Here is a 144179-nt window from a genome sequence, read left to right as displayed (position 1 = left end):
AAATTGGAATGGAGTGTGGAGAGAGGAGAATTGGAATGTCAGGCACTCTAATTACAATTCCCATGAAATCCTGTGGCAGCATTTCAGATCTGAAGTATTTTGGACTTGGGATGAAATATTTTCGCTTGTTGCCATTAAGTTTTTGGATGAGAAATTGGAAATTTCCACTGAAAACAGACACTTATTGCAAAAAATATGTCTTTAGCCAAAAACCGAATTTTCCAACAAAATACAGTTTTGACAGATTATTTTCTATCAGCCCTACTCAGCAGAGTAAATGACAGCCCCTGTCCCATAAATCTTATGTTATAATTTAAAAGACCTCCCATGGCTTTATATTTAACATATTTAAGTAGTTGTAAAGTTCATCCTCCCATTTCCAATGTGGCTGTGAACCAAATCAAATAATCTCCTCACTGGATTGTTTGTGCATAATTTTTTTCAGCTGCAGCAGCAGAGAAGAGTTACAGAGTAAATCTGCCAAAGTAAAGACACGATAGGAGACTTGTGAACTCACCAGAGACAGCTACAGGTCTTCTTTGTTGTATATATACTAGCAGCATCCCAGTTAATCTGATAAGAAAAGAGGAAAAAAATCAAATGCATTTTCATTGAGAATTGCCACAAAGGAGTCTAATGGAGAAAAAAGCAACCAAAGAAGCTTTGTAAGGTAATAAGAAAAAAAATTATGCACATTTTACAGATAAACTCTAAAACTGTTCATTGATTTGGATCGGAAGATTTTCTAACTGAAATGAGACTGGAAACAAAAGCAAAAATCACAGCCAAAAATGTTTTCTATGAAGAGATGAATTATAGAGAGATATCAGGTAAACCATCTTTTACTCCCATGTAATGATGTAACCAACTGCATTTTGTAAAGTACTAGAAGAACTGCAATTTATTTGATTTTCCAATCTCAACAATGGAATGACTGTAATGACAAAAAGTTTTCTAGTGTTTCATTCAGAGGAAATGTTTGTCTCTGTATCATAAGAATAACTTGATCCACGATGTAGAATAAAGAAGTCAATTGAATCTTAAAATGTGTGGCAAGATCGTTGAGAAACTGTCTAGCGATGAACAGCTGTATCATCAATAATTTATGTTATTCCAATGACAGATAAAAACATCTGTAAATGGTATTAGTGAGCTGATAATTACCAATGTGAGGACTGCAGGGCTGGACTAGAAAGTTTTTCATGAGATTGCAGTCTCTGAGAGTTTACTTTTACAAAATCTGTTACTGAGCAAACATTGTGATATTTCTTATGCATGTTAAAGTCATATATCATTTCAAAGTACTAAAGCAAGATACTATACTAAGATCCTTTTCTGCAAACACTCTTATTCACAGGTGGCTAGACCTACTGATTTCAGTAGCCCTGTTCATTGGAATAAAGTTATACACATGCTTAAATGCTTGTAGGAATAAACTTTATTAGACATAAGGTCTAATATTAATTCCATCAAAGTCATTTTTAAAACTCTCAATGACTTTAATGGGGTAAGGTTTTGGCCTACAATAGATACGATACTTTCTATATCTTTGGTGTAAAAAGGAGAAAGATCACAAAATGTTAAGCATACACACAGCATAATTGCCTATTGGGGGCATTCATACTACAGGGTTATTATATAGGATACAGACTATAACAAAGCTACATTTTAGTATCAGCTGGGCATACCTGATGTAAACCTGCAATATGTTTATAATGGCAAATGTTCATGTTCTTATCATACAATGGCGAATCCAATGGATTTTAGAAAAGTATGCCAGAAAGCTTTCATGTACTCTTTGGTCCAGAAATAGCTTTATATGAACCTGACAAGCTGAGAAAAAGAAAAGAAAAACAGGAATATGTGAGGGACAAATAAAGGGGATAAATAAAACAGGAGAAGGGATATGGACCTATAGAATTGAAAGAAGGAAGAAATGGGACTTGCGGATGGGGCAGTTTGTTTGATTAAAATCTGTATTCTGTTGAAGAATGAGTCCCTGACATATACATACTCTAAGCATCTAATTAAATTTGGAGACCTTGTAGCATGAGAAAACTCCCAACAACTTGAGTCTTGTGGTTTATGATGTCGCCAGGAACTCTTGTTGGCGTTACTGGCAGAATACAATTCCTTATTTTACCACTGTGAAACTCCCAAACTCTAATAACATATAGATAACATGTGTACATTTATGTATATATGTGTGTGCACACACTATCACACATAGTTGCCACCTTCAAACTCCATCACTTTAATTCTATTACTGTAGAACCTCAGAGTTACAAACACCAGAGTTACAAACTGCCCAGTCAATCACAAACCTCATTTGGAACTAGAAATACATAAGCAGGCAGCGGAGACCAAAAAAAAAAAAAAAGCAAATGTTGTACAGTACAGTACTGTGTTACATGTAAACTACTAAAAACTAAAAGGAAAGATTTTAAAAAAGGGATTTGACAAGGTAAGGAAACTATTTCTGTGCTTGTTTCATTTAAAATAAGAAGATTTAAAGCAACATTTTTCTTCTGTATAATAAAGTTTCAAAGCTGTATTAAGTCAATGTTCAGTTGTAAACTTTTGAAAGAATAATCATAATGTTTTGTTCTGAGATACAAACATTTCAGAGTTACGAACAACCTCTGTTCCTGAGGTGTTCCTTAACTGAGATTCTGCTGTATACCCTAGGAATTGCGTAGCAGTTTGCTGGCATAAAGAGTAGCGTGTAGATGAGAGTGTGCAGACTGTAAGGTGACATATATTGTTTTTTTTCTTCTTACACATGTATATCTGTAATAGTAAATACCGGTTAAATAAAAACAGAGTCTTAAATAACAATTATCCATAATAAAGGATTAATACAGTTCACTAAACTGGATGTTCTTTAACCTGTTTTTCAAATCTTTCACTGCTTTGAGGCACAGATTGTTTAGCAAACTCAAATGACTCCTCAGCACGATGCTATTATATTTCTCTTAATCCTGGCCAAGTATGTGTTGAGGGTAAGCTCCTAAGTGGATTAATATTACAAACAGAAACAAGTCTGCAAGTATACACTCAGTGGCCTACTGGCAAGCATGCTAAAACGAGGAGGCTCTTATGAAGTGTTGCATGTTAAAATCTTTATAGCATCAACCAGTTTGGGTTTCCTGATGCTGTAATGTCTCTCTTGGAAGTATGGGCAATATCTCCAGGAACAAAGATCTCTGAGGTGATGGGTAGAGCTGTGGAAATCAGGTGAGTGTCATGTGTTTGAGGCTTTCATTTTGCAAACCTATCATCATAGTGCTAATAGTGTTGAATGTAAAATCCATAGCAAAAATATTCAATATTACTAAATGTTTTTGAGCACCTTAAGATTCAAAATGATTTAGGAAATGATTCAGCCCATTCCTTTTTTGTTAGCATTGGGCCAAATTCTGCTATCTCTTATACTGGTGTAAGTCTAGAGTAACTCCTCTAAAGTAAATGAGAATTATTCTGAATTGACATGAATGCAACTGAGAGCAGAATCAGGCCCATTATTTTTAATTTTAGATGCTAATAAACTAATGTGAAACACAGGTCTGCAAATGTTGCTACTGTTCATATCACTTTTTTATTTCGTTTTTCTTTTTCCTCAGAACTGGCTGTATTGTAATACTTTTGAAAAGGTTCCTATCAATGATCCCACATCATGAATTCATCCAACCTCTGGAGTCCACAGAATGTGCAGTATTGCTTTGACTCTGTTAACAATTCATGTCCTAGAAATGTAAGGTCTACAATCAGTCTTTGGGTGATGTACATCTTCATGGTGGGAGCAATAGTGCTCACAATGGGTGGAAATATGCTTGTGATCATTTCCATCGTTCATTTCAAACAGCTTCACTCTCCAACCAACTTCCTGATCTGCTCCATGGCAACTACCGACTTTTTGCTTAGTTTCATGGTTATGCCCTACAGTATGATCAGGTCTATAGAGTCATGCTGGTATTTTGGAGACCTCTTTTGCAAAATCCATACTTGTTGTGATATAATGCTCTGCACCACCTCTATTTTCCATCTGTGTTTTATCTCTGTTGACCGTTACTATGCAGTTTGTGACCCACTGCATTATGTTACCAAAATAACTATCCCTGTGATAGTGCTATTTTTATTAATTAGCTGGTCTGTCCCATTCTTATTTGCCTTTGGCTTAGTTTTCTCAGAGTTGAATATTGAGGGCATTGAAGAATATGTGACTTCTATTGACTGCAGTGGTTTCTGTGAACTCATATTTAACAAGCTCTGGGGAGTGATGGTTTCTCTTATAGCCTTCTTTTTCCCAGGCACAGTGATGGTGAGTATCTATGTCCACATATTTACTGTGGCAAGAAAACATGCCAGACAAATTGCTAAAATCCCCAGTGCAATAAAATGTGTGTCTGCAATAAAAAACAAAATCTCCACAAAAAAAGAGAACAAAGCAACTAAAACTTTGAGTATAGTTATGGGGGTGTTTGTTTTTTGTTGGCTGCCTTTCTTTATTCTTACAATAGCTGATCCTTTTATTAACTTCTCAACACCTGAAGACTTGTACAGTGCCTTCCTCTGGCTGGGATACTTCAATTCTACTTGCAATCCAATCATTTATGGTTTATTTTATTCTTGGTTTCGCAAAGCATTTAAAATGATTGTGACTGGTACAATCTTCAGATCAGATTCCTCTACTCTTACTTTGTTTCCCACATATACTTAATTAACCAAGTAGGGCTTTTATGAATGGATTAGCATTAATAGATGCATATGGTCTTTCTGAAGATCTTTTAGAACAGTTCACATAGGGCCCTATATATTGACAATATTTACAAGAATCTGCACGTGCTTTTGAAGAAGCTCATTTGTAGTGTGTCTCTGTAGGTATTGTTTAAGGAGTAGCATGCTATCTTAGTGAGCTGTCTGTCTATATAGTTGAAAGTGAGAGAACAATCTGGGAAATTATACAGTACATTCTATCCAGCTATGTTCCTGTATACACAGTGATCTTTTTAACAACTACTCTACAATGTCATTTCTCTCCAAGTCCAGTATCTAAGCACTAATTTATCTAGTTGCCTCTTTTAAAAAATGTTCTCCCCAACATTTTGGGCCCACTAACTCCACCTTTCATCCAATTGAGAGTATCTTTCTCTAATTCTCAGCATGTATAAGGGTAACAGAACTAAGCCCAAAATGTTTTCTCTGGCTGAATAACTGATCTTTATCTACATGCAAGCTATACAAGCCAGTCTCATACATGCCAATCAATGAGTAATTAAGTCTCTAACGAGAAAGTGTTCTGAATGTTCATTGATTCAGTGTTCTGTTTGGGTTGTAGCTGCTGAGAAATCACCTCTGTCTCCATGTATTGTCAAATTAGCTGAGATCAGATGAGATGGTCCCAAAGACTATGTGGGAGCTCAGAGGATGCAAGGGGATGTTGTGAAAGGCCAAAAGTATTACTGGGTTCATAAAAGAAACTCGATATGTTCCTAGGTGTTGGGTCCATCAATGGCTATTAGCCAGGATGGGCAGGAATGCAACACTCTGCTCTGAGGGTCCCTAGCCTCTGTTTTCCACAAGAAGGTATTGGACAACAGGGGATGGACCACTTGATGATTATCTGTTCTGTTCATACCCTCTGAAGCACCTGAAATTGGCCACTCTTGGAAGACCAGATACAGGACTAGATGGATTCTTGGTCTGACACAGTATGGCTGCTTTTTTGAAAAAGGACAGATGGTGGTGCCTAAGTTTGTTCACTTTTATGGTCCAATCCGAACTCCACCTCTTTATGCTGGCTCCTGTCGGTGGGATAAAGAAGACAAAGAAGATCTCTTGTGGTGAAGAGCTAGTGCTACTTCATATTTGTCATACTAATTTTGTACTGCTTATGAAACTATGTACCTTCATCCAGACAGAACAATGATAAGATGAAGTTTAGACACTGGGAGTAAATAAAAAATTAATAAAATGTCTCATATATAATGACATACTGAATTTGCAATAGTGCGGAAATTGCAGATCCCACAATTTTAGGCTTCCCCTGCAATTTTGTCAGACACCAGGAGTCCCAGGCTGCTTACAGCTGGGGCTCTCCCTGTCAGCCCCCGGCGGCTGGTGACTGCATCTTCCACTTTCAGCTCCATGCATTGCGGGGCTCCCGGAAGAGCCTCTCTCCAGAACATCACTTTCTTTTCTCTGCTGCCTCCGAACATGCCCCCTGACCCTAGGGAGCCGAGAAGGAGTGAAATGAGCCTGGTTATACTGGCCTTTGTATACTTTACTCCTCAGGGAATTCTGCACACACAAAAAAAGAAAAATTCTGTGCATAATATTTTAAAATTCTGCAAAATTCTTCAAATTTTATTTGCCAATAAATAATGTGGAGACTTCAGCATGGCAGTGGGGAGCACATGCCACTGGCTACATGGAAGTGGGAGATCACCCTTCAGCCCCACCCCAACCCAGGACATGAACTCGATGGTGAGGCTGTACCTGATCCTGAAATAGTGCAAGGGCTGGGCCTTCCACAGAAACACCCCGAGGTCCTGTCCCTATTTGCTAGGCACACCATGTGTAGGCAGACAGGCAGGATCCAAGTGTGGAGGGGCTTAGTGTGGGGGGATCAAGGTGTGCAGTAAACTGGGTGTGGGCAGCTCAATGGGGGAGTCCAGGTGCAGGGGGATCTGGATGCACAAGGGCTGATGGTGGGGAGTCTGAGTGCAGAGCCAATGGGACAGGTTGGGCAGATGGGGGAGCAGCTCCCAGTACAGTGACCCCTCCTCTGGTGGCTGAGGAGCGATGGGGCAGGAAGCAGGGTAGGGGGGTCTGGAGACAGGTCAGTTTTCTGAAGGTGGATTTGACTCGGGCCTTGCTGCTCTGTGTAGGAGAAGTGCACTCCTCCCCCAACCCCAGCCCAGCTGGGACCAGCAGCTGAGCCCGACACAGGGTAGGAGCCACTGGCTGTGGCTGGGAAGGGCCAGGTGTCGGAGGTGTGGGGCTCAGCAGAGGGCTTGGTGGGGGGGATTTTGATCTGTGTGGGGGGAGACAGCAGTGGGGGACTGGATGCACCACAGTGATTTGCTGCACCACCAGCTGCTCCAGGTGCCCAAAACTATGTGTCCATGCTTAGGGGAGGGGTACATGACTGCTCTTGTGGCTTCCATTTGCTTCCCCATCAGAAAGTCATTTTTTCTGAGGGGAAGCAAAGAAATCTGTGGGAGGACACGAATTCTGCATGTGTGCAGTGGTGCAGAATTCCCCCAGGAGTAATACTTAGACATAAAGGGCTTGATTAGAGGTTGGAGCCACAGAGAATTGGCTGTAGCTACCCTTTTCTGAAGTTGCCTAGCTCCAGTGCAAGTCATTTCTGCACAGTTATATTAAGCCAGTGGAGAACTGGACATAACAGATCACTGTCCCGGCCCACATTGCACCCTCCCTCTTCTTATGCTGGCCGCTTTGGGGTGGGAGCAGTTGGTGCAGGAGGCAGCTGTGCTATTCCTGCCAACTTTATGCCGATGCAACATTTCCTTGTTTAGGCTGGCCACCTCCAGAGGTTTTAAGGCCACTTTGTGCTGCTTACACTTATGGAGGACAAAGCAGACTGGAGAATCTGATCTTTCAGTCTTTGTTATTCAGGAAGTCTACCATTTTGCCCTTCATGTACCATGCCATTCAGCATGTTAGTGGCTTCTTTTTCCCAGTTTAAATGTGACTTTTTAAAATAATTTCAGTGTTTAGTTTTGCTATGGAGTACGATTTCACAGGTGCTTAAAGAATGTTTTTAAAAAACTTGAACACTGAGCAGGCCATCAGACAGAGCTCAGGGAATAAACCTATAGAAGCTGTTTTTCTTTGAGGGTTCCCGTGTGAGATTCATGTTCAGTCAGCCGCAAAATGCAGCAAAACAGCAAAGGGAATGAGTGAGCTCTGGGGAGAGGCTATAACAGGTGTCTCATTAACAGTCTTTTTGCAGAGTTTTCATGATCTTAAACACCCATAATTAGTGTGAGTCTTCTTAAGAACTTTTTGACTAAAGCTGTTTCAGATAGAACTCTTTGTTAAATTTTGGCTCCCAAATAATGGATAGAATATGTACTTTCTTATTATACAGTAAGGCCTTGAGTCCCAAGAATTGCCTGTAAAAGAAAGAGAATGCTGCATGACAATCTCTCTCCCATATCTTTTGTATTTCCTCTGCTGGTCAGATTTCTGCAGTGTTCGTCTAACTGGTTGCATCAACAGCTAACAGGCAAAGCCAATGCACTGCTAAGTCTTCCACTCCCCGCTTGGAGATTGTTTTTTAAAATAACACTGTTTAAACATACATGACTAAATCATCAACAGAGAGTGTATTGAAAGTGCTGGCAAAAATGTCTGTGGATGCAATGCACTCACAACCTCTCCCCCCCCCACCCGCACACCATTTGCTCAATTAAGTGGATATTTGCATACATCAGGTGATGGCATATACATGGGCATGATATTGCAAAAACTGTATAATATTCGGTTATGTATTTTGCATGTGTGTGCGGATTTTTGTGGGCTCAGCAGCTGAGTCACTCTTTGAAAAACTGACACAAAATATGCTATATTGACTGCACTGGAAATCAGATGCCTTTCTTTGCTCAAGCAAATAAAAGATATATATATAAGAAATGTGCAGACCAAGTCTCGCCTTTTCCAGAACATAATGCACACTTCCTCTTTTGTGAAAACCTTCTGTCATAAATATAAAGGGAAGGCTAACAACCTTTACATATGCAGTAACAGAAAATACCTCCCAGCCAGAGTTACAGAATCACTTTACCTGTAAGGGGTTAAGAAGCTCAACTAACCTGGTTGGTACCTGACCAAAAGGGCCAATAAGTAAAAAAGAAACTTTCAAAACTGGAGGGTGAGCAAGAGGTTTTGTTTGTGCTCTCTTTGTTTGTTCTCTCGCTGAATAGAAGGAGCGAAACCAAGCAGGTAAATCATCTCTTGAAAAGATACCTGAAATAATACATCTAAAATTACAGAAATTGTAAGTAAAGGCAAGGAAATGCATTAGATTATCTTTTGTTTTAGCTTGTGAATTTTCCCTATGCTAAGAGGGAGTTTTATTCCTGTTTTTGTTTTGTTTTGTAACTTTGAAGCTAAGCCTAAAGGGGAATCCTCTGTGTTTTAAATCTTTTTATTTACCCTGTAAAGTTACCTTCCATCCTGATTTTGCAGGTGTGATTCTTTCACTTTTTTTAAAAAATTATTTTAAGAACCTGATTGATTTCCACTGTCCTAAAAACCCAGGTGTTTGGTCTGTGCTCACTTTGTAACCAATTGGTTAGTATATTATTCTCAAGCCTCCCCAGGAAAGGGGGTCAAGAGGCTTGGGGGAATATTTTGGGGAAATAGGGACTCCAAGTGGCCCTTTTTTCTGGATTTTTGTTGAAATCACTTGGTGGTGGCAGCAATACCATCCAAGGACAAGGATATGATTGTGCCTTGGGGAAGTTTTAACCTAAGCTGGTAGAAATAAGCTTAAGGGGGCCTTTCATGTGGGTCCCCACATCTGTACCCCAGAGTTCAGAGTGGGGAGGGAACCTTGACACCTTCTCTCACTGATTAGATGGTGTCTTGTCACATGGCCAGTAGGTGATGAGGAAGCAAAGAGAGAAAGAAAGAAAATGGGGGGGAGGGAGAAAAACCCAAATGTATAATGGTGAAGTGGACAATTGAAGTTGCTTTGGACAGTTAAGACCTATCTATAGTTTTGATATTTGCTACCTAAATACAATGGTGATGACCACTTTATAAATATCATATATAGATAATGTGAGGGATCGCGAGCTGCAAAACCAGGCCCATGGGCCCCCAGCCAGTACGCAGACTGTGGTCACCACCCACCAGCTTACCAGAGCAGTTGAGAAGAGGGCCAGCCAAGCTCTAGCTCACAAAATCCCCACCCACAATGCTTCTAAACTGGGGGACTCATCTAGCCCCTCTGATTGGCTGGGAAGCAATACTTAAACCAGAAAGAGGCACAGGAAACTTTCTAAGCCACTAGGTGATTCCCTGGCTGGCTCATATTATGCACACTGCCTAATTGCCTGACTCCTAAGCCCTGCCTTCCTGCCTGTTTCTGAAACCCCACATTCCCTCACAACTTCCAACCACTACCCTGGTAGATTGGGAAGGCTACGGTCCTGAAGAGTGCTTCTGGGAATAGGCGAGAATGTCCAGACTCCTCACCTGGTAAATTCTTTCCACAAAAAAAGTCATGGAAAACCCACATATTTTGGAAAACCCATGGAAAACCCACAAGAGGAGGGGAGTGATATAAGTGTTTGCAAGCCTCAAACCCCGGTGCTCAGACCATGGACACCATCCAGCAGCTCATCTGAACCAGTGGAGAAGAAGTCCAGCCAAGCTCTAGCTCACAAAGGCCTTATCCACAAAGCTCATAACTGGGGGAGTCATCCAGCCCCATTGATTGACTGGCTCGTACTACATAAACCATAAATAGGCCCAGGAAGCTGTCTGAGAAACTAGTTGAATCCTGGATGGCTGCTACTATGGACTCTGTATACTTGCCTGATTCCTAAGCCCTACCGTCCACTCTGGTTTTGGTTCTTGCCCTTCTTATCCCATTCCCCCATCTGTTCCTTGTTCTTGATTTCCTGCCTTGTTCACCATCCCTGCTTCTACATCTTACCCCGACACTGACTCTGGCTTCAATCCGTGGCTTGACTTCTCACTCTGACTTCAGTTCTAACCTTTGGTTTGACTCCTGACTCATCTCTGGATCTGACCTTTGAGTTGGCATCTGACTCTGATCAAGGTGCCAGGCACCTGAGTAACCATTAGACATAACTTCCCATGCCATTGTTTCTACGGATAGATATATACTTAGATAGACAGGATTATTATTCTGATGTAGATACATTCATACTTGGAATTGGAAAGAGACCTTGAATTCATTTTATATTAAAATGTAGAAGAATATGAAGATAGTGAAGATGATGAAACAACAAAGACAGATAGATAGTATATTAGTAATCTGATGAGCTATTCAATGCCCATAAAAACCTTTGATATTCTAAACATAATCTCTCTCTCTCTCTCTCTTTCTCTCTCTCTGTATATATGTCCAGTGTTTGGAATTGACATGGCAGCAACCTTTTTCTCTGGAAGTTTGTTATGCAAAATTCACCATTTTTTATTATGTTTTTTTATATAGGACAGAAATTTTCATTATGTTGCAAAAACACAAGTGGAAAACTTCAAATGTCATTGGAAAAATTGTCCAAGGCCTTGTCCTTATAGTCTTTATGAAGAAAGTTTTTGGGAAGTTTTTTTCCACTCAAGGTAGAGGACTTAGTATCACTTCCTGAGATCTGCCATGGAATGTGTACCAGTTTAGAAAGATAAGAACTGGCTCCAACTTCAGCATAATCCCCTCTTAAAGATCCATATAAAAGGTGTGCCTCCCACTTTTGCCATGGCAATCTCTCTGCGGAACCTCCACACTTCCTTTCCCATTTTTGTTTGCTCTGCTACACTGTTCATTTGGAAAACACTTGGCAGGAGTAGAGGGAATGGGAGGCAAGGGAACATCAAGGGAGTGGGAGATGGAAGTGTGATGTTGTCGAATTAAAATATAACCATGCAAATTATTATTGCTACCACTGTTATATAATTGCAACGAATCTTATACAAAGTGTGACACATGGCCAGAAAGGGTTAAGCATCCTGCAGGTTAATTGACCCAGGGTCAACCTATAGAGACATGTTAGAAATGGTAATTAGGTCATTCCATGGTAGATAGGCTAGAACTTTGAAGTGCAAACCTGTATTATTAGAGAATTAGAGGTGACACTAATTGTATGTGTTTACTTATATCTTAAATGCTAGTCATGTAAACAGATAGTTCCTGTCTGTCACTATAGCTCTTGATTCAGACATCAACAGGGAATATTAACATTTATATGAATCTTGGGTGAAATAATATCATTGTCTATATGTCAGTTTAAAGTTTGTGGTAGACTGCCTAATGGATAAATTGCCTTATGTAAATCCATGTAGTTAATTACCGGCAATGCTTAGGAAATGAATCTACTTCAAAAGTCCCCATTATTGCCTATTGTTCGACGAAGAACTCCGAACTGTCACAAGAAGGCCTGAAACTGTATAAAGATGTTTGGGTCCCAATCCTTTTTATCTCAGGTCCGCTTGATGCTTCATGCAGAGGAAGCTTAAGCCACAAGTCTGAGATCCCAGTTCTGACTGGACCACCCTGAGTATAAACATTGGACTATAACCTATGAACTAATTCTGAAAGAACTCTGAATCTATAAAGCTCACCATCTCTGCTATGAATCTGAATCTCAAGAATTGTACTCATGTCTGCATATATACTGATCTTTTAACCAATACTCTCTTTTCTTTTTTAATAAATTTTAGTTTATTTCATAAGAATTGTCCGTAAGCATGTATTTGGGCAAGATCTGGAATATTCATTTAACCTGGGAGGTAATACGTCCGATCCTTTGGGATTGGTAGAACTTTTTTATACGATGAATAAGATTTTCATTGATCCTCATCATATTTGACTTGGGTGTCTGGGTGGAGGCCTGAGACTGGGTTGCTTTAACGGAACTGTGTTGTTGGCTTCTGGGTAATCAGTGAGGTATTATAGAGGCTGTCTTGTAAATCTAAGGCTTGGTAAATCTAAGTATTGGAATATCCACCAGCTTTGGGGATTGTCTGCCCCACTATTTGCAGTTCACAGTAATTGAGTGACCACAGCTAGCTCCCCTGGGACCCCAGTCACAATGGGTTCTGGTGAGGTAAGACCATGGACAATTGAAGGTGTGTTAGTGAGGGGAAGTAGGGAGGAAATGTGGCAAAGGGCAAAGATCTTGTTTAGGGAGCACATAAAGAACCTAGAGCTGCAGGTCAAGGCAGCAGATATTGTGAGGAGATTCCAGGTGAGAAAGAGTATTTTCAGGGAGTCTTTAACAGATTTGTGGGTAGTCAGAGGGTCATGAATTTGAGATCAAAAAAGGAGGGAGGGATTTGTGGATATGAAGGGTTTAGTCTGGGAGCCAGGAGCCTGTTTTAAAATTCACCGCAAGTCTATTGGGAGGGAAGATTGTAATAATCACCTTTTCTGGGTGATGAGAAAATCTTAGTTGGTCAGGAACTTCTTGTGGGATTGAGGGTGGGACAGGCTCTCACAAAGAAATATGGAAGATCATGGGGCGTTGTGATTTCTTGCTTGGTTTTTGAGGTAAAAGGGATGGGCATTGGGAGCCTATTACCATGTGGTGGAGGAAAAGTCAAAGGAGGGCTGGAATCTGCAGGAATAAGTGGGGAAGGAGGGATGTTACAAGAAGACATGGTCGTGTGCTATTAGTACCCTTTCAAGTGAAAGCCATAGGCAAGGAGGTTCATAGGCATCCTCTGAAAGGGGTCCATAGATTCTATGGGCAAGTGAGCATGAGCATGTTTAAGATTCATTGTTCTTTAAAACAGGTGACATTCTGTTGTACAAATAATGCTTTGTGCATTCCCTCAGGCATGTTATTCATCTGAGGGACCCATCTCTCCATCTGGATTATATAAGGCGTTGATTAATCTCACATCTCCCAGGTATGCCAATAGATACATCGTTAGAAGAGGGATCCACTCACTGTAATATAGATCACATGAGACAAGAATAGGTGATTCTGATTTACTGTAAGTACCACTGATTTATAAGCATAGTTTTATAATTATATTTTATTTCGGTTAAGAGAGATCCAGCATCATTGTGTGTGTGTGTTTGTTCAGAAATTAACTTCCTTCACTAATTCTGGCTGCAACCTTAGTGATTATTAAACAATGAAATAAAATAAAGGAAAATATATATTTAAGTACATCTGTCTAAATGTAACTTTCAAGGCACATAATTAATATGTGTTTAAAATCATATTGGTTAATTATCTGATTCATTAAAAATACTCATTGAAAATTCTCATGTGTACATCTTTATTTATTATCGTTACTTTTCCTATCGAATAAGGAGTTACATAGCAATGACATGGGAGAAAAGTAGTGCTAGTGTTTTAGGAAGTCTATTAGTCATAGTTTTCTACATTGATCTCTGTAACTGGAAGTATACAAAAATGAACAATTTGCCCTTTTGTATTTTCCATCTGCAATATGGCATGGCTTTTTTTGTAAGAAAAGATCATTTGTCCATGAGAAGCAAACACAGTTTCTAGTAAGTCTCACAATAAAAATAATTATTTTCATTACTGATTGCAAACTTCTCAAAAAATTAATTGAAGGAAAACATCACTACCGGTGGAAATTCACAAGAACTAATTAATTATTATCTAGGGTCAGCTGTAAAGACCCGTTCACACACTCCAGCTTCCAGAGACTTGTATTCAATATACTTCCATGACAGAATGTTTACTCAATCTCCCTTTCAGTTTACTTTGCTATATTTCCTTCATTTATTCCAAGTGGTGGCATAAATAAATGTTTTTGACTGAGAAAGTAAATGGAATATATATATAAAAAATAAGCCTTAAAAAGTTAAGGGCAAATTCATCAAAAAACTGGCCTTTTTCATTTGAAAGATAGAAATTCTCCAATGTATTCATGAACGTGTGGTCTTCTTTCCCTCCTACCTTATTTCTTATTCTTTTTCACATAGAAGATAAAGCGTCTGGATCCCCATTAAAAGCAGAGTCATTTATTGGAAGTGTGGAAGAGCTGGAGAAGGTGGAGACAGCTGGTAAGGAAGAAATGAGCTCTGTCCAGAAGCCAGGTGCTAATGAAGTGGTGTCCACTCCATTGTGCTATGAAGTGAATGGTTCCTGCTCCAGAACGCTTCACTCCTTTGGCATCCAGCTGGCCATCTACATAGCCTGTGCCATGGGCATGCTGCTCACCATACTGGGGAACCTGATGGTGGTGATTGCAGTCTCCCACTTCAATACCCTACATACCCCCACCAACTTCTTACTACTCTCCCTGGCCCTTGCAGATCTCCTCCTGGGGATAATGGTGCTGCCCTTCAGCACTATCCGATCTGTGGAGAGCTGCTGGTATTTTGGAGATGACTTTTGTAGGCTGCATACCTTTCTGGACACTGTCTTTTGTTTGACCTCTATATTTCATCTGTGTTTTATTTCCATTGATCGTCACTATGCTATCTGTGATCCTTTGCTCTACCCCACTAAGTTTACCATAAGATTGGCTTGTGTTTATATAGTGATAGGGTGGGGGGTCCCCATGATTTATACTTTTGTCTTGCTCTATACCAATGCAATTGAAGAAGGGTTGGGCCATTTCTTACAAGACATGCCCTGTGTTGGTAGATGTCAGCTGCTGTTCAACAAGCTCTGGGGCTGGTTGAATTTCCCTCTCTTCTTCTTCCCCTGCCTCATAATGATTACTTTGTATGTGAAAATATTTATTGTGGCAAACAGACAAGCTAGACAGATAAGCAGCATGAACAAGAGTGCTGGATTTGGGCTACACTTAGGAGCATCAAAGAGGGAAAGAAAGGCAGCTAAAACTCTTGGTATAGCTGTAGGAATCTACCTCCTGTGCTGGCTGCCTTTTACTATAGACACCATGCTAGACTGTCTTCTAAATTTCATTACCCCACCAGTTCTCTTTGATGTCTTTATCTGGTTTGCTTACTTTAATTCAGCCTGCCATCCCTTGATTTATGTGTTTTCCTACCGTTGGTTCAGGAAGGCAATTAAACTAATTTTAACTCGCAACATCTTTGATTCTGGGACATCTACTGTTGACTTGTACCAGGAATGACCAGAGCTTTTAAATAACACTGTACCTGAACATAGCTCACAACATAAAAACTCTGGGAAATGATACTGACAGCTTATTTCTGCCCAATGGAAAGGTGAGGTTTTCAAAGCAACCAACAGAGTTGGGAGGCCCAATTCCTGCCAATTTTATTTAGGCAGCTTTGAAAATCTGAACCGAAATCCTGAAAATCAACAACAGAAAAATATTGAACTACAAATTATCAAAGCAGTTCTCATAATGATTTTTGGAACATTCAGTGAGCTGCCATTATTCAACTCAATGTCCATCTTTCTCAAAGCAGCTAGATTGGGCAGACTCGAACTTGGTTTCACATACTAGACACACTTGTCACTTACCTTCCAGAACAATCATATCTGCATATAAATTGTCAACGCCTTTTTTTTTTAAATTGTGTTAGTAAACTTTTAAAGCACTAATATTATCGGTTTGTGCCAAATAACATAACCACCCTACTGTAAGGATAGTAATCTGATTCTGAAATAGAATTGTTTTTGCATTCCTGCTTTCCCGATGTTCCTGAATGAGAAAAATGCTGTTTGATTAAAATCAAAGATAAATTGTTTCCTCTTCTCTCATCACCAAGTTAATCATCATTTTTCTGTGTGGCATGTGATATAAAATCAGCAATATATTAAAAAAAAACATGATAGCTTACAGCTTACCTTGTAATCACACATAATTGTCATGTTCTTAAGCAAAATTTTAGGCCCTGATTTAGCAAGGTACTTGAGCATATTCCCAATTTTAAGCACAATTAGTCCCAAAGAAGTCAATGAGACTGTTTACATGCTTAAAGTTACATGTATGATTAAATATCATGCCGAATGTGGCCTCAGTCTATACTCCCAGTTTTTTTCTGGCTATGATTATATGCTTTTACAGTGTAAATGTTAATAAAAGGGTCAGAAAATGTTGAGACATCTGGTCTGCTGCAAGTTCTACAATACAACTTTCTAACCAGACCTATGGGAATTATCTTGCCACATCTCTAGTCTCCTATGAATGTGCTTACCAGAAAATGTCCTTTTTTAAAAACTTCCAAATATAGTAAAATCTCTTTATAAAATAAATGAGCAACTAAATAATTACTTAAGTATTTTTTCGACTTGTTTTCTATTATTTATTTATTTGTATATAAACACATTGTTAGATATGAAAACTGGTCTGTAGCATAGTGCTTTTTTAAAAATCACTGCACGTCACTCAGATTGTACATATGTTTTTGCGTCGCAAACAAGATGAAGTACGAAGTGTGGTGTAGGATTGTATAGTTACAGTTAAAGAACAGATTGCTTATAGGTAACAGTAAAATAATCTGTGTGAGCCTGATCCAAAACCCACTGAAGTCAATTGGAAGCTTTTAATTGACTTAACAAATGAGGGCTTATATGTAAAAATACAACAAAAGGAGTTCACACTAGCAAGCATTACATATGAAATCAGTATGGTATAAAGTATGAACTGAGTGACTTAGTTGCTTGAATACTATAATCAGCATATTTAACAAAACAAAGCCAAATAACATAATGTTTTGCCCCCAACATAGTTACATATTAGTATACTTTTTCCTCGACAAGAATACACTATGTTTAATGAACTTTCCAATCCAGGTACACATGAGGTATGTTATTGGACAGTAGCAGTAAGTACGTTCCCAGCATCTGAATATTTCACTATGCATGACTTTTTCATTAATCTAAGAAGTCCACAATCTCTGTCCTCAATTCAGGAAAACAGCCGTATTCAAGACAGCCCTAAAGCACATGTTTATGGGCTGTCCTGAATAGAGATGCACTTAAGAATGTGTGTAAGTGTTTTTTCTCAATCAGTGCATCTATGATACTCACTACTTCTATCGACAGTGACATTCAACTTCACTTCATTCATTCAACATCTGTTGTTTCTTCAGTTTTATTTTGGAAACTGCTGTAGTATTAGAGCAAGCCACTCTAATTTCAGGAAAAAAAGAAAAACTAACAGTGCAGGAATTATTTCTTCCAACTATCAAGAATCACAGTTAACTGGGTTGAGAGGGGATTGAATAAACCTTACACTTTTATCCCAGCAACAGGGGAGAGAAAAAAAATCTCATGATGGGGTCATCTGGGAGGTGACATCAACTTCTCTGGATTCTCCATCGGAAGAAGTACTGATAGTATATCAAACCCAAGTACATTAGACAAGCTGTCATGCTAGATTGAGTCTTTCTGTTGCCTCGGGCAGAAATAAAAAATTCTAACCTCATCCTCCTGTCCACTCCATCCATCAGTAGAAAGTAAAAACATTACTCCCATCACACATGTGCAGATTGCCTATAGTGTGAGCACCAAACTTAACAACCAGGCAAAACTTTAAATAAGCAAACGAATGCATTGGACACAGTGTCCAAGTGATCAGAGAGGTATATAGTGGGCCACAATGAAGCATAGAACTGAATCAAATTTAAATACATCTGGGAAACATTATGAACAAAAAATCCATTTATATCATTAGTACAGTTTTGCCTACGCAAGTTTCAAGTGTAGACAAGCACAAAGTCTGAAGCAGGGTCACTGATCTTCCTAAGTAAAAAAGTCCCTGTGGTGAAGGATGGGGACAATAAGATGACAACAAGGTGTAAAAATCATTATTAAGTTGTATGTGCTGCAAAACAGTGATTTACTGTCATGTCAGACCTGAATATTGTACGACTTTTTTCAGTAACAAAATTTAGGGCCACAGTCTTTTGTACCAGTTTTCTGCCATGTAATTCCATGGTGTAAAACTGCTGTGAAGTGAGGGCCTGAGATATTCAATAGTAACAGCAAAAGAAAGGCTTGAAACTTCTTGGTCTTCTGTCATTTTTTATTTATTTTATTTTATTTTATTTTTACTTTTCAGATTCTTATGAGTCTTTACACATATATTTCTACATACTATGATAACAGACACGATGGGGCTCCACTCTAGTCAGGAGAGGGTTAACACAGCCCTACTTCACTGTACCTGCCCTCCAGGTGTTGGGCTGGGGGGGAGGGTTTGTTAGAGGAGAGCACAGCTCAGTTGGAGGGCTGAGCTCTGAGACCGGGGTTCTGGAACAATTTATATAGTGGTGGTGCTGAGTGCCACTGAATCAACCTGTAAATCTTGGATATGATGGAAACGGCTTGAGAGACTGCCTCTTGCCAGAGTCTCCCTGAAGGAAGGTAGGCCTGATGAGAGACTATTGTTTTTTACTGTGCTTTGCTTGTTGCTGTGGGGTAAGGCTGTGACAGCCAAACAAACCTCTTTTGTTACACCTGACTAGGGTCTTGGTAGCGGTTTGTCCTGTGCCCAGGAGTGACCCAGATCACACAGGCCAAGGATTTTTGTTTGTTTGTTTTTTACTTTTCCTTGGAATCAAGTTCCTTTTGCTGTTCCACCCCAATATTCTTCAAAGAACACATCTTCTTTTGGAAAGAAAAACACTATGCTTGTTATCAGCTAATGCTTGGGTGATTGCATTTGGTTAGGCACTCTGATCCAGAAACCTCTTGGTGCCAACTGGCAGGGTGCACAGAGGTAGATAGAATTACAGGGACACCCCCCCGCCCCCCCCGGGTTCATCAAAAGGAGTCAGGTAATGTCTCTACCGAAAGCACGTGTCACACTGGTCATCTTAATCATTGTTAAAGAATGTCCTGCAGATAATGTGTAAAGTTATGTATGTATCCTGAACAGGGCCGCCCAGAGGATTCAGGGGGCCTGGGGCAAAGTGGGGGAGCTGCAGTGCTTGTACAAACCGGCCGCGGTCTGGGTCTTCGGCAGCATTTCGGCAGTGGGGGATCCTTCAGTCGCTCGATGTCTTCAGCAGCAGTGAAGGGCCCCCTGCCGCCGAAATGCCACTGAAGACCCAGAGCGACTGAAGGGCCCCCCACCGCCAAAATGCCGCTGAAGACCCAGACCGCCACCAGGCCAGGGCTCGAGGGGCATTTCGGCGGCGAGGAGCCCTTCAGTCGCTCCGCGTCTTCGGAAGCACTGAAGGGCCCCCCGCCACCGAAATGCCATCCAAAGACCCGGACCTCCACTGGCCAGGGATTGCGAGGCCCCTGCTGGGCCCAGGGCCTAGGGCAAATTGCCCCACTTGCCCCTAGCTCTGGGCGGCCCCGATCCTGAAAACTATGTTCTTAAAGCAGGTAAGTTAAGGCAGGTCACCAGAAGGTGATAAGCAGATTCTAGGCAGGAAGGGGGTAGTAAACACTTATCTCTCTAGCAGACCATTGTGTTTGCATGCCTCCAGGCTAATTCAATTAGAATAAAAACAATGGACATACTTGGTGACAGGCTATGTTTGCTGTCTAGATCAGGCACAGGTCTGAGGATTTACAAAGGAAAAGGAATCCCAAAATAATCCTCTGGAGAGTGGACTTCCTGGGATAAGGGACCATGTTGTGTAACAGCATACTAAATCAAATGCTAATACAGAGTTTGCAGGGAGGTCAAAAGAAAATTAACAGGAAGAGGTAAACAGCGGTGGAGCGGGGAGGAACTGTTCTGGGGGTGGAAAAAAGACAGCCTGGGATCCTTCCCCAAGGAATTAAAATGGCATTGGGTTTGCTTCATGAAAAAGATCTCAGCTAGGCTTGTCAGAAAATGCTGGGAAGAACTTCTTTAGACTGGAGGGTAATTTGTTTGCTCAGTTTAGGCCATAAAAAGCCTATGATTTTGTTTTATATGTAACCCTTTTTTTTTCAACATTTCTGTTTGTTGTCATATGACTCTCTGTTCTTTGTTAAAGAAACTTATACTTGCTTTCTCTATGAACAAATCTAAGTGCAGTGTTTTAAGCAGAGGGGCATTCTTCTAAGTGGACTAGTAAGCTGTGCTGTGTACTATCGCTTGGGAAGTAGAGAATCTGCGATCTCAGTCAGCATTTAGTGAACCAGCGACTGGACACCCCAGAGAGATGCCCAAAGGACGGGGTTGGTGTGTGCTTATTGCTAACCTGCCTAGAGAGAGTGAGGCCTGCAAAGGCCTGGAAGGTAGTGCTTGTATTGCCAGAGGCTGCTGGAGTCAGGGAGTGGGCCCACAGCAGATACAGACAAGACTGCCTCATGCTAAAGACTGACAGAAGTGAGATGCCTCACAACTCTGGAGACCTCTGGGACAGGCGCATTTATTGCCATATTCCAAAGAGATAGGAAAGTAGCGGTATCCCCATATTTACTGAGAGGGAAATGAAATCTGCAGAAATGAAGTCTGTGTAGAGAGGAAGAAGTTGAATCCAATCTTCTTGATTCCCACTAGAGTGTTTTAACTACTGGACTATCTTTTTGTACAATCTCATTTTAGAATTGAGCAGACTTTGCATAATTTGAAATAATACCTAGCTTGTGCATTTGGTACCTAGATACCATGATGGCCAGCACATTAGAAAAATCCTAAATAGACATGATCCTATTGCCAATCTTCGGAGTTATCTAATGCCTATAAAAATGCCCCGGTGTTCTAAATAACCCAGAGTTTCAAAAGAAACTCTGAAAAAAGAAAAAAATCCAGTGTTTGTAAATTTCCTTGGAAACAACCAGGCTAGATATAGAACTACTGTGTAATAATTTATATTACTTTTGGCTGTTGGGATGTTTAGTGTATTAATATATTGGTTTAGTTTAATACAGGGTAAAACAAGCAGGAAGGAAAAAGAATGGCTCAGGTTAAGCCTCCCTTCAGTAAACACTTGGGGTAGGTCTACACTGAATTTTATATCCATGTCCAGGCACCTGCACCAGCAAACCAGTGCTTGCCAAGCATGCTTGCTAACATCTACCCTGCAGTGGGATGCACACCTCATGCCCATATAGCCACATCCACACTGGCACAGCACAGACATGTGTCTGACATTGGGATCTGTGGGAGTGCATCCTAGGGTTCTTAGCACCTTGCCAGCTGGAGCTGCTCCAGGTCTTGGTATGCAGTGTATATGGGAGAACTTATCTGTATGTTCCATGGCTCCGTACAGATGTGTTCTCAGCCCACCAACACATCCGGACAAGGTTCTTCCTTTCTGTGCATTCCCTGTTTTGTCCATCCCAGCCAGAGACAAGCCATAGATCCTGCACCAGTTGAGCTATTCCTGCTTTCAGCTTCACTGTTATTGCAGGACAAGACAGAATGTCTGCAAGATGTGGGTGGACATGTCAGTGACAGTTTCTGTTTTTTTGAAGGCAATGGCTCTTGGAGAGGATGGGGAAATACAGCCATAGCAGCCGCAGTGGCCTATTCTAGGGCCTAGAGAGTTTCTAAGAAAACCAGTGATACAGAAAAATACAAAATAAAATTATCCAACCAGTGCTAAATATATCTGGTGTTTATAGTGCAATAATTTGTAATTTTGTCAGAAATTCTATAACAATGTTAAAATTAACAAAAATAATGCTAACACATAGAAGAATCAATTAAGCACAATTTTTCTTTTTTATTGTCTTATTAAAAAAAGATATGCATTTACACTTTAAATCAGAACATTAAAAAAAAAAAGAAATGGACTTTACTAAAAATAACTCAACATGATTTTCATTAGGATTCAAAGTATACAACTATAAAAGCCTAGGAGATTTGAAAGGAAAAACAACAAAACAGACAGAGGAAGACGGTGACCTGGAATCAGGCCTTAGCAGTACAAGATACATTTTCATTCAGAAAACAAACTCATTGTTGAGCAATCAAGGCAGAGGATTTTACAGCTCACAATCACTTTCATTGCTTTTCGAAACCAAGGATAAAAAAGAGAGTAGATCAAAGGATTAATGGCAGAATTGGAATAAGCAAACCAAGACACAATGTCAAAAACAAGGGGTGGAGTTATGAAGTTGAGGCAAACATTAATTATGTCAACTGTCAGATAAGGTGACCAGAATACCAAGAAAGCAATCACAGGTATACCCAGAGTTTTAGCAGCTTTCCTCTCTCTTCTGCCAACTCTGTCACTGTAATTATTAGATGACTGGGAGTTGTTGCTCATCATCTCTATCATTTTAGCTTGTCGTTTAGCCACAGCAAAGATCCTGCTGTAAAGTGCTATAATTGCAAAGAAAGGTATGAAAGAAAGGAGAGAGGATACAACCACCCATGTTTTATTGAAGATAATCTGACATCTCCCTACACAGGAGAGGTCATTTACTAATTCTTGTATCCCTTCTTCATTAGCCCCAATGAAGACAACAGAAAAACTGAATACTACTGAAAATATCCAGGCAACAGCTATAAACATGCCTGAAACTGGCACTGTGAACTTGATAGGATAAATTAAAGGGTCAGTGACAGCAACATATCGATCAACAGAGATGAAACACAAATGAAATATTGATGAATAACAAAAAGATGAATCTAAACAATAGTGAAATCTACAGAATGTTTTCCCAAAATACCAGCACGTTTCAACAGATCTTACAGTGCTAAAGGGCAGCACAGTCAGACCCAAACCAAAGTCAGCACATGCCAAGGAGGCGATCAAAAAATGTGTAGGTGAGTGAAGCTGTTTAAAATAAGCAATGGAAACAATTACCATTAGATTTCCACCTACGGTAAAAATTGTCAGCAAACCAAGCACAATATACAAAGTTACTCGGAGACCGGAAGAATATGATGTTTTATAGCAAGATTCATTCATGTTCTCAAAGCAGTATTGCAAATCTTCCTTATCAAAAAAGGTTGAGTTCATTATTTCCCTCAAAATTGAATTCCTGAACTGATGGTTATGATCTAGTAAAGGAAACACGTGCACCTATTTCTTCTTCTGAAAAACTTCTCCTGAAAAAATAAATATGGGTGTTAATATAATAACTCCACAATATGATCTTGAATGCAGACATTAAGATTAATTCACAACTTTAAAAAATTACAACAATGGAAGATTTATGTAGCAGCCACTTTTCCCTGGTGATTTCAAATAAGAAATGAAATAACTGGAAAAATATTATTTGAATTTATTGTATCTGGAGTTAAGGATTCATTCTTACTTGTTTTGAATCTTCCAATGCCTCAGACATCTGAGAAATTCCCTTTCACAAATCAGTGTGAACTGAGATGTGAAGAGAATGTTGGAACAGGCTTCAATTTATAGTAACATGTCCTCCCCTGAGTTCTGATGTTCAGGTTAATGACAAAGTCTGTTCTCTCCTCTCCCAAAGGAAAAAAAAGGCTAAGGCATACTCACTGATTTTCCTAAATGAAGTCGTGTGATGAAGGGTGGGGAAACAGAGATGACATAAGCTGTAAAAATCATTAAGTTGTGCTGCAATATATGATATATTATCATGTCAGACCTGAAAACCATACAGCTATTTTCAGTAACAAAATTTAGGGCCACAGTCTCCTTTCTTTTATGTCAGCTTTATGCTATGTAATTCCATGGTGTGGACTGAGGATCAGGGCCTGAGATTTTCATAAGTAACATTAAAAGTGAGGTATGGAACTTCTTAGCCAGATCCTGTCTCTTTTGACTCTGCAGATGCTGATTTTTATGACTCTTTGCACATTTATTTCTACAAAATACATTAACAGACTGTGATGAGGTATGCAAATCCACCCTGGTGAGGAAAGGGTAACAGGCAGAGGTAGCTGTGGGCTCAGTCAGTCCTGCTCTGCTGCACCTGCAGTAAGTCTCAGGCATGGAAGGAGGGTTTGAAATTGGAGAATGTAGCTCAGTTGGGGCTGACCTCTGTGAGAAGGCTCTGGACAGAGGCCAGGAATTTCTTGAGAGACTTCTACCTTCCAGAGCCTCCCTGAAGATTACTGTTTACTGTCAGTGCTGTGCTTGTTACTGAGGGGTAAGGCTGTGACAGCCAAATAAATCCATTTTGTTTTGTTACACCTGACCAAGGTGTTGGTAATGGTTTGTCCTGAACCCAAGAGTGACCCAGGTCACACAGGCCAAGGATTTTTTTTTCTTTTTTACTTTCCCATGTAATCAAGTTGCTTTAACTGCTCCATGTCTATATATTTTTAAGGAATGCATTTTCATTTGGAAAGAAATGCGCTACACTCATTATCAGATGAAATCACCTGAGCATCATTTATTTCAGCATATTTATTACTACGGCCCATTGAAGTAGTGAAGTATTATGATCCCCCTGTTACTGACAAGGAACTGAAACACACAGATTAAGTGGTTACCTGGAAAGTCTGTGTGGCAGGTAAGGAACTGGAACTCAAATCTTCTTTGAGTCCCACTAGACCCCCTTTTTGTACAGGAAAAGGACTCATGGTTCAGAACTGGGTGAACCTGTGGGAAGGACAAAGTCTGCCAGGAGAGTGGGAGGGAAAACAGAGGCCAGAATTGACCTAGCAGGACTGGGAAAGCCTGAGGACAATGGCATGGAGGAAGATGTATGGCGTGTATGCAACAACTGGGGGAGTAATTCTGTCCCATCCAAACCATGTTTCTCAAATTCGTAGGACCTGGTATGAAGGAAGCTACAGCTGGAGAAGAGGAAGCTGTTCCTGAATGAGGAACTGCTTACTGACTGGGAGTGTGAGAATCAGAGTGAAAGCGACTGAAGACCCAGGGACCTGTTGATTCAGTCAATGGGAACAGAACACAGCGTATCAATTCCACAAGGAGTACAGATGGTTAATTGTTTCCGCAGTTTAAGGAGGATGATATATTGATGTCTATTTCACTACTTTGAGAAAGCTTGTGATTTAAAATGGGTTCCCTCTGTAGATCAGCTCCATTTTCTATTGTCCTTATTTGGGAGGTAAAGCCCTAGATGCTTACAATCCAATGCCTGGGACAGGCTGTGGGGACTACAGACGCTTTGCAGTCAGTACAAATCTGAGGAGTAAAGCTGCTTTAGAGAGACACAGAGAAAAGGGTTTATTTTATTTTTTTGCAGTGACAGAGGTCCAAAAGGATAACCTTGCCCGTATGGATGACTCTTATGGAGGCTGTAACTCACTTGGGTGGTGGGAGTGAGGGGAGCTAGAGTTCCCTGCAATGGAAACATTGGGGGAGCAGATCTATGTTTCCACCCTCCTGATATTTTCAGCCCACACATTATCTCACAGAAGTGAGAGTGGGACCCATCTATGTCGCCTCCATGGGGCGTGGAGGGCTGGGGGACAGAGCATAGGTGGTGCATAATGGAGGTTGGGGGAGGCTAAGCCTTCCCAAACCTCGTGCTGCTGTGGTGGGGCAGTGGTGCATTTTGGATCCCTGGAAAAATCTACCCCCACCACGGCCACAGAGCTTTTCCAGTCTCTGGGCTGGAGAGGTGGGGGGGACACAGGCCCTCGGGGCGGGGGAAAGAGAGTTGAACAGGGGCATGGCCACAGGGGAAGGGGCGGAATGGGGATGGGTCAATGAGTGGAATGGGATCAGGGCCATGGGAGAAGGGGTGGAACAGGGGTGGGGTTGCAGGGGAAGGGGCAGAATGGGGTGGGGCTATAGGTGGTAGGGGCTCTGGGCTCAGAGCTCTAGCCAGAGCCGAGAGGACCACAGCACTCCTGGCTGAGACCTTGATCCCAGCTGAGGCCGAGCTCTCAACCCTTCCCACCCCACACCCTAGCCAAGGCGATGGAGGGAGGGGCCAAAAGCAGGACCCAGAGGAGGACCTGAAGCAGCAGCACAAGAGATTAAATTTGGCTGCAGGGGAGCAGGTGGAGAAGATCCAGGAGAGGGGCAGGACTTGAAGCATGTTTACTAGCCAGTGTTAGGTGGGAGACAGGGCACCAGCGCCTATTGGGCAGCAAGGGAATATTGTTGCACCAGGCACCAGCCACTGAGGGGTAGGGAAGCACAGGGCACCAATGCCATAGAGGCCCATTTGTGGCTCACTAGTCTGTCAGCAACTTTTGTCAGGCCTGACATACTCATTACACCTCACACACTAGTGTCATGATAGTTATCTAAAAGGTGACATATAATATGTCATTGGAAAATTAATAACTCGCTGATCATTAATATTCTTGAGTCATGTACATACACAGTGTATATTTAGAGTTTTGCATGTAAGGTGGAATGATGACTAAAATGAGTTTAAGCCAGGCAAGTCAGGGGGACTGGTCCCTCCTAGGCAAAGGAATCTGCATTTGTTTTTCTAACCAGCCTGGTGAGCAGGCAAAGACATTTGTAAATGGATCTTCATTTAGGTAAGCAGAGCTAACAAATGTGGGAGCAGACAGCTTTGAGCAAGGAAGTGAAATATTATCTGGGCTCTACAGACAGCGGGCTGAACCTCCAGTGAGAAACAATTGAATCAACTGATTGTATACCATATTATGGTATTCTAAAAGTTTATCAAGTGCGATGTTTTATGAAAGCCTATGACACACAGGAGATTAATATAATCATAAAACACTCTAGAAGGAATTACAGATACTCATTGATATTAGGCTTTACAGACTCTGCCGAGCAAAGGAAGACACAGGTCTCTCCCAGACAGGAGGGAAGTCACAGCTATTTACCTGTCTCCTATGTAAATTAAGCATGGTGGGATCAAAACAGTGGAAGCCCCATTTATGTACAGGTGGATGGGGAGTCCACAGAAAGGGAAAAACAGCATGAAATCACTCTGCCTCTTGAAACAAGGTCATTGAACTTTGGAAAATATAAGCAAAGACAGAAGCCATCTGTGGCATCCATCACTAGACAGATACAAGAGAACAGAACTCTTGCAAGTTGAGAAATATGGGTCCTTCAAATAAGGTGGGGGTTGAAGTCTGTGCAAAGTGAATATAGGTGGAAAATCTGCTTAGGCAAAAATCTTACCCAGGAAAACAAAGGAAGACAGTACCTTGTACTTCTGTGGAAGGTTCTAAGTGAGAGAAAGTCAGCCTGGCTGGGAAGAAGGAAGATTTGAGCGAGAAAACATCTTGAACAAAGCCTGTACCTTGCTAGATTACGTTTTGGACTTTTGGATTTGTGTCTTCATTTTTATTTGCTTGTAACCGTCTCACTTTTATTTCCTTTACCTGGCATCCCTTAACCTATGTCCTATTGTTAATAGGTTTGTTTTGTTTTTATTATAAACCAACTCAGTGCTGTGTTTGCAGGGAAGGGTGTTTTTACCCCAGTTAACTTAATAAGCTGTGATGTGCTTTTCTCTCTGTACAGGAACAAACAAACTTTATTATTTTTCTGAGCTGTCCAGGAGAGGGTGGGACACTTCAGGGCATGGAGTTTTGGGGAAATTGGGGACTGGGAGTGTGTTGGGGACACCTTGCTGGGTGTCATGAGGGCTTTGTGGAAGCCAGAGTGGGGCTGTGAGGTTGTAGACCAGCTGCTGAAGTCGGAGCTGCTGAACCAGGGCTGTCTAGCACACAGACACCCAGGGGGGTGATTGCATGATTGTGAGCTGGCTGTGAGTGTCCCAGGCTGGGAGCTACGGCAGCAAAGCATTGCAAGGCACCCAGGGTTGTAGTGCAAGTGGTGACACAACCCTTTACCGGTCCACATTGCGTGCCCAGAATCTGTGACACTACTCCCTCCAAAGAGCCTCAGTAACTCCCGTCAATCCCCCTCCTATCCCTCTGCCCCACCCCCATTCACAGCATGCTTCCACCACCCCACTCCATGACTCAGCTGAGGGATTCTCTCTGCAAATGAGGCAAAGATTCCCAGGTGAGGAGGGACCATTGTGAACAGCTTGTTTAACCTCCAGTATAACACAGTCCATAGAACTTCCCCAAAATAATTCCTAGAGCAGATCTTGTAGAAAAATATCTAATCTTGACTTTTAAATTGCCAGTGATGGAGAATCCACCGTGATCAGGGGCGGCTCTAGCCATTTCGCCGCCCCAAGCATGGCGGCACGCCACGGGGGGCGCTCTGCCGGTCGCTGGTCCTGCGGCTCCAGTGGACCACCCGCAGGAGGTCCACCGGAGCCGCCTGACGCCCTCCTGACGACCGGCAGAGCGCCCCCCGCGGCGTGCCGCCCCAAGCACGCGCTTGGCGTGCTGGGGCCTGGAGCCGCCCCTGACCGTGATCCTTGGTAAATAGTCCCAATGTTTCATTATTCTCACTGTTAAAAATGTATACCTTGTTTCCAGTCTGAATTTGTAGAGTTTCAATGTCCAGCCTTTGGATCGTTGTAGACCTTTCTCTGCTAGATTGAAGAGCCTGTTTCAAATATTGTTCCCCATGTAGGTACCAATAACCTCTGATCAAGTCATCCCTTAACCTTCTGTTAGGTAAGCTAAATAGATTGAGTTCTTTAAGTTACCACTATAAGGCCGGGGCTCTCAACCTTTCCTGACTACTGTACCCCTTTCAGGAGTCTGATATGTCTTGTGTCCCCCAAGTTTCACCTCACTTAAAAACTACTTGCTTACAAAATCAGATATAAAAATATCACTGCACACTATTACTGAAAAATAGCTGACTTTCTCATTTTTACCATATAATTATAAATCAAATAAAATAAATCAACTGGAATATAAATATTGTACTTACATTTCAGTGTATAGTATATAGAACAGTATAAACAAGTCATTGTCTGTATGAAATTTTAGTTTGTACTGACTTCTCTAGCGTGTTTTACGTAGCCTGTTATAAAACTAAGCAAATATCTAGATGAATTGATATATCCCTTGGAAGACCTCTGCATACACCCAGAGGTACGTGTGTCCCTGATTGAGAACTGCTGCTAAATCTAAAACTTTGATTATTCTTGTGGCTCTTCTCTCAATGCTCTCCAATTCCACATCTTTACTGAACTGTGGACACCAGAAAAGTATTCCAGCAGCAGTTGCACTAGTGCCAAATACAGAAGTACAATAACCTCACTATTCCTACTCTAGACTCCCCTGTTGATGCAGCCAAGGAATTTCATTCGCCCTTTTGGCCACAGAGTCACACTGGGAGCTCATGTTTATCTGATTATCCACCATGACCCCAAATCTTTTTTGGACACTGTTTCCCAGGATAGAGTCCTCCATCACGTAAGGATGGCCTACATTCTTTGTTCTTAAATGTACATTTATATTTAGTCATATTAAAATGCATATTGTTTTCTTGAACCCAGCTTACCAAGTGATCCAGATATATCTGTATCAGTGACCTGTCTTCTTCATTATTTACCACTTCCCAAATTTTTGTGTCATCTGCAAACTTTATCAGTGATGATTTCATATTTTCTTCTAGGTCATTGATAAAAATGTTAAATAATGTGGGACTAAAAACTGTCCTTATTAGACAAACACCCACTTGATAATGATTGCCGGTTTACAATTATATTTTGAGACCTATCCATTAGCCAATTTTTAATCCATTTAATATGTTCCATGTTAATTTTATATATTTCTAATTTTTAATCAATTTTAATGTTGTGTGGCATCAAGTCAAATGCCTTGAAGAAGTCTAAGTATATTGGATCTATTACCTTTACCAACCAACTGTATAATCTCATCAAAAAATAAAGACATCAAGGTAGTTTGAGAGCCCACCAGAGCCTCCCTACTGCCCCCCACCCTGCCCCGGCTAGCTCTTCCAGCTCCGGGGCACGGGGAGGGTGTGTGGTGCTGACCCAACCCTCCTAGCACTGGGAGGGCTGGCAGTGCAGCCCCAGCCCTCTGCACCCCTGGCCCCCAGTGGTACATGGCCTCAGCCCCGGAGCACTGGAAGGGCAGGCAGCATGTGGCTGTAGCCGCCCCCAGCCCCGGAGCACTGGGAGGGCAGGCAGCACAGCCCCAGCCTGAGCCAGGGCAATAGCACAGTGGGACTGGAGCCGCACAGAGAGTGGGAAGCAGAAGAGGGGAGCCTGGTGGCAGAGCATGGGTGGGGTCACACTTAGCTGTTTGGCCAGGCACAGCCTCCCTCAGCCTATTGTACCCGCCACCCGTGGGTTTGAGCAAGAACTCTATTCCACTACCTCAGAAAAGCAGAGGTTGCAAATAGAAGGCTGTTGTCACTCACGGCAGTCATTTGGTTGGAGAGAGGATTGATTTAACATATATTATTATTATTAAAATCCTTTTGCTGCTATTTGAACTACAAATACAAAAAACTGCAGGGAAAGTTCAGAGTTCCTTGGGGAGGGATAATAAAATTTGAGGCTATCCCACTCATACCAACAGCACTGGAGCTACTTCAAATCAGACAGAGGAGAAGGTAACTTACATGGAGGTCACTGCAGCTTATTCTTTAAAAGGAAATTATAAGACAACATTTTAATCAGCCTCCACAATTTGCCCATTAGCATGACCTTCTTCCTTGTGGTTCTCTCCTTGATTGTGGAAACAGGTGGGGGCTTATACAGACCTTTCGTTTCTCAGCACGCCTTCGCCCAGATTAGGAGCAGTTATTTCTGCCATAATAATTACAGGCCCTCCCCTGTTCTATTCTCCTGGTTCTGTGGGAGAAAAAGCGGCCGGCACAGAGAGGACCTCTAGTCCACCCTGCTCACAGAGCTTTGGGTTCTAAAAACAGGATTATCAGAATGGGCTTCTTTATAAACACCAGCCTGCTTCCCTGAGATCACCTACTTCTTCTCAGTAATCACCTGTCATTCAGATATTTTAAAGGTGACCCTGGACTGGGACAGAGTTGGTCTATATGAGTTGTCTCAAAAGCTTTAAATGACTTGTATACCCCATTCAGTCGCTCAGAAAGTCATGGAGGGCATACAGCATCATAACACTTTTGATATTTTAGTAATTATTGCTGACTAAAGAAATGGCCTGACTACCATTAAATCAATAGGACTTTTGGCACTGACACTAGATGAAATCTAATTAGACCTTCATTGTTGTGCATGTACTGTATGTCTATCTACATTGGTTTTGGTTCAGTAGCTTTGAGGAAAGTGGTGTGGACCAAAATTATGGACATCTTGAAGTTGCCATTATGACTTGAATTTTCCCTGCAACAACTATAATGTCCTATCTGCATCTGATTTGCTAGTTTCATAAGATGCCTATTCCCTCCATCCCTCCACTGCCATCCCCATCTCTGCTAGGTAGGTTTTACATGGGCTCTGTATGTTTCTTATTGTTCACAGTGGCCTATTCTAGGGCCCAGAGAGTTTCCAAGTCAACCAGCGATACAGAAAAATACAAAATAAAATTATCGAATCAGTGCTAAATATATCTAGAGTTTATAGTGCAATGTGTTGTAATTTTGTCAGAAATACTATATAATAATGTTATATTTAACAAAAATAATGCTATATAACACACAGAAGGGTCAATTAAGCAAAATTGTTCTTTTTTTATTCAGCCTCATTAAAAAAAAAGATATTCACTGACACTTTAAATCAGAACATTTAAAAAAAAAAGAAATGGACTTTACTAAAAATAACTCAACATGATTTTCATTAGGATTCAAACTATACAGCTATAAATGCCTGGGAGATTGTCTGTTGTGTTGTTTTTCCTTTCAAATAGAGGAAGACGGTGACCTGGAATCAGAACTTAGCAGTACAAGATACATTTTCATTCAGAAAATAAACTCATTGTTGAGCAATCAAGGCGAAGGATTTTACAGCTCACAATCACTTTCATTGCTTTTCGAAACCAAGGATAAAAGAGAGAGTAAATCAAAGGATTAATGGCAGAGTTAGAATAAGCAAACCAAACCACAATGTGAATGACAAGGGGTGGAGTTGTGAAGTTGAGGAAAGCATTAATAATTGCAGTTATAAAAAAAGGTGACCAGAATACCAAGAAAGCAATCACAGGTACACCCAGGGTTTTAGCAGCTTTCCTCTCTCTTCTGCCAACTCTGTTATTGAAATCAGACGACTGAGTTGTGTTGCTCATAATCTCTATCATTCTAGCTTGTCGTTTAGCCACAGCAACGATCTTGCTGTAAAGTGCTATCACTGTGACGAAAGGTATGAAATAAAGGAGAGAGGATACAACCACCTGTGTTTTATTTAAGATAAGCTGACACATCCCTTCACATGAGAGACCATTTACTAATTCTTGTAGCCCTTCTTCGTTAGCCCCAGTGAAGACAACATAAACACTGTATACTAATGAAAATGTCCAGGCAACACCTATGAACATGCCTGAAACAGGCACTGTGAACTTAACTGGATAAATTAAAGGGTTGTTGACAGCAACATATCGATCAACAGAGATGAAACACAAGTGAAATATTGATGCTAGGCAGAAAGATACATTTAAACAACAGTGAAATCTACAGAATATTTCCCCAAAATACCAACATGTTTCAACAGATTTTACAGTACTAAAGGGCAGCACAGTCAGACCCAAACCAAGGTCAGCACATGCCAAAGAGGCGATCAAAAAATGTGTAGGTGAGTGAAGCTGCTTGAAATAAGCAATTGAAATAATTACCAGTAGGTTTCCAGCCACAGTGAGAATCGTCAGCAAACCAAGCACAATATACAAAGTTACTCGGAGTTCAGAAGACAATGGTGTTTTATAGCAAGATTCATTCATGTTTTCAAAGCAGTATTGCAAATCTTCCTTTTCAAAAAAAGTTGAGTTCATTATTTCCCTCAAAGTCTTATTTTTGAATTCCTGAACTGATGTTTATGATCTAGGAAAGGGAGAATATGCTCCTGTTTCCAACTTCTCCTGAAAAAAATAAATAGACATGTTAATAGAATAACTCCATGAACTTATTTTGAACACAGAAATTAAGATGAATTCAGAAAGTTAAAAAAATTATAAAATGTAAGATCTCAGTAGCAGCAGATTTTCCCAGTGATTTAAAATAAGAAAAAAGAAATTATTGTGGTTATTGTGTTTGGATTTAATAGTAGGAGTCATTCTTACTTGATTTTTGCCTGCTAATGCCTCATCTTCTGAGAAACTCCCTTTCATAAATTGATTTGAACTGAGGTATGAAGAGAACACTAGAAAAGGCTTGCAACTTATATTAGTGTTTTCTCCCCTGAGTTCTTGTGTCAGAGTTAATGACAAAGCCTGTTCACTCTTTTCCCAAAGCAAAAACAATAAATCTGAATCATACTCACTGATATTTCCAAATAATGAAGCCCCTGTGCAGAGGATGGGAACACTAAGTTGAAAATGAGGTGTAAAAAATGTTGTTAAATTGTTTGTGTGGAAAAATAATGATTTACTATCACACTTTCCAGTATCTCTGGAATATCTAGCAGAAGACAGGAAATTTCCTTTCCACCCATATTTAACTCGGGACTGATCTACACTAGAAAATTAGGTCAGTATAAGTCGTTGCTCAGACGTGTAAAAAATCCATACCCCAAGTGGCGTAGTTAATCCAACCTAAATCCCCATATAGACAGCACTAGGGTGACAGAAGAATTATTCCATTGGCCTATCTACCACCTCTCCTACGCTGATGCGAGCACCCCTTTCATCGATGTAGATAGGGTTTACACCTAAGAGCTATGATGCTGTAGTGTTTTAAGCATAGACAAGCCTTCAGTCTCATGCCAGTCTTCAGCCCTCATCCTGAAAACACTTACATACATATGAAGCTTTTCTTACATAAGTAGCCCCACTGAGTTTAACAGTCCTACTATCTACAAGCCCAGTAAACTCTCATGGCCTTTTTAGTAACAATATTTAGGACTATATCCTCCACTCCCTTACACCAGTTTTATGCCAGTCAGCAGTGTAATGCCATAGCATAAAATTGGTGTGACAATGTGAAGAATCAGGCCCTTAGATTCTTATATGTGTCATTACCATTACCATTGTGTCTCATATGTGTGATTGGAACTTCTCAACCAGACCCTGTTACTTCTGTCTCTCCAGATATGTGAGTGATTAGGTGGCATCTGATCTATCTGAATCTTTACACATTTATTTTCACTGTTACCAGAGCGAGGAGTTTCTTTAGCTTTTCTGTAATCAGGTTTCTCTTGATCCAGCCACACAATAAACATTAAAGAATACAGCTTGTTCTGGAAGGCACTATATTCAAAATATTGGCTTACACTCAAGAGCCTGGGTTTTTTTCAGGCACGTGTTACAAAGGTCAAATGAAGTTTTTTATTGTTAACATATCAACACAATATTGCAGCCCATTCTTCCAACACCATCAGCAACTCTTTGCCAATGAGCCTCCCAGTCGATGAGAAATCAGGATGCAAAATCTGAGTATATTCTAAGTGTAATTTACTTTATTATAGGTGGTGCAGGTAGTGACATCTGTATTAATGTTGCCTGATGCTTCCTATTATAAGACCCCTCTCCAGTTGCTTATAATTTTGCTAAAATAACAGTTTGGGCTGAAATTTTCCATGCTTCTGGCTTAAATTGATTGATTGGAAAATGTCAGCAAAAATGGTTCTGCTGTTTTTCAGAAGTAAATTAGGGGAAAATATGTTGTTTTGTCCATGTTAAAAAAATTGTTACTTGTTTCATTGAGAAATTCTAGCACCTTCATGTTTTGAGCAGGAACTTGAAATCTGGCAGAGGGTAGAGCAATGTCCTTTTACCATGAAAATCTCCATGAAAATCCACCAAAATTTGGCCAAGTTACAAGCCTTTGAAAATCTCAGTTCATGCATATGCAGTAGAGACTGGTTAGTTTGGCAGTTAACTTCTGAAGATTCCATCTGCACTGGGCTATTTGCTGACCAGACTTCATTTGTGACATTCCCAAAGAATGATCGAGCATGCTCAGGCTTAGTGCAGCAAGGGCTCAGAAGCACTTCCCCAAAAATTGTTCAGCTGTGGCACAAGACACAGGTACTGAGAGCAGGGAAACTTCCTTTCATGTATTCTCAATGGTCTCCATGCTGGTGCCTAGAGAACAAAGAGGAGAAGCAGGAAGGAAGGTACCTGACTAGAGAAGTAGATTCTATTCCTGTCTCTACCACAAAGTTCCTATGTGACACTGGGCAAATCACTTAAACCAAACTTTTCACACTAACTGTGTGGTCCTCTTTTTCTGGGTGCCCAACTTGAGAAACTCAAGTCTGATTTGCAGTAGTGCTGATAACTCACAGCAGTGGTTGTCTTCAATGAGAGCTCTGGTCTGAACAAAGAAGTGCTATAAAATGCTAAGTTCTCTGCAAACTCAGGCCACAGGCATGCCAGATAGAATACAGGCTGGAGTATTCAAAGATAGATAAGCAGGGTTTTGTGCACATTATCAGTACACGATTTGAGGACTTCAATAACTCAGACATAGGTTTGGGGTTTGTTACAGGAGTGGATGGTTGAGATTCTGTGGCCTGCATTGTGCAGGAGGTCAGACTAGATGACCATAATGGTCCCTTCTGACCTTAAGTCTATGAATCTATGAATTTATCTACCATATAGGCAGCATTTATGCCAAACACTATACTTTACGCCTTTCTCCCAATCTGAGCAAAATGTGTATAGGACAGCAAAAGGCCTAGGAACCGCTTATGTTCTCAAAATAGCGAATAAAGTGGACCTTAAATAGTATATGGGCCTTATATGCTAGTCTTCTGTACAGAGGGTTATTTCACCTGCTCAGAAGAAATTACTTTCATTTTTTTTGTTTCTCCCTGTCGTCAAAAATATATATATGAGATCACATTTCCTGATCCAAATGACCAGACTTCACAAACCAAAATTATGTATAAAATATGACTAAAATACACTAGTTCCTATGTGAGTGACAATGCTTCCTTAACTGCCTCAGATAAGTTTTTGGCATTCCAATTACTAGTCCCAGTTTTTATCTTTTTTTGTAACAATTCGCTCATGGTTTTTGTCAGAGTAGACAAACAATATGAATGTCAATACTGTTATACTGAGTAAAAGAGAAAGGAGTGTGAACTCTAGCAAGTCATTTGTAAAATTATAATTAGTCAGGCCAAAAAGAATTTGAAAAGCAACTAGCAAAAGACACAAAACTAACCACAATTTTTCTTAAGTACATCAGAAGCAGGAAGCCTTCCAAACAATCAGTGGGGCCACTGGATGATCGAGGTCCTAAAGGAGAACTCAAGGAAGACAAGGCCATTGTGGAGAAGCTACATGAATTTTTTGCATCAGTTTTCACTGTGGAGGATGTGAGGGAGATTCCCACACCTGAGCCATTCTTTTTAGGTGACAAATTTGAGGAATTCTCCCAGATTGAGGTGTCAGTAGAGGAGGTTTTGGAACAAATTGATAAATTAAACAGTAATATGTTGCCAGGACCAGACAGTATTCACCCAAGAATTCTGAAGGAACTCAAATAAGAAATTGCAAAGCTACTAACTGTAGCATGTAACCTACCATTTAAATCAGTGTCTGTACCAGATAACTGGAGGATAGCTAATGTGACGCCAATTTTTTTAAAAGGCACTAGAGGCAATCCTGGCAATTACAGGCCTGTAAGTCTAACTTCAGTACCAGGAAAATTGGTTGAAACTATAATAAACAACAGAATTATCAGACACATAGATGACCTCAATTTTCTGGGGAAGAGGCAACATGGCTTTTGTAAAGGGAAATCATGCCTCATCAATTTATTAGAATTCTTTGAGGGGGTCAGCAAACATGTGGACAAATTGATCCATTGAATATAGTGTACTTGGATGTTCAGAAAGCCTTTGACAAGGTCACACACAAAAGGCTCTTAAGCAAAATAAGCATTTATGGGATAAAAGGGTAGGTCCTCTCTTGTATCAGTAAATGGTTAAAAGACAAGAAACAAAGGGTAAGACTAAATGGTCAGTTTTCACAATGGACGGAGATAAGTAATGGGGTCCCCCAAAGATCTGTACTGGAACCAGTGGTGTTTACCATATTCATAAATTATCTGGAAAAAGAGATAAAAAGTGAGGTGGCAAAGTTTGCAGACAATACAAAATTACTCAAGATAGTTATGTCCAAAGCTGACTGTGAAGAGATACAAAGTAATCTCACAGAACTGGGTAATTGAGCAAGAAAATGGCAGATGACATTCAGTGTTGATAAATGCAAAGTAATACACATTGGGAAACAATCCCAACAGTACATATAAAATGATAGGTCTATACTAGCTGTTACTAGTCAAGAAAGAGATCTTGGAGTCATCCTGGACAGTTCTCTGAGACCATCTGCTCAATGTGCAGCAGCAGTCAAAAAAGCTAACAGAATGCTAGGAACCATTAGGAAAGGGATAGATAATAAGAGAAAATATCATAATGGCACTATAAAAATCCATGGTATACCCACACCTTGAATAATGTGTGCAGTTCTAGTCACCCCATCTCAAAAAGATATATTAGAATGGGAAAATGTACACCGAAGGGCAACAAAAATGATTAGGGTATGGAACAGCTTCCATATGAGGAATGATTGAAAAGAGTGGGACCATTCAGTTTAGAGAGGAGACAACTAAGGGGGGATATGATAGAAATCTTTAAAATCATGACTGGTATGGAAAAAGTGAATAGGAACGTGTTATGCATTCCTTCATATAATACAAGAAGCAGGGCTTACCTTATTAAATTAACAGGCAGCTGGTTTAAAACAAACAAAAGGAAGTACTTCTTCACACAACACATAGTCAATCTGTGGAACTTCTTCTCAGAGAATGTTGTAAAGGCCAAAAGTATAACTATGTTCAAAAAAGAACTAAATAAGTTCATGGAGGATAGGTCCATCAATAGCTATTAGCCAAGATGGTCAGGGATGCAACCCAATACTCTGGGTGTCCTTGAGCCTTTGACTGCCAGAAGCTGGGACTGGAGAACAGAGGATGGATCACTCAATAAGTGGCCTGTTCTGTTCATTCCCTCTGAAGCATCTGGCATCATCTACTGTCAGAAGACAGGATATTGGGCTAGATGGACCATTGGTCTGACCCAGTATGGCCATTCTTAAGTAGCTTACTAATGTAAAGGAAACTCATGCAATGGTGACATAAGTAGGTACAGATGCTAACTCAAGACCATTTTTTCTTTAACAATGTTTATTCTCAGCACATAAGACTTTGGCTTGGACTTGTAACATTTTGGAATGGCTTTCTGAAATACTGAGTTTTGTCTCAGTCATTTCAAACAAACCTATCCCTACCTGGAACACTGAAGCATAGGCCCCAAACTTATAAACACATATGCATATGAGTAATAACAATGAGGAGCATGGGCACAGGAACAGAAGAGGGCCTGGGCACAGATCTGATTGGGCTTCACCTACTGGTGGCTCAGCCAGCTGTGAGGTGACCCAACCACTGGACTGTCTCCAGGTATTTTAAGCCCCTCAGAGTCTGAACAGGGTCCAGTCACTGCCCCTGTCTTGGGGTTTCTAGGCACACTCTTGGGGTGAAGACTCTTGGGAAGTCATGGGAGCTGTCTGTGTAGCATCTCCTCCTGAGAACTGTGACCACATGACCCAGCTGCCTAGCACCTGGGCTTTGTACTGACTCCTCAGGTTCCTCTGTGGCTTAAAACACACCCTGTCTCAGAACTCCACTCAAAAGCGTGAGCCTTATGGGTTACCAGGGCCGCCCAGAGGAATCAGGGGGCCTGGGGCAAAGCGGGGGAGCTGCAGCGCTTGTACTCAACCTGGCGGCGGTCCGGGTCTTCGGCGGCGGAGGGCCTTTCAGTCACTCTGTGTCTTCGGCAGCACTGAAGGGCCCCCCGCCACCAAAATGCCGCTGAAGACCCGGAGCAACTGAAGGGCCCCCTGCCGCTGAAATGCCGCCGAAGACCTGGAGTGACTGACGGGCCCCCCGCCACCAAAATGCCGCCGAAGACCCGGACTGCCGCCGGGCCAGGGCTCGCGGGGCCCCTGTAGGGCCCAGGGCCTGGAGCAAATTGCCCCACTTGCCCCCACCTCTGGGCAGCCCTGTGGGTTACCTCCTCAAAGGGCCACGTGGTAGGTATAGCATATAACACAAAAACACCTTTTACAGAATTCTGATATATTATTGATCTTTATTTAAGCACAAAAAATACATATTACAGATCATATAGAAAACAACAAACATCCTGAACACAATGCCCCTCACTCTAGCTCACCCGTCCTTTGGAAGTCCTTAGGGGACCAGTATTCAGGTAGACAGAGTTCATCCCCACATACACACACTCACCTCACAGGCTCTTGCAGTAGTTTTCCTCATCCTGAGCTTGTGAAAATGGTCAACGAGTCCCAAACAGAGCAGATTCTGCCCTTTTATAACCTTCCAGTCCCTCAGACATGTGACTCCCTGGTCAGCTTTAACAGATGACCTTGGGATTATACCAAGTAACTTTGTTATCAGGTAACTTCTCCCCTGACAAACAATTCTCCAGGGTAGAAGCCAGTCTTTTGTCTAGGGTGTTTTCTTTTTGAATAGAAGACCATCACTATTATTAGGCCTTTGCCACTACACTTGTTACAAATTCAGTCCAACACATGTAGGTGAAAGGACAACAAAGAACACTAAAGGCTGCACCTTCCAAATGCATTTTGCAGTGTGGTAAGGATACATACAGAGATCTCATAATCTCACACACATTAAAGATACAGCAATGTCCTGCAAAATCCTTGAAAAACCTTACTGAATTAAGTTTAAGTATCTTTGGGATCCATTGTGTTAAATTAATAGTTTATATATAATTTTGGGCCAGGATCATATGTAACCTCTCTAGTTGGTCTGGATGATCAAGAGACTATATTTGACAATGTGCATGACAAAAATGGACTTTGGGGACAATATGTGTGAAGTGAACTTCCTGGGATATACAGGAGAGGTGTATGCAAATTCCCCACCTCTGGTTATGCAACAACCCAGCCTTTTGAAGCTATGTCCTGAGGAGTGAGCCATTGTCTGCTGATCACAAAGACCAAAGCTATATAAAAGAAAGACTGAACTATTCATGGTTGTTCTGGTTCTGAAACTGAGATAGTTATGAACTAGCAGACACAGGGGAAAACCCTAGTTGTGGGTTTTGAAGGACTGATCCCAAGGATGGAGTTGGAGTGTCCTCTAGGAAGCTTTTTATCATGCATTACCTCTGGTAAACTTTCATTGTTTTTAATATGTTTTCTCGGTAATACTTCCACCTTAAGACTAAAGTATCAGAGAGGTAGCCGTGTTAGTCTGGTTCTGTAAAAGCAGCAAAGAATCCTGTGGCACCTTATAGACTAACAGACGTTTTGCAGCATGAGCTTTCGTGGGTGAATGCCCACTTCGTCGGATGCAAGAGTGGAAATTTTCAGGGGTAGGTATAACCTCGTTATTTCTAGCTTGCTTCTTGCTTGCTTATATTTACTTGCCCCTGGAAATTTCCACTCTTGCATCTGACGAAGTGGGCATTCACCCACGAAAGCTCATGCTGCAAAACGTCTGTTAGTCTATAAGGTGCCTTAAGACTAAAGTGTTTGTTTATAAATACCTGTGTGGTAACTTGTAACAGCTGGCAATTACAGCTCTTCAGAGCCTTCGGAGAGACAGAAAAGCGCAGATGCTGGCCTATTTAGGCAGCCTGGCTTGCTGGGGATATCATAGTGTAAGCAGGGAAATATGCAGCCTGGAAAAACCCTGGTCAGGAGGAAGAGAGATGCCGGTCTCTTCTCAAGCTAGGTGGTGGCTGAGGCACTGGGAGCCTAGAGTGGGTGCCCTTGAGGAACCACAGAGGTGGGATATGGGTTGCAGTTGCCCTGGTGATAGTACAGACAATTCCCCAAATCATTACATGTTCTTAGGGAGATGGTTCTGGCTTTCTGAGCCTGTGCCAATCCTGCACCCTCAGCTGCTTTAACTTATGCCACCTGAATAAGGTCTCTAAGGGCTTGTCTACACATAAACTGTTACTGTGGTGCAACTGTAGCGCTTCAGAGAAGATGCTACCTATGCCGTCAGCATAAGTAATCCACCTACCCATCAACCTACTGCTGTCCACAGTGGGGGAGATCGCATTAACTGCGGCGACCAGGGGTGTGGATTTTTCATATCCTGGAGTGATAGAATTATACCAACGTAAGTTCGTAACATAGACTAGGCCTTAGGGCCTGAACACCACTAAAGGATCGACCTGCATTTCTGAGGAACCTATAAACCATGGAAAATATAGGTTTGGAATGGAAGTGCCATCTCAACCATACATCTACACCTACTCAAACTCATTGAGGAAGAAAGAACCTAAATCATATGGCCCGCAGCTCCCTTGCCCTCACCAGTCCAGCAGATGCACAGTCCCCCAGAAAGTGGCCTCCAGGGCAGATGACCCCTGCCATGTTAAGAGCTTGCTCCACCAACTTTTCACATGCAGAAACCCATAGGGCAGGGGAATTTCTGGGACAGGCTGGGGATAGGCCAGGGGAGGGAGGGGGTATAGTGGCAACCTGGCCAGTGTAGTTCGGGTAGTTCTGCACCCTGGCTAGTCCAAAGCCAGAAGGCCCATAGAAGCCATAGGAGCTAGAGTGCAATTTAGGGCTGCCCTAGTTTGCACTGGGAGCTGCACTGGAGCACAACAGACACATCGAGATGACACAAGCTGCTTCAATCCTTGCTCCAGTCTTAGCACTGGAATGAGTTTGGCCTAAAGTGTAGTAAAATGAGAGAGAGAGAGACAGAGAGAGAGAGAGAGAGAGAGAGAAATACCCCACTGCAAGATTAATAAAGGTGGGATTGATTTATTTTAACACACGTACCATTATCTATTACCTCAGTTTCCTCCATCAATATTCCTGAAAAAGCAATTCAGTAATAATACTGAGATAACACCTGGTTGCTGTGGGAGCCAGTTAAATTTGCTTTCAAAAAATAAAGGAAGGATCTTATAATGAGACTTAGTACAAACATATGCATCACAGTATATACTTACTTAAACGACTGTCTTGTGATGAATCAAAGTAGATTTCTTAATGATGTTTTTTCAGACTCTACACATCTGTCAGTGTTTACACCCTTTACCAGAGGGATTTCACTTTATGGGATGATTGCTAAATTTCCCTTGTGTTTGCTGTTTTTCTCCTCACCCCACCCCTCATTTTTGAGAGGACAGCATGCGTGTACTGTGTTATTAACTTTGCTAAGACAACTCAGAGGATAAAGCACTACTGAAACATGCGTCCCGTCATGCCTTCTATTCACATTTTAATCTAGGGCTGTATCTGAAGAAAAGCTTCTCAAAAGGTAAGGAATTAAGAATCCATCCAACTACAGTGAAGTCAATGGGAGTTTTGCAATTGACTTAAATAGAAAGATCAGGCATCGAGGAAATTTAAATAAATAAATATGAATAGGTAAAAAATAAATTCTATTTTATAGCAGAGGAGAATATTTCAACAATAAAATATTCTTTGCTACTTGTTTACCTAGTTCAAAATGCCATTGAAAGCGGTCGATACAGCAGATATTTTGCTATGTTCTATTATTTACTTCCTAGTTATATACACATTTCTGGTGTACTGGTGGACATAATACAACACTTTGGAATTATTAGAGGGTAGCCATGTTAATCTGTATCCACAAAAACAACAAGAAGTCTGGTGGCACCTTTAAGACTAAAGACTCTGGGTTGTTTTTTTGGAATTATTGTACTCCCACTCATGTCGACTCTAATTCTCTTTTTCAGAAAGACTTAAAAACTGAAGAGCTTGACCAACCAGTGCCACACCATCACCATTGGTATACAAACGCAAACACCAAAAAAATCAGAGTAGTTAACAATAAAAGCACCCCATGACTTCAGTGCTTCTTCAGAATGAAGGCGCACAATATTGCTTTGAGAATATTAATGGATCTTGCTATAAAACATCATGGTCTTCTGGAATCCGGATAACTTTGTATGTTGTGCTTGGTTTTCTGACAATTCTTACACTAGGTGGAAACCTAATGGTAATGATTACAATAGCTTATTTCAAACAGCTTCACTCTCCTACAAATATTTTGCTCGCCTCCTTGGCATGTGCTGATTTTTGTTTGGGTCTGACTGTGCTGCCCTTCAGCAGTATAAGATCTGTTGAAACATGCTGGTATTTTGGGGAAACATTCTGTAGATTCCACAGTTCTTTAGAAGTATCTTTCTGTTATTCATCAATATTTCACTTGTGTTTTATCTCTGTTGATCGCTACGTTGCTGTTACTGATCCTTTAATTTACCCTCTCAAGTTCACAGTGCCAGTTTCAGGCATGTTCATAGCAGTTGCGTGGACATTTTCATTAGTATTCAGTTTTTCTGTTGTCTTCACTGGGGCTAATGACAAAGGGATACAAGAATTAGTAAATGCCCTCTCATGTGTAGGGAGCTGTCAGATTCTCTTCAACAAAACTTGGGTGGCTGTAACCTCCCTCCTTTATCTAATACCGTTTTTTACAACAATAGCACTTTACAGCAAGATCTTTGCTGTGGCTAAACGACAAGCTAGAATGATAGAGATGATGAGCAACAACACCCAGTCGTCTGACACTTACAGTGACAGAGTTGGCAAAAGAGAGAGGAAAGCTGCTAAAACCATTGGTATTGCTGTGATTGCTTTTGTGGTATTCTGGTCACCTTATTCTATAACTGTAATAACTGATGCTTTTTTTAACTTCATAACACCACCCCTTGTCTTTGACATTGTGGTTTGGTTCACTTATTCCAACTCTGCCATTAATCCTTTGATTTACTCTGTCTTTTATCCTTGGTTTCGAAAAGCAATGAAAGTGATTGTGAGCTGTAAAATACTCCGGCTTGACTGTTCAACAATGAATTTATTTCCAAACTGAAAACCTCTCCGATCCTGCATAGAGCTACTGATCTCACATTTCACAGTCATTCCCCTTTTCATAAAATCAGGCTGTTTATTTCTTTTTCTGGATGAAATATTGTCATCTTGATTTTATACTTTGTACAACTGTTAATTTAATACTAGATTATGGTAGGAAACAGTAATAGATCAATGTCCATTAGATGTAATTGTGGAACTGAGAAGATAAAATGGCCCTCCAGAATTAAATAAAAGCAAAAAAAAGAAAGATCGAAAATTAGTTTTTCAGTGACATTCATCCCTATCTGTTAGGAAGTACTAACAATAAAGAAAAGCAGAAATAATTTTCCATTCTTTTAAAACCAATATGGTAACATTATTTACCAAATGAACAATATAAATATTCTTTGTCGCTTTTTACAGATCCAGACTAACATGGCTACTCCTCTCATAATATAAATATTAATATTTTATACTTATATATTACAGTCAGCTTATGGGTGTTCAAATTCTTTACTTATATTAATGAATTAAGTCCCCCAACACCCATACAGAATGGATATTATTATCCTCATTTTATGAATAAGAACATTGAATTTCAGAGTAAGATAGATGTTTAATTCCCTTAGGCTCCCTTGAAAAACCCAACCAAAGAAATTAAGGATCCAATTCTGCTACTTTTTAAATTGGTGGCAAAACTCCCATTGACTTTTAATGGGAGCATGAATAAGCCAGCACTGACTTGTCCATATTCACACAGGAAATGTCCGGATTTGTGCCTTAACCACAAGACCAACCTTTCTCTCGGGGAAGTATTGAGTAGAAATAAGACCCTTTCATGTGCACAAGGATTCCTCACACAAGGGAGGGTTCTAGTAATAATAGGCACTAAAAGAAAACAATAACCTAAGGTGAAATCCAGATACTAGTAAATTCAATGGTAAAACTCCCCTTGATGTCAATGGGACCAAGATTTTACCCCTGCTGTTTTGAGGGAAAACTGTCCTTTCCATTACAGGAGAAAATCCAATCACAGAACAGTCTCCTGTGTCACAGCAACATTCTAAGGGCTTGTCTATCCTTGAAAGTTATTTTGGTTTAAAGAAAGGTGGGAATTTAATGTGCAATAACTAGCTCTTCTGCAATGTCAATTTCAGTTAATTTCCTATGTAGACAAACTCTAACATATTTCATACTGGCAGCAAAGGATCTGGATTTCAAACACTTGCTACAGAAGCCCTGGACAGGCCAATTGTGAATGAGAAATATTTGTTAGTTTGCAATATTGCCATATAATAACAGTAACTGCTTATTATCTGGTTTGCTAAATTGTAACAGAAGTAGGAGCATGCCATTGACTTTGCTATAGTGGGAAGCTAACTGTTTATCACATGACGTAAGTGGGATTTTGTTAATACAAATTCCAAAAATAACTTTTTTTTTAATTCAACAAACAAGAGGATGCGCAAGGTGGGGAGAGTGAAGGATACTTGAGACAGAATTAAGAATGTAGTGTGGGATTTTCGAAAGCACCCAGCACTGGCATAATTCTGCTCCTATTGAAGATTAAGTCCCATTCTAAATAGTATGCAAAACATTATGGAGAGTAAATTTGTTTAAGTGGTTTTGCAATACATGTAATTAGCTTGTAAACTGTTTGGGCCAGGGACCATCTTCCACCATATGTTTATATAGACCCTAGCACACTGGGGGCTGAGATTTCATTAGGCACTGTCTTAATTCAAATAAATAAAGAAATGCATCCAATAATAAAAACTTCCTTGGAAAAATCTTCTATACAGTTTTTCATTTCATGCATTTATCATTAGTTTTATTGTTCTAAACTGAAGATAAAAGAAGCGTAAATCAAATGTTTGATATTAGAGGATAAAATACACAACGCAGTCTTTACCATTTCAGCTCTGCAAAGAACATGTTCAATAAGAATGTGGTTTGATGGCTGTGAACCATATTTACTACCATATGATTGGCAGGGGACAGTAGAATGGGGGGACATGGAAGGGGATGGGCCATACACCCATGTATGATACTGTAGTGCTCATAGGCCAATGGCAGCCCTCCTTGGAGAAGAAGGCTGCAACTGATCAATCCTGAGACCTCTAACAAGCACTCAACAGAGTTTTATACTGCAGAATGTTCAATGAAACTTTATACAACCAGCCTGCACAGCAGAGTCTGATCAGTTCAAAAGCACATTACTCTCTTTCCAGTTCACTTTCAGAACCCCATATACTGCACAGAATACTCATTCTCTTTACAAGCGCCGGGAAAGACACACCTATTCATGCAGCCTTTTCCACAATAAGGAGGAATACAGATTGGCCTGGGGTCTGAATTTCAGAGATGCTGAGTACACACACCTTCCATTGACTACAAAAAGAATTTTGGGGACTAGTAGCTCTAAAAATCAGCCCCGCCCTTTGTGTTTCCTCTCATTCCCCTTAGTTTTCCTCTGCCTGATATGGGAACATGAAACATGTTTTTGGCTTAAGAGGAGCAGAGAAGATGGTACATAATCAGACAGTTATTTAACCCTAAACTGAGCACTCTAATGCTACATGGATGGAAGCTCTAGAAATAAATAGATTAGACAGTCTGACAGATAATATTGCTCAGAAGCATTTCTTTTTTCCCTCTCTTGGGGCAATTTTGTGATCTGTTTTGTGATAAAATCATGAGTGATGTTGAGAAAGTGGATAAGGAAAAGTTATTTACTTATTTACTTATTCCCATAATACAAGAACTAGGGGTCACCAAATGAAATTAATAGGCAGCAGGTTTAAAACAAATAAAAGGAAGTTCTTCTTCACGCAGCGCACAGTCAACTTGTGGAACTCCTTACCTGAGGAGGTTGTGAAGGCTAGGACTATAACAATGTTTAAAAGGGGACTGGATAAATTCATGGTGGCTAAGTCCATAAATGGCTATTAGCCAGGATGGGTAAGAATGGTGTCCCTAGCCTCTGTTCGTCAGAGGATGGAGATGGATGGCAGGAGAGAGATCACTTGATCATTGCCTGTTAGGTTCACTCCCTCAGGGGCACCTGGCATTGGCCACTGTCGGTAGACAGATACTGGGCTAGATGGACCTTTGGTCTGACCCGGTACGCCCTTTCTTATGTTCTTATGTTCTTATGTACCTCTCCTCCCATCCTGTAACATCCTTGTGGCAACAACCACAATTGCTTACAAGGAATAATAATATTAGGTAAATATTTAATATATTTTATCTGTCTTGTAATGTAAAATAGCTGCTGAAAATAAGGACGAGAAGCCAGCACAATGTGCCCACTGGGAAGATCTCCATGGACCACTGATAGCCGGCAAAGCAGTTTGGGATCCCCTGCTTTCACAGGAATCATACAATACCATCAGAAGGCATGAGATGTATACAGAGTTGTCCATATGCTGTGAATCAAAGTAAACTGTCCCCCAAGTTCCAGACAAAGTGTCTTATCTGAAAAGGACATTTTTGATCATAACTACAAATCTAAAACAAAATACTGGTAGGTATATTGCTTTGAGAGAAGGGGTTGATTCTGACCTCAGCTGAGTCTCTGTAAATCAGGAGTGACTGTACTGAAATCAGCAGAGTTATATTGGTGTAATACCAAGGTGAGATCAAAATCAAGTCCAAGATCTTCGGCTATCAGAGGAAAGCAGGATAACATCACTGTTGTGCCATCTAGTGGGTGGTCCTGAATATTTCAGCTGTAAGAAAAACAAAGAAATACAAATATCAGCATTAAAATAATTGCTACACAAAGTGAAATATTAAACCCACAATCAGCATGCATACACAATTTATGTAGCGTATGATAGCACCGATACATGGAAGTGTCATGTTCATTACTTGTTATGTAAAAAAATATCAAAAAAGCACCTATCCCTGTTCAACTGAATTCCAAATAGCTGGAATAAAGACCTCACCTAAACCCTGCCAATCAACTTTGTTACACCTCTGAGATGACTCCTCTCTGGCATGCTTTAATAACTATGACTAAAAGCTATCAAATTGTTTAAATTAATTGAAGAAAGGGCACAGAGTCTGAAAAAGTCAATGAGATGGAAAAGTGTTGTGGGATGAGTATTGATATCAGAACTTCAGCTAATATTTTTTTGTTTGTTTGGGTTTTTCTTCTTCTAAGTTTTTTAAACTTCTTCTTAGTATGATTGTATTGTAGTAGCACCTAAGGGCTCCAACTGGGATCAAGGTTCCACAGTGCCAGGCACAAACGCATAACAGAAAACAATCTCTGCCCTGAAGAGGCCACAAGTTAAGTAACATCTATGTCACTATGTCATATTTACATATGCATAACATATATTTGGAAGGGTTTTTCTCTCTCTCTTTTTTTTAATACAGCAGATATTAGATTCTAACTTCAGACTGTGAATAAACACTATAATAATAAGGTTCTTGATATCCCCACTAGGAAACAATAATAAAATTGTAGAACTGCCTAGAAGCCTAGGATGACTGGGAAGAGAAGACAGTGGGTGGAAACAACTGTCATTAAATTTTGAAGAGACAGGACTACCAGGCTCCAGCACTGGTCCTGCAGGGTTCCAGGGCTCATGCTCTGCAGTCAAAGCTCTACAGTTAGGAAGAGGAGTGTAAAGCTGGAACAGTGAATACTCTGCCTGCTTTCTTGTGCTTTTTGAGGAAACAGAGTCAAGTTGTACAGAAAGATCCCAAAACTGGAGACTAAGTTAATATGCTCATCCTTTGGGAATGACAATGTGTGTAGAAGCTGAGTTTTCTTAGGCTGTGGCCCCTCCTGTTGTGGAGGGTCTCTGGAGGGCATGTGGACAGGTTCCTCTAACTGCTTCCAGCTGAGATCTATAATACTGGCAGTTGTCATTGGGAGGGAAAAGGAGTTGAATCTTCTCTCCCTGGTCTCCTGGGTTTTCAACCTGCTTGTGAGGGTCTCTAAGATAGCTGGGGGCTGGCTCTTCCCTTCCTTTCCCCTGGGGCATTAGCGCCATTAGGAGCTCTTTAATTACCTGAAATTCAAAAACAAATCCTACAAAAAGGGGAAACATGAATGAATTGCTAAGGGGAAAGAACAGTACAAGCATGTAGGGACAAATTCAGAAAGACTGTAACACAAAGTGAGTTACATCTAGCAAGGGACATAGAAGACAGGGTCTTTAAATACATTAGGAGAAAGAGAAAGATGAAGGAAAGTGTTGGTCTTCTACTTAGGGGGGAAGGAGGGTAATAACTAATGACATCCAGAAAACTGATGTATTTAATGCCTATTTTGCTTCAGACTAAAAAGGTTAATAGGGACCAGATAATCAACTCAATTAATACTAGCAAAAAGATGGCAGGAACACAAGCCAAAGTAGCAAACAAACAGGTTAAAGAATATTTAGATAAGTTAGATGTATTCAAGTTCATCTTAGGTACTTAAGGAAGTAGCTGAAGCAATCTCAGAACCATTCGCAATTACCTTTGAGAACTTCTGGAAGATGAGTGAGGTCTCAGAACACTGGAGAAGGGCAAACATAGTACCTTTCTTTAAAGTGGGAACAAAGAGGACCCAGGGAATTATAGAAAAGTCAGTCAAACTCTGATACCTGGAAAGATACTGGTACAAATTATTAACAATCAATTTGTAAGCTCGTAGAGGATAATAAGGTGATAAGGAATAGCCAAAATGGATTTGTCAAGAACAAAGCATGCCAAAACAACCTAATTTCCTTCTTATAAGAACAGCAGTACCAGGTCAGACCAAAGATCTATCTAGCCCAGTATCTGTCTACCGACAGTGGCCAATGCCAGGTGCCCCAGAGGGAGTGAACCTAACAGGCAATGATCAAGTGATCTCTCTCCTGCCATCCATCTCCATCCTCTGACAAACAGAGGCTAGGGACACCATTCCTTACCCATCCTGGCTAATAGCCATTAATGGATTTAACCTCCATGAATTTATCCAGTTCTCTTTTAAACGCTGTTATAGTCCTAGCCTTCACAACCTCCTCAGGTAGAGTTCCACAAGTTGACTGTGTGCTGCATGAAGAACTTCCTTTTATTTGTTTTAAACCTGCTGCCTATTAATTTCATTTGGTGACCCCTAGTTCTTGTATTATGGGAATAAGTAAATAACTTTTCCTTATCCACTTTCTCCACTTCACTCATGATTTTATATACCTCTATCATATCCCCCTTAGTCTCCTCTTTTCCAAGCTGAAGAGTCCTAGCCTCTTTAATCCTTCCTCATATGGGACCCTCTCTAAACCCCTAATCATTTTAGTTGCCCTTTTTTGAACCTTTTCTAGTGCCAGTATATCTTTTTTGAGGAGACCACACCTGTACACAGTATTCGAGATGTGAGCGTACCATGGATTTATACAAGGGCAATAATATATTCTCAGTCTTATTCTCTATCCCCTTTTTCATTATTCCTAACATCCTGTTTGCTTTTTTGACTGCCTGTGCACACTGCGTGAACATCTTCAGAGAACTGTCCACGATGACTCCAAGATCTTTTTCCTGACTCGTTGTAGCTAAATTAGCCCCCATCATATTGTATGTATAGTTGGGGTTATTTTTTCTAATGTGCATTACTTTACATTTATCCACATTAAATTTCATTTGCCATTTTGTTGCACAATCACTTAGATTTGTGAGATCTTTTTGAAGTTCTTCACAATCTGCTTTGGTCTTAATTATCTTGAGCAGTTTAGTATCATCTGCAAACTTTGCCACCTCACTGTTTACCCCTTTCTCCAGATCATTTATGAATAAATTGAATAGGATTGGTCCTAGGACTGACCTTTGGGGAACACCACTAGTTACCCGTCTCCATTCTGAGAATTGACCATTTATTCCTACCCTTTGTTCCCTGTCTTTTAACCAGTTCTCAATCCATGAAAGGACCTTCCCTTTTATCCCATGACAGCTTAATTTACGTAACAGCCTTTGGTGAGAGACCTTGTCAAAGGCTTTCTGGAAATCTAAGTATACTATGTCCACTGGATCCCCCTTGTCCACATGTTTGTTGACCCCTTCAAAGAACTCTAATAGATTAGTAAGACACGATTTCCCTTTACAGAAACCATGTTGACTATTGCTCAACAGTTTATGTTTTTCTATGTGTCTGACAATTTTATTCTTAACTATTGTTTCAACTAATTGGCCTACTAGATAAGGGGGAAACAGTGGCCATGATATGTCTTGATTTTAGTAAGACTTTAGACCAGGGATGGGCAAACTTTTTGGCCTGAGGGCCACATCGGGATTGTGCAACTGTATTGAGGGCTGGGTAGGGAAGGTTGTGCCTCCCCAAACAGCCTGGTCCCCGCCCCCTATCCGCCCCCTCCCACTTCCCACCTCCTGACTGCCCCCCTCAGAGCCCCCAACCATCCAACCCCCCCCCCGTTCCTTGTCCCCCTAACCGCCTCCTCCCAGGACACCCCCATCCAACCCCGCTGCTCTCTGTCTCCTGACTGCCCCAACCCCTATCCACACCTCTGCCCCCTGACAGCCCGCCCGGGACTCCCACCCCCTATCCAACCGCCCTCTGCTCCTCATCCCCGACCACCCCCTCCCGAGACCCCCTGCCCCGAACTGCACCCCAGGATCTCACCCCCCCTACTCCTTGTCCCCGGACTGCCCTTCCGACCCCTATCTACATCCTCACCCCCTGACAGGCCCTCAACAGGCCCCCCAGGACTCTCACTTCCAACACTCCCTGTTCCCCATCCCCTGACCATCACCCCCCCAGAATCTCTGCCCCATCAAACCTCCACCTCCTCCCTGACAGCCCCCCAGGACACCCTGCTCCCTTACCCAACCCCCCCGCTTCCCACCCACTTACCAGCAGCAGGAGCACACAGCCACGACACAGAGCCAGCTGCGCTCCCCAGGCTGCCCAGCAGGAGCGGCAGACCAGAGCACGGCCTGGCTGCGGAGGAGGAGGGACAGTGTGGCAGGGGCCGGGGACTAGGCTCCTCAGCCGGGAGCTCAGGGGCCAGGCAGGATGGTCCCATGGGCTGGATGTGGCCCGCGGGCCGTAGTTTGCCCACATCTGCTTTAGACACAATCCCACATGATGGTCTCTTAAACAAATTAAGGAAATGTGATCTACATGAAATTATTATACCGTGAACAACTGGTTGAAAGACCCTACTCAAAGAGTAGTTATCAATGCTTTGTTGTCAAACTGGGAAGGTATATCTAGTGTGGTCTAGTACTATTCACCATTTTCATTAATGACTTCAAAAAGGAGGTGGAGGGTATTCTTCTAAAATTTGCTGATGACACCAAGCTAGGAGGAATTGCAAGCACTTTGGAGGACAGTATTAAAATTCAAAATGACTGATAAATTGGAGAATTGGTCTGAATTCAACAAGATGAAATTCAATAAAGTCAAGTGCAAAGTATTTCACTTAGGAAGAAAAAAAATCAAATGCACAACTAACAAATGCAGAATAACTAGCTACGTGTGTGTATGTGAGTGAAAACAGCATGTCCCCTGCCCGGTGGGGTGGCGTGGTGTACAAACAGTGCTTCCCGCTCCTGGCTGGGGGAAGGAGGGTAAAAAACAGCACTTCCTCCCACTGGCGGCGGGGCGAGGAGTGAAAGAAACGCTTCACTGAAGACACCACCTATGCACACAGGAGGGGTTCTCCTGTTGATGTAGGTAATACACTTCCACGAGAAGTGGTAGCTAGGTTGATGGGTGAATTCTCCCATTGACCTAATGCTGTCCACACTGGGGGTGAGATCGTGGCAGGGCTCAGAGGTGTAGATTTTTCAGACCTCTGAACGATGTAGTTATACCAACATAAATTCATAATATAGACCAGGTCTAAGGGCCTAAACACCACTAAAGGATCGACCTGCATTTCTGAGGAACCTATAAGCCATGGAAAATATAGGTTTGGAATGGACGCACCATCTCAACCATACATCTACACCTACACAAACTCATTGATGAAGACAGGACCAAATCATATATGGCCCACAGCTCCTTTCCCTCAGCAGCACAGCAGCTGCACAGTTCATTCGCAAGTGGCCTCCAGGGCAGATCAGAGCTTGCTCCACCATCTTTACACTTTCAGAAACCCATGGGGCAGGGGAACTTCTGGGGCAGGCTGGGGATAGGCCAGAGGAGGGAGGGGGGGACTTTGGCAGCCTGGCTGGGTGTAGTTAGGGAAGTTCTGCACCCTGGCTATTCCAAAACCAGAAGGCCTATAGAAGCCATGGCAATGAGAGTGCAATTTAGCCCCCCGTAATTTGCACTGGGGTCTACACTGGATGACAGCAGACACATCGAGATGACACAAGTTGCCTCAATTGTTCCTCCACTCTTAGCACTAGAATGAGTTTGGCCCAGAGCGTGGAAAACTGGCCAAAATATGAGAGAGACAAAGAAATAAAAATACCCCACCGAGAGATTAATAAAGGTGGGACAGATTTTCTTTAACATATGTACCATTATCTATAACCTCAGTTTCCTTACTCAGTATTTCTAACAAAACAAATTATAGTAATAATACTAAGATAACACCTGGTTGCTGTGGGAGCCAGTTAAATTTGCCTTCAAAAAATCAAGGAACGATCTTTTAATGAGACTTAGGTCAAACATATGCATCACAATAAATACTTATTTAAAGGACTGTCTTATGATGAATCAAAGTAGATTGCTTAATAATGGTTTGGTTTTTCTTCCAGACTCTACATATCTTTCAGTGTTTACACCTTTTACCAGAGGGATTTCACTGTATGGGATGATTGCTAAATTTCCCTTGTGTTTGCTGTTTTTCCCCTCACCCCACCTCTCATTTTTGAGAGGACAGCCTGCCAGTATTTTCTCATTAACATTCCTAAAACAACTCAGAGGATAAAGCACTACTGAAAACATGCGTCTCTTCCTGCCTTCTATTCACATTTTAATCCAGGGTTATAGCTGAAGAAAAGCTTCTCAAAAGGTAAGGCATTAGGAGTCCATACAACTACAGTGAAGTCAATGGGAGTTTTGCAATTGACTTAAATAGAAATATCAGGCATCGAGGAAATGTAAAAAAAAATGAATAGGTAAAAATACAGTTAAACCCTAAATAAACTTTTCAATTATAAAGTATTTTTGGTACTTGTTTACCTATTTCAAAATGCCATTGAAAGCTGTAGTTACAACAGATATTTTCCTGTGTTCTATTATTTAGCTCATATTTCCATACACATTTCAGGTATACTGGTGGACATAATACAACACTTTGGAATTATTGAACTCTCACTCATGTCGACTTTAATTCTCTTTTTCAGAAAGACTTAAAAACTGAAGAGCTTGACCTACCAGTGCCACACCATCACCATTGGTATACAAATGCAAACACTAAAAAGCTCAGAGTAGTTAACAACAAAAGCACAACATGACTTCAGAACTTCTTCAGAATGAAGAAGCACAATATTGCTTTGAGAATATTAATGGATCTTGCCATAAAACTTCGTGGTCTTCTGGAATCCGGATAACTTTGTATGTTGTGCTTGGTTTTCTGACAATTCTTACACTAGGTGGAAACCTAATGGTAATGATTACAATTGCTTATTTCAAACAGCTTCACTCTCCTACAAATATTTTGCTCGCCTCCTTGGCATGTGCTGATTTTTGTTTGGGTCTGACTGTGCTGCCCTTCAGCAGTATAAGATCTGTTGAAATGTGCTGGTATTTTGGGGAAATATTCTGTAGATTCCACAGTTCTTTAGAACTATCTTTTTGCTATTCATCAATATTTCACTTGTGTTTTATCTCTGTTGATCGCTACATTGCTGTTACTGATCCTTTAATTTACCCTCTCAAGTTCACAGTGCCAGTTTCAGGCATGTTCATAGCTGTTGCCTGGACATTTTCAATAGTATACAGTTTTTCTGTTGTCTTCACTGGGGCTAATGACAAAGGGATACACGAATTAGTAAATGCCCTCTCATGTGTAGGGAGCTGTCAGATTCTTTTCAACAAAACATGGGTGGTTTTATCCACTCTCCTTTATCTAATACCCTTTTTTACAACTATAGCACTTTACAGCAAAATCTTTGCTGTGGCTAAACAACAAGCTAGATTGATAGAGATGATGAGCAACAACACCCAGTCGTCTGACACTTACAGTGACAGAGTTAGCAGAAGAGAGAGGAAAGCTGCTAAAACCATTGGTATTGCTGTGATTGCTTTTGTGGTATTCTGGTCACCTTATTCTATAATTGTAATAACTGATGCTTTTTTTAACTTCATAACACCACCCCTTGTCTTTGACATTGTGGTTTGGTTCACTTATTCCAACTCTGCCATTAATCCTTTGATTTACTCTGTCTTTTATCCTTGGTTTCGAAAAGCAATGAAAGTGATTGTGAGCTGTAAAATACTCCGGCTTGACTGTTCAACAATGAATTTATTTCCAAACTGAAAACCTATCCAATCCTGCATAGAGTTATTCACCTCACATTTCACAGTCATTCCCCTTTTCATAAAATCTGGCTGTTCATTTCTTTTTCTGAATAAAATATTATCATCTTGATTTTATACTTTGTACATACTTTTATCACTGTGAAAAACTGCTTGACCACATGATATCAAGACAATAGATGTACAGATACTATTAATTTAGTACAGGATTATGCTTTTAAACTATAATGGAGCAATGTCCATTGTGTGACTGAGAAGATAAAATGGTCGTCCAGAATTAAACAAAGCCAAAAAAAGAAAGATCAAAAATAGTTTTTTAGTGAAATTCATCTCTATGTGTTAGGAAGTACTAACAATACTGGAAACAGAAATGTTTTTCCATCCCTTTAAAACCTATATGGTATAACCAAATGAACAATATAAATATTCATATTTTATACTTATATATTACTGTCAGCCTATGTGTGTTCAAATTCTTTACTTATACTATTGAATTACATCCTCTTACACCCATATGGAATGGATATCATTATCCTCATTCAATGGATAACAAAACTGAATTTCAAAGGAAGATGGACATTTAACTCTCTTAGGTTCCTTTGAAAAACCCACCCAAAGAGATTAAGGATCCAATCCTGCTACTTTTTAAATTGGTGTCAAAACTCCCATTGACTTTTAGTGGGAGAAAAATAAGCCAACACTGACTTGCCCATATTCACAAAGGAAGTGTCAAGTTCTGTGCCTTAACCAGAAGACCAACCTTTCTCTCAGGGAAGTATTGAGTAGAAATAAGACTCTTTCATGTGCACAAAGATTCCTCACACAAGGGAGAGTTCTAGTAATAACAGACACTAAAAGAAAACAAAAACCTAAGGTGCAATCCAGATACAGTGAATTCAATGGTAAAATTCCCATTGACTTCCACGGGGCCAAGATTTTACTCCTGTTGTTTTGAGAGAAACCTGTCCTTTCCATTACAGGAGAAAATCCAATCACAGAACAGTCTCCTGTGTCACAGCAACAATCTAAGGGCCTGTCTATCAATGAAAGCTATTTTGGTTTAAAGAAAGGTGTGAATTTAAAGTGCAATAGCTAGCTATTCTGCAATATCAATTTCAGTTAATTTCCCATTAGACAAGCCCTAAGATATTTCCTATTGGCAGCTAGGGATCTGGATTTCAAACACTGGACAAGCCAGTTGTGAATGAGAAATATTTGTTAGTTTGCAATATTGCCGTATAATAACAGTAAGTGCTTATTATCTGGTTTGCTAAATCGTAAGTGAAGTAGGAGCATGCCAGTGACTTTACTGTAGTAGGCTAGTTAACTGTGTATCACATGAACTAACTAGGATTTTGTTAATAAAAACTTCTAGAAGTTAAATTTACAACTTCCAAAAATATATATATTTTTTAAATTCAACAAACAAGAGGATGGGCAAGGTTGGGAAGATGAAGGATACCAATCCCACAGGCTTAAGAAGGTACTGTGGGATTTTCGAAAGTGCGCGGCCGAACTCTGCTCCTGTTGAAGATTAAGGCCCACTCTAAATAATATGCAAAACACTATGGAATGTAAAGGTATTTAGGTGTTTTTGCAATACATGTAATCAGCTTGTAAACTGTTTGGGCCAGGGACCATCTTCCACCATATGTTTGTACAGACCCTAGCACACTGGAGGGCTGAGATTTCATTAGGCACTACTTTAATACAAATAAATTAATAAATGCAGATGTAAGCAGAGTCAGGATGAGCTCTACCCTGACATCCAGTGGTAAATTATGAGGAGTGGGCAAAGGAATTTTAAGAATGTGCATTTGCATTGGTAAACCCACTCCACTTAGCATAACACACAGCAGCCTGGGATGGTTATTTTTATAGTTGTGGGATCCCCAATTTCTTTGTTATTGGGACAGGAAGGAAAAAAAGTGCTGTTACCCTAATTATGTGAATGAGGAACTATGAGACTGCTTTATGACAGAAATGACTCAACCTACATTAAATAGTACTTGCTAGACAAGGGACATGGGTTCCAAAACCCAGTGAAAGGGAGAGAGGTTGGGGACTGGTGTGTGTACCTGATGGTATGGGCCCCTTTTGAGGGCCTGGAATACCAATTGCACATCCTCCTCTCTCCACTGTTAAAGAGCAGAGCTAATTTTGAATCCTTTAGGAGTCCATCTAGAGGCTGCTGACCTGAATTCACGTTGGGCCAATGTGGCACTGGGGCTCCCCTACTACAAGCTGAAACCACTAAGAGCTGAAATCACTAAAAAAGCTAAGCTTACTGAGCTGAGATCACTGAGTGGGGGAGTCTGAAGATCGATCGCTAAGCGGCTGGCAGAGCGGAGCAGTCTGCAGCATGTTGGAGCAGCCCATAGAACAGTGAGCAGTGTGGAGCGGTTTGTTGGAACGGCTGACGTGGTTCACGGGTCTGCTGGAGGAACAGCATAGCTGGTGGAGTGGAGCCAGTCGTGGTGAAGGCTGCAGCAGAACTCCACGGAGAAGCAGGGCAGTCGGCCCTGGCCCACGTAAGGTGCCCCTTAACACCCTGTGTGCACCCCCCCCCATTTCCACCCAGGCTGGGGGGGGGGGTAAAACTCTGCAGATAAACTTTTGAACTCTGGGGTGGCACTGACCAGAGACAGAGACTTTTGGGTTGTTGGACTTTGGGGTGATTGGACTTAAGACCCTAAGGGGGAAAGGACAGTGCCAAATGTACTTGGAGGTGGGTTTTTTGCTTATGGTTTGTGTATAGTCCTGTTTGTGGTGTCTCTCCAACGTGATGCCACATTGGTTCCCTCCTTTATTAAAAGGATTTTGCTACACTCGGACTCTGTGCTTGCGAGTGGGGAAGTATTGCCTCCTAGAGGCGCCCGGCGGGGTGGTAGGTAATTGTCCCAGGTCACTGGGTGGGGGCTCGAGCCGGTTTTGCATTGTGTTATTAAAACGGAACCCCTGGATACTGAACCCGGCCCTTGTTGCTGCCAACTTAGAGGGGCAGAAGGGTTACACATATAAGAATAAATTATTGTTATTCTTTCTGATGAGCCACACTAATTAAAACTGCCTTGGAAACATCTGCTATACAGTTTATCATTTCATGCATTTATCATTAGTTTTATTGTTCTAAACTGAAGATAAAAGAAGCGTAAATCAAATGTTTGATATTATAGGATAAAATTCACCCCAGTACACAAGGCCCTCTGTACCACTTAAGCTCTATAAAGAAGGGTGTTCAATAAGAATGTGGGCAAACAGCTGTGAACCATCTGTACTACAGAAAGGGCTGCCACCCTTCCTGGCTGGCAAGAAACTGTAGAATGGGGGAGGTGGAAGAGGATGGGCCACACACCCTTGTATGATACTGCAGGACTCACGGGCCAGTGGCAGCCCTCCTTGGAGAAGAGGGCTGTGACTGATCAATCCTGAGACCTCTAACCAGGGGCGGCTCCAGGCGCGTGCTTGGGGCGGCAAGCCGCGGGGGGGCACTCTGCCGGTCGCCGCGAGGTCGGCAGGCAGGTTGCCTTCGGTGGCCTGAGGAGGGTCCGCTGGTCCCGCGGCTTCGGAGGACTTCCCATAGGCAAGCCGCTGAAGGCAAAATGCCTAGAGCTGCCCCTGCCTCTAACAAGCACTCAGAGTTTTATACTGCAGAATGTTCAATGAAACTTTACATGACCAGCCCGCGCAGCAGGGTCTGATCAGTTCAAAAGCACATTACTCTCTTTCCAGTTCACTTTCAGAACACTGTACACTGTATGGAATACTCAGTCTCGTTTCGGGTGCAGGGAAAGACACATCTATTCATGCAGCCTTTCCCACAATAAGGAGGAATACAGACTGGCCTGGGGTCTGAATTTCAGAGATGCTGAGTACCCACACCTTCCATTCACTTCAAAAATAATTTGGGGGACCAGGACCTCTGAAAATCAGCCATCCCCTTGTTTTTACTCTCATTCCCTTAGTTTACCTCTGCCTGATATGGGAACATGAAACATGTTTTTGCCTTAAGAGAAGCAGAGAAGATGGTACATAATCAGACAGTTATTTAACCCTGAACTCAGTACTCAAATGCTACTGGGATGGAAGCTCTAGCAATAAATAGATAGGACAGTCTGACAGATAATATTGGATAATATTGCTCAGAAGCATTTCTTTCCCTCCTCACTTCGGGCAATTCGGTCTGTTTTGTGATCGATCTCTCCTCCCATCCTGTTACATCCTTGAGTCAAAAACAACAATTGCTTACAAAGAAGAATAAATATTAGGTAACTATTTAATGTATTTGTATCTGGCTTGTAATGTCAAATAGCTGATGGAGATAAGGTGGCCAAGCCAGCATCATGTGCCCACCGGGAAGATCTCCATGGGCCCACAGTTTGGGAATCTCTGTTTTAATACATAGGCATATTTGTTTTTGATTACAAATATTTACACTGTAAAAAACAAAAGAAACAGTATTTTTCAATTCACTTCATACAAGTACCCTAGTGCAATCTCTTTATCATGAAAGTTGAATTTACAAATGTAGAATTATGTACAAAAATATAATTGCATTAAAAAATAAAACAATGTAAAACTTTAGAGCCTACAAGTCTGCTCAGTGCTGTCAGCCAATTGCTCAGAAAAACAAGTTTGGTTACAATTTGCAGGAGCTAATGTTGCCCACTTCTTGTTTACAATGTCACCTGAAAGTGAGAACAGGTGTTCGCATGGCACTGTTGTAGCTGGTGTTGCAAGATATTTACATGCCAGATGTGCTAAAGATTCTTATGTCCCTTCATGTGTCCTTGCTGATGATGGGTTCTGCTTGGTAACGATCTAAAGCAGAGCGGACCTATACATGTTCATTTTAATCATCTGAGTCAGATGCCATCAGTAGAAGGTTGATTTTCTTTTTTGGTGGTTCGGGTTCTGTAGTTTCCACATCTGAGTGTTGCACTTTTAAGACTTCTGAAAGCATGCTCCACACCTCATCCCCCTCAGATTTTGGACTGCACTTCAGATTCTTAAACCTTGGGCTGAGTGCTGTGGTTATTTTTAGAAATCTCACATTGGTACCTACCTTCTTTGCGTTTTGTCAAATCTGCTGTGAAAATGTTCTTATCTGAGACTGCTATAACATAAATATATGGCAGAATGAAGGTAAAATAGAAGGGGGACATACAATTCTCCCTCCCTTCAATAAAGACAAGTGCAAAGTATTTCACTTAGGAAGGAAAAATCAAATGCACAACTACAAAATGCAGAATAACTGGCTAGATGGTAGTTCAGTTGTCAAGGCTGAATCCCCACTCTCTCATTCTGAGTGCAGAAAGTGGGGGCCCACAAGGATTTTAAAAATTAATACTTGCCACTCCAGGCTTGTATTAAACTCCCAAGGTTACAGCTTTTCTCTGATTTTGGTTTGGTAAACCCTGCCACCACCCAAATGCAAAAAAAACAAACCAAACCAAAACAAAAAACCCTTGGACCCAGGAAGGAGCACTTGGGAATTCCTCCCTGTGGGGTACCCTCAAGCCCTTTCACCACTCTACCCCTGCCCAGGGGAAAGAGCTGAGAAGGAAAACAAAGGAAATTAGCTGTGGCCACCAGCTAATCAAACAGCATATGCACAAACCTCTTAGGACACAAAAATCCAAATCCTTCTTTAAAAAGGTAAATTTTATTAAAACAAAAAGAAAGAAAATACATCTGGAATTTAGGTTTTTGCTAGTTTTTAAAAGAGCAATTTCTAAAATTAAGCACCCAAAAGAGCTTTCTTGGGGGTTCAGCTTAAAGGTTACAAGCAAACATAAGAATTTGGGGTTAGCACAGAGGAGATCCAGAAGCCAAAATAAGATATAACCCTAATAGCATCTAACTAAACATCCCCTCTCCAAATAATTTCTTCTAGGTATAGAAGATGAATTTTTATATCTGGTTCAATCCTTACCCAGCATTCCCGCTGCCCTTTGTTCCCCTCTTTCTGGGAGAGACACACACACACAAACAAAGGGAAGCTTTTTTCCCCATTTTAAAAAGTTTTACCTTCCCATTGGCTCCTTTGGTCAGGTGCCCACTCCTTTTCTTTTACCAGTGGGCTTGTTAACCCTTTAGAGGTAAAGCAAGCAGAGAACAGATAAGGTGGATTTTACAGCTAACTGGCTGGCTGGGTGTCCATCAAATGGAGCAACTCCCCCGCCCCTTCACGTATCACAACAGTAACAGTACAACCTCAGAGTTACGGACCCCTTGCGAATGGAGGCTGTCCGTAACTCTGAAATGTTCATGACTCTGAACAAAGCGCAGTTTGGGCTCCAGATCCAGCAGCTGACACTCCAGGCCAGGATTCAGCAGCAGCTAAGCTCCCTACTGAGCCCTGGAATGAGTTTGCAACTTTGTCCCCCTCCAGGGGCAGAGGGCTGTGTGGGGGTGGTGGTAAGCCAGTGCATCACCCTCCTGGCTGGAGGTAGAGGGGTAAAAACAGCACATCCTCCTGCTGGCAGAGGAAGGGGGCGAGGGGTGAAAGTAAGACTTCAGAGAAGATGCTACCTATGCAGATGGGAGGGGTTCTCCTGTTGGTGTAGGTAATCCACCTCCCGAGAGGCAGTAGCTAGGTTGATGGGAGAATTCTCCCATCGACCTAGTGCTGTCCACACTGGAGGTGAGATCACTTTAACTGCGAGAGGACTCAGAGGTGTGGATTTTCATACCCCTGAGCGATGGAATTATACCAACATAAATTCATAATATAGACCGTCCTAAGGACCTGAACACCACTAAAGGATCGACCTGCATTTCTGAGGAACCTATAAGCCATAGAAAACAGCTTTGGAATGGAAATTGAATGGAAGCCATGTCAACCATACGTCTACATCTGCTCTTACTCATTGAGGAAGACAGGACCTAAATCATGTATTGCCCACAGCTCTTTGCCCGCACCAGCACAGCAGCTGCACAGTCCCTCAGCATATGGCCTCCAGGGCAGATGAACCCTGCCAGCTTCAGAGCTTGCTCCAACAACTTTACACTTGCAGAAATCCATGGGGCAAAGGAACTTTGCACTGGGTGCTGCACTGGACCACAGCAGACACATCGGGATGACACAAGCTGCCTCAATCCTGGCTCCATTCTCAACACTGGAATGAGTTTGGCCCAGAGGGTGGAAAAATGGTCAAAATATATATGAGAGAGAGAGAGAGAGAGAAAAATACCCCGCTGCAAGATTAATAAAGGTGGGACAGATTTTCTTTAACACATGTACCATTATCTATGACCTCAGTTTCCTCAGTCAGTATTCCCGACAAAGCAATTTACAGTAATAATAATGAGAACACCTGTTTGCTGTGGGAGCCAGTTAAATTTGCCTAAAAAAAAATAAAATAAAGGAAGGATCTTATAATAAGACTTAGTTCAAACATATGGATGACAGTATATACCTGGTTAAACGACTGTTTTGTGATGAATCAAACTAGATTGCTTAATGATGGGTTTTTTTCAGACTCTACAGTGTTTCCACCCTTTACCTGAGGGATTTCACTTTATGGGATGATTGCTAAATTTCCCTTGTGTTTGCTCTTTTTCCCCTCATCCCACACCTCATTTTTGAGAGGACAGCCTGCCAGTACTTTCTCATTAACTTTGCTAAGACAGCCTTGAGGATAAAGCACTACTGAAAACATGCATCTCTTCCTGCCATCTATTCACATTTTAATCTAGGGTTATATCTGAAGAAAAGCTTCTCAAAAGGTAAGGCATTAGGAGTCCATCCAACTACAGTGAAGTCAATGGGAGTTTTGCAATTGACTTAAATAGAAAGATCAGGCATCGAGGAAATTTAAATAAATATGAATAGGTAAAAATACAGTTAAACCCTAAATACATTTTTCAATTATAAAGTAGTTTTGCTAATTGTTTACTTATTTCAAAATACCATTGAAAGCATTTTGAAATAGGTAAACAGATATTTTGCTGTGTTCTATTTTTTACTTCCTATTTTCGTACACATTTCTGGTATATTGATGGATATAAAACAACTCTTTGGAATTATTGTACTCTCACTCATGTTGACTTTAATTCTCTTTTTCAGAAAGATGTAAAAACTGAAGAGCTTGACTAATCGGTTCCACACCATCACCGTTGGTATACAAATGCAAACACTAAAAAGCTCAGAGTAGTTAACAACAAAAGCACAACATGACTTCAGCGCTTCTTCAGAATGAAGAAGCACAATATTGCTTTGAGAATATTAATGGATCTTGCTATAAAACATCATGGTCTTCTGGAATCCGGATAACTTTGTATGTTGTGCTTGGTTTTCTGACAATTCTTACACTAGGTGGAAACCTAATGGTAATGATTACAATTGCTTATTTCAAACAGCTTCACTCTCCTACAAATATTTTGCTCGCCTCCTTGGCATGTGCTGATTTTTGTTTGGGTCTGACTGTGCTGCCCTTCAGCAGTATAAGATCTGTTGAAACATGCTGGTATTTTGGGGAAACATTCTGTAGATTCCACAGTTCTTTAGAACTATCTTGTTGTTATTCATCAATATTTCACTTGTGCTTTATCTCTGTTGATCGCTACGTTGCTGTTACTGATCCTTTAATTTACCCTCTCAAGTTCACAGTGCCAGTTTCAGGCATGTTCATAGCTGTTGCCTGGATATTTTCATTAGTATACAGTTTTTCTGTTGTCTTCACTGGGGCTAATGACAAAGGGATACAAGAATCAGTAAATGCCCTCTCATGTGTAGGGAGCTGTCAACTTGTCTTCAACAAAACATGGGTGGTTGTATCTTCTCTCTTTTATTTCATATCTTTTTTTACAATGATAGCACTTTACAGCAAAATCTTTGCTGTGGCTAAACAGCAAGCTAGAATGATAGAGATGATAAGCAACAACACCCAGTCGTCTGATAATTACAGTGACAGAGTTGGCAAAAGAGAGAGGAAAGCTGCTAAAACCATTGGTATTGCTGTGATTGCTTTTGTGGTATTCTGGTCACCTTATTCTATAACTGTAATAGCTGATGCTTTTTTTAACTTCATAACACCACCCCTTGTCTTTGACATTGTGGTTTGGTTCACTTATTCCAACTCTGCCATTAATCCTTTGATTTACTCTGTCTTTTATCCTTGGTTTCGAAAAGCAATGAAAGTGATTGTGAGCTGTAAAATACTCCGGCTTGACTGTTCAACAATGAATTTATTTCCAAACTGAAAACCTCTCCAATCCTGCATAGAGTTATTCACCTCACATTTCACAGTCATTCCCCTTTTCATAAAATCTGGCTGTTTATTTCTTTTTCTGAATAAAATATTGTCATCTTGATTTTATACTTTGTACAGCTTTTTATCATTGTGAAAAACTGGTTTATCACATGATATCAAGACTAGAGATTTACAGATACTATTAATTTAGTACAGGATTATGCTTTTAAACTTTAATGGAGCAATGTCCATTGGTTATAATTTTGTGACTGAGAAGATAAAATGGTCCTCCAGAATTAAACAAAGCCAAAAAAAGAAAGATCAAAAATAGTTTTTTAGTGAAATTCATCTCTATGTGTTAGGAAGTACTAACAATACTGGAAACAGAAATGTTTTTCCATCCCTTTAAAACCTATATGGTATAACCAAATGAACAATATAAATATTCATATTTTATACTTATATATTACTGTCAGCCTATGTGTGTTCAAATTCTTTACTTATACTATTGAATTACATCCTCTTACTCCTATATGGAATGGATATCATTATCCTCATTCAATGGATAACAAAACTGAATTTCAAAGGAAGATGGACATTTAACTCTCTTAGGTTCCTTTGAAAAACCCACCCAAAGAGATTAAGGATCCAATCCTGCTACTTTTTAAATTGGTGTCAAAACTCCCATTGACTTTTAATGGGAGAAAAATAAGCCAGCACTGACTTGCCCATATTCACAAAGGAAGTGTCAAGTTCTGTGCCTTAAACAGAAGACCAACCTTTCTCTCAGGGAAGTATTGAGTAGAAATAAGACTCTTTCATGTGCACAAAGATTCCTCACACAAGGGAGAGTTCTAGTAATAACAGACACTAAAAGAAAACAAAAACCTAAGGTGCAATCCAGATACAGTGAATTCAATGGTAAAACTCCTATTTAATGGGACCAAGATTTTACCCCTGCTGTTTTGAGAGAAAACTGTCCTTTTCATTACAGGAGAAAATCCAATCACAGAACAGTCTCCTGTGTCACAGCAACATTCTAAGGGTTGTCTATTCTTTAAAGTTATTTTGGTTTAAAATAAGGTGTGAATTTAAAGTGCAATAGCTAGCTGTTCTGTAAATCTCCCTGGTAGACAAGCCCTAAGATATTTACTACTGGTGGCAAGGGATCTGGATTTCAAACAGTTGCTACAGAAGCCCTGGACAAGACAGTTGTCAATGAGAAATATTTGTGAGTTTGCAATATTCCTCTATAACAACAATAACTGCTTATTATCTGGTTGGCTAAATTTTAAGTGAAGTAGGAGCATGCCATTGACTGTACTGTACCAGGCAAGTTAACTGTGTATCACATTAACCAATCAGGATTTTGTTAATAAAAACTTCTAAAAGTTTAATTTACAAATTCCAGAAATAACTTTAAAAAAAAAAAAATCAATTTCTGTCGCAGATCTTCCCTGCCTGCTTCAGTCTGTATAGGGTGAAACTCTCCCTCTTCCTGAGGCCTGAGGTTAACAACAAGAAATTAATAATAAATTTCAGTACAAACCTTCTCTCCCCGCTTGACAGTTCTCAGGGCTCTCCCTGTAGGAATTCTCTGTCCCAAGCCATACAGCCCTCTGCCTAAAAAGCCACTCCTACTTCCTTTACACTCAGAGTAGAGATAACAAGCCACGCACAACCGTGACATGGTGTCAGCAGAGATAAATTAGCATCATGCCAACAGAAAAACTGTGCTGCCTGCTTATATCCAAATCATTAATGAAAGCATGAGACATTATTTTATAAATGTCCAACTGACTCAAGGCTTTAACCAACTTCATCAGTGGCTTACAGCCTGTGCGAGAAAACATACTTGGCTACACATAGGAATAGGATGACGACTGACTTTTAGTATTCAGTTGAATAAATAATGTTTTATCTTAATATTAATCAAATATCATATAAAATAGTGCCTCTGTTGGAAATAGAGTAGCTGTCTACTCCTCCTTCTCATGACACAGCCTTTGCATTGGGATAGGCAGGTAGCCCACTTCATCCTACCCCCTTTGGAAGCAGCCAGCTGTAGCCTCTTCACTGGTTCCTACTACTGTACTTCACAGAACACCAGCTTTCTGCAACTCCACAAGATCCAGTGTTTGAAAATTATGTACATTCTGGGACATAAATACCGGGGAAGCCCAGAGCTCAGGGAAATATCGAAGCATGACAGGATACACTGGCTAGTCTTTTATTCCAAAATGTCTGTGCTAGCTGAACAACAGATTTGAATGAACAGAAGTATGGCAAGCAAAACCCAGTCACCATCACAAAAAACACAACAGGTAATAGCAAAGGGAGAAAGTTAAAACTCTGTTAGTAGCCAGGGGGAGCACTTCTGGGGTTTTGATCACCGTTTTTTAACATAATAGATCAGGGGTGGGCAAACTTTTTGGCCCGAGGGCCACGTCGGGATTGCACAACTGTATGGAGGGCTGGGTATGGAGGGCTGTGCCTCCCCAGACAGCCTGGCCCCCGCCCCCTATCCATCCCCTCCCACTTCCCGTCCCCTGACTGCCCCCCTCAGAGCCCCCAACCATCCAACCCCTCCCACTCCTTGTCCCCTAACCGCCACCTCCTGGGACCACCACCCCCTTTCCAACCCCCCTGCTCCCTGTCCCCTGACTGCTCCAACCCCTGTCCACACCCCCACCCCCCCGACAGTCCCCCCCGGGACTCCCAGCCCCTATCCAACTGCCCTCTGCTCCTCATCCTCTGACCACCCCCTCCCAGGGCCCCCCACCCGTATCTGCCCCCCGGGATCCCACCCCTCCTGCTCCCTGTCCCCTGACTGCCCTCCCGACCCCAATCCACATCTCTGGCCCCTGACAGGCCCCCGACAGGCCCCCCGGGACTCTCACTTCCAACCCTCCCTGTTCCCCATCCCCTGACCACCCCCCCAGAACCTCCGCCCCATCCAACCTTCACCTCCTCCCTGACTGCCCCCCAAGACACCCTGCTCCCTTACCCAACCCCCTCGCTCCCCGCCCCCTTACCAGCAGCAGGAGCACACAGCCACGACACCTGTCCAGAGCCAGCTGCGCTCCCCACGCTGCCCAGCAGGACCGGCGGCCCAGAGCACGGCCCGGCTGCAGGGGAGGGAGCACAGCGGGGGAGGGGCCGGGGACTAGGCTCCCCGGCCGGGAGCTCAGGAGCTGGGCAGGACGGTCCCGCGGGCTGGATGTGGCCTGCGGGCCGTAGTTTGCCCATGTCTGTAATAGTGTTTTCTTGATAAGATAATCCTGCTCATGCTTGTGGGCTGGTAATTTTGTTAATTATAAATTATCTGTCAACCCTGTGATTTATCCCAGCTTTTGTCTTTGCTTAAGATGCAGTACAAATAAGTCATAAAATTTAAATAACTGGTGATTGTTGAAAACTGAATTTATTTCAGACTGAAAATCTGCATAGATGCTGTGTTTGCACAACATCTAAATCCTTGTCTGCCAGTTACCCCTGGGGCACGTTTCTACTCTTCATCTTTTCTAAAACTGTGTGTTTTTTGTTTTGTTTTGTTTTTTTTAGGTGAAATAAAGTAAAATTTGAAATAGAAAGTCGTAGTGATTTTGTAGCATGATTAAGAGACAGAGTGTTTGCATTGTGTTAGGCAATATACAGTCAAACGATAAGCGACAGTCCCTGCCCCCCAAAGAAGTGGTTTTAATAGATAAGATATAACAGATGGATGAGACAAACTAGAGGATGGGCAAGGTTGGGAGACTGAAGGATACTTGAGCACAGACTTAAGAAAATAGTGTGGGATTTTTGAATGCAGCCAGCACTGGCTTAACTTTGCTCCTGTTGAAGATTAAGTTCCACTCTAAATAATATGCAAAACACTATGGAATGTAAATTTGTTTAAGTGGTTTTGCAATACATGTAATTAGCTTCTAAACAGTTTGGGCCAGGGACCAGCTTCCACCATATGTTTGTACAGACTCTACAACACTGAGGGCTGAGATTTTATTAGGCACTACTTTAGTACAAATAAATAAATAAATGCATATAATTATAAATTATTGCTATTCATTCTGATCAGGCATACTAATAAAAACTGCCTTGGAAACATCTGCTATACAGTTTATCATTTCATGCATTTATCATTAATTTTATTGTTCAAAACTGAAGATAAAAGAAGAGTAATCAAATGTTTGATATGTGAGGATAAAATTCACCCTGGTACACAAGGCCCTCTGTACCACTTAAGCTTTAAAAAGGTGTTCAATAAGAATGTGGGCCGACAGCGGTGAACCATATGTACTACAGAAATGGCTGCCTGCCTTCCTGGCTGGCAGGAGACTGTAGAATGGGGGTGGGGGGGAGGTGGAAGAGGATGGGCCACACACCCTTTGTAGGATACTTCAGTATTCATGAGCCAATGGCAGCCCTCCTTAGAGAAGAGGGCTTTGACTGATCAATCCTGAGACCTCTAACAAGCACTCAACAGAATTTTATACTGCAGAATGTTCAGTGAAACTTTTCATGACCAGCCCCTGCAGCAGGGTCTGTAACTGTACTGAAATCAGTAGAGTTATATTGGTGTAAAACCAATGTGAAATCAAAATCAAGCCCAAGATCTTCAGCTAGCAGAGAGCAGGATAATGTCTCTGTTGTGCCATCTAGTGGGTAATACTGGGTAATCTGAATATTTCAACTGTAAGGAAAAACAAGCAATACAAATAGCAGCATAAAAATAATTGCTAATCAAAATGAAATATTAAACCCACAATCAGCATGCATACAGAATTTATGTAGCGTATGATAGCACCGATACATGGGAGTGCCATTTTTATTGTTTTTTATGTATGAAAATATCAAAAAGCACCTATCCCTGCTCAACTGAATTCCAAATAGCTGGCATAAAGACCTCACCTAAACCCTGCTAATCTACTTTGTTCCACCTCTGGGATGACTCCTCTCTGGCATGCTTTAATAAATACAGTAACTCCTCACTGCAAGTCATCCCGGTTAACGTTGTTTTGTTGTTACATTGCTGATCAATTAGGGAACATACTCATTTAAAGTTGTGCAATGCTCCACTATTACATTGTTTGGTTGCCTGCTTTCGCCACAACTGGCAGTGTCCCTACGCTCCCCTCTCCCCACAGCGCCTCCTGCCCGCCAGCTGACCCTGCGGATCAGTGCCTTCCCCCTCCTCCCCCCACCTCCTGCCTGCGGCAATCAGCTGGCTCTTAGCATTTAGGAGGCAGGAGGGAGTGGGGAAGAGTGACAACTCAGCACGCAGGCTCCCCCTCCCTCCTGAACATTGCAAACCAGCTGATTGCCCCGGGCAGGAGGTGGGGGGTGTGCTAGGGTGACCAGATGACCCGATTTTATAGGGACAATCCTGATTTTTTGAGCTTTTTCTTACATAGGCTCCTATTACCTCCCACTCCGTCCCGATTTTTCACACTTGCTGTCTGGTCACCCTAGGGGGGAGCAAGGGGGGCCTGCACACCAAGTCCTACCTCCTCCCTCTTCCTCCTGCCCCCTAAATGCCGCAAGCCAGCTGATTGCCTTAGGCAGGAGGCGGGGGGGAGGAAGGGGGAACCTGCACCCCAAGTCCTCGCTCCTCCCCCTGCCTCCTAAACACCGCAAGCCAGCTGATTGCCCCGGGCAGGAGGGATGGGGGAGGAGCGAAGACTCAGTGCGCCTCCCCCCTCCCTCCCCTGCCTCCTGCCCGCCGCAATCAGCTGGCTTGCAGGGTTCAGAAGGGAGGGGAGGGAGGGAAGGAGGAGGAGCGAGGGCGCAGTGTGCAAAGTAAAGGGGGAGTAGGTTGGGGGGAGAAGAGGTGGGTCAAGGGTGGGAGATGGGGGATGGGGTGGAGTGTATGGGCTGAGGGTTGAGCCCCCTGCCCCCGGCAAAGTCAGTGCCTGTGCTTGCAAGAACAGCAAGAGGAGCAGCCAAACAATCCACCCTCTTCCACTCTCTGACTCCACCACCTCAACCAAGCTTCATACTCAGTGATGATTGTAGTATTAAATTGTATCTTTAAAATTGTATTAAACCTATACCTCTATTAAATTGCTTGTTTAATACAGGTATAAGTTTGAAACAATTTTAAAGTGCTTGTTTAAAATTGTTTTAAATGTATATAATGCCTTTTGTCTGGCAAAAAAGAAATTCCCTGGAACCTAACCCAACCCCATTTACATTAATTCTCATGGGGAAACTGGATTCGCTCAACATAGTTTCACTTAAAGTCGCATTTTTCAGGAACATAACTACAATGTTAAGTGAGGCATTACTGTATGACTAAACACTATCACATTATTTAAAATTAATTGAAGAGAGGGCACCGTGTCTGAAACAGTCAATGAGATGGAAGAGTGTTGCGGAATGAGTATTGATATCAGAACTTCAGCTAATGCTTTTTTCATATGTTTGGGTTTTTCTTCTTCTAAATTTTTGAACTTCCTCTTAGTGTTATACATAGAATCATAGAACTGGAAGGGACCTTGAGAGGTCATCTACTCCAGTCCCCTTAACGCAAGGCAGGACTAAGTATTATCTAGACCATCCCTGACAGGTGTTTGTTTAACCTGCTCTTAAAAATCCCCAATGATGGAAATTCCACAACCTCCCCAGGCAATTTATTCCAGTGTTTAACCATTCTGACAGTTAGGAAGTTTTTCCTAATGTCCAACCTAAACAGCCCTTGCTGCAATTCAAGCCCATTGCTTCTTGTCCTATCCTCAGAGGTTAAGAAGAACAATTCTTCTCCCTCCTCCTTGTAACAAATTTTTATGTATTTGCAATTGTGTTGTGTATTGTATTATGTATACAGTGTTCTATTGTGATAGAACCTAAGGGCTCCAAGCAGGGATCATGGCTTCACAGTGCTACTCACAAACACATCGCGAAAACCAGTCTCTGCCCTGAAGAACTCAGAGGTTAAGTAACATCTATGTTACTCTGTCATATTTACATAAGCATAACATATATTTGGAAGGGTTTTTCTCTTTTTTTTTTATACAATGGACATTAGACTCTGATTTCAGACTGTGAACGAACACTTTAACTATTCTAAAAATTAAAAAGGCAGTGATGAGAATGTTAAGGTTCTTGATATCCCGACTAGGAAACAGTAATAAAATTGTAGAACTGCCTAGAAGCCTAAGATGACTTGGAAGAGAAGACAGTGGGTGGAAACAACTGTCATTAAATATTGAAAAGACAGGACTACCAGGCTCCAGCACTCAGGGTTCCCAGGTTCATGCTCTGCAATCACAGTTTCACAGTAAGGAAGAGGAGTGCAAGACTGGAATGGTGAATGCTCTACCTGCTTTCTTGTGCTTTTTGAGAGAACAGATACTATTAATTTAATACTAGATTATAATACGAAACAATAATAGAGCAATGTCCATTGGTTGCAATTTTGTGACTGAGAAGATAAAATGGTCCTCCAGAATTAAAGAAAGGCAAAGAAAGAAAGATCAAAAATTAGTTATTCAGTGAAATTCATTTCTATTTGTTAGGAAGCACTAACAATACTGAAAAAAGAAATGTTTTTCTATCCCTTTAAAACCTATATGATATCATTATTTATCAAATCAGTAATATAAATATTAATATTTTATACTTATATATTACTGTCAGCCAATGCCAAAAAGATTAAGGAAAGTGTTGGTCTTCTACTTAGCGGGGAAGGAGAGATAATAACTGATGACATCCAGAAAACTGATGTATTTAATGCCTATTTTGCATCAGACCTCACTAAACAGGTTAATAGTGACCAGATACTCAACTCACTTAATATTAACAAGAGGGAAGGAACACAAGCCAAAGTAGGGAACAAAGAGGTTAAAGAATATTTAGATAAGTTAGATGTACTCAAGTTCATCTTAGATATTTAAGGAAGTAGCTGAAGCAATCTCAGAACCACTCGCAATTATCTTTGAGAAATCCTGGAAGATGAGTGAGGTCCCAGAAAACTGGAGAAGGGCAAACATAGTACCTATCTTTAAAGTGGGGAACAAAGACGACCCAGGGAATTATAGACCAGTCAGTCTAACTCTGATACCTGGAAAGATATTGGTACAAATTAGGGCTGTAGCCTAATCACAGCTAACGCATGCAATTAATCATGATTAACTTTTAATCGCAATTAATTTTTTTGAGTTAGTCACATTGTTAAACAATAGAATACCAATTGACATTTATTAAATATTTTGGATGTTATTCTACATTTTCAAATATATTGACTTCTATTTCAGCACAGAATACAAAGCGTACAGTGCTCACTTTATATTATTTTTATTGCAAATGTTTGCACTGTAAAAATGATAAACAAAAGAAAATATTTTTCAAATCACCTCACACAAGTACTGTAGTGCAATCTCTTTATCGTGAAAGTGTAACTTACAAATGTAGATTTTTTTTTATTAAACTGCACTAAAACTGTACTAAAAAACAAAACAATGTAAAACTTTAGAGCCTACAAGTCCACTCAGTCCTACTTCTTATTCAGCCAATTGCTAAGACAAACAAGTTTGTTTACATTTATGGAAGATACTTCTGCCTGCTTCTTACTTACATCACCTGAAAGTGAGACCAGGTGTTTGCATGGCACTTTTGTAGATGGCGTTGCAAGGTATTTACGTGCCAGATATGCTAAACATGCATTTGTCCCTTCAAGCTTCAGCCACCATTCCAGAGGACATGCTTCCATGCTGATGACATTCATTAACAAAATAATGCATTAATTAGATTTGTGACTGAACTCCTTGAGGGAGAATTGTGTGTCCCCTCTCCTGTTTTACCCGCATTCTGCCATATATTCATGTTATAGCAGTTTCAGATGATGACCCGGCACATGTTTGTTTTAAGAACATTTTCACAGCAGATTTGACAAAACACAAAGTAGGTACCAATGTGATATTTCTAAAAATAGCTACAGCACTCAACCCAAGGTTTAAGAATCTGAAGTGCAGTCCAAAATCTGAGGGGGATGAGGTGTGGAGCATGCTTTCATAAGTCTTAAAAGAGCAACACTCAGATGTGGAAACTACAGAACCCGAACCACCAAAAAAGAAAATCAACCTTCTACTGATGGCATCTGACTCAGATGATTAAAATGAACATGCATAGGTCTGCTCTGCTTTGGATCGTTACCAAGCAGAACCCATCATCAGCAAGTACACATGTCCTATGGAATGGTGGTTCAAGATGAAGGGACATATAAATCTTTAGCGCATCTGGCATGTAAATATCTTGCAACACCAGCTACAACAGTACAGTGAGAACACCTATTCTCACTTTCAGGTGACATTGTGAACAAGAAGCAGGCAGCATTAGCTTCTGCAAATTCTCACCAATCTTGTTTGTCTGAGCGATTGGCTGACATAGCACTGAGCAGACTTGTAGGCTCTAAAGTTTTACATTGTATTATTTTTTAATTCAGTTACTTTTTGAGGGATGGCTCAGTGGTTTGAGCATTGGCCTACTAAACCCAGGGTTTGTGAGTTCAATCCTTGAGGAGACCACTTAGGGATCTGGGGCAAAAATTGGTCCTGCTAGTGAAGGCAGGGGACTGGGCTCGATGACCTTTTGAGGTCCCTTCCAGTTCTAGGAGATTGGTATATCTCCAATTATTACCTTTAATTCTACATTTGTAAGTTCAACTTTCATGATAAAGAGATTGCACTAGGGTACTTGTTTGAGGGTGAATTGAAAAATACTATTTCTTTTGTTTTTTACAGTGCAAATATTTGAAATATAAAATAAATATAAAGTGAGCATTGTACACTTTGTATTCTGTATTGTAATTGAAATCAGTATATTTGAAAATGTAGAAAACTGACAGATATTTTTAAAAATGGTATTCTATTATTGTTTAACAGTGTGATTAATTGTGTGATTATCAAGAATAACTTTTTTAATTGCTTAACAGCCCTAGTACAAATTAGGAAACAATTAATTTGTAAGCTCCTAGAGGATAATAAGATAAGGAATAGGCAAAATGGATTTGTCAAGAACAAAGCATGGCAGACCAACCTAATTTCCTTCTCTGGCCTACTGGAGAAGGGGGAAGCAGTGGGCATGATAGATCCTGATTTTAGTAAGACTTTTGACACAGTCCCACATGATGATCTCGAAAACAAACTAGGAAAATGTAGTCTACATGAAATTACTATACGGTGAGCTGAAAGGCCCTACTCAAAGAGTAGTTATCAATGGTTTGCTGTCAAACCTGGAGGGCATATCCAGTGGGGTTCTGCAGGGGTTATGCCTTGGTTCAGTACTATTCACCATTTTCATTAATGATTTGGAAAAGGGAGTGGAGGGTATTCTTATAAAATTTCCTGATGACACCAAGCTAGGAGGAATTGCAAGCACTTTGGAGGACAGTATTAAAATTCAAAATGACTGACAAATTGGAGAATTGGTCTGAATTCTACAAGATGAAATTCAATAAAGACAAGTGCAAAGTATTTCACGTAGGAAGGAAAAATCAAATGCACAACTACAAAATGCAGAGTTACGGACACCTTGGAAATGGAGGCTGTCCGTAACTCCGAAATGTTTGTAACTCTGAACAAAGTAGTTTGGGCTCCAGATCCAGCAGCTGACACTCCAGGCCAGGATTCAGCGGCAGCTAAGCTCCCTACTGAGCCCTGGAAGTAGTTTGCAACCTTATACCCCTCCTCGGGCAGAGGGTGTGTGTGTGTGTGTGTGTGTGTGTGTGTGTGTATGAGAGAGAGAGAGAGACACACACACACACACACAACAGCAGGTCCCCCTCCCAGCGGAGTTGGGTAAAAACAGTGTGTCCCCCTCCTGGCTAGCAGAAGAAGGCTAAAAACAGCACGTCGTCCTGCTGGCAGGGCTGGGGGGAGGGGCAAAATTAAGGCTTCAAAGAAGACGCTACCTCCACAGATGGGAGCAGTTCTCCCATTGACATAGGTAATCCACCTCCACAAGAGGCGGTAGCTAGGCTGATGAGAGAATTCTCCATTGACCTAGTGCTGTCCACACTGGGGGTGAGATCGCTTTAACTGCGGTAGAGCTCAGGGGTGTGGATTTTTATACCCCATAGCAATGGAATTCTACGGACATAAGTTTGTAACATACACCAGGCCTTAGGGCCTGAACACCACTAAATGATCAACCTACATTTCTGATTAATTTATAAGCCCTGGAAAATATAGGTTTGGAATGGAAGCACCATCTCAACCATACTTCTCCACTTACTGAAACTGTTGGGTCCTGTCTTCCTCCATATCATATATGGCTCACAACTCCTTTGCCTGCACCAGCACAGCAGATGTACAGTCCTCCAGCAAGTGGCCTATAAGGCAGATCAGAGCTTGTTCCACCAACTCTACACTTGCAGAAATCCATGGGGCAGGGGAACTTCTGCTGCAGGCTGGGGATAGGCCAGAGGAGGGAGGGGGGATTTTGGCAGCCTGGCTGGGTGTAGTTAGGGAAGTTCTGCACCCTGGCTATTCCAAAGCCAGAAGGCCTATAGAAGCCATGGAAACAAGAGTGCAATTTAGCCCCCCCTAATTTGCACTAGGGTCTACACTGGATGACAGCAGACACATCGAGATGACACAAGTTGCCTCAATTGTTCCTCCATTCTTAGCACTAGAATGAGTTTGGCCCAGAGCGTGGAAAAGTGGCCAAAATATGAGAGAGACAAAGAAATAAAAATACCCCACCGAGAGATTAATAAAGGTGGGATAGATTTTCTTTAACATATGTACCATTATCTATGACCTTAGATTCCTCAGTCAGTATTCCTGACAAAGCAATTTACAGTAATACTGAGATAACACCTGTTTGCTGTGGGAGCCAGTTAAATTTGCCTTTAAAAAATAAAGGAAGTTTCTGATAATGAGACTTAGTTCAAACATATGCATGACAGTATATATTTAATTAAAGGACTGTCTTGTGATAAATCAAAGTAGATTGCTTAATGATGGTTTTTATTCAGACTAAGTATCTGTCAGTGATTACACCCTTTACTAGGGGGATTTCAATGTATGGGATGATCACTAAATTTCCCTTGTGTTTGCTGTTTTTCCCCTCACCCTATCCCTCATTTTTCAGAGGACAGCATGCAAGTACTTTCTCATTAACTTTGCTAAAACAACTCCGAGGATATAGCACTACTGAAAACAGGTGTCTCTTCTTGCCTTCTATTCACATTTTAATCTAGGGCTATATCTGAAGAAAAGCTTCTCAAAAGGTAAGGCATTAGGAGTCCATCCAATTAAAGTGAAGTCAATGGGAGTTTTGCAGTTGACTTAATAGAAATATCAGCCATCAAGGAAATTTAAATGTAAGTAGGTAAAAATAAACTCTATATTATAGCACAGGAGAAACTTTTCAATTATTAAGTATATTCCTTACTTTTTAATTTCAAAATGCCATTGAAAGCTGTAGTTACAAGAGATATTTTGCTCTGTTTTATTTACTGTCTATTTACATATACACTTTTAGTATATTGATGGACATAATACAACATTTTGGAATAATTGTCCTTCCCTCATATCAACTTTAATTCTTTTCCAGAAAGACTTAAAAACTGAAGAGCTTGACCTACCAGTGCCACACCATCACCATTGGTATACAAATGCAAAAACTAAAAAGTACAGAGTAGTTAACAACAAAAGCACAACATGACTTCAGCGCTTCTTCAGAATGAAGAAGCACAATATTGCTTTGAGAATATTAATGGATCTTGCTATAAAACATCGTGGTCTTCTGGAATCCGGATAACTTTGTATGTTGTGCTTGGTTTTCTGACAATTCTTACACTAGTTGGAAACCTAATGGTAATGATTACAATAGCTTATTTCAAACAGCTTCACTCTCCTACAAATATTTTGCTCGCCTCCTTGGCATGTGCTGATTTTTGTTTGGGTCTGACTGTGCTGCCCTTCAGCAGTATAAGATCTGTTGAAACATGCTGGTATTTTGGGGAAACATTCTGTAGATTTCACAGTTGTTTAGATGCATCCTTTTGTTATTCATCAATATTTCACTTGTGTTTTATCTCTGTTGATCGCTACGTTGCTGTTACTGAACCTTTAATTTACCCTCTCAAATTCACAGTGCCAGTTTCAGGCATGTTCATAGCTGTTGCCTGGATATTTTCATTAGTATACAGTTTTTCTGTTGTCTTCACTGGGGCTAATGACAAAGGGATACAAGAATTAGTAAATGCCCTCTCATGTGTAGGGAGCTGTCAACTTGTCTTCAACAAAACATGGGTGGTTGTATCTTCTCTCCTTTATTTCATACCTTTTTTTACAATGATAGCACTTTACAGCAAAATCTTTGCTGTGGCTAAACAGCAAGCTAGAATGATAGAGATGATAAGCAACAACACCCAGTCATCTGGTAATTACAGTGACAGAGTTAGGAAAAGAGAGAGGAAAGCTGCTAAAACCCTGGGTATAGCTGCGATTGCTTTTTTGGTGTGTTGGTCACCCTTTTTTATAAATGTAATAATTGATGCTTTTCTTGACTTCATAACTCCATCCCTTCTCTTTGACATTATGGTTTGGTTCACTTATTCCAATTCTGCCATTAATCCTTTGGTTTACTCTCTCTTTTATCCTTGGTTTCGAAAAGCAGTGAAAGTGATTGTGAGCTGTAAAATGATCCGGCTTGACTGTTCAACAATGAATTTATTTACAGAATGAAAACTTATCCGATCCTGCATAGAACTACTCACCTCACATTTCACAGTCATTGTTCTGTTCATAAAATCTAGCTGGTTATTTCTTTTTCTGAATGAAATATTGTCATATTGATTGTATGCTTTGTATTACTTTTTATCATTGTGAAAAACTGGTTTATCAAATGATATCAAGGCAATTAATTTACAGATACTGTTAATTTAATACTAGATTATGCTATGAAATAATAGACCAATGTCCATTGGTTGTAATTGTGTGAGTAAGAAGATAAAATGGTCCTCCAGAATTAAACAAAGCCAAAAAAAGAAAGATCAAAAATATTTTTTTCCAGTGAAATTCTTTTCTATGTGTTAGGAAGTACTAACAATACTCGAAACAGAAATGTTTTTCCATCCCTTTAAACCCTAGATAGTATCATTTACCAAATCAGTAATATCCAAGTATAAAATATTAATATTTATATTAGCCTATGGGTATTCAAAATATTTACTTATACTAGTGAATTAAGTTCCCCAACATCCATATGGAATGGATATTATCTCATTTAATGGAGAAGAAAATTGAATCTCAAAGGGAGGACATTTAACTCTGTTAGGCTCCTTTGAAAAACCCAACCAAAGAGATTAAGGATCCAATCCTGCTACATTTTAAATTGGTGTCAAAACTCTCATTGACTTTTAATGGGAGCAAGAATAAGCCAGCACTGACTTGCCCATATTTACACAGGAAACATCCAGCTGTGCCTTAACCAGAAGACCAACCTTTCTCTCAGGGAAGTATTGAGTAGAAATAAGACTCTTTCATGTGCACAAGGATTCCTCACACAAGGGAGGGTTCTAGTAATAACAGACACTAAAATAAAACAATAACCTAAGGTGAAATCCAGATACCAGTGAATTCAATGGTAAACCTCCCATTTAATGGATCCACGATTTTACTCCTGCTGTTTTGAGAGAAAACTGTCCTTTCCATTACAGGAGAAAATCTAATCACAGAACAGTCTCCTGTGTCACAGCAACATTCTAAGGGCTTGTCTATTCTTTAAAGTTATTTTGGTTTAAAATAAGGTGTGAATTTAAAGTGCAATAGCTAGCTGTTCTGCAATATCAATTCCAGTAAATCTCTCTTGTAGACAAGCCCTAAGATATTTACTACTGGCGGCAAGGGATCTGGATTTCAAACAGTTGCTACAGAAGCCCTGGACAAGACAGTTGTCAATGAGAAATATTTGTGAGTTTGCAATATTCCTCTATAGCAACAATAACTGCTTGTTATCTGGTTTGTTAAATTTTAAGTGAAGTAGGAGCATGCCATTGACTGTACTGTACCAGGCAAGTTAACTGTGTATCACATGAACTAACTAGGATTTTGTTAATAACTTCTAAACATTTAATTTACAAATTCCAAAAATAACATTTTTTACATTCAATTTCCGTGGCAGATCTTCCCTGCCTGCTTCATTCTGTATAGGGTGAAACTCTTCCTCTTCCTGAGGCCTGAGGTTAACAACAAGAAATTAATAATAAAATTCAGTACAAACCTTCTCCCCCTGGCTTGACAGTTCTCAGGGCACTTCCTATAGGAATTCTCTGTCCCAAGCCATACAGCCCTCTGCCTAAAGAGCCATTCCTACTTCCTTTACACTCAGAGTAGAGATAACAAGCCACGCACAACCGTGACATGGTGTCAGCAGAGATAAATTAGCATCAGGACAAGGGAAAAACTGTGCTGCCTGCTTATATCCAAATCATTAATGAAAGCATGAGACATTATTTTATAAATGTCCAACTGACTCAAGGCTTTAAGCAACTTCATCAGTGGCTTACAGCCTCTGCGAGAAAACGTACTTGGCTGCACATAGGAATAGGATGACAACTGACTTTTAGTATTCAGTTGACTAAATAATATCTATTCCCCCTCTCATGGCACAGCCTTTTGTCTAGGATAGGCAGGTATACTACTTCATCCTGCCCCCTTTGGAAGCAGCCACCTGTAGCCTCTTCACTGGTTTCTACCCCTGTAGCTCACAGAAGTGCAGAACACCACTTTTCTGCAACTCCACAGGTAAATCTTGCAAGATCCAGTATTTGAAAACTATGGTACATTCTGAGGCATAAATACTGGGGAAGCCCAGAGCTCAGGGAAATATCCATGCAGCCACAATGTCACTGGCTATTCCTTTATTTCAAAATGTTTGTGCTAGCTGAACAATAGACTTGAATTAGTCTAACAAGCGAAACCCAGTCACGATCACAAAAAACATACAGGTAATAGTGAAAGGAGAGAAAAGTAAAGCTCTGTTAGTATCCAGGGGAGATTTTCTGTAGTTTTGACCACCATTTTTTAACATAATAGATGTATTTTCTTGATCTGACAGTCCTGCTGATGCGTGTGGGCTGGTAATTTTGTTAATTATAAATTCTCTGTGAGCCTTGTGATTTATGCCAGCTTTTATCTTTGTTTAAGATGCAGTGCAAATAACTCCTAAAATGTAAATGACTGATGATTGTTGAAAACTGAATTTATTCCAGACTGAAAATCTACCTAGATGCTGTGTTTGTACAACATCTAAATCCTTGTCTGCCAGTTACCCTTGGGGCACGTTTCTACTCTTCATCTCTTCTAAAACTGTGTGTGTTTTTTCCTTTTTTCCAGGTGAAATAAAGTAAAAGTGAAATATAAAGTAGTAGTGATTTTGTAGCATGATTAAGAAAAAATAGAAGTCTTAGGCAGAGTGAGGCTGCATTGTGGTACGCATTATAGAGTCAAAACAGTAAGTGACGGTTCCTGCCCTCCCAAAGAACTTGTGCTTTAATAGATACGATATAACAGATGGATGAGACAAACTAGAGGATGGGCAAGGTAGGGAGATTGAAGGATACTTGAGCATAGACTTAAGAAGGTACTGTGGGATTTTCGAACTCACCCAGCATTGGCCTAACTCTGCACCTGTTGAAGATTAAGTCCCACTCTAAATAATATACAAAACACTATGGAGTGTAAATTTGTTTAGGTGTTTTTGCAATACATGTAATTAGCTTCTAAACAGTTTGGGCCAGGGACCAGCTTCCACCATATGTTTGTACAGACCCTAGCACACTGGGGCTGAGATTTCATTAGGCATTACTTTAATACAAATAAATAAATAAATGCATAATAATAAATTACTGTTATTCATTCTGATGAGCTACACGAATAAAAACTGCCTTGGAAACATCAGTTTATCATTTCATACATGTATTAGTTTTATTGTTCAAAACTTAAGATAAAAGAAGCGTAATTAGAGGATAAAGTTCACGCTGGTAGACAAGGCCCTGTGTATCACTTAGGCTCTATAAAGAAAGTGTTCACTAAGAATGTGGGCAAACAGCTGTGAACCATATGTACTACAGAAAGGGTTGCCAGCCTTCCTGGCTAGCAGGAGACTTTAGAATTGGTGGGAGGGGGAGGTGGAAGAGGATGGGCCACACACCCTTGTATGATATTTCAGTATTCATGGCGAATGGCAGCCCTCCTTGGAGAAGAGGGCTGTGACTGATCAATCCTGAGACCTCTAACAAGCACTCAGAGTTTTATATTGCAGAATGTTCAGTGGAACTTTACATGCCCAGCCAGTGCAGCAGGGTCTGATCAGTTCAACAGCACATTACTCTGTTTCCAGTTCACTTTCAGAACACTGTACACTGTATGGAATAATCCTCCTCATTTCAGGCACTGGGAAAGACACACCTCTTCCTGAAGCCTTTCCCACAATAAGGAGGAATACAGACTGGCCTGGGGTCTGAATTTCAGAGATGCTGAGTACCCACACCTTCCATTGACTTCAAAAAGAATTTTGGGGGCCAGTACTTCTGAAAATCAGCCACCCCCTTGTTTTTCCTCTTATTCCCCTTAGTTTTCCTCTGCCTAATATGGGCACATGAAACATGATTTTGCCTCAAGAGGAGCAGCGAAGATGGCACATAATCAGACAGTTATTTAAACCTGAACGCAGCACCCAAATGCTACAGGGCTGGAAGCTCTAGCAATGAATAGATGAGACAGTCTGACAGATAATATTGCTTAGAAGCATTTATCTTTCGCTTCTCTTGGGGCGATTGGGTTTGTATTGTGATTTTCCTCTCCTCAGGGCCGATGGAGAGGAGGAGTGGGGAAGCCGGTACAAATTACCTGGGCCCAACGGTCTGGAAAGGGGCCCGGGGCCTGGCTTTGGCGACTCTGTTTAGCTTTGCTGGGGGGCCCGAAAAAAATTTTCACTGGGGCCCAAACCCGGTCTCGGCAGCCCTGCCTTTCCTCCCATCCTGTGACATCATTCTGGCAACAACAACAATTGGTTACAAGGAAGAATACTATCAGTTAAATATTTCATGTATTTTTATCGGTCTTGTAACGTAAAATAGCTGCTGCAGATGAGAAGCCAGCACCATGTGCTCACTCGGAAGATCTCCATGGGCCACCGACAGCCTGGAAACCACAGTTTGGGAACCTCTGCTTTATAGCACAAGCATTACACACTACCATAAGAAGACATTAAAAGTAGACAGAGCTGTCCATATGCTGTGAATCAAAGTAAATTGTCCCTCAAGTTCCAAAGTCTCTTCTCTGAAAAGGACATTTTTGATCAAAAATACAAATCCAAAACAAAATACTGATAGGTATATTGCATTGAGAGAAGGGATTCTGATCTCAGCTGAGTCTGTGAATCAGGAGTGAGTGTACTGATTTCAGTACAGTTATATTGGTGTAAAACCAATGTGAGATCAAAATGAAGCCCAAGATATTCAGCTAGCAGAGGAGAGCAGTATAACGTCACTGTTGTGCCATCTAGTGGATAATACTGGGTTATCCTGAATATTTCAACTGTAAGAAAAAACAAACAATACAAATAGCAGCATTAAAATCATGGCTAATCAAAATGAAATATTAAACTCATAATCAGCTTGCATACAGAATTTATGTAGTGTATGATAGCATTTTTATTTTTAATGTATAAAAATATGAAAAAGCACCTATCCCTGCTCACTTGAATTCCAAATAGCTGGCATAAAGACCTCACCTAAGCCCTGCCAATCTACTTTGTTCCACCTCTGGGATGACTCCTCTCTGGCATGCTTTAATAAATATGACTAAACACTATCACATTGTTTAAATTAATTGAAGAGTAGGCACAGGGTCTGAAACAGTCAACCAGATGGAAGAGTGTTGTGGAATGAGTATTGATATCAGAACTTCAGCTAATGTTCTTGCCTTTGTTTGGGTTTTTCTTCTAAGTTTTTGAACTTCCTCTTAGTGTTATTGTATTGTGGTAGCACCTAAGGGCTCCAGGCAGGGATCAAGACTCCACAGTGCTAGGCACAAACACAACAACAACAACAAAAAAGTTTCTGCCTTGCAGTGCTCACAGGTTAAGTAACAGCTGTCACTCTGCTGTATTTACATAAGAATAACATATTTGGAAGGGTTTTTCTCATCTTTTGATAAAAGAGACAGACTCTAATTTCAGACTCTGAATGAACACTTTATTCTGAAAATGAAAAAGGCAGTGATGAGAATATTAAGATTCTTGATATCCCCATTAGGAAACAATAATAAAATTGTAGAACTGCCTAGAAGCCTAGGTTGACTGGGAAGCTAAGACAGTGGGTGGAAACAACTCTCATTAAATATTGGAGACAGGAGAGGGTGGAGGTCTGAACTGCTTTGCTAACTACCAGGCTCCAGGACCCGTCCTGCAGGGTTTCCAGGCTCATGCTTTGCAGTCACAACTCCACAGTAAGAGAAGTACAGGGCTGGAATGGTGAATAGTCTGCCTGCTTTCTTAGGGATCAGAGTCCAGCTGTATAGAAAGATTCCAAAACTGGAGACTAAGATAATCTGCTCACCCTTTGGGAAAGAGAACATGTGTGTGTAGAAGCTGAGTTCTCTTAAGGTGTGGCCCCTCTTGTTGTGGAGGCTCTCTGGGAGGGCATGTGGACAGGCTCCTCTATCCGCTTGCAGTTGAGATCTATATCGGCAATTGTTGGGATAGGAAAGGAGTTGGATCTTCTCTCGGGTTTTGGATTTGCTTGTGAGGGTCTCTAAGATAGCTGGGGGTTGGCACTTCTCTTCCTTTCCTCCTCGGCATTAGCGCCATTAGGAGCTCTTTAATGACCTGAAATTCAAAAAGAAATCCTACAAAAAGGGGAAACATGAATGAATTGCTAAGGAGGAAAGAACAGTATAAGCATGTAGGGACAAAAACAGAAAGACTATGGCACAAAGTGAGTTACACCTAGCAAGGGACATATAAGACAATAAGAAGAGGGTCTTTAAATACATTAGGAGAAAGAGAAAGGAAAATGTTGGTCTTCTACTTAGCGGGGAAGGAAGTGAAGAGGGCATTGAGAGGTCGAAGAATGGGATCATCTTCTCTTTGGTACTAATTGTCCCATTTTGGGAGGTCCCTGTGGGGAGAGCAGTAAAGGTGCCTCTTTCCTGATTCTGGCACCCTTCTCTTCCTGGGAACTGGCTCCATCTATGGCTGAGCATCTGCTCCTTTCTTCCTGCACTCTGACTTCCCACCTGGGAAGGGCCTTTGGAAGGATAGAAACATAACACAGGAATGATCTTACTGGAGTAGATCAATAGTCTATCCCAGATGTGGGGAAACGATGGTCCGCAGGCCACACCCACAGAACCGTCCTGCCCAGCCCCTGAGCTCCCAGCTGAGGAACCTAGTCCTTGGCCCCTCCCCCGCAATGCCCCCTCCTCCGCAGCCGGGCCGCAGTCTGGCCTGCCGCTCCCGCTGGGGAGCGTGGGGCGTGCAGCTGGCTCTGGCCGGGTGTCGTGGCTGCGAGCTCTGCTGCTGGTAAGGGGGTGGGGAGCGAGGGGGTTGGGTAAGGGAGCGGATGGTCTTGGGGGACATTGAGGGAGGAGTGGGAGGTTGGATGGGGCAGAGGTTCTGGGGGGGGTGTGGACAGGGGATGGGGAACAGGGAGGGTTGGGAGTGAGACTCCAGGGGGGCCTGTCAGGGGGCCTGTCAGGGGGCCTGTCGGGGACAAGGAGGGATTCCAGGGGGCAGTTAGGGGTGGGGGGTCCTGGGAGGGGGTGATTAGGGAATGAGGAGCAGAGGGCGGTTGGATAGGGGGTGGGAATCTTGGCAGGGGTGTGGATAGAGGTCGGGGCATTCAGGGGACAGAGAGCAGTGGGGTTGGATAGGGGCGGTGGCCCTGGGAGTGGGGAGGTGAGGGGACAAGGAGCAGGGGGGTTGGATGGGTTGAGAGTTCTGAGGGGGGCAGTCAGTGGGCAGGAGGTGGGAGGGGGCAGATAGGGGGCAGGGGCCAGGCTGTTTGGGGAGGCACAGCCTTCCCTACCGGCCCTCCATACAGTTGTGCAATCCCGATGTGGCCCTCAGGCCAAAATGTTTGCCCACCCCTGGTGTATCCAGTCCAGTGTCCTATCTCTGACAGTGGTCAGTATCAGATGCTTAGCGGAAGGTGAAGAAATGCCACAATGGTCAACTTTGGAATAATCAGCCCATAGGGTGAGCTTCTTCCTGTCAGGAATCAGGGCCTGCAGCAGAGCCTGGAACCACTGAGTTGACCTATAGCTGAAGACCCTGATTAACCAGTCCCTCTGTCCAAAAGAAATCATCAGGCCTGCTCTTAATATCAGCAGCACCAGGCTAGCAGCTGCTCAACAATTATGCCCGCAGCTGCAGTTGTTCCTGTGCCTGCCTTCTTCCCAACATTGCACCAGCCCTGCTTCTGCCTTATTCCTGCCAAGATCAAGCCTGCTCCACCCCTGTTCCCGTTTGGTTCCTGACTCCGGCTCTGACTCCTGGTTCCTGATTCTGGCTCTGACCTTCAGCTCTGACTCCTGATACCAGCTCAGACCCTTGGTGCTGTTCCTGGCTTCTGACTCTGACTACTAGGCTTGACTCCCTCTGCGCCAATCACTAGGCCTGATCACCCGTAACCCAGTTTGTGACAGCTTGAACACCAGCCCCTTGAAAGAGAGAAGGGATAAGTGGGCATCCTGCAGGACCTGCAGACTCAGGTTGCTGTCCTGCAGCCACAGAATGTGGCACTACAGACACAGGCTATGCTGCCCACAACTCCAACTCAGGCCCCTCAAGAACCAAAAATTCCCCAACTGGACAAGTATGCCAGCAGCTGCAGTAAATTCTTTGGGTTGCTGAATTAGTGCTGGCTCCTATTTCTGCTGCACCCATAGTCATTCCCCATGAACCAGTCCCACATGGGACTTATCATCCCTCTGACTGGGGGAGGCCTTGGCCCGGGTCTGTCCACTCTTGGAGAAATCTAGCCCTCTCCTGGACCAGTTTGAGAATTTTGTTCAAGCCACGGCATTGCTTTTTGATGACCTGAGTCACATGCATACAGCAGTGGCTGCACTCCAGATGTTGCGGGATGGGTGCCAGCCAGATGCTAATTATGCCATGGCATTTCAAAGCCTGAGAACAGACACGGAATGGAATGAGGCCATGCAGCACTATCACTACTGGCTTGACCTAGATGATGAGTTCAAAGCAAGCTGGCATGGGTGGAGCCACCAGCCAATCTGGAGACCCTAATTAAACTGTTCATTAAAACTGACAACTGCCTGATAGAAAGCCACCAAGAAAGAAGGTCAACTTCCCGACCCCTGCTAGTCTTGCGATCTCTGGTCCGCCAACCATCTGCACCCTCCCCGCAGCCTGAACCTATGCAGCTCAACCAAGCCTGGCCTCACCTCTCCAAGGTGGAGAAAAACAAGTGTTGGGCCTATGGCTTTATGGTGAAGAACTGGAACATGATCTGCATCCTGGTTGGGAAACTCCAAGCCCCAGCCACAAAAGAGGGATCTGGGCTGGGTTGGCGTTTGCCTCCTCACTTTAATACCCTACACCAACATTTTTTTGCTGGTACTTTGGTGATGGCTGGTTGGGCCAAACACACTTCCTACGCCCACTGCAGCTACAGCACCCCATGATGTTGTAGGTTAACCTGGAAGCACTAGTGGACTCTGGTGCCTCAAGCAATTTTATGGCCTTGAAAGTTGCTCAAGCACATAATGTCCCCACCCAGTACAAAGTTCCCCCCAACTTGATATAATCAATTGACAGACATCTTTTTGGGCCCAGTCACACAAACTGCCCCCCTAGAAGTCACTACACTTCCAGGTCCCGTGTAATTGAGAAATCCTTCCGTTTTGATTGATCTATATGCACCATTCCCCAGTTGTCCTCAGTATTCCCTGGCTCATTACCTGTGACCCATGTATCCTCTGGCAGACTGTCGTGTCTGGAATGTTGCATTTTAGTTCATCATACTGCCAGAAGACTTGCCTCTCAAATCCATAGACCAGAAATCCTCTACAGCTCTGCCTGTCTCCCAGGATCCTTGGCAACTGCTGCGGCCTCCCTAACAGCTTCAGTAGTACCCATCAAATACTGAGATTTTGCTGACATGTTAGACAAAAAGAAAGCTGACATCATGCCACCTCACTATAGTTATGGCTGTCCCTTCGACCTCCAGCTTGGAGCAGAGGTCCTTTTCGGGTGTATCTATTCTCTCTCAGAACCTGAGCTACAGACTCTCTAGAGTTATCTCCAGGAAAGCCTGAAAAAGGGGTTAATCCATTCCTTCAAGAGGCTCCTACTTTCTTTGTGGGTAAGAAGGATGGCTCCCTGTGGCTTTGTGTGGAACAACAGGCATTAAAAAGCATTACTACCCAGAACTGGTACCCATTACTCCTTGTCAATGAGCTCTTTAAAGGACTCCACTCTGCAAAGGTCTTCACTAAGTTGGACCTTTGTGGAGCTTATTCCTGGTTTGGATTTGAGAAGGAAACAAATAGAAGACCGCCTCTCGGGCATAGTACAGACACTGACTAATTCGATATGCCATTTGGCCTGTGTAATATACAAGTGACTTTCCAACAGCTCATTTGTGATATCTTTAGGGACATGCTACACCAATTTGTATTTTTTACCCCAAGGATATCTTCATTTTTTTCCAATGATCCAGTTCTTCACGACCAACATGTACGCTGTGTCTTAAAAAGACTCTGCCAAAAATCACCTGTATGCAAAGCTTGAGACGTATGAATTTGACTAGGAGACAGTTGAATTCCTTGGGTATATTGTCTCCCCCAAGGGACTAACCATAGACCCATGCAAGGTGACGGCCATATCTGACTGAGCCACTTGGAAGGACAAATGAGAGAGACAGCAATTCCTGCATTTTGCCAACTCTTACTCGCAGTTTATCAAAGGGTTTTCTAGCCCTGATGACAGAGCTTCTGCAAGAAGGATCCCGGTTCATCTGGTCCTTGGAAACTCAGTCTGCCTTCAATTAGCTTAAAAAAAAGTGTTTACTTACCACAGTACCCATCCTTATCCCTCCAGACCCCACTAAACCATTTACAGTGGAAGCCAACACATCAGACTTTGCCATAGTCAGTGTTATCCCAACAAGCTGGCCCTTGTAGCCAACTTCCTCCCTGTGTCTTTTACTCCTGAAAGCGAACCCCATCAGAAAGAAATTATGATATCTGGAACAAGAAGCTGTTGGCTATCAAGGTGGCCTCTGAGGAATGGTGTCATCTCCTGCAGGGAGCCCAGTTCCCAGTCCAGGTCCTTACAGGTCACAAGAACATTGAGTACCTCAGAAAAGACAGACACCTCAGTCAACACCAGATCTACTGGTCCCTCTTCTTTGCCCGATTTGACTTCTTGGTAACTTTGGGGCCAGAAACGGAAAGGTGGACACTATGTCACACAAAGATAAGTATTTCAAACCTGGCAGAAAACTCCCTTCCAGAGTTCTTAAGGCGTCCAAGGTGTCTACTGACCTTTTGTCAACAGGTCAGTAGACAGTAGCCTGATATCCTCCATTCATTCTCTGCTGCCTAACAATCTGTTTACAACCCAGGCCCTGGATGATGTAGATGCCCAGCCTGACTGCAGGATGATGTCCTCTATTACAGGGATCACATGTCCCAAAGGGATAATTTAAAGACCTGAAGTCTAGGCTATGTCATGACATGCTGCTTGCTGGTCACTTAAAACCAGGATCCAAGTCTTGGATTGGCCTGAGGAATTTCTGGTGGCCGGGTCTATGTGCTTACATCAAGGAGAATATAAAGTCCTGCAGACTCTGTTCTTGAATCAAGCGCCTGTGCTCAAAGTCACTCAGCTCCTTCCAGCCTTTGCCCATTCCACCCCAGCGCTGGTCTACCATATTTATAGACTTAATTGTGGAGCTGTCTTGCTCTCGTGGGCTTACAGTGATCCTAGCCATGTTTGATCTCCTAACAAAGATGGTTCATTTTGTTCCATGCTACACCCAGAACAGCTACCTTCCCAGAAAGGGCATGTCTCTTCCTAGAGAGCATCTGTCACCACAGATTACTAACCATCATCACATCAGACCTGGAACCCTAATTCATCTCCCATTTTTGGTGACAGTTTCTCAAACTTCTTGGCATAGAATCCCTCAGCTCATTTGTCTATTACCCTGAAACCAATGAGTAGAATGAGTCAACTAGATTTTGGAACAGTATCTTTGCTGTTTTTCTAATTAGCAGCAGGATTACTGCTTTACCCTGCTTCACTATATGGAATTTGCCTATATTAATACAACCCATGCCTCCACCCAACAAAGCCCATTCTTTGCTTTCATCCTTGTTTTCATCCAGACATACCATGAGTTTCCTGATACCTGCCACTGCAGACTTGACTACCCATCTGTGCAAAGTTCACTAAGAACTCAAAGAACATTTGAGATCTGCTAAAGAAACTTACAATCAATATGCTGACCAGAGCCACCAGACTGCACCCAACCTTGCCATAGGGGACAGAGTTTGGTTATCCATAGAGAATCTTAAAATCAACCTGCCCATCAGCCTACCTCGACCATCAGTACCTGGGCCCATTCAAGATCTTGGAACAGGTCAACCCAATAACATTCAAGCTGCAGCTACCTGAACCCCTAAAGAGCCATCCCATAATTCATATCTCCCTTCTAAAGCCTTACATTGAGAACCTCTTCCTGAACTGCTCCAACACACTGCCTGTCAGGAATCAGAGCCTGCAGCAGAGCTGGTCTCCAGGCAGCCTCATCAGTACCATTGGCCTGCAGCAGGCTGCCTGATTAACCATGCCACCTGATTGGCTGCAGAGGCCAGTAGGCTAGCTCTTAAACCAGCAGCAGCAGTTGCTGGCTTCTCAACGTGCATACCCTCCCACCCTGGCCCCACTGTGCCTACTCCTGTGTTACCTTGTTCCTGCTGCTGCTTTCTACCCAGCCTTGCCTGAGCCTCTGTCCTGCCCCGTCTTGAACCCCTCCTGGCCCGATACCCTGCACTCTCCAGTTCCTGCCCTTCAATTTGAGCTCCTGACTACGGACTCTGGCTCGACCCTCGGCTCTGATATCCAGTTTCTGCCTTCCAGTTTGACCCTTGGCTTTGGCTCCTGACTACTGATAATGTCTCTGACCTTGACCAGGAGGCCTGTCACCCGCTCCGACCATGAGGCCTGCTGCCTGCTCTGACCCGAAACTAGACCATCCTCATCCCAGTCAGTGGCTACTGCCACTGCCCATGATGGTTCAAGGGCTAGAAGAACATTTGGTCCAATGAAGTCTTAACTCCCAGCAAGTTAGGGGGAAACTCCTGGTGAACTGGGAGGACTATAGTTCAGGCAGCTGGGAGCTGGTGGAGAACATCCAGGTCTTGGACCTGCTATGGACTTCATCTAACATATCCAGAGAAGCCAGACTCCTAGATCCCTAGGAGGTGCCCTCAAAGTGGGGATGGTACTGTCAGGAATCAGGGCCTGCAGATGAGCCTGGAACCTGCTAGTTGACCTACAGCTGGACACCCTGATTGACCAGATCCCCTGATTGGCTGCATCACCAGTAGGGCTGTCAAGCTATTAAAAAATTGCAATTAATTGTGGGATTAAAAAATTATGATTAATTGTGCGATTAATCACATGGTTAAACAATAATAGAATACCATTTATTTAAATAGTTTTGGATGTTTTCTACATTTTCAAACACGTTGATTTCAATTACAACACAGAATACTAAGTGTAGAGTGCTCACTTTGTTCTATTTTTGAATGCAGTTTTTCTTTTGTATAAAATTCTACATTTTGTAAGTTCACCTTTAATGATAATGAGATTGCACTATAGTACTACTATGAAGGAATTGAAAAATACTACCATTTTTACAGTGCAAATATTTGTAATCAAAATTAATAATATAAAGTGAGCAGTGTACACTTTGTATTCTGTGTTGTAATATGCAAACTAGATACAATCAATTTAGGCTTGAATAGAGACTGGGAAGGGCTGAGCCATTGAAGTATTCTCACACTTATCTTGATTATCACTTCAAAAGTTTTTTCTCTTACTTAATTGGCCTCTCAGCATTGGTAAGACAACTCCCACCTTTTCATGCTCTCTGTATGTGTGTGTATATATATCTTCCATTCTATGCATCTGAAGAAGTGGGCTGTAGCCCACGAAAGCTTATGCTCAAATAAATTTGTTAGTCTCTAAGGTGCCACAAGTACTCCTGCTCTTTTTGTGTTGTAATTGAAATCAATGTATTTGAAAATGTAGAAAAAACATCCAAAATTACTTAATAAATTTCAATTGGTATTGTATTGTTTAACAATGCGATTAAAACGGTGATTAATTGTGATTAATTTTTTTAATTGCAGTAATTTTTTGAGTTAATCACATGAATTAACTGCAATTAATTGACAGTCCTATGCACCAGGACTGCTTTAAAGCCCAACAGCAATACCAACCTAGTGCCTACTCAGAGTTACACCTGCGCTGTGATTGCTCCTGTGCTTGCCTTGATTCAGTCCTGCTCAGACCTTGTTCCCAGCCTCATTCCTCCCTTGTTTCAGTCCACTCCACTGCATAATTCCTGTCTCAGGCTCTGAACCCGAGATCTGACTCCTGGTTCCCAACTCTGTCTCTGACCTTCGGCTCTGACTCCAGCACTGACCCTCCGTGCTCTTCCTGGCCTCTGACTCCACGTTTGATCACTAGCCTGAGAACCAGTGCTCCGACTACTCAGCCTGGCTGCCCCACCCTGGTCCATAACACTTCCTAACACCTGTCAGTTAGTGGTTGTCTTATGCCTTAAAGCACAAGAGTTTATAAACTTCCATTTAAAAAAAATTAATTTAAAATGAGGATATTCACATTATCCATAGAAATCTCATTCTTTTGTGAATCCTACTAATGATATCCTTATGGCAGTAAGTTCCACCGGTTAGTTATATTTGTGTAAAAAAAATATTTTTCAGTTTTAAATTATCTGCCTTTCAATTCTTCTGAAAGTTCCTTTGTTCTTATGAGAAAAAGGATAAATGGAAAGCTAGACAGTTGGCTGTAGCAATCATTCGCCATTTGGTCCGTTCCTGCGTAACAGCAAAGTCTTGATGGCCTGAGAGTCGGAACAGACTCGATGAACCGATATAATAGAGAGTCTGCCTATGGGCTGCCTCCACCCCTCAGTTGGCGGAATTTTATCCCAGATGTTACAAGCCACCCAGAGAATGGCGTTCGCTGGAACATCTTGTGGCACCCTTGTGACATGTCCGAAAAGCATAAGGCGCCGCCTGTGGACAATGGCCCCAGTAGTCTGTAGACCCAAGTGACCATAAACATCTGCATTACAGATGAAGTCATTCCTCTTTATGCCCAATATATGACATTGACGTTTTGTGTGGAAAGCCCCCAGCTTTGTCCAGTCTGAGTGGCATAGTGTCCATTTTTCATAGCCGTACAACAGTATGGGAAGTACAACAGTATGGGAAGTATGGGAAGTACAACAGTATGGGAAGGAAACAACTCAAATAAATCCTGAACTTGGTTGTCATACTAAGATGATGTTGATTCCATATCTGTTGTAAACAGCCCATGGCAGATGCTGTGATGCCAATCCAATGGAGAAACTCCATGTGAGAATTGGAGGAGCAGGCAAATACAGAACCCAGGTACCAAAAGCTGGAAACTGATTAGACGGATTCGTTGTTCAAAGTGAGCAGGGACCAGGCAACCTCCATGTCGTCTGGCAGACTAGTTAGAGCCAAGAAACTGTTGCTGACATCAGTACAAAACCTGTTGGTTAAACCTGGCACACTTCATCATTGCAGAGGGCCAGGGCCAGTGCAAGGATACTTGGCACCCTAGGCGAGACTTCCACCTTGTGCCCTCCCCACCCCAACCCCTCCCCCCAAAGCATCGATTATAAACTTTCAAAAATGAATACTGCATAATATGGCATTGTTCATTAGAATTAATACACGTTCAACTTGAAAACTTATTAATTTCATTATTTAGTCTACATATTTAATGAAAATAAATGAATAACCTGACAGGGTGTGGGGCTGGCTGGCTTCGGGCAGGGTGGTGTGGCAGGGGTTGGCTGGAGATAAGGGGGTGCAGGGCTGGCTGGAAGCAGGAGACGGAGTGTGGCAGGGGTTGGCTGGAGACAGAGGGTGCAGGGCTGGCTGCAGACAGGAGGTGTGGGGCTGGAGGCAGGGCAAGGGGTGCGGGGCTGGAGGCAGGGCAAGGGGTTCAGCAGGGGCTGGCTGGAGGCAGGGGGTGCGGGGCTGGATGCGGGCAGTGCAGGGGGGTGCGGGGCTGGATGCGGGCAGGGCAGGGGGTGCAGCAGGGGCTGGCTGGAGACAGGGTGCAGGGCTGGCTGCGGGCAGGGCAGGGGGGTGCGGCAGGGGTTGGCTGGAGACAAGGAGTGCGGGGCTGGATGCGGGCAGCGCAGGGGGGTGCGGGGCTGGCTGTGGGCAGGGGGTGCAGCAGGGGCTGGCTGGAGACAGGGTGCAGGGCTGGATGTGAGCAGCGCAGGGGGGTGCGGGGCTGGCTGTGGGCAGGGCAGGGGGTGCAGCAGGGGCTGGCTGGAGACAGGGTGCAGGGCTGGATGTGAGCAGCGCAGGGGGGTGCGGGGCTGGCTGTGGGCAGGGCAGGGGGTGCAGCAGGGGCTGGCTGGAGACAGGGTGCAGGGCTGGCTGTGGGCAGCGCAGGGGGGTGCGGGGCTGGTTGTGGGCAGGGCAGAGGGTGCAGCAGGGGTTGGCTGTGGGCAGGGCAGGGGTGTGTGACAGGGGTTGGCTGAAGACAGAGGGTGTGGGGTTGGCTGCGGGCAGGGCAGGGGTGTGGCAGGGGTTGGCTGGAGACGGGGTGTGTGGCTGGCTGTGGGTAGGGCACAGGGTGTGGGGTTGGCTGGAAACGGGGTGTGAGGCTGGCTGCAGGCAGGGCAGGGTGTGTGGGGTTGGCTGGAGACAGGTGCGGGGCTGGCTGCGGGCAGGGGGTGCGTCAGGGGCTGGCTGGAGACAGGGTGTGGGGCTGGAGGCAGGGCAGGGGGTGCAGCAGGGGTTGGCTGGAGGCAGGGTGGCAGGTACCAGGGCCGTCCCTAGATATTCTGGGGCCTTATGCAGTCCCCCCGCCGGGGGGGGGCATGGTGCCCCCAGCCTCTGTGGGGGGAGGGTGCTCGGGGGGGTGCCCCAGGCTTCCGTGGAGGGGGGGGGGAAGCAGGGGGGTGGGGCTGGCTTTGAGGGCAGGGGGGAACCACCCCCCAGCACTCACCGGCGGCGCGGCTGGGGATGGGTCTCTGCACTTCCCCCCGCCAGTGAGTGCAGGCCCGGCCCAGCTGCAGAGCTCAGGGGAGTGGGGGCGGGGCTGAGCAGGGGCGGAGGCCCTGGAAAAGAGCCAGAGCAGCAGGGAGCAGCGCGGCGCCCCCGGCGGTCAGAGGAGGAATAACATCACTTCCTGTCCGGCTGGCCGGAGCTGATCAAAGCCGCAGCGCCGGGTGAGCATCCCAGACATTTTGGGCACCGCTTTTTGGCGCCCTCAAATTTTGGCACCCTAGGCAGCCGCCTAGTTTGCCTAATGATTGCACCGGCGCTGCAGAGGGCTTACCTGCTCGCTGAAGCATTAACACCATATGGGCGACTAGATGGTGATCTGTGTTTGCCACGCATTCCACACCACGATATACTCAACACACAATAGGCATCTCTTTGCCTCCTGTAATGATGCGGTCCAACTCCTTCTGAGTGATGCCATCACGAGAGATCCATGACATCTGGTGTAGGCATCGCTGCTTGAACCATGACCCAAGATAGGAAAGATTCTGGGGGGCCCAGAATGTAAGCAAGTGGTGAGAGTTATCACTGGGTGTGCCTGAACCATCTGTTCAAATCCAGTTCACAGAAAGCCAGTAACTGCATTTAGGTCACTCAGGATCAAGAGATTATCACATAGAGGGACTGTAATTGGAACATCTAGTATGTAATCATAGAAATGATCTTTAACTGAGTCAGATTCCTCTGTTGGCACATAGACTAGTATGAAAGTGACATAACCGTGCAGATGTTTAAGACACGCAATAAGTAAATGAGGAGACACGGGTGTCCAAGTTGTCAGTGTGGACTTGGCCTTGTCTCGCAGTCGTAGTGCTACCCCATATAAATGATTGTGGCTGCCAGAATACAGAAGTAATCTTTCACCTCGTGACATCTGTAATCTATCAGCCTTGCTTCTGTTAGTCCGGCGACTGATATACCAAGCTGATCCATTTCGCGTTAGACAGCGACCTGATGACCATGCCTGTGAAGAGTTCCAACGTTCCAAGCTGCAATTTTGGTGGACTGTCAGAGATCCCAGATACAATTGAAGGCATTGTAGGGGGGAAGGAGAGCCCAGCAGTTTGAGCATTGGCCTGCTAAACCCAAGGTTGTGAGTTTAATCCTTGAGGGGGGTCACTTAGGGATATGGGGCAAAATCAGTACTTGGTCCTGCTAGTGAAGGCAGGAGGCTGGACTCAATGGTCTTTCAGGCTCCCTTCCAGTTCTATGAGATAGGTATATCTCCATTTTTTATTTTTTTTATTGTCACAATGTATTACAGACATGCCTGCCAACATCAGAGGACACACATTCCAGGGTGAGAGAGGGCTTTGGCACAAACCCCTCATGCTTGCACTGAAGGGAGATGGCACCGACAAGGCATCTACAGCTGAAAATAAGGCAGGGCTTTAACCCTGGTGCTGGGTTATTCATGGTCAAACAAGGGCAAACGATTATCCCAGGAAATACCTTGTCCTACTGGGATGAGACAGAGGCACAGTAATGTGACCCTTTTCCTGGTCTACCAGTACTGGCTTCATGCTGTGCAACCTGAGACATTGAGTCTTTCTCAGCAACTTCCTTCACCTCAGGTAGCTAGGTGCCCTGAATCTTCACCACCTGTGTTAGCCATCATTTTCAGAGTTCATGTTGGATCTGTCCACCTTTGTATAATACCCAAGATAATATTTTGGACAAGCCTTCATCACTGATGGCATAGCTCCAATGAGCAACCCCCTACTTCAGATGTTACACCTCCTCCACCACCATGAGGTACAGATCAGACTTAGCGGGGGGGTGTCTTCTCTAAACTACAGTCTCAATCTTGTCCATCTTTTGGTACTTGTGACACAATTAAGGTGGGCCCCATCCAGCGTGGGGCAAGTGCACCCGCCTTCCTCGGGGAATAGGGTCAGGTGCATGAGCTTATTTCCCCCAACTCAAGTCCACACATCTGGGCTTAGCTGTGGGGTAGAGTGGCCCAATGGCCAGAGTCTACACAAACCCCCTGCTCATTCAGGGTAGTACAGCCTAGTGACCAGAGTCCATGAAACATGCCCCCTAATACCAGGGCAGTGTGGCCCAACGGCCAGAGTTCATGGGGGCCACTGGCAGCCCAGGTAGGGAGGCTCAGGCACACCCAACTTGACCATGCCCTGACCCAGGGTCTTAGTACTGGTCAAACAATCAACTACCTGCTCAGCAGGTAGTCCCACCGAAACACACTGAGCTTACCTCAGCAGGACATACCACTCCAGCACTGCCCCTGGGTCACTTCCTACCGTAGTCTCAGGCATTGTAGTCCAGGAGGCTTTGGGATCTCTTAGTTCCCCAGCACCGGCCACTCCCTGAGGCTCCATGTGCTGCTGGGGCCCAAGGCTGTGGTCCACATCTCCACTCCCTTCTGGCACAGGCTGGACACCAGTCTCAGCAAGCACTCCCAACACATAACCTTCCCCTACCAGCATCTCCTCCTGACTGAGCTGGGCTGCTTTCTTTTATACTGGTACAGCTGGAGCATGCCCAGTAGGGAGAAAGGGGCATGGCTTCCTCAGCCCACAATGTGGCTTTAACCCTTTCCGATTCGGTGCGGGGCAAGTGCGCCCCGTCACAGACCTCTAATAATGTATCTCTTGTCTCCAATCCCCTTGTATTTTTGCTATATATATATAGATGAGGTGGCAGAACTGAACACAGAATTCCAGGCAAGGGCATCAAATTGATTTATGTAAAGGCATTATCACTTTTTCAGTATTATTTTTAATCCTATTCCTTATGTATTCTAACATTATATTTGCTTTTTGATTGAGCAAAGGTTTCCATTATATTGTCTACTTGTATACTCTGGTCTTTTTCCTGAGTGAATACAATTAACTTAGAACCCGGTAATGTGCATGATTAGTTCCAATTACTACTTCCAGTATGCATTATCATGCATTTGTCACCACTGAATTGTGGTCTGTCACAGGCATGAAATTAAGACCCTGAAAATAATCTCATGAACCTCTGCAGCCTCAAACACTTATCAAACAATTTTCTCTAACTGGGTGTATTTGGTCAGTGTCTGAAAGCCATCTGGAACAGTATCTATGTGCTTCTAGTAGATTGTAAACTATTTGGGGCAAAGAAAGTCTTTTATTTTATATATGTACAGTACCCAGCACAATAGGGCCCAAATTCTGATGCTGCATGCTGGGATGAAGACACTGTTCCCTTCACCCTACCTATGAAAACCCTTCTAAACACTGGAGTAAATTGCTTAGGGAGATTGTGGAATCTCTGTCATGGGAGGTTTTTAAGAACAGGTTAGACAAACACCTGTCAGGAAATACTTAGCCTTGCCTTGAGTGCAGGGGACTGGACTAGAAGACCTCTCAAGGTCCCTTCCAGTCCTATGATTCTATATGTCTCGTACCAAAACTGTTCTTTGCTATCTTCTCTCCAAAGGGAAGTGGACCAATATTTCAATTTGAAAATCTGTCCATGTTAGCTGTATCTTTGTAGTCAAATCCCAAGATCTTTTGTTAATAATCTGAAAGTCAAAGTATGTTCACTGAAACCTTCACTAAGGTTTGCAAAACTTTTATGAGAACTGAGGATAAGTTTTTCATAAACCTTGATGGAGTTTCAAAAAGAATCATTTCCTTCCCTGTACTGTATTAGGGAAGTTCTCTAAAAAGTGTGTAGGTTGGGTGTGGGAGGTGTTAAACACTGTGGTACAAGCCAAGTTCAGCTCTGAGAATTTCTATTTATTCATTCAAATTCTAAACTCGGTGTGAAACTCAGAAGGTGCAAGCACAGGATTAAATAAAACAACAAAAGGGCTCCTTGAAACTTTTAACACTTTAGCACAGATTTAAAGAACACACAAGATGAAATCTTTTAGTTTTCCACAGTTCTGCCAATGCATCTTTACCAGCTCTAACATTTCTGGCATTATATTTTTAAAATAACCAAGGAAAGATTAAGTATCAGAGGGGTAGCCGTGTTAGTCTGGATCTGTAAAAGCAGCAAAGAGTCCTGTGGCACCTTATAGACTAACAGACGTTTTGGAGCATGAGCTTTCGTGGGTGAATACCCACTTCGTCAGATGCATCCGACGAAGTGGGTATTCACCCACGAAAGCTCATGCTCCAAAACGTATGTTAGTCTATAAGGTGCCACAGGACTCTTTGCTGCTTTTAAGGAAAGATTACAAATTTGTTTTCATGTATTTTCATGGAAAATATTGCTGTTTATTTTCAAGACTTAAGTGTTAACTGACTTGGAGTTTTGCACCACTGATTTTTTTTCCCCAAATCCTCATATTCTATTCATTATTTATTCAAAATGTAATGACTGAAGAAATCAAGATTTGTAACAGATTCAGAGGTAAAACCTTAGGGGTCAAGGTTAGGCACAGACAATGTGGGTGGGCAACAGGCAGAAAGCTAATGTTGTTTATGGTTAAGGCTATGAGTCTGTCACAGAAGTAATGGATTCCATGACTTTCCGTGACCTCCGTGACTTCTGCAGCTGGTGCTGGGCCAGCAGCAGCAGTTTGGGTGTGTGTGTGGTGGGCTAGGGAGTTAGGGGAAGGGCGCTTATCTCAAGGTGGGGGGATCCCCGGTTCCCACGGCCCTGCCACTCCTAGGCGGAGAAGAGGCCAGAGGGGGGCTCTGCACCACACACTGCTAGTGCCTGCAGGCCCCTCCCCTGCAGCTCCCATTGGCTGTGGTTCCCAGCAGCTGGCACTCGTGACAAGAGCAGCGCATGGAGCCTCCTGACCCCTCCGCCGCCTAGGAGCTGCAAGCACGTAGAGCCGGGTAGGGAGCCCCTGCCAGCCCTTCCCTCCCAGCAACAGCGAGGGTCCCAGGCCACGCTGCCTGCCCCCCACCCTCCCACCAGCAGGGTGCCCTGGGCCACTTCTCCCAGCACCCGTAGTGCCCCCGCCCAAGTTTTAGTCACATGTATTTTTAGTAAAAGTCATGGACAGGTCATGGGCCATGAATTTTTGTTTACTGCCCGCGACCTGTCCGTGACTTTTACTACAAATACCCGTGACTAAAACGTAGCCTTATTTATGGTGCCATCAGCCACCCTAGCGGGTGTGCAGTAACAAGTGGGGCTGGTGTTGAGACCTGGGCTTCAAACCCAAGTGGAAGAGATAGCCCAGAAAGAGTGTGGTGCATGTGGCAGCTACTTATACTGTGGCATTGTGCCTCACTGTGCCATCCTGCTGGGGGAGTCTTGTTCCACATCACCTTGTACCCCAGGCTCCTTTGCACTGGGACAAATTAGCTCAAGGGGGATGATAATCAGCCCAACTCCACAGTCAGGAACTTTGCTGCAGAAGATGAGCCCCAGGCCATACTGCAGGGCTGTGCTCTACTCTTAGCTGTAGCATCCCTGCTGAGAGAGAGCTGGCTGGGTAGTTAAAGGGGTAAGAGATCCCAAGCCATGAGGCTCTAATCCTCTCAGGATCCCTTATGATGATGCCTGCCTGTGGGCAGGGGCAGCGAGTTGTATGGGCCCGTGGTGCCTGTGCTCCAGCAAATTCAGGGCCCATGGGCCCCGGCTCCACCAATGTTCGGTGCCAGGTCACTCTCCGAGCCACACCTGCCGCCCCTGCGTGCCCCCTCCCCCGAGCATCCTTACCTACCCTGGGCAGCAGGGGGGGGGGGGGCTTGAGTGAGTGTTGTGCCGGGGGGGGTAGGGAGGGGGCCTCTCCTCCTGAGCTCACTACTGCCAGCAGGTAGAGGGCTGGGGGGAGTCCTCCTCTCCGGCCCCCCCACCCCAGCCCTGGGGCAGCCTGCCTGCTGCACCCCAAACTCCTCAGCCCCACACCCCCTCCTGCACCCCAACTCTCTGTCCCAGCCCAGAGCTTCCACCCAGCACCCAAACCACCTCCCGCACCCCAACCCTGAGCTTGCACCCAGCACCAAAACTCCCTCCCAGGGCCCGCACCCCTCCCACAGTCAAACTCCCTCCCAGAGCCTTAGGCGGGTGTGGGGTGAGGGCAGGACTCGGACCCGTTCTGGGCACCGCCACCACCAAAAGTTATACAAACCTGCCGCCCCTACCTGTGGGGAGGTACCTGCTTCCCCACTATGGAGCCGCCCCAGCAGCTCCAGGCAGCGGCACCCACGTCTCAGCCCGGTAGGGGGCGGAAAGCTGCTGCTGTCGTTGTCACTCGTCGCTATAGGGCCAAGGCGAGGGGGCGGGGCCGGCGTGCTCAGCCCCGCCTCTTTCCCCGGGGACTTGTGCCGCAGCAGCCGGGGGAGCGGCCGGTCAGCTGAGCGGCGGCGGCAAAGGCAGTGTGGGGTCCGGAGCCCAGCTGTGCTGGGAGGCAGAGCCGCAGGGGCCGGGTAAGAGGCGCTCCGAGGAGCCTGGGGCGCAGCGGGATTCGCCTTTCCCTGTGGGTGTCTCGGGTGGGCGCCGCCCTGTTCCCGAATAGCAGCAGCAGCTGCTCCGCGGCAAGGGGGGGCAGCCGGGGCCGCCCTGCCGGCGAGGCGGGGGCGGCGGGGGGGTGCCCCGAGCCCCAGGACTGCCCGCGGGAGAGGGAGGGGCCGTGCTGACGCTGAGGCGGCGGCGCTGCCCGCGGGAAGGGGATAGTTCCGCATTCCCGGGGCCCTCAGCGGAGTTGCTGCAGTTCCGTGCGCTCTGCATCTCCCCGCAGCCGGCTGGAGAGAGGGCAGCCCCAGGGAGCGTGGAGGGGGACAACACGCCAGCCCGCCTCCTCTTGGACCGCTTTCCCCGAGCCAGGAGTGGCCCATGGCGGGAACGTGCCGTGCAGGCCCAGTGTGTTCGGCGAGAGACGCGTTCGGGTGCGGGCAGTGCTTGTAAAGTGCAGACGTGCCTCATACTTCCAGAGAGAGAGGCTTCACACGTGCCAAGCCAAAGACCCCTGGCCCCTTCTGTCTTCCTTAGCAGCCCTGCAGGGTTGCGATGGTAAAGAATCGCGGCGTTCCTTTCTTCTGTCTGCGCAAGGAGCGTCATTAGAATCATGAAATCAGTGCTACCCCAAAGCTGCTATTTCTCTGCTTGAGCGTGGAACTTCTGCCTAAATCTTGCCCAGCTCTCCCACTGTCTGACTTCCTGCTATAGGTTTAAAGAACATCATGCATCCGACGAAGTGGGTATTCACCCACAAAAGCTCATGCTTCTATACGTCTGTTAGTCTATAAGGTGCCACAGAACTCTTTGCTGCTTTTACACACATCCTTGTATGTATCCCGTTTTAGGGGTTGTCTACACAAACAGTTTTCAGCAAGCTGGTGCAGAAAACTGTCTTGCAGTAGCCTACTGTGCACCAACTGTCTATGCGGAAACTACTACCAAACACTAAAGGGTTCCTTGTGTACTTTAGTCTGCTTCCATTTCAAACTGGGATAGAGCAAAGCACACAACTGAGTTTTTAGTATGCAGCGGCACGGTCCATGGTGTGGGTTTACACCCCAGTGTGCTTCAAATAAGTGTGGATAAGTCCTTTTCCCATACTTCCCCTTCACCCTCTGAAAAGCAGGAGTTGTAGTGTTCTTGGGAAGTTGCTGGACTTTCTGTGTGCAGAAAGTTAGCATGTGAAAGCCTAAGGAAGTGAATCTTTCATGTTGTGTTCATTATCTCATTCAAGATTTGTGCTGTGATGCGTATGTTTTTGTGTAAATAAGCTAACGTGCTCAAAATCTGCTTGGCCTGCTGTCACATAGCTACATGTAACATATCAAAAATTATCCTATGTTCCTACAGAGAGATGTGGGTCTCAAATACATTAATAGATTCCAATGCTAGAAACAGACAATTATGATCATCTAAAGATAAACACAGGCCATAGAATTTCCCCTAAATAATTCCTAGAACATATCTTTTTTTTTTTTTTTAAATCCAAAAACATCCAATCTTGACTTTAAAATTGTCAGTGATGGAAAATCCACCCTGGCCCTTGGTAAACTGTTCCAGTGGTAATTGCTCTCACTGTTAAAAAATTTATGCCTTTTTCCCGTTTGAATTTGTCTAGCTTCAACTTCCATTGGATCATGTTGTTGTTTTTCTTTGCTTGACTGAACATTCCATCATTAAATACTTGTTTCCTCATGTAGGTACTTCCAGACTGTAACCAGGTCACCCCTTAACCCACTCTTTATTAAGCTAAATAGATTAAAATCTGTGAATGCAGTCTTAAAGTGTGCTGAGGGTATACACTTTCCTTAATACTATCTTTTCAAAGTAATGGTTTTGCTCTTCTGTTACTTAGGGTTGTTTGCCCCGAAGTTTATAAAGTTTCCTCTTGAAGAAGCTAGTGTTATATTTTATTTAAATGGCTTATTTAGGACAATTTTCTGGTGACTTGTACTTTATTTATATTGTAGTAATTTCCAGAGGTCCCATCAGGGCCCAGTTGTTCTAGGTGCTGTACAATTAGCACAATTTTTGGTGAATTTTAATACAGATGATATCCAGTGGCCCTTGTTAGTGCCTAATTCCTTACATGCATCAATCCTGTTATTTCAGTCCTGGGCTGTATCTGAATAAAGCATATTAACGGAGATGGAAATATTAAGGTTATGATTTAGTCACAGGTATTTTTACTAAAGTCATGGACAGGTCACGGACAATAAACAAAAATTCATGGCCTGTAACCTGTCCATGACTTACATTATAAATACACCTGATTAAATCTTGGGGAGGAAAGGGGGTCAGCTGCACTGGCTTCTGCTCGCTTGGTCCTGGGGACTGCCTGAGCAGTGGCCGGTGCGGCTGGCCCCAGGGATGCTCCAGCAGCGGCCGGTATGGCTGTCTTTGGGGCTGCCCCAGCGACTAGCTGCAAAGCTGCTCCAGCAGCGGCTGGTGTGGCTGTCCCCAGAGCCACCTGAGCAACTGGCCCTGGGAGACCCTAGAGTCAGCCATGGTGGTGGCTGCAGAAGGCATGGAGGTTGCAGAAGCCACAGATTCGTGACTCTTGGCTACACTGGCGCTTTACAGCGCTGCAAGTTTCTCGCTCAGGGGTGTGAAAAAAAACATACCCCTGAGCGCCGCAAGATACAGCGCTGTAAAGCGCCAGTGTAAACAGTGCCGCAGCGCTGGGAGCACGGCTCCCAGTGCTGCAAGCTAATCCCCACGGGGAGGTGGAGTACGTGCAGCACTGGGAGAGCTCTCTCCCAGCGCTGGCACTGTGACCACACTCACACTTCAAAGTGCTGCTGCGGCCAAGCCCTATGACTTCTCTGACCTTCATGACAAATATGGAGCCCTAATTATAATTTAATGGGTATGTGTGTTAGTTTATTTTACTTAATTTTCTGTGCAAATTAGGTGCATCCTGCAGGCTCCTGGCATGATGCCAATGTGATCTTTGTTGAAAAATTTGTATACCTCTTTCCTACAGTATGAGAACAAAATATTGGCAGTATCTAGGAACAAAAGTTAAATTGATGTATCTGGTTTTATTTGCATTTCAGAGTGGACAATAAGTAAAATCAAAGTTGTTTTTTGTTTTGTTTTTGTTTTTTTTTTAAATGGGAAAACCTCAGAGCAAATGTTCACTAAATGGATATATTCATACATTGTAAGATTGCCAGGATAAGTGTACAAACAGTGCAAAATAGTCAACACACTGACCAATTGAGGTGCAGTATATTTTTGGACAAGGATTACTGATATATGATTCACAACTGCATTAGTTGTTGAAGGAGAACAAAGTGTCTGAGCCTGGTATTAAATAAACAAATGCTGCTAGTAAAAATAATCAAATCATAAATACCCTAAACTAAAACTGAAAGTAAGTTGTTCTGAAACAATTTAGTGAGGCTTCCCCTAAATGCACAAAATGGAAACCATATCCTTCCATAAAACATTGTTTTGCCTCATGTTTTTCATATTTAGCTATTTCCAATTAACATTACTTCCATGACTTACATTGAGGACAGGTGGGTTTTTACATGTTAGCAGAACTAACTTTAATCTGAGGAGGAGCTCTTAGAAACAGAGCTGTTTATACTTTGGTATTTCCCAGAGGCCCTAATTGTGATCAGGGCCCAACTATGCTAGATGTACAAATATGTACAGATGTTAACTGCCCCAAAATGAGTACAGATAAGAAATCTGATATTGCAAGATAAACTGAAGTTTCTTATTACGTCATATTTTCCTCCACCCTTTCTTTGTCTTCACTGTCAACTATACCAGCTTTACTGGCTCTTTGTTTTCTTCTTCCATTTTTGCACCTTCTTCCATGCGTGCGCTCGCTCGCGCGCTCTCTCTCGCTCTCTCTCTCTCTCTCTCTGAACTCCTGATTCTATTTAGCCAGGCCTCCAGTCAATTTCTTTTTGTTCAAATCTATCCTAAAGACTCAGTTGTTGTGTGAGACTTCCAAAAGCTAACACAGTTAAATGTCTCCTCCATTCAGTATGACTTCAAAAGAAGGGAAAAGTGGGAAGGAAGGGTGGGGGGAGAAAATAATGGTAAGGGCAGTATTTATTTTTTGTTATGAATCACCAGTGCTTAATAAATATTACATAACCAGTGTGACTGATTCCAATTCCATCCTGATTTAATTCTGGAGAAGACGCCTACTAAATCAATTAACCTATTGCACAATCTGATAACAAGCAAGTTTAGCTTTTTAAATCTTCATACATTCACCTGGGTGTTGAAGTTAGGAGGTTCATTTTTTTTTCTTCTATGTGTGTCTAGTATATCTTATGAACTTTGAATAGAATTACCTGGATGGCTTGATCCTTAGGACCTTTTAAAATACACAATAGGATATATGTTTTAAATTTGAATTGAAAGGAAGTAAAAACATTGCAAACTCTCCTACCATTTTAACTTGATAACTGGATCAATTTGTTTCACTAAAATAGCAGCAGGCTGACTTATTTTATTCACTTTGCTCTCATGCTGCAATAATAATAATGGGGAAAAGTGAGGTTTTCAGTGTCTTTAAAACTTACTTTCTTCTCAAATGTCTCAGAACACATAACTAGTGCCCAGTACCTTTAAGGTATGGAAACACGTGTGAGGATGGTACCAGAACACTCCGGTACTAGCACATTCCCCACAGATAACAGGAACATGCTGATCCATCCTAAAGACAGGGGCAGGAGGGTAATATCATAGAGTTGTTTCGTTAGAGGCGGCACCTTAAGAGTAGAGGGGTTGCGCCCCTATGTGTCAGGAGTGATGTGTGTGTTCCTGAGTGGATGTCTTTTTCTGGCCTAGAGGGGCAGTGGTAAATCCTGCCACTGACTGAGCCGGTCCATTGTCAGGGAACACATATGTACTAGCAGAACTGTAGACATCTGATCCGGGGAGCTAGAGACCACTTCATTTGGCAATAAATCTGGCCAGGTCATTGGGGGTTCTCTCGGAGTCTGCTGTGTCAGCAATCTGCAGAGCCGGGGCTGCACGCAGAGGGAACACACATGCGCGCATCTGACTGTTATCAACATTGAACAGCAGAGCACCACACCGGTGTCTTCTGATAACACTTCTGTATTCAAAAGCTGATCATAAAAAGGGATTTGGTTTTTAATTTTTAAAGGGAAAAATAACAGTTTTGTTTACATATCAACTCTGGGTTGAGTACTCCCTCACTGGAAAAAATACTGAACTCTAATAAGGTTAAATGTTTACTCATAACTGCTTATTGCTAAATATTAGCAGTCAATTGTGAGGATATGTCTGACTCACTCCTAGACCTAGGGAATGTTTGTAGTACAGTGTAACATACTGCTCTCATCCCTTCACTTACTTTTTATTTGAGAAGAACAGGAGTACTTGTGGCACCTTAGAGACTAACAAATTTATTTCAGCATAAGCTTTCGTGGTATTTAAGCTCATCCGAACAAGAATTTGTGTTCTTTTAAAAAAAATAAAATAATTACCTATTCCAAACTGACCACTAAAGGCAGTAACAGGTGCTGGGCTGGCATGGATGTCACTGTCGGTTAGATTCAAGAACATCTCAGTTGCCTTTTATTTTAATATATCAAAATATTATACAGACAGTGGTGAAACCTGTATGAATGAGGAGGATTGAGTAATGCTTTGTTGAATTACCATGAGTATAGCAAGACAATAGTCTTTCTACAGCTAAGGTTGCAACAGAGGGTTGTCAACTCTGACTGAAGCTATTCCGAGAGATATTCCCCTCCCCACCTCCAACACGACCTAATGTCATTTTCTTAAAATTGCTTTCAGTAGTCACCAGGAGATCGATGCTGATTCCGGGAGACTCTGGGCCAACCCTGGAGGGCTGGCAACCCTATTGCAACAGGTTCCATTTTGATCCAAATTTTCGTCTAAATTTTTTGTGCACCTGTTTAAAAAATATTAATGGTTACTGATAGTGAGGACTATTTTAGAAAATTTGAAGAAAGTGAAGCAAAATACTTTTCCAGTTAAAACTTAAAAATGATACTTCTTTGAAAAATGGTCAAGTGTGTGTGTCTTTCTCTTGTCTTTACATTTTGAAAATAGTCAAATTACAACCCCAAAATTGCTTGGGGTGGAGCTGATTCTACCACCTTTACACTGAATAGTACCTTACTCAGCAAGGAGTCCCACTGATTTCTCTAAAGGTACTTACTGAGTAAAACTCTGATCCTGCAAGGCTCAGATATGCTTAACTTTAAGCATGTGAGTATTTCCATTGAATTCAGTGACTGCTTGTATGTTTAAAATTGTATGTGGATAAATTTTTTGCAAGCTCAGGGCCTAAATGTCACTTAAACTGTAAAGGCCTTGGTAAATAGTTCTGATTATGTCGTACATAGGCTAGTTTTCAAGAAGAAAGACGAGGCATGAGACTAAATAATTGAAACTGATTTCTTTTGGGGGGGAAATATTTTTGTTGTCAAAGCTGAAATCTAAAACTTGCTCTGTGCTTCTCACATCAGTGCTTGTCATAGTGAGCTTTTAAATGTGAATATTTTCTATTAAATGTGGAGTTCTGTGCCATGTAAGGGAAGGAAGTCCAGGCACAAGGCAGTTTTTAGCATGTAAGTCCTAACAAGAACCAATGGCTGGAAGCTGAAGCCAGACAAATTCAAGTTAGAAATGAAGTGCACATTTTTAAAAGGGAGGGTGATTAACCATTGCAACAAACTACCAAGGGAAGTAGTAGTCTCCATCTCTTGATGTCTTCAAATCAAGACTGGATGCCATCCAGAAAGGTATACTTTAGTAAAACAAGTTATTGAACTCAATACAGGGGTAACTGTATGAAAATATGTATCCCAAAGATAAGGCTGGAAAGCAGAGGAGACAGTTCTTCAGTCAGGGGTTAGCACCTGAGAGAGATCTGTCTCAAGGAAACTAAGGACTATTGCAAACATTGCTACATTCTGGTTTGAATGGAAAGTGCCCTTCTCCAACCTTGCCTTCTCAAAGAACAATATACAGCATATTCACTTAAAGTTATGCAGGCAACGCGGTCAAAACATACTTGCTTTATCTTGATCTTGCTGAAGTTGTAGTTAAGAGGTGTGTGTGTGAGAGATTTTTGCAGGGGGAGGGAGTATTGTGGATGATGGTACATAGGAAGTGAAAGGGTGTCTGCTGTAGAGATGAGGTATCTGAGTATTGGTATCGTGATATTAGAGTGGTAAGGTAAAAGACTTCAACTTGGTGTACATTTCTTGGCTTCTTGTTAGTGTGGGGTGGGCAAACTTCTTGGCTTGAGGGCTGCATCGGGTTTCCAAAATTGAATGGAGGGCCTGTTGGGGAGGCTGTGGATCCCCAAACAGCCACATGTGGCCTGGCCCCCGACCTCCTCCACCCCCCCCCGGTCTCTGTCCCCTGATGGCCCCCCTGGGACTCCTGCCCCATCCACTACCCCCTGCTCCCTCACTGCCCCCTGGCACCCCATCCAACCCTGCCTCTTTTCCTGACTGCCCCCTGGGACCCCTGCCACATCCAACCACCCCTTCTCCCTTACTGCCCCCTGGATCCCCTGCCTGCCCCTCGCCGTCCCGTCCAACCCTATCACCTTTCCTGACTGCTCTCCCAGGACCCCTGCCACCATTCAACCACCCCTGTTCCCTGCCCTCAGACTGCCCTGCCCCCATCCACACCCCCACCCCCTGCCCACCACTCCGAACTCCCCGGCTCTCTTACCGTGCTGCCTGGGGCACTGAGTCAGGCAGCGGCTCTACAGCTGCGCTGCCCGGTCGCCCAGAGTATTGCGCCGGCGGCGCAGTGAGCTGAGGCTGTGGGGGAGAAGGAACAGCAGGAGAGGGGCTGGGGGCGAGTCTCCTGGGCCAGGAGCTGAGGGGCCGGGCAGGAGGGTCCCGCGGGCTAGATGTGGCCTGCGGGCCGTAGTTTGCTCACCTCTGTGTTAGCGGGTGAACTCCTGGCTTCAAGGTCAATAGCAAAATTCCCATTGACTTCAGTGAAGCCAGGATTTTACACATTGTGTTCACAGGCAGACTTGAGCAATCCCGAATTAAAAAGTTGAGATGGTACTGAATGGAGAAGCACTCAGAGGTGGTGGTTGTGGCTTTGGCTTTTTCTGGCTCTGTTGTCATCCTTGTTTATCAGTCACAAGCTCTAAGAATTGGAATTGGGTGTGTTGTAGAATGTATTTAATTATAGTCCAGCAACCTCATTTGCTCTCAGGCCTTGTCTTAATTTTGTTTTCTCCTGTTTCTTATAAACTAAAGCACAGGCCATAAAGTTTCCATTCTCATCAGGCCTTGCAGATTCTGGCTTATGCTCCTTTGGGATATTTTTTGAGGAATTTGTGATATTGACTGAGAGGTGATAGGTTTTTTTGAATGTTCCCTATGAAAGTTGTCAGTTTCGGCTGACTGGCTAAAGCAGACTAGGCACTGTGTAAACACACCGAAAAGATGGTGCCTGTCCCAAATAGCTTACATAATGTAAGTGGTGTTGGTGTGAGAATCTTCTCAGTCACACACACCTTGCTGGGATGTCATTCCTGTGTATTGCCACCTCATTTATTTGCGGTTTCATTTCGGATCTTGATTGAAAACCTAGCTTTTCTTCCTTGCCTTCGCTGCTAATGTCTTGATTTATGTAAAGTGTATGGGGAGCCAGTCTGTATGAAAAGTGCATTGTAATAAAATAACCATTTAACCTGTTCTCACATTGTGATGACTTGTACCCTTGATTTATACTAATGTAATCAGGCTTCTCTTGCTTGCTTACAAAATTGAGTAAAGATGAAGAAACTTTCATTAGCTGTTCTTCCCAGCATCTGACATTGTTCTCCAAGTATGAGCGGGACCACCACTTATTGAAAATCAGATCTTTTTAAAGGTGTCTCCAGTTGGGCACCCACTTCTAAAAACTTAGGCCAAAAGCTCTTAAAATAGAGGATGGTATATACACTGTGAGGAAATGCATTTAGTCTATCATTCAGTAGCCTACTTTGCACTAATGAAAAATTCACCGGTATTTGTAGTCTTATAAACTGAACTGTTGAGTATTTCCTTGAGGTCCCAAAACTGGGGGGCGTGGAGGTATGTTGGGGGGGGGGCTGCTGCCCCCCCAAACATACCTCCGTGCCCCCCCAAGGCAGTGCACTCCACAGTTTGGGGACCTCTGCTCTATATACTGCTTCTCTGAGTGTAGCTTCAGTTATGCTTTAAGGGCTCCAAACATGAATTAGGACCCCGTCGTACAAGTCACTGTACAGTCACCTAGGTTATCAGGTATTTACGATTGCGCCACTGGGGAAGCAGTTTACACTTGTAGAAGATTTTGCGTTTGTTTATGCAATATAGCGACGATCATCTTGTAAAAGATTCATGCAAGGCTTGTTTTGATGAGATACTTTTTCAGAATTATTGTAACTAAAAATTCAAGTAGTATCCCTAGCTTGCACAAAAACTTCCCTATATTGAGAAATAGTGTCGTTTACACAGGGTACAGTGCTCTGTCAGAGCACTACAAGGAAAATCAGATTACAGATAAGACTACAAGAGTTAGGATTGCATCAGAGAAAAGGCTAAAAAACTAATAGGTCCTATTGTTCATCCCCTTAATATGCATGTTATGGACAAGTAGTCATAAGATGATAGTAAAGTTGCAACAGAGACTTCAGTTTTCACAGGGAGTAAAGTAAATATTTCTTGAATTTCTAAATATACAAGAAAATGAACAATGTAGTTTCTCTGGATAGAGTTCCTGTTTTTTCAATCATTTATGTGAGTTTCCTTATTTGTATGGGTAGAAAAAATCTTTATATTAAGCTTAACATATTTGGCCCAATTGTTCTCACAGGAAGCTGTTTCTGTGATTTGCTGATTTATAGATTCCAAGCCCAGATACGACCGACCGTTGTGATCATCTAGTCTGATCTAATTGATAGTCATAGTCACAAAATCTCAGGCCTCATGTATGTTAATCAGTTGCATTTTATTATTGTAACAAGCTCTGAAATGGCTTCCCATCCTTACTTTAGTTTGAGAAAGCAGTCTCTAAAACGCCCTTTTCAAAACAGACTTGTTTGGTAAAGGCCAAACAGGATTGTTTGGTGGAGTTTCATCTTGCTGGAGTTATTTCAGTCTCTGTGTGCTCTAAGCTGATAAAATGCATTATGGACTTTCAGAATTACTAGTGTATAACTATTTTCTTTTTATTTGTAGGTGCCTTCACTTGATGAAATTGTTGTCTGATTGACCTGCTCACACCTTTGGTCGTCTTAGTGGACAGTCTGTTCAGCCATGTCGTACAGTACAGGCATTGTTGGGGATCCTACCCAGCTAGCTCAACATATAACTTCTAATATCCAGAAGATCACCCAATGCAGTAAGTTGGATTAATACACGTTCTTTTAATCTAACCTATTGAAAATACTTCCATGCCTGTAGCTATGCAACAAAATTGTGTTGATGATGTTAAAGGAATGCTATCCGTTAGAGAATCGTATTTCTATGTAACTTTGTACCTCCTGTGCTTGCACATAATGCTTTTTAAATGACGATAATAAATTATTGGCATTTTTGTTCATGGTGGGTTTTGTTTGTTTAGTTTGCATACTTCAGCCCTCCGTTTTTGTCAATTCATTGTATGTTTCTCCCTTCCTGAAAGATCCCTATAAGTATTATCAGGGGAAAAGAAAGATGCTACACATTTTAAAAGTTGAGGGCATACTATTTAAAAGGTACTCTAATTTTTTTTAATCCAAATACAGAAACTGACTGTTCTTCTAGTGGTATTAAACCACACATGCCATGGGTGTGGAGGGTAAGGGGTGGGGTGTCATGCTTTTAAAAATGCCTTTATGCACTAACTCTTGATATTGACTCAATAAGAGTCTGCTGTTTCTGTTTTCGTCTCGGGAAAGAGACGATCAACAAAAGTACCAGTTTGTGATGGTGGCTTTTGTGATAAGCACCACCGCTCACTAGGATTACCAACTCATTTCATGTAGGTCATCACCTTTTAGCCATTCTGGAGTGTCAGGCAACCTAAAAGTGGCAGAGCAAGGGGGAGTGATCTTTTCCACCCACTCTCTATTACCATTACAAAACTCTAAATCATCAGCACCTCTGTCCTTGCTTTTTTTTCTTTGTAAAGAGCCTAGTTTATATTAAACATAAAATTATGTGACTGTAGCCCTTTGAGTTACTATTTAAAATATAGAATTCTATCTTTCCTCTCCTATAACTTGCGTTTTATTATTTATTTTTGTTCCATGGAGGGACAGCCATTCCCAAGATGAAACTCTGTATGTTAGGCTTTAGCCTGGAGCACATTTTTATGACAGAATAAAATAAACCCCTAGAAACAGTTTCTAGCTCAGACTCTTAAACGGTTGTAACGGTAATGTCAGTAACAAGTGAGCTTGTAATAGAGACAATGATCTAATACGGGTGACTTGTTTTGTTTTTTACAAAAAGAGAGAAAAAGGAAGAAAGTTAAATTCTTCTTTTTGTTTTCAAACCACAGATCTGTAAAACATGTTTTAATTTACTCCCATAAATAACTCAAGCAGTTTTTCAGGTGCTTCCTCACATACATACAGCAACCAACACTTCTGAGCCTCAGTAAAGCAGAAAATTATTGTAGAGTAGCCCTCTTGGTGAAGCTGCTGCTGATGGTTGAAATTAAAGCACTAACACTATGACCAAAACTTATAGCAAATATAGTTGCCTATGGATATACTTAGCCACCTAAATAAAAGTGGTCCGATGCATTTTTTTCCTATGGTTCCCATTGTGACTTTAGGGAATTGTGTCCTGCATAGAGGGCAAAGGATGTGAGGGAAATGAAGCCAGTGCTTCCTTGGTTAGCCTTGTAACTAGGGACTTGATGGTAAGTTAAAATTCTTGGTGTCCACCATGAGGGTGAGAAAACAATAAAAGTGAGAACATCTTTGTTGCTGGAGTAACTGTCTGTGTGGAAGTAGCTGTGAGGAATCCGTTTGTTCTTCCATACCAGCACATAACTTCCCTCAGTATTCTATTGAGGGAAGTTCTCAGGGAGAATAATAGTTCAGTCTGATGCAAATAATTGTATAGGCAAGATATTTCTGAAAATGCATAGGACCAGGTTCTGCTGCTCCTCTTCACACTGAATAGCTCTTCACTGCGGGCCAGGATTTCACCAAGTGTCTCGACTCACAGTAAAGTCAATGGGAGTTTAACCATTAACTTCAGTGAAGCCAGAATTTTACCTCAATCTCACTGGGGCTACATATACTACTCACCATGAGATAGGGTTCAGTTCTGAATAGAAGAGTGATTTTTGTTTCTGACACTTTTGTCTGTGTGTGCGTTGAGATTTGTCCCTACTCTTTTTCAAAGAGTTATGTGAATCACATAGCTCAAACCATGTGTAAGTCTTTAGCTTACTGGCCTAACAATAAACCAGAGCATCAAGATATTTGTAATTAATCAGTGTTTACTAAAGGAACAGCCATTTTAAAACACCAGCGGCTTCAGAGATCACATATGCTCAATTACATGCTAATTGAATGACCGCTTTAGTGAATCTGGGCTGAAATGCATTCAGAATACAAAGTTAGAAAATATTCCCTGTTGATATAAGTTTTTCTTATTGACTTCTTTGCTTATGACAAGATGAGCTCTATCTTATTCATTCCTTGTTGCATATGTTTGGAGGGCAACAAAAATCATGTTGTTCTATATAACACCTTGCCTCATATTTAAAGAACCATTTCACAAAACTATCCTCAGCCAAATTTTGGGGTGTTGGGATAGATAGGGAGCCGGAGACAGGATAGGGAACAAGCCTGAATGCGTTGTGTGTGGGTGCATATAGACTTATTTTTTTGGGCTAGAAGGGGAGGTTTTGGCACTATTTAGTTGTGGAAAATTCAATACTTGGAGAGTGTTATTTGTATAACTATTGTAACTGAAAGGGAAGGGGAGAATTTTTTTGTATAGAACTGAATTATATATCACACAAACAAGATGTGCAAAAATTCTGTGCCTCTCTGCTGCTTTATCACATACAAGGGCTTGAGTCTTTCTAATTTTGTATTTATTTTCACTAAGGTCATTTTGTTACATTAGAAGTATGTCTATTGAGAACTCTTTATGATGGACTAAAGAAATAAGGGGATTATGACACCTCAAGAAACTGAAACCTGAGCAATTGAAAGAGTCTGTTTAAAACTCTCTTGGTTCTTTATTTGTTGAATTCAAATTTTTGACAAATGTGAGAACGAGAGAAAATCAGAGATGTTTTCTGTTAGAGAAATAACACCCCCATCTCTTCAATTGGGGACTGAAAAAAGTTTCCATTCCATTTCTGGACTCTCCAGTGCCCTCCTCCTCCCCTCTTTCCCCCCCACCCCCAAAAAAAGAAACCCAACCAACAAAACAAACAAACAAGAAACCCTAGGAAAATATCCAAGCCTTATGAGGGAGGGGGTGTGTCTGTACAGAAGCAGAAAAGTCACATACATAGTACTTTGTTTACAGAATACCTCATATGATAACAAATTAGTGCTACTGCCACGTGTTGGATTGACAGTGCAGGGTTCTCCGGTCTTCTATCTGAGCACGGAACTGGTAATCATAGCCAACAGCAGTGACAGCCGTCACCACCCTGAGACACCACTGTGCGTTGCCCATCTCCTGCAGCAACCACCTCTGGGCTTGAGGAAGTAATGCAGTCTGCATTCTTGCTTACCTCTTGGCCTCTCTGTGTTAGTTACCTAAAAATCATTATTATTTGTAGATAACTACTGACATAGCTAGTTATGAACAAATGATGTAGAGCAGAAAGGTTTTATATTCATTAGCAAACCCTGTACCATATAATCCTTCTAATTTCTTGGTTTCAAAATAAGTGAGTTGTATGCAAATTGATAGTGTTGCCTCTCACAGCGACTGTAACTCTTCCAGATCTATACAGTATTATAGAAAAATGCTGTAATTGGGCTGCAACTAGATGGACACTTACTAAATATGCCCTGATTGAAAAAACAAACTGGTGTGTATGTACATGCGTGCACACATGCACGCACAAAAGGGAAAAAGCTTTTTTAAAATGTTCTGTGTAGCATCCCTTCCTCATTGTACTACCCATGTCCCTTTTCCACATTTTGTTAATTTAAGTTGCAAGCTCTTTTTGGCCATTCTTCTTACATGTCTGTAAAGCACCTACCATTTTGGACATTTAAAAAAACTAAACTTTATTTAAAGTATACTATTTCATTTTATTTTAAAATATTGTGTTTAAACTTAAGTGATGTGTTCTTGTGTGTGACAACTAATAGAATGTAGTGTCCTTTTATAAAATATTAACACTAATACCATAGGGCCAGACTGTGGCCTAACTTACATGGTGGTAAATGCTTAGAAAGGACAGCCGCCTCCATTGGGAGGTGGTTATTTCCACCTCTTGTGGGAGAGGGCAGGGCAGGGTAGAATGGGAGTGGAGCTGCCATCACCCAACTGAAAAGCTTTGGTTAGTGTAGCAACATTGATGTGTTGGGAGAAGTAAACTGTATAATGTATAGGATTGGCACGGGGTATCCCCCCAACCCCCAAACATGGGGAAACCAGGAGACAGACTTAGTGGACATTTAAATTACTACAGTGGCACAGCTGCAGCACTGCAGGTATGCCGCTCTAGCACTTCAGTGTAGACACTACAGCACAGGGAAGGGTCTTCATATCACTGTAGTTAATCCATCTCCCCAAGAGGCAGTAGCTAGGTCGATGGAAGAATTCTTCCATCAACCTAATGCTGGCTACACTGAGGGTTAGGTTAGCTACATCTCTCGGGTGTGGATTTTTCACATCCTTGAGAGACACAACTATGCCAATGTAATTTTTCAGTGTAGGCCAGGCTTAAGTCTTCAGCCTTCTGGTTTGATTTAGGGGCAGGGCAATAACATACTGCCCAAAGCTTATAGGTGCAGAGCAAAGCCCTGTGTACCACTATAGAATAATAGAAAATGTGTGGTGTGGCTGAGCTGGAGTTGGTATGGAAGCTCTAACTTTAACTTCCTGATTCTTGTGTGTGTAACCTCAAATTTACCATTCACATAGTATTTCTTTTCCATTTAAAATGATTGTGTCAGGCTTCTGACCCATAGCAGATTATGAATCATATGGTTCTTATTGACTTGACTTTGCAGCTAAATTTGTTCAGTACTCACAAGGTGACTGATACAGTATTTGACCTTGTTGCATACATTACAAAAGGAAACATAGCTGGGGGAGCATATGCTTTTTGGATACTATAAAGTGATTAAAATCAGACAGGTATAATCCTCGCTTGGGTGTTTTTACAAAAAAAAAAAGACTGTCAATCCTTGACATCTCACAAGCATTACTGAATTTTTTTCCCATAAGGAGAAGTTCTCCTACCTCTGTCACTTACTGTTGATTTTGAGGCAATATAGCCATCAGTACATATTGCACATACTTGGTCAATTTTGTTCTGAGAAGTCAAGTCTGTCAGATATTTTAAGTATATTCCATGTGTGCTGGGAGATAAGCTTTTTTGCTAAGTGTTATTAAAATGAGATGAATCAGGACTAGATTTGCCATGTGACTTCAGTCCTGGCAAGTGTAAAGGTACAAAAATTGATTCTTGGAAGATGGGAAACTTATGATGTCTTTTAGTTGTTTTAAAATGGTGTGGTGACTGCTTCTTATGAAACAACTGTGACCATCTTCTAAATAAGATCAATCATATCACATGGACATCTCCAATTATATAGGCAGAATTGCTCTAAGCTAAGAGGAATACAAATATGTATATGAGAGATACTTGAGTTCACGGATGCTTTGAAGTCTAAGCCGGTACAAAAAACAGTTTACTTGTCTCTTGTCCCCATCTTATCTATAGTTTTGTACAACTGTATTTAAAATTAGACTTGGAGAAAAGCCAAGCTTTTCTGTGACAAATTATTTACATACTGTTCTTAAAGTGTGGTTCTGCTCTGAAAAGTCTGTGTAAAAATGGCACCTCTGTATGTAACAGATCTTTTTCTTGTGTGAATTCAAAGTCTTATCTGTTCACATTAGTGGCAAAAGTGTACCTCTGCTGCTTTTTATTCCTGCTATTTCTTAAGTGTTTGGTCTGTGGTATTGTGGTAGTGATCTGAGAATTCTATTCCATTATGTGCATCACAAACATAAATTCCAGTGCATTTGTGCAATCTCATTCACAAAAGGCATAATTTCATAGGTGTAAATGAGGTCCTGATTTGACCTACATAACTCCTTATCAGTGGTGGTGATGCCCAAAAGAAGAGAGAATCCTATGACTTTTCAGCCCTACATGCTTACCCTTGCCCCTCAAGTCAGCAAAAAGCATCTGTTACTTGTAAACTGAGCCCTTTGGGTTTGGAAATTGTTGAGGTGATATACATGAAGCCACAATATCACCTGTAAATAGTAAGGGGACCAATGAGAGCAGACAGTCATCTAGAATTTTGGCCAAATGATTGCTAATTTTATGGATTGAGCAAATGTAAATAGACTAACCTAAAGAGGAAAATTCTGCAGGGCAGCTTGTCCTAGTACAGTAGCATTAAAGGAAGAGGAAGATACAGTGCCTATCCTGGGTCCTCGCAGTCCTCCCACCACTGCCAAAGGCTCAAATCCAGAGCCTCTCTAAAATATATAACTGACCCACTTAAACAAAATCTCTTGAGAGCCCAAGTTCTTCCGGGGCCTTTATTTGCTCAAAAAAACCTGGTTATGCTACTATTCGGCGAACACCACCAAGTCTCATAAGTGCCTGGGAATCTCTGCAGATCAGCCCTGTCCACTTTTGCTGAGAGAGCTGATTCTAATTCATAGGCTAGTGCTGAGCACTACCTTGGGCCCTACCTTAAGCATCCCATAACTAGGCTTGGCAAAACTCCATTTTGATTTATTTGTAATTTTGATGGATATCATTGTCTATTTTTACACCTTTTTGTCACTTTAAAAGAAATTCCAGTTTCAGGAAATTATGAGGTGGTCAGACGGTAATTATTTAGTGATTGTAGATGACAAGATTCAAAAAATTTAAAGCTTTATAACCCTTAAAACACCAATTGTCAACATCACATGTCAAATGTATATAAAGTAAATATCTTTAAATCTAACTCTGTTCTTAAGTATATCTTTTTAGCCTAGCTGTAAATTTTGATTATTGATAGAAATATGTGTTTGTGAGTTTGTGCGTGTATGGTGAAATGGAGTTGACTGATATTTCATAATAAAAATAGGTAATCCTTCCACACCCTAAAGAAGAGGTGGGGAAGTCCCAGCTGCCAAGACCTACTGCCCAAAGTTGTGATCCTTTGAAAAATGACCATGGACTGCTCCTGAATATTTATAGGGAGATGTAAAGTCAGCCTGTCTTCATGTAGCTCCATTTGCAACTTTTCAGTCCAGCAAAGCCAAGTGAGATTGAGCAGAACCATACGGTTCACTGTCCCCCTCCTCCCCCCCCCCCAAAAAAAAAATCCCACAGAAAGGCAAAACAAGAATCCAGAGTCCTGATGAGCTAACAGTGTCGTGTACTGGTATTGGTAAAGCAAACCTACGAAGTCACCACCACAACAGAACAGGAAGTAGAATGGGATTTGGGGGCATTCTGGAACAAAGCTGGAAAGGGGCCAGTTTCTGTCCTGCAAACTCTCTCTTTTTATATGTGCAGCCCGCTGGGAGCATCAGGTCTTATCTTACAAAAGTGCCTGGCTGTGAGGGCCAGTGCATCTTTACAAAGTCACACTTGAGAAGATGAAAATCTTTTTGGTAGCTGCAATTCTTCTATTACTGACACTTCTGCAGACTCTATCAAAACTTATGCTATACTTTTTATGGTGGCCCAGAACGAGTCCAGGTCAGAAACTAGATTCAAGTGATGTCAACAGTCATTGTTACATATTTGAGTTGACAGTCTTGAGGTGTGTGATATGGTAGCCCCTTCTTGGGTTGCTGTGCTGCAGCAGGCTATGGCATTACCAGTGCACATGCCTCAGTGTCTCCTTTTGTTCTGGAGTCCCTAATAACTCCACACTAACTTTCCAAGTATAAATAGCCCTTTTCAGGGTTAATTTGTTACAAAAGTCCCACAGCCATAATCTAGAATTCAGTAGCACAGACCAAACAGTACATTCAGTCATTCAAATTCTGACAGTCCAGTACACACCAGTACAGCTTGGACGTCTCTCACCACAGTCCGGCACTCCAGTACAACTCCAGCATCTCTGGTCCCAGAGCCTTTAGCTGGCATGCTTTTCTGCCCCATTTTCTTCCCAGATATGGTTCCAGCTCCTGCCCGGGAGCATCCGTGGGCTCCCCCCTCCATTGTTCCTCAGCTTCTGCTCTCCAGTTCAAAGCGGTAGTAGACATCTGCCTCTGGTTGCTCTCAGCCTTTGGCTCTCTGGCCTAGAGAGGTCTGTAGCGCACACACACAGTGTTCCCCTGGGACTGCTTACCAGGGAACTCTTTCTGCCCCCTCCGTCAGGGGCATCACTTCCTTGAAGCTCTGCTCTTCTGAACTCTGTCATTCTCACTCTCCTTGCCTTTGGGCTGTCTCTCCTGTGTAACTCCCAGAGGCAGCCCCACCCTCCACATTACACCAAACTAGGGTGAAACTGGACTGGAACAGGAGAGCTGGGCCCAATTCCATTTAAGGGATATTTAGAAATATTGTCTTTCCTCAGTCACAGACTTAAATGTACAGGTCTACTGCATTGGCCCACTGATTTAGAGATTGTGCCATCCCTTACTTTGGTGAAGTCTAGGCAACACTTGCCTTATGTCATTGTCACTTATAGCATGCAGGTCTAACTTTTTTGTATACTAAATTTTATAAAAGTAGTAAATACTAATGGTAAATTAAAGATATTAATAGATGTGCAGAAAGTCCTAGTTTTTTGCAAATTAATAAAGTTGTATTCAGTGTAGTGGTGTTTTTAAAGGCAATTCACTTTAAAGTCTTATTAATTGTTGAAAAGTTTAATAATTGCCTAAATGTAAATCCTTAGCTATAATAAAATTAATATTTCAAACTATCCTGCTGGTTACACTGGTTTCTTTTATTTAAAGCGTCTAGTATACTGAATTAAGAAATAATTTAAAAAGTCATGGGTATCAAGGTATAAAAAAAAAAAATTCTCCCCATGTCTCCTCCTTCCCCATAACCCCCACCCCCATTGTGTGGTAGTGGTGGGGTTTTTTTTTGTTTTTGTCCCTCAGTGCTAGTATAACTTATTCTGTCACTTCAAGTTCTTCCTATTCCTCAACCCCAGTTTCTTCAAGAAATGCATGGTATCTACCAGCCTATTCTAGCTGAGGAAAGGAGGAAATCTGAATTCTGTCAGACATGCTGTGACCTTGAGCAATTGTTTAACCTCTGTGCCTTAGTTTCACCACCTTTAAAAACAGAAATGATGCCTACCTACCTCACAGCAGGGTTGAGCTTAAGTCATCTTTGATGTATGTATGAGATGCTTTCAAATCCTTTAGTGAATTTACACTAGAGCATTCCCCTGTTTAACTAACTAAAATTTTGTGGATATGTAAATTTCTCCAAATATCAGTTTAGAAAGAGACTTATAAACGAATCCAGTAGACTTGTGTATATTCTTGTATCTATCTATTTAATCAAATATTCAGGTCTAGGGCATAGTAGGAAAATGTTTTGAATCTGATACAAATAATGCAAACCAGCACCCTCACCTCCCCATATCCAAAAAAATAAACCTGATTTTGGAGGGGGGGAGGGGCACTTCAGGAATCATTCGGTGACGTCCTAAATTATTAGGTTTCATCTTCATCTGTAGTTGGATATTCCACTTATTCAAATTCTTATTTCCAGTTGAACAAGTTAAGTATTTCCACACACTGTTACCCAACCAGTGCCGGTAAAATGTCTAAATATTTGTGAAAGATGCGTGCAGTGGCATTTTATATACTGCTGATTTATCTTAGGGAAAACGCTGCTTAAAGCAGATGAAAGGGAAAATATAGTATGTGTGTACATGAGTACACTTCTCAGTTTCTACTTAATCTGCTTGGGCTCAAGATCTAGAAGTGACTGAAATTGACAATTTTAAATCTCGAACACTAATTTCACTGGCCCCCTGCTGTGTTCAGAATGGCAAATCTTGGACTTGCATCAGTGCCCTGTCTACACACTTTAATTTTTAACTGAGTTTGAACTAGTTACTGAAATGCTTAGCTTTAAGTATGGCTTGGGTCCCTATTCCACATGGTTAATATTCAGCTAGTAACTGTGACAGCTAATCACGTCACCCTTGCCAGTGGCCTAGGCTGCAATAAGGCTATCTTCCTGTAACTTGGGCGTAACACTGTTTTGTAATATCGACACATTCTCTCCTCCTCCTCCTCTTTCTCCCCACCCCACCCCCTCGGATCAGGTCTTTGTGCACTATGACATCTCAATGTCCGTTGCCCTGTCTGCTGCCAGTGTTGCTTTGTGTGCATGTCCACTAGGCACTGTCTCCCCATTGAGGCATTATAGGATAGATGCAGTTAGGCAATGTGGTTGGTGCAGTTTTCAGAACATGGCTGATGTGTGGTAGTGGTGATTTAAAAAAATCAAAGTAGAAACTACTGTTGTGCCCACAGAACTCAGTAACCGTGTCACATGAGCGTCATCATCTGGCTACAGAAACATAGTTGTAATTATAACATAGCTGGGCTATGTATCATAAATATGGTACTCAGAAATAAGGTCTCACACTGTTTTTATGTACTTGCATGTTGTGGGCCTTTTTAAAGATTCTGCTTTATTTGGGCTGTTTCCCATCATTCTCCATGTGCAAAGCTGTGCTAAAGTCTCAGATGGCATAGAGACAGTATAATGATTTGACTCCACTCCATTGCCAGCCTCAGGCATAAGGGGCAGAGCTGGAGGAAACAGTATGGCCAGACTTTCTTACAACCAGCTGATCTTTGGGTGATGGACCATTGGCAGCTGGCATAAATTTAGATTCACTCTCAGGTTCTTCTAACTCAGTGGTCTCCAACCTTTTTATGCACAAGATCACTTTTTGAATTTAAATGTAACCCAGGATTTACCCTGCCCCTTCCCTGAGGTCTCACCCTACTCACTCCATCCTCCCTCTGTCGCTCGCTCTCCCCCACACTCACTCACTTTCATCAGGCTGGGACAGGGGGAGGGGGTGTGGGCTCTGGGCTGGGGCCACGGGGTTTGGAGTGTGGGAGGATCTCTGAGCTGAGCCTGTGGCAGAGGGTTGAGGTGCGTGCAGGAGGGGGCATGGGGTGCTGGCTCTGGGAGGAGGCTCAGGGCTGGGGTTTGGAGTGTGGGCTCCAGCTGGGCAGCACTTACCTCGGCCCGGCGGTGCAGTGGGGTTAAGGCAGGCTCCCTGCCTGCCCCGGCCCCACAGAGCAGTAAATTCAGAATAGAGCTTGATGCCCTTCTTAACAGTTGCGGGCTCCAGCTGGGCAGCACTTACCTTGTGTAGGAGATGTGAGACTTAATGCTAGACTAAATCCCAATTCTGTGGGCCATATTCTGATCCCCTTTGCCATCAGTGGTGGAACTCCTGGTGACTGTAGCTGAACCAGTATTTGGCCACATAATTATGGGGTGACTTTCTCCCAACTTTATAAGCAGAAAACCAGACTGAATTCTGCAATTCTCGTTTCAGGCCATCTATGCTTTTAAGCAAGTCAGACTAGTTTTAAAGATGTAACTGAATGGAGAGTAGCTTTAATCAGCCAGTAGCTTTGTGCTGCAAGACTCTCTTCACAGCATCTCTAGCCTAGTAACTAAAATCTAACTGCTAAAATTGTATTAGCTCCTCTTAATGCAGCACTCATGTCTGGGGGTTGAAAGGGTGAGGCTTGGGTAATTTTTTGCATGTGTTCTGTCAGCTGCTAGGAAAAATGCATTCTGTAATCCATACAAGTTTGTCCTGTTTCCTGTCATCACTAAACAGTGCCTTGCCCCCTAAGCTCAGAGTAGTGACTTTCATTATAAAAAGTATGTACATTTTCCAAGCTTGTCTTGTTTTTAAAATTGACTGACTTGGGATGCTGTCAAGATAGTAGGCCTAAAATTAATGTACCTGTTCTTTGGTTTTTTTTCCTGCGTATGTACTTGGGGGTTCCATGCTTTTCCATGCCCACCCTGCTCTCATATCCTGTTGCTGGATTGGCAGCTCTGAGTACTGAAGTGTTCTTTTCATAAAGCTTATGTAATAAAGACAGTAGTAATAAAATCTTTCCCAGACTGCTTACCAAAGTGCTCTAATCCTGTTCTGGAGTTTTTATGTCCATTCAGTCCTTGGCTTTTATTCTCAGGTTAATTTTTTTTTTTTTAATGAAGTCTTCGCACTGCATTAGCACCTTTCTGCTTTACTGTGTTAAAACAGGTTCTTGGGAGAAAGGTGTTTGTTTATTGAAAGGCAAGTGTGAAGTGGACATGGTTAGGCCTAACAGAGTATTGTTTGTGGCTGTTACCTTTGTGATCTGCCCACTGGAAACTAGACTGAATTAAACTTGCTTCCCAAAGGCTTCTAAATAGCTACCAGGTGGTCATAAAAAATTTCGATCACTTTAGATATCGGACTAAACGATCACACTGGTACCGTCTGGCTGTATTTATGAAAATTGGACTGAACACTACAAGAAGGACTTCTAACCTATACCAATCTCCTGACCCATCCAGGGTTCATGTGTATTGTAATTTACAAAAATCCTGCTAGCTAAGGATAAAGCTGGAACAAGTTTACCTCTCTGACTTAGTGTAACACTACTGACCAGTTGCCTGGTAGGATTTTTAAACATCCCCCTGAATTGTACAGTAGTGATCAGTTTCAGAACTGCAATAATGGACTAGATGGATTTTAAAAAAAAAAGATTTGTGTGGTCTTGTACTTTTTTATGTTCCTAATTGTGAGCAACAAACCATTTTGACCCTAAGTCGGGGGTGTCTGTTTGCCCATCTGAGAAGCTGGAATTTTTTTACATACAGCCCTTGTTTTATAGGGACTAAGTTTTCCCTCCACCTGCCCCCATCATGTTCTCTATCCCCCTTCCAGTCACCAAAATATTCAGGAGGAAGCTTTAAAACTACAGTACAACATATATCTTTGAGAATCATGCCTGTGGCATTTGGAACTAAATATAGTGAAAATGCAGACTTGTTCGGAGTAATTTACATACAGTGGCCTCTGCTTAAACCTTCATTTGCTTTTAATCTTCTATTGCAGTCAGTAAATTCATCCTCCAGATAGCAGTAAGGTAATCCAAACTGGTAAACTTTCCTACATCTGTCAAATAGATGTAGGTATAGTAGAGTGCTTAAAAGCTTATGTCCAAAATACATGCAGAAGTATTCTGGAGATGAATTTTAGTAAATGTACGAGCACCTTGATTCTTATGTCCAAGGTATCTTTCTATAGGTAGAATATCAGAAATAGTTTGTTTGCTTTGAGAGTTTAGTACCCAGTAAAACTTAAAAAATAGTCTGTAATAGCCAATCAACCAACATCTTGATTAATTTCACAGTCATTTGCATGTTACCAATTTAAATTATATTTTACCTTTAAAGTAATTACGTAATACATTAGGTATATTGGACCCCAAAAAATAGACATCAGAAATAACTATTGTGGTTAACTACCAATAAAGAGGATTTCTAGTACAGTATATTTCAGCTTAGTAGTTCATTATTCAACACATTATTCAAAGGTTTACATTCATTTTAAGTAAATCTTGTCAGTATGTCTTAGGACACCATGTGCTCAAGGGGATATTTAATGTGACTTGGGCCCCAGAAGCTCTGTCTCTCAAACTTGCCAGCAGGTGGCATTTGTTCACAAATTTTGCTGTTGGTTCAGGATTTTTTTCTTAGAACTTTCTCTAGGTCTGTTCTGTTTAACTTGATTAAATTTTAAAACCATTAAGTTCTTTTTTTATATCAGTAGTTTAAACTACACAGAAATTCAAGTATATAAATTCACTTTCAAACTTCCCAAAAGCTTATTTGTATGTTATGCAAGTTTGTGCAAAGTTTTTTTTTAAAATATATAAAAATCAATCAGTTTTTTCCAAAATATTTAAGTACTTTCTATATTATGAGGGTAGAAAGAAAATTATCAGTCACTTTAACAATACTGAATATTGGAATGTATATATTTAAAACTAAACATATAAACACAATATAATGATTAACTAACTGGGGACTCTTAAAAATATCTTTAAAAATCACTCAACTGCTAATGTTTTTTAAAATGTTTCAATAAGGGATTCTCACTTTTTTGTTGTTGTTTGTGTTTTTGTTTTATGGGATTGGATAAACACTTTGCTATAATATTTAGTTTATATAATAAATGTCTTGTAGACTTTGAATGTATAATGCCATGAATCTTTATTTTTCCTGTTCTTAAACAGTAAAAGGAGGCATCTTTCTCAAACTCACTTTATCTAAATTTTGCAATTTTTCTTTAGTTCCTCAAAACACACTAAATTACATATCATGAAATCATCAAATCCAGAGCTCTTCCTACATCATATTTTCTGCTGCCTAGATGACTGCATGGGGATAAATGTGTTTTGGGGAGACAAATAAGTGTTGACTGAGGGTATGCTAATATAGATTCTCCCCATTAAATACTCTCCCTGTCTTGGCTTTCTAAAAATGTGCCACTGTGGAATCAGACTAGTGATCACATCACGAATAATAACATTGTAAAATAAAGCTCTGATTTCATTCTCTTCCTCTACCCCACCCCATTTCCTTAAAAGGAAGGCTCAGGTGCATCTTCATTTTGCTAATTCAGAGCTGAGATACATTTTGTGTAACACGCTTAAAACTTGGCATGAGGCTTTGAGTTTCTCATTGTATCCCATAAGAAAATATTTTTTTTAAGCATTTGTTCCAAATGTATAAATCAAACTTCAAATGTAGCCCTCAATATTCATTTTGTATCAGTACTACTTTAAGCTTAGGAATGTTTTGTGAGCTGTTGTCACTAACATACTAGTTATGAATATTTATACACATGTCAATATCGTGTCAGTCTTTCAGATGTTTGTCTGATATAGCACACGCACAGGATGAATAAACCAGTACACAGTTTTTATTGCTTCTTGAAATAATTGTAGATAAATTTGAGTTAAGGAGTCTGGCTTAAACTAACTTCAGCCTTTCATGACCACTTTCTGCCTAGATATTTCAGGATGTTGTGTTCCTTTTTGACATAACCTAGGATTTAATTTAGGCTTATTGAAAATCACATTTTGCTTGGCCTATCACAGTTGCACATACACTTTTTTCGTCAGCAAGTGTATGTTTTAGAGTTGTCAAGCAAAAATGCATAAAACTAAAGGGGAAAATATATCTAACTGGGTCATTTAAAATCTCTCTTCCTCTTCACTAACAGCTGCAGAAATACAAAGAATACTGCATCAACTTGGAACACCACAAGACACGCCTGAGTTGAGGCAACAGCTGTAAGTACTTTACATGAAGATCTCTCATTTCACGATATTGTAAATACTGCCTCAGTAGGTGACAGTGATTTTAGCAAAGTATTCAGCTTTGTTGGGGATGGGATGGTGGAAGTAGAACAGAAGTATTAAAGCTTAAACATGAAAAAATTAATCATCTAATGTATTTTTGTAACCTTCAAGATCTTGCCATGCTAACCTATCTGACTGGCAGTTCTCAGTACTTCTGCTGAACATGTGCTGTGTTAAATGTAATCACAAACTGACAGCACTGGAAGAGGGGGGTGCTTTTGTGGGGTACTGCAAGAAGGCAAAGTGAGACTGTTAAACAATGCTAACCACAGTATCAAGTGAAATTACAAGGTGAACATAATCCAAAAATACTAGAGAAAGCAGAAGTGAAATAAGGCTAGTTGTCAGAAGTTACATTGAAGTTCAGCCCTCTGAATGTGGGCTTTCGTTTGTGTCCCATTGAAAGAGACTGCTAGCCGTTCTGTTTCTTAGTACAGAGGCTCATTTGACATGGACCAAACTCTTCTACCACTTTTATTCTTTAATCCTACCACAAATATGCATAGGCTGCATGTGCTGCATGAGCTCATTGAGTGAGAAAGTTGGCAGACATTTCTCTGTGGCTGTTAATATAGCACAGTAGCCATTGAATGGCAGGAGGGAAATGTACATTAGACCAGGCCTGTCACATTCATTCTGGGCAGGATGACAAATTACTCTAATTACTCTGAACTAGGACTACAAAATTGATGACATACTACCCTGGATCCATAATGGATTTCCGACTGATGACAGTGATTGAAAGTAAACTCTAGCACTTATACAGTAACTAAACTCAAAGTTTAGTTAGGTTCCTCTTGCACTTGGTATCATTCAGCATGGAACAGGGAGTGTGGTGGGGGGGGATGCTGCTAGGCATTCTAGTGCAGTTTCCTGTTTTTTAGCCATTTGCACATTGGATTGCAGTGATTATATATTGAAAATTAGGCACATAATTGCATACCTACATTAGTTAAAAATCTAATCTTGGCTAGTATGGTTTGATCAGATTATGCCAGTGGCCCCCAAACTATTTACCTTGTGCCCTCCCCTTATCCCTGTTTGTGCCCCCCGGGCTAGGGCCAGGAGTAGGGATGCAGCTCTGGGAGGGAAGGGAAGTGGACCGGGGTTAGGTGGCCAAGGCTGGGGCCCTGGCTGGGGGCAGAGCTGTGAGGGCTGGCCCGGGCCCCAGCTGTGTGCCACCCCAAACATTCCTCCACACCCTTACACAAGGTGTCCCACGCTCTGGGGACCTCTACTTATGCAATGTTTTGTTTGGATTGAGGGTAAACTGGCTACAACTACATCTACAAAACCAACGTTAATCTGGTACGGTATGGGGGGTGGGAATTTGAATGTATACCAGAGGAATGATGCTCTGCTCCCTGAAAGTGGGGAAGCCATATGCCTTTTGTTGTACAGATTTGCAACCTGGGAATACATGTAGGTCTCTGGCAGCTTCTAAATATCCAGGAAAATTGTATTGTGGCAGATGTTTAAAATATCTGCTCTTTGGGATGGGTCTGACATGCTTCATGTTTTCCTGTTTGTGAGTCATTCTGCAGAATCTAAGCTTTCTTTTTAAAAAAAAAAAAAATACAATTGTGACTGTGAAGATCACTTTCCAGTCATGTTTGAATGGTTGACTTAAACAGTGCTGTTTTCCTCAGTCTTCAGATAGAGTGAAATTGTGACAGAGGCCTTGTCTACACTGCTACTTTCCAGCTCTGCAACTTTCTTGCTCAGGGGTGGGGCCCCCCCCCCCCCCCCCCCTGTGAGTGCTGCAAATTTCAGCGCTGTAAAGCACCAGTGTAGACAGTGCACCAGCGCTAGGAGCTGTGCTCCCAGGGCTGGTAGCTATTCCCCTCATGTGGTTGGTGCTGGGAGAACTCTCTCCCAGCGCTGGTGCCACGACTACACAGCCATGTTAAAGCTCTGCCGCGGCAGCCCTTTGACATTGCTGGTGAAGACATCACCTGAGAGGTGGGAACTCCTGGCTTCTATCATCTCATTGGAATGTTTTGCTTCTAAAGCTTAATGAGGACACTTTAAAACAAACAACCCCCTCCCCACCAATGTTAACCCTTTCATTGCTGATCATTTTGCAGATGAAATGGGGGAGGGGATTGAAGTTAAATCCATGGGAAGTGAGGAAGGGAAGGAAATAAAAAGGAAAGTAAGGAGAGTCACAGGCATGGAAAAGGCAACGAAGGAAAAGAGGATGAGGAAGGCAGAGTAACAAAGGGCATAAATACCTGTGCTAACAGTGAGTATGTTTCTCCACTAAAAGATACTGAACAAGTAATACAAGTTTAGTTCCCACATAAGAGACATCCTCCCCTTTTATTGGTACAAATCTCCCATTGACATCAGGAAGAAATTTGCTATGGATTGAGTGGGTGGGCATGGTCCTAAATTTATACCTGAGCCAAAGACCACAATTTAAAAAAATGAAAGTTTGACTGCTTGATTTATCAAAAAAGGAAACGGTTTTGTTTTTTTCCTGATCTTCTCTTTTTAGAGGGTGTCTGAAGTCTGCTATATGTATACTTCATTGTTCAGGGGCCACCGCAAAAGCATCTTGATTCATTTAATTGACGAGGCTGCAAATTACTTTTTATTTTTCTACAAATATTTTTGCTTACAGATATTTCCAAAAATGGCTCTGGTATCTGTAACTTTTTCTGTACAATAGCCAGTGGCCGATTCCACTGCAAATGCCTATAAATAAATATTTAGTAAGATACTTGGTAACTGTTTTCAAAAAATACTGCTCCTGAGCAGCAATGAAATTGTTCCAGCAAAATAATCCAGTGGCTATAATGCAGACTTTGTGTTTGGTTTAGGCAGCAGAAGCAGCAGCATGCAAACCAGCTTGCCAAAGAAACTGACAAGAACATTAAAGAGTTTGGGTCTCTGCCTGCAACAAGTGAACAGGTATAAAAATGAAGAACATGGATCATTTGAACATAATGTTGGCTGATTGAAGCCATTCAGATGCTTTACGTTACGTATTCATATTATGGCTCTCATTACTAGATGTTGACAACATCCAAGTGAGGTCTGTGTTTAAAACAAATGTTCAGTGCTATGTAGAAGTCATTTAATAGGCCTCAAGTGCAGTAAAATGCACAATAGTTTTCTGTAAGCAATTGCTCCTACAATGTATCAGAACTAAAGCACTCTGACAAGAATTGCTACCACACATGGTAATTACTATTGCTGCTGATGGTGTGTTATTGTGACTTGTAGGATTAAGAGATTTAAAATGAGTGAGTATGGTCAACAGATTATAATTATTTAATCACTTCTATCTCATTCATGTTTGCTGCTTAAACTTTGCACTTGGTACATAAATACCTCTAGACACCCCCTTCTCCCCCCCATTTTTTTTTTGAAGTGCCTCTTTTGCTTGGCCCTGGAGTCTGAAAGTTTGTGGTAAGAAACCCAACCATGTTGTTTGACCAGACTGTTCCCTCCCACCCTTGTTTGTGACTCCAGGATGGAAAAGTGGAGGTGATTGGCTGACTAAGGGCAAGTTGTAGCTCTTTGACACTCCCTTTGAATTTGCAATGTGATCTGTGTGGATGAGGAAATCTAGAGGAAATTCTCTCATGCCCTCACAGGGTCCATTCTCAACAGGAGTAAAAATTGGAAATTGATGGTTTTGTAAAAACATGATTACGAGGTCATTTCACCTCTCAGGTACAGTTCAGGGCATACATTCAGCGCTTCTGTCTTATAATTAAATCACTGAGTTTCCCCTCCTCCCCCAATGCTCTGGGCTGTTTTTACACAGTTTAAATTTTACAATATCAAAATATTCAGCAATTGTACAGTGAACCTACTTAATAATTAATAAATAAGACAGAAGGTCTCACTAGTGGCTTACTGAAAGCTGTCTGGATGTGTGATGCTGGATCCTCCTTAATTCCAGCTGTTAAATACCACTAAGACAGTTGAAAATGCATTGCATTCCTAATACTATTTTTCTACAATTGCTGTAATAGTGATAGGGTTATTATGTGAACCTGAATGGGAGGTAGTCCATACAATCTCAAATGAGAGGGAACATAGCATGGACCTCACACTTTATTTAAAGTGTCTCATGGCAACGGGAAGGAGGGAAAAAAAAAAGAGGGGGAAGAAAAAACCACCCTTGAAATAATTTATTTGTAAAGCCTTGAACAGGAGCAAGCTTGTTTGCTGTTATAAAAATCAGTCTTGCTTTCCTCCAATAGCGTCAAAGAAAAATACAGAAAGATCGTCTTGTGGCAGAGTTCAGTACTGCACTGGCCAACTTCCAGAGGATCCAAAGGCAAGCTGCTGAGAAAGAAAAAGATCTTGTAGCCAGAGTAAGAGCCAGCTCTAGGGTATCTGTAAGTATCCAGAAATTTATTATTCAACTCAAACATAAAACCTACCTCTTTATTAGCTTGAGAGCAGCATTCTTACAGGATTGTCACCATGGCAGGAGATAAAATAAATGTGCGCATGTAGAATGCGCGCACAATGCCAACATAGTTGTATGTGTTTTGTTTTTTAAAAACTTTGCTTGCCTTTGAACACAAGATATTAAATTTAAAACTTGCATTTCAGTTTAGTGGTTTGATTAAGGAAAAAATAACTTCAGAGTAGTTCCTGATTAAAAGACTTACTGTGTCCTTGTGCCTATGTATGGTTTTTCAAAGGTGTTCATAGGTACTCCACATAGTGCATATGCCCTGATCTTGCTGTGGGAATCATGGAGGTAGATCTTTATATGTGTATAGTGTCCCCTAAATCAACAGGGAATCTTTTTGGATGTAAGGATCCATCTGCTAGACCCCTTTGCAGGATTGAGGTTATCATGGGCTATGAAGCAGGAAACATTGAGTAAAGTAGTAGCCTTCATTTAGAGTGTCTTTACTTATATCAGTCTTAAATTGGACTTCAGTTAATTTTAGAGAACTAAAATTAACAGTTTTTGGGGATGCAAAATTATGCTTTTTTTCGGTAGAAATATAGGCTCAATCCTGACCTTTGACTCCATGAATACAGCAATGTGTATTGGCATAAAATATATTGCAGGCTGCTACCAAGCCCAGTTATTTATATTTTTATATATATATCTCCACACACACCAAGAACATAACTGACATTTTGTTTTAGAGCTACCGAAGCTAAAACCCCCTTAATCTTGATTAATTATGGTAATATCAACAAACATTTTATTATGTACCCATCACTGAAAATGGTAACTTTTGCTTTTCCTACAGGCTGGTCCTTCAGAAGACGGTTACAAAGAAGGAACACTTGTTTCTTGGGACAGGTAGGATGGGTGTGCCATAAACCTTATAACCTGTCTTGTAAAGTGATTGGTAGACTCCAATAATGGGGACTTATTTGAGAGAAAACCGTGGACTACAGCACAGAGTGTAAGAGAATGTGTGTGGTGAAACACTTATTAAAATCACTTATAGAGTGCATTTAAAAAAAATCTGTTTGTTAAAGCATGCTGTGTGTTTGGGGTTTTTTGTAACCCTCTGAAAGCTAACAATCACAAGCTGCTAGTGTTCTACAGAAGTTAAAATTAGAACTCAAAATATTTCTATTTAAAAGTATTTCTTTTTAAAAGTTACTGCTTTAACACTGTCAAACTCAGTTTCTGGGTCTCCTGGCCTTTAATGTGATCCATTTAACTGCAACAGTGGAAGCTGATTTTTTTTTTTTTCCCTGTAGAGGGAAATAAAAAAACTAAAATTAGTTTTTAAAAAAAAAATGTAATACAATTCTATTACAATAAAGCCCAGAGGCTTCAACAGAGATAAGAGCCTAATTGTGATAGGCATTGTACCAAACTCTCCTTTCTCCCCTCTCCCACAAATAAACCAAAACTAAACCGAGTTGCTGCCACCAAATTTTAACCTTTATTTCCATGTGTAATGGACTCAAAGCTAAGGGTTTTACGCGTTTGAGTCAGGTTAGATTTAGCTAACCCCAACCACTGCTGCCCTCCTGATTTATTTTCCGAGACTAAACCACCAACTGCAAGATAAGGGGGAGGAACAGGCTAATAAATGGGCATGTGCATGTTTAACAACCTTAAGTAACAATGTACACTCATAAGACAAATTTTAAAAAGGCTTTTAAAAATTCTTATGAATTAACACACATTAAAATGGAATGTGCTTCCTCTAGTTTGCTAGGGTCTTCTGAAGGAAAGATGTGGTAAGGCGCTTTCATCCAACTATGTCTGTAGAGGGCAACATAAAAACAATGCAGCCTTGTTTGTTTTATTCTTCCAGATTAGGACAGCTGGGTCTCTAAAACTTGGATCAAGATATTTAACTATTAATCCATAAGATGGAATACCTGCATTTTTCTTCAAAGTGGCTTATAATTCAGACTCCACTAACAAGGAAAGCCAAAATGGAGTCCAGACTCCAAATGACACTTAGTTCAGAATCCAAATAGAAAGATGCATTTGATATCTGCATGTTTAGTTAGAAAATGCTGAGCCAAAACACTAGGTTAAGGTGTTTTATATGTCAAATCTGTTTAATAGCATACTTGTATAACTTTCTTTATTGAGGGCCTGAGGATTCAGGCCTTTCACATCAGCAGTACATATATTTTTGCAAAGGTAAAAACATCATATGTGTATTGTCTGTACTTTAGTCTTTTTAACATGAAGTGTATTTCAACCTTATGTATAAATTGAGTTCAGGCGGTCTGAGTATTTTATTTTATTTATTTATTTATTTTACAGTCAACCTCAAGCACAAGTGCAAGATGAAGAGATTACAGAAGATGATCTCCGTCTTATTGAGGAGAGAGAGTCCTCCATCAGGCAGCTTGAGGTAAGCAGTGCTGCTATGTGCAGCATTAGAACAAACTTGAGAATATTTTTCTGATGCTTCCTAAAGCAGCAGGCATTAGCATTAGTGGGAGGAATCCATCATCAAAGGTTAGAAAATATTTTTTTCATGCAGAAATTGTTTTTATGCAGTAGGTAAAGAACTGTGTGTGGAATTTCCTACACGAAAACCACTTTTCACTGTTCTATTACGCAGTGTCATGGTCTACTAAGCTCTCCTGACTTCACTTGAAGAATAAATAGCCACCCATGTGACTACCAAGTAAGATAGAACTTAGGTTTTCATACAAATATCCCTAGAACTGTTTTTTTCCAAAGACTTCTCCTTATCCCAAAGCATCTTTATAGACCATGCAGTTTAGCACAGTATTGCCATTCATTCTTGTCCATGGCTTGTTCCTCCATTAAGTCCATCCTAGTCATGTCCATGTTCAAAGGCAAATTTTAAATAAAATGCAAAATATCCCCTCTACAGAATTTTCCAGGTGGGGTATTTTTCAGTTTTTCCTGGTATCAGTTGCCTTTAATATCATTGTCTGGAAATGCAGGATAAACATATTAAATGTAATAAAAATGGGTAACTCCTTTTTGTACTACATATGCATATAAAGTACCAATAGTTGTGCATATGAAATATTGACTCCAGTAATGACTAAATTTTTCGGGAATTGAACAAATGCTCGAGGACTGTGCATTCATCTACCAGTAGCAAAACAAAAAACTTGGATGGGAGAGGCAGAGAAAATTCCAATATTTTAAAACAAAATAAGTACTAATGAACATATTAAATGACTCAGAAATGTAAGTTTTATGGATTAATGACATTGTGGCTGTTGTGGGTTCTGAAAAAGTAACTGACTTTTAAAATACCAGTGGAAATGAATGATGGATTCCAGACTGACTGAAATTATATATTTTGTGCTCCAACAAACTTCACCAGCAATTAAGAATCTGGAACTGGACCTTTTAACAGGCAATTTTACTGACACATGAGACAAAAAAAATAAAAAATAAAAAAAAGACAAATAGAATCCAGTCTTTTCTTTATAGGCTTTGCAGTACTGATTGTATAAGAACTTACTTTTGTGGGTAAACTAAACAGAGGTGGATAAATAGGAAGTGTGAGCAAAACAAGAAGGTGACATGTCACTTTATCATAACCATGTTGTAATAGTTAATAGTGTATGTGCCACTGCCCTCTACTGGATGAAACTGTTTTTTGGTAACTAAGGGCTGGTCAATAATAAGAGTCACAAGTTTTTAATTTAAACAGACATGGTTAAACTGCTGCAAAACCTTATGGGAAGATACTTATTTCAGTTTGGTTTAAGTCACTAAAGAAATTATTTAAGCCTTTTTGACATAAGCTACTCTTAAACTGACAGAATTGTGTTTTACATGGAATTTTGCACTAGTTTAACTCAGGCCATGTTTATATGGAGAGTGAGCATGCAGCAGACTATAGCACTCTAGATTTCCACCCCAACTTGCTGTGCATTAACTGTCTGTCTAGACAAGCCCTAAACTAGTTTAAGAACACCTTTAGTTAAGCCATTGCAAGTTTGTGTGTAGACAAGACCTTAGAAATTGGCCTCTTACACTAGTAGGATGTACAGTGCAACTGATTTTGGATATTTAGATGAATGATAGTGTTCTTTTAATCCAAATTAAAACTTTATCTTGCAAAAGAATTTATATTAGCTTCTTGGTGCAGGAAACTATAGCTATCTAGTCTGAAATAATGCACAATGCTTAGCCAGCTACAGGAGTTTCCCATGATATTTGCTAATTGTTTTTAAATTATTTTCTCTTGCAGGCAGATATTATGGACATCAATGAAATATTTAAAGATTTAGGAATGATGATTCATGAACAAGGCGATGTGATAGGTAAGCACAGATCCTTAAAACATTTTAGAAAATTTACATGAAATTTGGCGGTGGGGAACAGTATTCATCATGCAGTATAATGCTTGGATCTTAATTTTAAACCACAAAATCATGATTCTTCAGAAACTAGCAAGTTAAGATTTGTTTTTGATGGAGCTTTTTTGAGCACCTTCTCTGCTGACTGTATTTAAGTTACTTGAGGTTCTAACCTGTTGTGTTCTATATCGGCAGAGATTGTTGGGTGATCTGTTAAAGCAATCAGGAAATCCAGTACACTTGGGGAAAATGGCTTTAAATGTAGTTTCAGGTTCTATGCCTTCATTTTGAGTTTTGCTTCCAATTTTTGTGAGTTTTGAATTGCACTTTTCTTATTTTTGTAAAATGTCTTTTGCTCCCCATTTGAGTGAATTACCAACCTAACATGAGGAAAAAATGCAAAGTATAAAGAAACTTGGGGGAAACAATAGGAAAGTTATTTCCTTGGTTCTTTATGTTGGGCAAAGCAAATTAAGGGCTTCTCTCCACTTTACCGGGTGCGGTGATCGATCTACTGTGGGTCGATTTAGCAGGTCTAGTGAAGACCTGCTAAACTGACTGCCGATCACTCCTGTTGACTCTGGCACTCCACCAGAACGAGAAGCATAAGGTAAGTCGATGGGAGGAACTCTCCTGTTGACCCAGTGCGGTGTAGACACTGCATAAGGTCGACCTAAGCTACGTCGACTCCAGCTGCGTTATTCGCATAACTGGAGTTGCATAACGGAGGTCGACTGAGCCCCATAGTGTAGACCTGCCGTAAGCTAAACCAAAAAACAGAGACAGATCTTCCAAAAAAGATCATCTACACAGGGAGTTGCACTGTTGTCATTATCTTGGTTTGATATGCCAGTAAATTACCTTGGGTAAGCCCTTAGTTACATCAATAAATGCAAATTTAAGCACACACCATTTTCTCAGAATACAACTAAATAACACTTTAACCAACATTCACAGACTGGCTATGATTGGTTTTGTGCCCACAGAACCTTCTCTCAATAATTACTGAGCCACCAAAACTTTCAAACAAAAGTTTCATCAATTGAATTTCGTACCAAGTGATATTCTTAAAGTTCTGGGTCACTCATTTCATCTATCACCACTTTTCTTTGATGTCTTTCTCCGAGCAGTAGGTGCTCTTCATCTCTCACTCATTTATTCTCAAACACCAGCTTCCTGAGAAACTATCCTTATTGGTTCATGTCCAAAGCCAACCCTCCCTAAAATACCTGAACTTGGAAGTTATGATATCTGAAGTCAACCTTGGAATACTCTAGGTGCTTCAGAAGTTAGCCTCGTCACTGTTGCAGTATATATAGAGAAAATGACAAAGGAGGAAACTTCCAAAATGCAATAGGATAAAGTTTTTTTGTGTGTTAGTGATGGCAAATGCAAGTCAAAAGTGATTGTTCTTGCACTTTGCTCTGTGTATCTGAGTGTTTTATCTACTGTGTTTATCAAAGTTAGTTTGAATGCTCTTTAGGGGATAAAGATTTAACAACTTTTTATTCAGGAAAGTAAGATGAAAATAAATACCATGAGGAGGGTGGTGGTTTTGTCTTGCACTAGATACTTTATCTGATCCAATGGTACATAGAAATTCTAGGGGTAGTCTTGTTGGGATTTAAAGTTATGAGAGTAAATATCTGCTCTGGGAATGTGGAAGATTAGAACTGCAGCAGCTGTAATTTTAATTAGTAACAGTGGCAAACACATGAGGCTTTTATTACATCAGGCTTTAATTGAGAAAATGACTTTTCTTTTAAAAAGACAGCATAGAAGCAAACGTAGAAAATGCTGAGGTACATGTCCAGCAAGGAAACCAGCAGCTATCAAGAGCAGCAGACTACCAGGTAATATCAGTGCAAACTGCCAGTCATCTATCAATAATTGTCCCTTTCAGTTGTTTGTCTTAATTTTTATTATAGTAGTTTAATTCTTCCTTATTGTTTTAATGGTTTGGAAACTTACTCAAAGACCCAAGACTGGCATAGGATAGCATCTCTGGGTCACTCTTCCAAATTCAGCCCAGGTTGGTAGTAACAATAAGTCAATGCCCTCTGAAAGTTTAGCAGCCTTATGTGAAATTAGCTGGCTTGTGTCTATACTATGGAAAACCATCAAAACTGACCACCTCATTGCCAGTGCAGTCAGGGAAGGATTAATAGAATCATAGAGTTGGAAGGGACCTGAGGAGGTCATCTAATCCAATCCTCTGCTCAATGTGAAAGAGGGCTTTTTATTTTTATTTATATATATATATATATATATATATATATAATTTATTTTCTGGAGAGCTCCGACCTTGTCCATGTAGGTCCCGCGCTTCCAGGCGGTTTATGCTAGCCTCAGAGACTCACTGTGACCCTCCACATAGCCCTTCTCTCTCTAGGACCAGAGTTACAGTCTACTGAGCCCTTTTCATCATAAGCCAGCAAGGAGGTTGGTGAGAGAACTCCCACAGTCTCTGTCCCTATGGACTTATTCCAGAAGAGTTTAGCCTCCTGTACTGACAGGGGCCTGTCTTCCCCTCCCAGGAGGTATTTCTGTAGTGGCAGGTTGGGGGGAACCTGGGCCCGCCCTCTACTCCGGGTTCAAACCCAGGGACCCTAATGGCAGCAGCTGTTGGTAGCTGACCTTTCACTGCCAGAGTTGCTACATTTCCCTGGGCCACTTCCCCACAGCTCTCCCGCTTCTCTCACTTAATGCCTTTTTCACCCTTACCTTGGGGCTCCCATTCCAGTGACTTATGGGTGTCTTCATTACCCAGCCCTTCAGCCACACTTTCTCTCCTCTGGTTCCTTGGCTCCCTTTGGCCTGACCAGACTGAGCCCTTTTATAGTATCAGAGGGGCCTTAATTAAAGTCAGGTGCTTAACAGCCTCACCTGACTCTTAGCAGGTTAATTGGAGTCAAGTGTTCTCGTTAGCCTAATAGCTTCAACTGACTCTTTGCACACTAATTGGAGTCATGTGTCCGCCATAGCCTGGAGCAGCCCCTGCTCTGGTCAGGCAGGGAACAGAAAACTGCTTATCCAGTGGCCAGTATTTCTGCCTTCTACTACTCTGCTGTACCCAATTGGCCTGGTTTGGTTCGGTTCGGTCGGTCTGTCTGTCGAGGCACTTTCGCTTCCCTCCTTTGTGAAAGGAACTCAAAGGAGAGAGGCCCAGAAGAATGCAGAGCTTTTGACTGCTTTGCTTCCTGTAGAGAGGTCTCTGAGTCCAAAAGAGATTCTCTCCAATGCATGGTAGGTTTTTTTGTTTTGTTTTTTTTAATTTTTGGACCTGATGATGAGATCTAGAAGCCTTGAGGTAGAGTAGACCTACAGATATCCACCCATAACACAGATTATTCACTGCATAATTTTCATCAAAGACTACTGGGAACTGATGCCCCATCAGGACCATGCCCTTGCTTGCTAACATTCACCTTCAGGAAGAGAGTCAGTCGGGATAGAGAGCTTTTTCCCACGCTTGACCTGTTCTTGGGCAAATGAGGCCTGTTAGTCCACAACACAAAGGGCTCCAGCTACAAAATGGCAAATGCTTCATCCAAAGCAATTCCAGTATTGAAGCTCAAGGTTCTGAGGCACATTACATTGTATTTGTCTTTCCTCTGGCCAACCACATCCCAAATATAAAGCTTGCATGGGACACTGCGGTTAGGAGACAGTAGTGTCCTCAAGGAGGATGTCTTTTTTTTTTTTCCCCCTATGACCTCCAAAATAGGGCAGCAGAGGTGGTTGTGTGTGTGGAGGGGGGGGGGGGGTGTCTGCCACGTTGCTTCAGTTGGTGAAAGAAAGGCACTGGGCTTCTGGCCTATCCATCTCTCAGTTGAATGGGCATGGAGAATGAACCTATCCTTTGTGTTGTAATTTCCCTAAGTCAGGGTTGGGGTTCGGTAGGGCAGTATAGGGAAGTTTTGTGCTGCTGCTCAGGCTGCATAAATTTCTTCTGTGCATAGAAGACTTTGCTTTCCAGTTCCGCCATGTTCACTGACTTAAAAAATAAAATGAAAGAGCAAAGTTTTAGAAACCTGTGAAAGACTTTATATTTAAAAAAAAAAAGTCTATTTAGAGAGTCTTAAATTTTGGCCTGTGTTAGAGATAATCTTATTAGTAATACATCCTCTTCCTTGAAAACTTCTCTGTTGAAGTTGGCCTTCTCGTTTAAAGTCTTATACATATTGCAGTTATAGCCAGGCAAACGAATCAATGGGGAAAATTTATTAAACCTAAATTTGTCTGCTGGCTTGTAAGGGACAAAATAAGGTGGCCAACTTTTTAGTAAAATATAGGCAGGGCTGGTAGCACCACTTATTAAGATTGCCCAACAGTTCCCATTATAAGACCCTGTTTTCAGTTGCTTATAAGTTTTTAGTTTTGTTTTTGTTTTTCTCCAAACTTTAACCATTTGAGATAAAATTTTCCATTCCAGTGTCTGCCAGGCTAAAATTTTTTTTTTTGAAAACTTCAGCCAAAATGATTGATCTATTTCAAAGAATGAGACAATACAGAGGAAAATACATAATTTTTGCCCATGCTAAAAACTTCTGGTGACCTTTTTATTTGAAAAGTTTTAACATCCCATGGATTTTGGAGAGGGACTTGAAATTTGGCTGAGGAATGGTCTTTGTGTCCGGATGGGCCTTTTGTCATCCCTGTGAAAATCCATGCAAATTTGGCCAAGTTATTCGCTTTTGAAAAACATCAGTTTCTACATACTCAGTAGAGACTTTTTTTTTTAGCAGCTGAAATCTAATTCCATCCTCGCTGAGTATGCTCAAGCCTCTCGCAGCTCCCTAGTGCTGAGCATATTGCATATGTGCCATCCCCACAGAGCAACTAAGTGTGTTCCCTCCAGTTCAGAGCTGTGAGAGTAAAGCCAGACATTACCTGTAATGGCTGATCCCTCACCTTACAGACAAAAAAAAAATCTATATACTCATTACATTTCCTGTGAGATGCCAGGAAGAATGTATTTTTCCAATGTGAATTCCAAATACCCTTGAAATCTAAGGAGTGAAGTTATAACTTTTATTGTTTGTTTCCTGAATGACTTTTGCCTGTTAAGCATTTACTGTCTTAATTGTCTTTTTTAAGTACACAGCTCATTTAGATTGTGTAAATAACAGAACCACAGAAGCAGTTGCTAAGTAGTTCTGAACACTGCACAAAAATCAAATTTTTGTATTAACAGCGCAAGTCACGGAAGAAAATGTGTATCATCATTCTTGTACTTGTCATTGGAGCAGTGGTTCTTGGACTCATCATATGGGCATCTCTGAAATAAGACTGTTGAAAGAGCGTTATTTAAATTATGCAAGAAAACTCCTACAATCATTTTTGTCTGCTTCTGAAGCTGTTCAGTAAATGATGGTTCTATACTTTATCACTGTTGCTGTTTTTAAAACCTGAGAAATGACTGTTGGTACCACTAGTTGGTATAACTTCCTTCCATTCTTGGATTTGAGATTGTTGTCTTGCCAGTACAGCCAATCAGTCAGCTTTATAAACGTACTTTTCGTAGGTAAACTTATTAAATAAACACCTCTAAATATTTCGGGCTAATCAGAATTTTTGATAAAGTGGGGCATAATTTACTTAGAAATATCAAAGTGTTGCCAAATCAAAACAGACTTTTCTGAACTCCTTATTCTAATTGGGACAACACACTTATTGTCACAAATTGTTTTTAAACTGGTGAATAGGTCTTCCCCACTCACTGTCTCCTGTAGATTATTCAAGATTATAACATAAAACCATGTTGACGTCAGAAAACCATCCTTCACTATTGAAGCCTTTGGATTAGGTGTTCCGTTTCTGATTGACTAGGAAATCTTTCATAGATTTCATTTGTCTTTATCTGGCAGTAGGTATCTGTGTGCCAGGCAAAGCCTATTTTATAAGTTTAAATGGATGACAATTTATTAATATAGGCTTTTTGATTACACTCTTAAATTTAGAAATGAGACTTTGGGCCATATTTTAATTAGCATTCGTGCACCTAACTTATGCACACACATCTGGTATTTTCATGCCTAAAATAAGTGTTGATAAATGATTATGCACAATTAAACATGTTTGGCTGAAAATCTGGGTCTAATTTTAGTTGTGGACTCTTAAGTATGATATTGGGAGTAGTGAAAATTTGTAGTTTCCTAATTGCACTTGAACTCCAGTGATCTGAACCTGCTGTTATGGTACAAATACTTTTGAACAGTACAGACCCCAGTTTGTAAAAAATGTATTTGTTTCTTATGCAGCCAGAGAGAGGAGGACTAATAGTTAAATTTAGTGTCCATGACTGATTAAGATCTCTACTTCCAAATGCCAATCAGTTGACCTGACTCAGCTTGTTCAGAAGCTTGGCCATGCTTACAGCCTTCCAGTTTTTTTTCCTTTTTGTGCCATTTTATACTAATCCATAATTAGAAAGGTATTTGCCTTTGTAATTGATGTTATGATAGTGCACTAATCAAGAATATTGTGCAGATGAAAATGTCACTTAATCTGTATTTTATAAAGTTCTTGTACAGCAGTTTGCTAGAGACTGCACTGTTTACATAACAAGCGGAGATTTACCAATTGAGAACCATTTAACTGTAAGTATCTATGGACTTAAAATTGTAACCATGAAGCCAAAATAAAGATGATGTTTTTAAAAGTGAGGGTTTTTCGGAATGTTTTTTTTTCTGTACCAGCACACTTCACTCACCAAATGATTAAAGCTCATTTAAAAGGGGACAAACTCAAATTGTAAGCTGCAAATATGCAATCTGGTCCACACAAGGACTTCAAACGTGTGTGTGGGCCCGTTCGTCTTAAATGGGACTCCATGTGTATAAGAGTTCAACCAGATGTATCAGATTGCAGGGTCAAGACCCAACGTTGGATAATGGAAATTAAGGTCAAGGTTTTCACCTCTTTCTGAAGGCTGGCTGTTCAGGAGGATATATTCATTACCAGTTCTTTGTAATTTTAAATATATCGGATAGGAGCCCAGAATTACAGGATGGGCACCTATAGATGTGTCTTAAATTTTGGAAGAAATAAGCTTTAATGTTAGGTTCTTAGTGCTGAGTATTTGAGTTTCAAACACTGCAGGGTATGTTCTTTTATTTAAAAACTGTGGCTTTCTATTTTATTTTTTGGGTGGGGCGATTGGAATCTCTTTAATTGTGGGAACGCTTCTGTTGGTCTTAGAAGTTTTTTATAAAAGCTTTTCTAAAAAAAATTTAGGCCAATTTCTTTGTTCATTTGCAATCTTGGTTAGAATTGAGTTTGGTGACTCTTTACCAATATCACTGTGGGTTTGTTACACATTTACTTGGCTACAGTAAGTAAAAACAACAAAAATACTTGTGGTTCCCTAAATGTCAGAACTGTAAATACAAATTTAGGATCTGAAAATAGCTTTCTTCTTTCCCCTCCGTCTTGTGACTCACTCCTTCACCCGCCACTCCCTGGTATTGAAAATTCTGCAGGCACATATTGCCATCAGTTACACCTGTGCAAACTCATTGCCTTCAAAGGGAGTGTGTGGGTGTAACTGAGGGCAGAACTTGGACTTGCAATTGGAGTTTAGTTGAAAATTATGTTGCTGCACAAGCTCAAACTAGATAGTTTGCTCTTTCAGTTTGGATACAGTGGAGATTGGCATGGTATAAGCAGCTAAATCCCAGTACAAATATTTATGCACATACCGAATATACTCATCCATAAGCCGAAAATTTTTGGTAAAAAAGTGATGCATCAAAGAGCGGGGGTCAGCTTATAAATGGGTCTACACCAAAATTTGATTATTTTAAACTCTATGGCAGGGATTGGCAACCTTTTGGCACACGGCTCACCAGGGTAAGCACCCTGGCGGGCCGGGCCAGTTTGTTTACCTGCTGCGTCCGCAGGTTTGCTGCTCCAGGCCAATGGGGGGCTGCGGAAAGTGGCGCAGGCGGAGGGATCTGCTGGCTGCCACTTCCCGCCACCCCCATTGGCCTGGAGTGGCGAACCACACCCAGTGGGAGCCGCGATCTGCTGAACCTACGGACGCAGTAGGTAAACAAACCGGCCTGGCCCACCAGGGTGCTTATCCTGGCGAGCCGTGTACCAAAGGTTGCCAATCCCTGCTCTGTGGAATCATTGAATTGAATATCTAATACATTGTCGTTTT

At 41.9% G+C, this 144179-nt stretch overlaps 8 protein-coding genes, 1 long non-coding RNA gene and 1 pseudogene across 13 annotated transcripts; 7 read left to right on the top strand and 3 right to left on the bottom strand.

The window, feature by feature from the left end:
* Window positions 1-808: 808 nt before the first annotated feature.
* On the top strand, window positions 809-4720 carry LOC123366915 (annotated as a pseudogene).
* Window positions 4721-14781: 10061 nt separating this feature from the next.
* LOC123367124 (trace amine-associated receptor 5-like) lies at window positions 14782-15813 on the top strand. The gene has a single exon (XM_045011167.1). It carries the CDS (start codon window positions 14782-14784, stop codon window positions 15811-15813), a length of 1032 nt encoding a protein of 343 aa, XP_044867102.1.
* Window positions 15814-22438: 6625 nt separating this feature from the next.
* On the bottom strand, window positions 22439-23527 carry LOC123366946 (trace amine-associated receptor 9-like). The gene has a single exon (XM_045010893.1). The coding sequence runs from the start codon at window positions 23510-23512 to the stop codon at window positions 22484-22486; it is 1029 nt and encodes a 342-aa protein (XP_044866828.1). The 5' UTR covers window positions 23513-23527; the 3' UTR covers window positions 22439-22483.
* Window positions 23528-32155: 8628 nt separating this feature from the next.
* On the bottom strand, window positions 32156-33249 carry LOC123367380 (trace amine-associated receptor 9-like). The gene has a single exon (XM_045011588.1). It carries the CDS (start codon window positions 33247-33249, stop codon window positions 32224-32226), a length of 1026 nt encoding a protein of 341 aa, XP_044867523.1. The 3' UTR covers window positions 32156-32223.
* A 10063-nt stretch (window positions 33250-43312) lies between these two features.
* Window positions 43313-44341, top strand: LOC123366953 (trace amine-associated receptor 7a-like). The gene has a single exon (XM_045010907.1). The coding sequence runs from the start codon at window positions 43313-43315 to the stop codon at window positions 44339-44341; it is 1029 nt and encodes a 342-aa protein (XP_044866842.1).
* A 10387-nt stretch (window positions 44342-54728) lies between these two features.
* On the top strand, window positions 54729-55757 carry LOC123367081 (trace amine-associated receptor 7a-like). The gene has a single exon (XM_045011090.1). The coding sequence runs from the start codon at window positions 54729-54731 to the stop codon at window positions 55755-55757; it is 1029 nt and encodes a 342-aa protein (XP_044867025.1).
* Window positions 55758-63934: 8177 nt separating this feature from the next.
* LOC123367098 (trace amine-associated receptor 7a-like) lies at window positions 63935-64963 on the top strand. Its single transcript, XM_045011117.1, has one exon. The coding sequence runs from the start codon at window positions 63935-63937 to the stop codon at window positions 64961-64963; it is 1029 nt and encodes a 342-aa protein (XP_044867052.1).
* Window positions 64964-77618: 12655 nt separating this feature from the next.
* Window positions 77619-78647, top strand: LOC123367251 (trace amine-associated receptor 7a-like). Its single transcript, XM_045011373.1, has one exon. The coding sequence runs from the start codon at window positions 77619-77621 to the stop codon at window positions 78645-78647; it is 1029 nt and encodes a 342-aa protein (XP_044867308.1).
* A 3288-nt stretch (window positions 78648-81935) lies between these two features.
* LOC123367208 lies at window positions 81936-101968 on the bottom strand. 3 transcript variants are annotated; one of them, XR_006578352.1, is made up of 3 exons: window positions 101357-101968; window positions 84527-84815; window positions 81936-83504 (listed from the first exon to the last, which is right to left on the bottom strand). It is a non-coding gene; the product is annotated as an uncharacterized LOC123367208 (long non-coding RNA). The 3 variants fall into 3 exon arrangements; XR_006578353.1 differs by having other exon boundaries at window positions 84527-84795; XR_006578354.1 differs by lacking the exon at window positions 101357-101968 and adding an exon at window positions 97530-97767 and having other exon boundaries at window positions 84527-84795.
* Window positions 101510-142674, top strand: STX7 (syntaxin 7). Of its 3 annotated transcripts, none has more exons than XM_045011293.1 (10): window positions 101510-101641; window positions 111887-112049; window positions 127111-127180; window positions 130075-130165; window positions 131470-131607; window positions 132487-132539; window positions 133980-134070; window positions 135904-135976; window positions 137783-137865; window positions 141210-142674. In XM_045011293.1, the coding sequence occupies exons 2-10, from the start codon at window positions 111965-111967 to the stop codon at window positions 141300-141302; spliced, it is 777 nt and encodes a 258-aa protein (XP_044867228.1). In that variant the 5' UTR covers window positions 101510-101641; window positions 111887-111964; the 3' UTR covers window positions 141303-142674. The 3 variants fall into 3 exon arrangements, with proteins under 3 accessions (XP_044867228.1, XP_044867229.1, XP_044867227.1); XM_045011294.1 differs by lacking the exon at window positions 101510-101641 and adding an exon at window positions 102106-102224; XM_045011292.1 differs by lacking the exon at window positions 101510-101641 and adding an exon at window positions 102289-102408.
* Window positions 142675-144179: the final 1505 nt, after the last annotated feature.

The sequence above is a fragment of the Mauremys mutica genome, chromosome 3 (genome assembly GCF_020497125.1).
Source record: "Mauremys mutica isolate MM-2020 ecotype Southern chromosome 3, ASM2049712v1, whole genome shotgun sequence".
Lineage (NCBI taxonomy): Eukaryota > Metazoa > Chordata > Testudines > Geoemydidae > Mauremys > Mauremys mutica.
This window is presented reverse-complemented; position numbering and strand designations above follow the sequence as displayed.

Excerpts from the sequence above, each read along its gene's own strand:
- LOC123367124 (XM_045011167.1), top strand. The coding sequence starts at position 14,782 with ATGAGCTCTGTCCAGAAGCCAGGTGCTAATGAAGTGGTGTCCACTCCA.
- LOC123366946 (XM_045010893.1), bottom strand. The coding sequence starts at position 23,512 with ATGAACTCAACCTTTTTTGATAAGGAAGATTTGCAATACTGCTTTGAG.
- LOC123367380 (XM_045011588.1), bottom strand. The coding sequence starts at position 33,249 with ATGAACTCAACTTTTTTTGAAAAGGAAGATTTGCAATACTGCTTTGAA.
- LOC123366953 (XM_045010907.1), top strand. The coding sequence starts at position 43,313 with ATGACTTCAGTGCTTCTTCAGAATGAAGGCGCACAATATTGCTTTGAG.
- LOC123367081 (XM_045011090.1), top strand. The coding sequence starts at position 54,729 with ATGACTTCAGAACTTCTTCAGAATGAAGAAGCACAATATTGCTTTGAG.
- LOC123367098 (XM_045011117.1), top strand. The coding sequence starts at position 63,935 with ATGACTTCAGCGCTTCTTCAGAATGAAGAAGCACAATATTGCTTTGAG.
- LOC123367251 (XM_045011373.1), top strand. The coding sequence starts at position 77,619 with ATGACTTCAGCGCTTCTTCAGAATGAAGAAGCACAATATTGCTTTGAG.
- STX7 (XM_045011293.1), top strand. The coding sequence starts at position 111,965 with ATGTCGTACAGTACAGGCATTGTTGGGGATCCTACCCAGCTAGCTCAA. Across the intron at positions 132,540-133,979 it reads ACACTTGTTTCTTGGGACAG|TCAACCTCAAGCACAAGTGC; the intron begins GTAGGATGGGTG and ends TTTATTTTACAG. Across the intron at positions 137,866-141,209 it reads CAAGAGCAGCAGACTACCAG|CGCAAGTCACGGAAGAAAAT; the intron begins GTAATATCAGTG and ends TTGTATTAACAG.